This window comes from Pseudophryne corroboree, chromosome 12 (assembly GCF_028390025.1).
Source record: "Pseudophryne corroboree isolate aPseCor3 chromosome 12, aPseCor3.hap2, whole genome shotgun sequence".
In the NCBI taxonomy this organism is placed as follows: Eukaryota; Metazoa; Chordata; class Amphibia; order Anura; family Myobatrachidae; genus Pseudophryne; species Pseudophryne corroboree.
Window position 1 is genome coordinate 9099017 of NC_086455.1, and position 144179 is coordinate 9243195.

At 46.8% G+C, this 144179-nt stretch overlaps 1 protein-coding gene and 1 pseudogene across 1 annotated transcript; both read left to right on the forward strand.

The window, feature by feature from the left end:
- The first annotated feature begins 2707 nt into the window (after nt 1-2707).
- LOC134980208 (Fc receptor-like protein 5) lies at nt 2708-93258 on the forward strand. Its single transcript, XM_063946912.1, has 11 exons — nt 2708-2775; nt 10685-10945; nt 14046-14327; nt 16863-17138; nt 53752-54033; nt 67114-67533; nt 69649-69921; nt 85235-85519; nt 88444-88566; nt 88969-88985; nt 90114-93258. The coding sequence occupies exons 2-11, from the start codon at nt 10804-10806 to the stop codon at nt 90159-90161; spliced, it is 2148 nt and encodes a 715-aa protein (XP_063802982.1). The 5' UTR covers nt 2708-2775; nt 10685-10803; the 3' UTR covers nt 90162-93258.
- On the forward strand, nt 66299-66417 carry LOC134981501 (5S ribosomal RNA; annotated as a pseudogene).
- Nucleotides 93259-144179: the final 50921 nt, after the last annotated feature.

The following is a 144179-nucleotide window of genomic DNA, read 5'->3' on the forward strand; positions in this document are numbered from 1 at the left end:
TGGCAATTACAGTTTACTGCCAAAAAATGCAAAATCATGCACTTGGGTCTCAAAATTCCAAAGGCTAAATTTAGTATTAATGGAACTATACTGGAAACTACCAGGGACGAGCAGTCAGGGGAGGCAGTGCCTCCCCTGTCATTAATGATTAAAATGCTATATGCAGGAAGAATGAGGAACATTTGTTTGAGAAATCAAATACAAACCGTATTATGACGCTATGTGATAAATGTATCAAAGTCGAATTGTAAACTACAGGTGGTAAGTAATGAAGTTTAAATAACACCAAAGTTTGTGTGTGACAGGAAGGAGGAAATTGCTTTATGCACTTGTATCCTTTTAAAATGTAATTTTATTTATTTATATTTTGTAAGATATCCTGATTGGATGGAAAGGACTCGGGGGGGTTCACCTAGTTTCACATGGTTCAAGCAGAAGGCCCCTCCCTTCGCCTCAAGCAGACCATCCAAGTTCCCAGACCCACAGGGAGCAATAATCTGCAGCAGCTGTAACCCTGTAATCAGATGACTGGTCCAGATGACCCGTACTCCAGCACATGTGTAACGCCCATTGCCTCCTTTAAGAAAACAAATATGGCGGTGAAACCCGATTTGTTAGCACAAGCTCTGGCTGGCAGTTTCCGCCTTAAGTGTGGCTCATATGAAAAATGAAGAACAAAAACTGCACAAGAGCTGGGTTGTAATACCAGCTCAGCACGAGGGTTGTATAAAATAACGGACTACTGCACTGTCGATAGCAATCCCTAATGCAGGGAGGAGGCGGGGCCCAAGGGAGTGAATGAGCGGCTAGCAGACTGACCGCTGCTCCTCCCAGCAGAGGACAGAGCCATAGAATCCGCTGTACAGTAGGTGGCGCTGATGAGGTTGACAGGATACTGCAGATACAATCCTGTCAGCTGATGGGGCTGATTCTGAGTGAAACGGTGTTGCATGGGCAAAACGCCATAGGCGCTACAAATGCAAATTCACTCATTTTATATTTTAATAGCGGTTAAACATCAGTACAGCCAGGGCATCGCCCTCAGCTAAGAGGGCTGACACAGATTCACCTGGGAGCCATCTTCCTCCTGTTTGGGCCTTCATAAATACCGAAGAGTTCTATAGTATGATGGAATTCCAGTTCGACATTGACACTTTGTGCCGTTTCCGGTGCGAGGGAAAACTTGCGATGCTGGCACTACTCGAATTGCCCTGTGCCAGAGTCCACACTGAGCATGCACTGGCGCAAGAGGCGGGGCCCACTCAGACACTGTACACAAGATCCATCCAATCAGAAGACTACACTTGAGCTATTTAGTTGGCAAAGACGACCTGCAGGTCCTCTGTCCTTCCCTGTCTATAATCCTGACCCCCTGATACCCAGAACCCCTCAGCAGCCAGAACCTCAGTGGGACGCAGCGCTGGAGCTGTATATAAGAGCGGATCACGGAAATGTGTGAGGCCTGTCGGGAGTTCTCGCTATATTACACACGAGACCCGTTTGGACTTGGAGAACCATCGTTATATTTATGTGTCTACGTCCAATCACCTCAGGACTTTGTGTTGTGCCAGTGGCTTTTTCAGTCTGTATTCCATGCCAGATAATTGCTCATCATCTTGTGTTTATACCATTATGAAATTCTCAACGTACATTTTCCAGCCGCAGGAGAAGATAAGAGCCTCAGCTTGTGTTGTATGATCAGATTCTTACTCAGTGTGCACAAGACATTGCACCGCAGCACCATGTCGCTCCTGCTTCTCCTGATCTTAGCGGGTGAGTACAGAGATCTTCATATAATACATGTTTGATGGGTCATATCTATTGTCTATAATGTGAAAAACATATAGTCGAGGAATGTAAACATGCTTAGGATATACAGATCACATAGGAACAAGTAGCCAGGGATTGTCAGATGCACGGGTATGGTGGAAGTTTAAACTTCTACCATGCTGTAATAAATCTTGGATAGTACAACGTTTACCCTGTTTACTCAAAGCATAGGAAATCCGCAAAATACAGAGGAAGACTAAAACACTGTCTCTTTGTTCATTTTGTTTTGGCTTTAAGTAAACGATTTTGACTTGCAGTCACTCTCTGTGCGTCGGGCAAGGGTGGAAGAGCAGCTGGCTGAGGGTGCCGGGCAGAGTTCTCAGTGCTCCCTCAAATCTTGTGCTGGGGCACATGGCCCTTTAGGCCCCCCTCTAGTTGCAGCCCTGCCAAAAGGAGTGATTGGTACATACTTTTTCACATATCTGGTGCTGCGGGTTCTGTCCTTGTCTGACTCACAATAAATGAAATACTTGATCAAAGAAATCTGAAAGGCGTTGAAGACATTTTAACCTGTTTGATGCCGGGTTGTATCTCACAAAGTTACAGTGGGAATTAAAAATGATATTTCTTTGGTTGCTATTTATTATTAACAGTTGTGAGGAGATGTAACTGTATAGGAAAGTTTATGAAGGTTATTTGGGCAGTTCCGGAATTTGATAAGATTGAAGTTTTGGGGACTAGAGGAGAGTCTTACTGTGCGTGGGAGGGCATTCCACATAGTGGGTGCAACCCGAAGAAAGTCCTGCAGTCGTGACTGGAAGGGAGTAACGATATCGTGATATTGTTATGATATTATGCCGTAATTTCTTACAGAGACTTAAAGTAATGAAAAAAATGTGAAGCATAATAGTGAAGAAGAAATTGGAAAATCAGCACATTGTTATACTGTCATATCATTTCTAATTTCTGCATTTTATTTTTCAGCTCTGGGTAATGGAAAATTAGGTGAGTACACGAAACACCCATAATTAAACCCATCTGTCTATACACACACACTCACGCTCACACTCACTCTCTCTCTCTCTCTCGAAAGGATTCACAATGCTTTACTTTTTTCACATTTTGTTATTAGTATTACAGCATTATTCCAAACTAGAATAAATTCATTTTTCCCCTCAAAATTTGAAACACAATACCCCATATTGACAACGTGATTTATTTATTTATTTTTGTGCAAATTTATTAAAAATAAAAAACTAAGAAATCACATGTACATAAGTATTCACAGCCTTTGCTCAATACTTTGTTGATGCACCTTTGGCAGCAATTACAGCCTCAAGTCTTTTTGAATATGATGCCACAAGCTTGGCACACCTATCTTTGGGCGGGTGTAGTATGGCTGACCGGCGGTCTCCTGACCGCCGGTCAGCTTACCGACGCCGGGATCCCGGCAGCATACCGACGCCGGGATCCCGGCGGGGAGAGGCGAGTGCAGCAAGCCCCTTGCGGGCTCGCTGCGCTCGCCACGCTGCGTGCTCGGTGACGACCTACGGTCGCCACGGGTTCTATTCCCACTCTATGGGTGTCGTGGACACCCACGACTGGAAATAGTCCCTGTTGGTCGGCATGCCGACCATCGGGATAGTGGGTGTCGGGAAGCTGCAGGAGGTCATGTGACCGTCGGTCTCCCGACCGTCGGTCACATGAATACCACCCCTTTGGGCAGTTTCGCCCATTCCTCTTTGCAGCATCTCTCAAGCTTCATCAGGTTAGATGGGATGCGTCGCTGCACAGCCATTTTCGGATCTCTCCAGAGATGTTCAATCGGATTCAAGTCTGGGCTCTGGCTGGGCCACTCAAGGACATTCACAGAGTTGTCCTGAAGCCACTCCTTTGATATCTTGGCTTTGTGCTTAGGGTCGTTGTACTGCTGAAAGATGAATCGTCGCCCCAGTCTGAGGTCAAGAGCGGTCTGGAGCAGGTTTTCATCCCGGATGTCTCTGTATATTGCTGTATTCATCTTTTCCTCTATCCTGACTAGTCTCCCAGTTCCTGCTGCTGAAACACATCCCAACAGCATGATGCTGACACCACCATGCTTCACTGTAAGGATGGTATTGGCCTGGTGATGAGTGGTGCCTGGTTTCCTCCAAACATGACGCCTGGCATTCACGCCAAAGAGTTCAATCTTTGTCTCATCAGACCAGAGAATTTTGTTTATCATGGTCGGAGAGTCCTTTAGGTGCATTTTGGCAAAATCCAAGCATGCTGCCATGTGCTTTTTACTAAGGAGTGGCTTCTGTCTGGCCACTCTACCATACAGGCCTGATTGGTGGATTGCTGCAGAGATGGTTGTCCTTCTGGAAGGTTCTCCTCTCTCCTCAGAGGAATGCTGTAGCTCTGACAGAGTGACCATCCAGTTCTTGGTCACCTCCCTGGCTAGGGCCCTTCTCCCCCGATCGCCCAGTTTAGACGGCCGGCCAGCTCTAGGAAGAGTCCTGGTGGTTCCAAACTTATTCCATTTACGGATGATGGAAGCCACTGTGCTCATTGGGATCTTCAAAGCAGCAGATGTTTTTCTGTATCCTTCCCCAGATTTGTGCCTCAAGACAATCCTGTCTCGGAGGGCTACAGACAATTCCTTTGACTTCATGCTTGGTTTGTGATCAGATATGCATTGTCAAGTGTGGGACCTTATATTGACAGGTGTGTGCCTTTCCTAATCATGTCCAATCAACTGAATTTTCCACAGGTGGACTCCAATTAAGCTGTAGGAACATCTCAAGGATGATCAGTGGAAACAGGATGCACCTGAGCTCAATTTTGAGCTTCATGGTAAAGGCTTTGAATACTTATGCACAAGTGATTTCTTAGCTGTTTTTTTAAAGTAAATTTGCAAAAATCTCAAAAACACTTTTTTTCACGTTGTCATTATGAGGTATTGTGTGTAGAATTTGGAGGGGAAAAATGAATGTTATTCCATTTTGGAATAAGGCTTTAACATAACAAAATGTGGAAAAAGTGTAGCACTGTGAATACTTTCCGGATGCACTGTATATATAATATAACGGCCAGGATCCGGCACTCCCCGCTTATGACATGGACTGTCCTGGTGCCTTCACAATTTATAGCAATATTTATTTAAAGGTGCGACACTCAAGTTGAAATATGACACAAAAAGGTCAAGGCTTCTATCAGCGTTTCAGTATATTAAGTCACATTGTCACCAGGATCCTGAATTAATATACCGAAACGATGATAAAATCCTTGACCTTTTTGTGTCATTTTTCATATATATATATATATATATATATATATGTAACCCTGTAGTAGTGCTCCCCGTATTAATTTCCCTTTGGGCAGTTCCCCTTACACACATACAAAAAATACCCACAATACCAACCTTAAGCCCTGCTCCAGCATCTGACCGATGCCGTCCGTCTGACTGCCTGCTCCTCGGAACTATGGGAGAGATGTCATCACGTCTCTCCCATAGTGCACACTGCCAGAGCTGGAAGCTGGAGCTCAGGAGTGAGCTACTGCCTCTGGTAGCCGCTGTGGGGAAGGAGCTGGGTGCCCGACATCTCCCTGAGTTAGGCAAGCCTGAAGAGACGGAACTGGTTCCTTCTCCAAATGGAACTGACGGAACACAGTACTGACCGGTTCACTTTTGCGTGCACCACCAGACATCACCCAGCCACCGCTCAGTCACCGCCCATCACTTTTCTGCTCCGCTTCTAATTCCGCCTGTCCCGATCGCAGCAGAGTCTTTGTGGGTACACCATGTAACACATTCCCCTTAGGTATTTTTGGAACTTACAGCTCCCCAGGGTTTGTGGCTTACATGCAAGAGCAGCCAGTATTTACCCTGCATGAAAAAGAATAAATGCATTTACACCTCTTGCATGGCTGTATGGTTGGTTTTTTCCAGGTGCAAATTGCTCCTTTTTATGGCCTCTCAGGCTTAACTCTGAATCAGATCCTAAATGTTACAGCAAAGCATCGGCTGTACGTAGGTATGCAGGGGAGCATGTGGGGTTATCCCAAAAATGAGCCATGTGCTGGCCCATGCCCTTCAGGACCAAGGACAAGTTCAGTTTCCGGTAGGCCCTGTGAAGGCTCTGTCGGGACCAGGGAGAAGCCGAGCAGCTTACTAGGCTGCATGGTGCCGTGCATGCCAAATACAGAAGCAATGGTGCCACTTCCTAAGGCCTGCACCCTGGGCTAGTTATTAGTGACCCTGCAGGACAACCTGCATTTAGTGATTTCCAATAGTTTTGTATCACTGAAGCGAGGCGGGTGGCAAAATGCAGAATGAAGTGGTGGGAGGAGCAAGAGGGAGTCGCGTTGGAGGAGCGTGTGTCAAGCTCCTCCAATCAGGGCTCAGCACAGGCTCAGACGACAGGACTGACCAACCTTGTGTAATTGCCTAACTACATACATGGTAGTTGCATCCAATGATGTGACTCCAAAGGACTTCGCTATGTGACATATCAGTAGTAAATGTATAAGCAGCATCACAAATAACCTCAAATCCGCTAAAGGAATAAATGTGAGACATCACTTCCTGGAGAAAGGTTACATGATAATATGGCTCTATTGGGCATTTACATCCAAAGGGTTTAAAAAACTGACGGATGGTAATTCTGCTCCTAAGTGACTATATAGAAAACACTCTATTTTAGCCTGAATTACTGACTCTTATTAAGTGTTAAAAAAAAAACAACCAAAAAAAAAAAAAAAACTTAGAAAGTCCGAATAAAGTTTCCAAATAAAACGTCTGATTGTATCACGTCAGTGTCAGTTACATGGCTGCACCACACAATGGAAATACATAATAACAACTATATATAACTACATGTGTCACTGAGATCTCTGCAGGGGAAATCAGCACTGATAATACACTAGCAACAGTATCACGCTGATACTAAGATGATGAAGGAGATTTATCAAAGCTTGAAGAGGGATAAAGTTTCAACCAATCAGCTCCTGTAATTTATCAAACTCGGACTGTAACATGAGCGAGCTGATCATCTTCCCTCCCTCCCGCATAACCTCACCTCCCACAATCTCATTATCTATTGATGGCACTACGATCTCCTCTAGCCCCCAAGTGCGCTGTCTTGGAGTAATCCTTGACTCCTCTGTCTCCTCCCTCTACTTCACACCACGCATTCAGCACCTCTCACAAACCTGCCGTTTTCATCTAAAAAATATTTCCAGGATCAGACCCTTTCTCACCCAGAAGCTACTAAGACCCTCATCCACTCACTGGTCATCTCCAGACTGGATTACTGTAATCTCCTCCTGACTGGGATTCCTGACAAACACCTCTCTCCACTCCAATCTATCCTCAATGCTGCACCAAACGTACCACATCCACCTCCCCTCTCCTACAAGCCCTTCACTGGCTCCCCTTCCCTTTCAGAATCCAATTCAAACTTACCACACTCAGGGGCTAATGTATGAAGCAGTGATAAGAGCGGAGAAGTGAGCCAGTGGAGAAGTTGCCCATGGCAACCAATCAGCATTGAAGTAACATTTATAATTTGTATACTATCAAATTATACAGAGTAGCGGATAGGTTGCCATGGGCAACTTCTCCACTGGCTCACTTCTCCACTCTTATCACTGCTTCATACATTTACCCCTCACTTACACAAAGCCCTTACCCACTCCTCTCCCAGTTACATCCTCTTCGCTCTGCTAATGCACGCCAACTCTCCTGCCTACTGATTACCTCCTCCCACTCCTACCTCCAAGATTTTTCACGTGCTGCAGCACTTCTCTGGAATTCCCTACCTCTCCCCCTCAGACTCTCCACCTCTCTACAGAACTTCAGACGAGCTCTGAAGACCCACTTCTTCACCAAACCCAGCCAAATCTCATCCTAACCCTCTGTTCCACGCTCTCTATGTACCCCATCTGTGTAACCCCTGTCTGTCTACCCTCCCCTTTAGAACGTAAGCTCTCACGAGCAGGGCCCTCTTCCCTTATGTACTTATCCTTTTTCTTACTTTAATAATCTTCAACTGCATCAACTCCAGCAGTCTTCTGCCACCTGATACTTATTCCAGTGTCATCTGCTGATGTAGCTCTGTTTACTTACCCTGTACTTGTCCTATACTGTCATCACCTGTAAGTTGCTGTTTTCCTGTTTTGATTATTTGTTTATGTAATTGGGCGCTGCGGAACCCTTGTGGCACCATATAAATAAAGTATAATAATAATAATTATGTTACTAGCTGAGTAGTTAGCACATTCTCTCTCTCCACTTTATTTCTCTCCAAGCTTTGATACACCTCACCCATAGTCAGGGCTTAAAGTCATCCTGGAGAGGTGGTGGAGCTCTTATTCACCAGTTCCCCCCCCCCATGGCTGTCATGGCCGCAGCTGCACACTAATATATGGGCGTTACACCGCTGAGTGTCACTTCCGTTACTTACTGAGAGTGCTCGGCTCTCACTTCTGCGGCGTTATATCACCTGACGCTGCTTGTAGTCATCTGAAAGCCCCCAAACACATGAACAGGTCCAACAGCTCTGTGTGCCTGATTGTGCGTCACCAGCGGCAATGTCAAACGCCGTAGGGTGACTTCTTGTTCTTCTGCGTATTCATCTCAGCAACACTGTACATGTGTCCGTTGTCTGTGTGCACGGAGCCCTGTCCCTGTGTGTGATTAATAGAATGTCTCATTGCTGTGAATAGTGGAAATAAGAAATTCTAATTATATGGGCAAAAATCACATAAATTAATAAATGGGCCTGTACTATCCAGTGGTGGCACCCTGATGATTTCCAGTGGATCCTGCAGTGCTTCTGGTAGTGAGTATGGCTAACCTTAAGCCATAACCCTACTCCTGGTGCTTAACCTTAACACTCCCCTTCTGTAGCCTAACCCAAACCCTCCCCTATTGCCTAAAAGTAACCATCCACTTCTGCAGCCTAACCCTTCCCCTAGTGCCTAACTCAAATCCATCCCCCAGTGTCTAATCTAAATACTCCCTCTAGTGAATAACCCAAACCCTCCCCCTATTGCCTAAAAGTAACCCTCCGCTCCTGCAGCCTGACCCTAACCCTTCCCTTTTGCAGCCTAATCCTCCCCTAGTGCCTAACCTAAATCCTCCCCCTAGTGAATAATCCTAATCCACCCATTAGTGCCGAACACTCTACCATGTGCCTAACCCTAACCATCCCCTCCCGCAGCCTAATACTCCCCCTCCCCCCATGCCTAAAGTTAATGCTCCCCTTCTGTAGCCTAACCCTAACCCTCCCCCTAATGACTAACCCCAGCCCTCCCCTCCAGTAGCCTATCTCTGCAGGATGCAGCATCTGGTTCTGCTTGCCGCATGGTCGACCAGAAGACATCGATAACGACCGCAGGAGTGCACAAATCATGGGTACACATTAAAAGATCTGGCTGATAGGGCGTTCCGATTTGGTTGGAAATGACATATCGGGTCGAGATCCCTCGACTGTTTACCAGGCTTAACATTACTCCTCCCCACCCCATAGCCTAACCCTTTCCCCTCCTCTTGTAGCCTAACCCCAACCCTCCACTCCCAGATGAATGTTGATATACCACAAGTGAACAAATTCGCCGAGTGCAGTTGGCGACATATTCAATGTGGACATCTCAACAATATCAACAGTGTGGTGTCAACATCATGACTGCAACCCAAGTAAAACATTTACATTACATACAACATACAAGGAGACAAAATAAATGGAACCAAGAGAAAATGTTAGGAAGGGCCCTGCTCTACACTCTAATTGGGTGGGGCCACAGCTGAGACAAGAGGAGCGAGTGTGAGTCTCGGGTGCAGATTAGGGCCGGTGTGAGGGGTTGGTGTAGGGTTAGCTCTAATACAAGAACACTCACAGATTTCAAGACTGAGCGAAGTTCTGATGAGGTGGGTGCGGTATAAGTTGTCAACATGACAATGTTGCCAAGATGACCATGTCGACTCACAGTACGTCGGCATGCTCAGCATGTTGACAGTGACCATGTCAACATTCATTATGTGTACGTGGATGATATGTTGACATGATGGACGGTCTACAAACTGCCTCTGGTGGTCTAGTGGCTTCTTACGTTTTCCCGGCATCCGTGGTGGCTCCAGCATCTTTTTCCCGGGTCCGGGCGGTGCTGTGACGGTGACTTCTGGTGCGGACCTGTGATGCGTTCTGAATTTTCTCCCCCTATCACTAACCACTAACCCTCCGCCAGGTAAGCCCATAGCAACTAACCAGTTGTAACTTCCATTTTATAAACTTTATAGGGTGAGATTCAAATGATATATCACGTCCAATTTCCTTTCTAAAATGATCTCCGTTAACGCGCTTATTGCGCCCATAGTAATCAGGTTTACTGTGTAAAGGGTTGGGTGCCTTGATACTCCGGGAGTAGCGAGCTGAAATAATGATACAACGTCCCTGAGGGCAGAAACAGAACGAGTTTGGAAAGGGGTGAAAAGAATTGAATCCTGCCCTATAAGCGACTATTACACTTTATGCTCTCAAAGTTTTGATACATCTCCCCCTCACTGTCTCAGCTCCGATGTTAGCGGGCTGCCTACTGGAGTATACTATGCTTTACAGGTGCAGATGTTCCTCTCTCTTTTGGAGCTGACGCGTTTTGAATCCAGTCTGTAGTATCATAATATAACATTCCATATAATATAGCTTTTACTGGAACTTTATAGGACTATTGAGCATCCACTGAAAGTATTCTTTCTAATCCATATTATAGCACAGGTGTGGATCCAGGTCTGGACTCTAACTTCATCCATGTGCTCCTTCAGTGTACTTTGTAGATATTTCATATATTTTGTAATGTTCACTCGCTGTAAAGGACACCATACTTGTTTTGTTTTTTTATCACCACCTCTTTCAGCTACCTTTTGATATTCCAGAAAAAAGGAATAGTCCGTCATCAGTCATAGAGGGTGATAAGGTGACTGTGAGCTGTAAGAGAAGACGTGACCCAGGTACAGCGACCCCACAAGTGCAGTTTGCAGTCTACAGAGATGAGATGAAATTGCGGGAGTTTGGGTCATCGGCTACATACATCGTTCCGTCAGCTCAGCTGGAGGATTCCGGGAACTACAGCTGTGCAGTGAGAAATTCCTCTGGCAGTGTCCGGAAGACTAGCCTGGTCTCTATTCAGGTAGAAGGTGAGTGCAGCGCACTGACACACCGTAGGGCCAAACTCAGGACATAGAGCACAACCCCCGTCTAGCCGTTGACACCCAGATTTATAAAAGGGCATACAGATCTGTCCTTTCTTACTGTGGCTTCAGTCACGCTAAATAGTCCCTCTTGGGGCACCAGGTCCCAGGTGATTCGGTCAGGCCGGACGTATTGTTCGCTAAAACTGTGCATTTTATTCACATAAATAAACACATAGAGGTGACAGATCTACATTGCTAGCTTACACTGATCCATGGTGATCCATGTTGTTTAACATTTGTACATCTTTGTGTGACTGAGTCTGAATCTGTCTAAAAAAGGCTCTGATGCGAGCAGTCCTGGGTTTTCTTCATGCCAGATTCCTTTGCGCTTCATCTGTGACTTTGTACATGTGTAAAACAAAGTCCTGTGTGGTTAAAGTCGCAGCTCGATGTCTGTGGTGCACTTTGATTGGTGTTTTGCTGCATCTTCAATGTGAATAACATGCAAAATTGAAAGTAAAAGACTGTATGCTACACCTCTTGGAGCTGTTCAGTTGTGCGTGGCAGTATGGTGTATTGACGCTAGATGTGTGAGTACACATATGTATGACCCATCCCAAAATTGTTCATCCTCCTACCTACTCATGATCTGATTGGTATAGTTGGGGGCGAGATTGATTCCCATTGCAGTGCCTTGATATTGTAAATAGAATATTAAGAATGAGTAAAAGCCACGGACCCTCCTATCAGAGCCCTTTTTACACAGATTCAGTTGCACACAGATGCACAAATGATCAAATTGATCACAGGACACCAGCAATGTAGTTTTGTCACTTCCAGTTTTATCTATATGAATAAGATGCACATTTTCAGTGGGGCGCTGATAGGGGCTGTTTGCCATGACTGAAGCCCCCCATATATGAGGACAAATCATTACTATGGGTCAAACTTGGCAACATGGAAAAGATACATAGACAATGTATGGTTGATAAAAATCCCTATTGACAGTTTCTGCCCTTCTCAGACCAACAGCAAGTGCAGCCAAACATCAGTAGAATCTCTGGATCTTGAAATAATTATCTGAAACAACAAGATTAAAATACACTCATCCCATAAAAAAGTGGATATTAATAGCTTTATCTTAATTAACAATAGTCCCCACCTGAGATGATTAGATGACATCCCTAATTTTAATACCCAAGGTAAAACACTGGCATATCAATTCCGTTATTGGTTGAGGGTGGCCATCTTTTTGTAGCCCATTACTGGGGCAGCCATTTTCTGTTAGTCCCGCCCCCTGCTGCTCAGCTAGATCTCTATTGGCTGGCAGTAGGATCCTTGCTAGAGAAAAATGCTGATTGGTTGGTGCTTTATCTCTGTCCACTTTATCTCGCACCAAGATTTGATTCATCTTCCCTAAATCTTTTCTTAAAACTGCTTTTAAGTTGATCTTTCATGACAGTCTTTCTGCCTCCCCTTTCTGCCAGTAACTCATATGATTATCATCTCCAGAATCCAGTATAAACACCTCATTTACAAAACTCTAAAGTCCTCTTCATATCCAACTTCACCTCCCATCACATCTCCATACTCTCCAGTCAGGTGCCTGCCACCTCTCTTCCCTATAGGTTACCTTCTCTCACTTCCTCTTCTGGGACTTCTCTTGTGCTGCCCCAAACTATAAAATTCCATGCCTTTCTCCAGAACCTCCCCCAACCTCCATTGCTTCAAATGCTTCCTGAAAGTGTATCCTTCACCTTTGGTTCACTAACTAAGGCAATAGGTATATGTACTGTAACTACAGATGTGTCCTCAACCCTGCCGGATATTGGTGCGGCATTCTGCAATATGTGTAAAATCTCATAGTAAGGTATAACAAGTTGTGAAGGTGTCACCACAGAGTTCTATAGAATTTGTTTGGGAAACCTTATTGGGAATTGGAATATCTTGTCAAAAGATATATTTCATTAGCATAGTACTCAAGTCCATTTACTGTATCTAAGTAATGTCCAACCCGAAGAGAATACATCTATATACCTACACATGTAATTATGTATATATGTAATAATGGGGCATATGCATTAACCTGGAGAAGGCATAAGGAAGTGATAAACCAGTGATATGTGCAAGGTGATAAAGGCACCAGCCAATCAGCTCCAATATGTAAATTAACAGTTAGGAGCTGGTTGGCTGGTGCCTTTATCACCTTGCACATATCACTGGTTTATCACTTCCTTATGTCTTCTCCAGGTTACTACATCTGCCCCATTGTTCCTTCGTTTAGCTTGATTTGTATAATTGCTTTTTACGGTGCAGCAGATCTATGTGAGATCCTATAAATGAATCCTAATATTAATAATGATGATAAGCTGACCTCCTCGAGGAACAGAGTACCCTCAGCTCCCATATAAGGCACCTATGGGCGACCAGCCAGAGCTGGATGCCCAAAACCTGCTGGAACTTAGGCCTGTTATCCTCGCATCTTCTTGCAGAGGAGTCCTCACATAGTGCTGAGCGCTCAGCCAGATGGAGCTTCAGGGGATTATATATGAGGGACACAAAGCTGGTGTCCAGGTATCAGACATCGCACGCACTGTGGCAGGAAGTGTTAGGGCAGGCCAGACTGCAGCTCGTCCTGCATCCAGCGCACCCCCTGACTACGCCCATTACAGCTGAAGAACATTCTGGTCAGGAGGTGGACATATCTGGCTAAAGCCAACATCATCATCATCATCCATCATCATCATCATCATCATCATCACAATCAAGTTAGAAATGGAATTCACTGGTAGGGGAATGTTTTGGCCCCACAGGGAATAAGGGTTCAGAGGAAGACGAGGGACCCTGAGATTGCAGTCAGAGACTCCAAAGGTGATGTTGGCAGAGTGAAAGAGCTCTTTGTAACTCCAGGGAAGTAATGCGCCCACTTCTCAGCATGATAGGGGGACGTTATACACTGCGCAGGTTCCATATGTATCTGTGCGCAGCACACACCCAAGCACAATAGTACAGCATGACACCAGCATATTTGTGTAGCACTTGCTGGCTGTAAATGACCCACATGTCACACTGTACCTAGTATACATATTATTTTCTCTTTCAGAACTTTTCAGTACTCCTGAAGTAAGAACTAATCAGTCATCAGTGACAGAAGGTGATGAGATGACCCTGACCTGTGACACACGTCGTCACCCGGCCAGAGCGGCCACAGAACTGGAGTTTGCTTTCTACAGAGATGGGTGGAATGAGCAGGACTTCAGTACATCTGACACATACAGCGTTACGTCAGCTAAGGAGGAGGATTCTGGGAATTATACCTGTGAGGTGAGAACCCCCTGCGGCAGAGTGAGGAAGAGGAGTGACGCGTTGTCTATACAGATAGAAGGTGAGTGTGGGATACTGAGATCTTATATCTGTATACATCCCAGCATTACAGAGGGACACACAGGGAGTCAGTTCTTACATCCACCATACAGCAAACCACAGCCACATTTACATAAAGCCATGTCCTCAATTTGGTAAGCTTCCCCCCCATCCGATGCTGTAAAACAGGTCTGCCGCATCATTGGTGAGGTGTTATACCAATGAGAACAAAAAGGGACTGTCCCGCGAGAATCAGGACAGTTGGGAGGTATGAGTGCTGAGCATACCGTCCTTCATTTACCGTATCTCTATGGATTACACGGAGTGACACCAAAATGTCGGCTCCTCAGCAGTGACAGGGCCCGGGTGCAGTGTGACGTTCTCCTGCAGCGCCCGCCTCCTCTGCTATATAGTGACAGAGTTACCAGTTACCTTTATATTACTTGTGTTTGTATGATGGTAAAATGAAGTTGTCATTAGTGAAAATACAGCTACCGGGTAATATTCTTTCATAACGAGAATGATATGATGACTATAGGTGTCTCCTTTATTGTCTACATTTATATCCAGTTCTAATCCCATTGTCTAGTCACAGAGAGATCCTCTAAGTCAGGCATTCCCAACCTCTGTCCCCAAGGCACACTAGCAGGGCAGGTGTTAATGATATCCATGTCTAATCACAGGTGGTTAAATCCAAATAACTGAGGTACTAATTAAGTCACCTATGGTCAAGCACGTATATCACTGACCCCTTTATACTATACATTATATCTCTGATCCCTCTATACCCTACACTACATCACTGACCCCTCTATGCCCTACACTACATCACTGACCCCTCTATACCCTACACTACATCACTGACCTCTCTATACCCTACACTACATCACTGACCTCTCTATACCCTACACTACATCACTGACCCCTCTATACCCTACACTACATCCCTGACCCCTCTATACCCTACACTACATCACTGACCCCTCTATACCCTACACTACATCACTGACCCCTCTATACCCTACACTACATCACTTACCCCTCTATACCCTACACTACATCACTGACCCCTCTATACCCTACACTACATCACTGACCCCTCTATACCCTACACTACATCACTGACCCCGCTATACCCTACACTACATCACTGACCCCAATATACCTTACACTACATCACTGACCCCTCTATACCCTACACTACATCACTGACCCCGCTATACCCTACACTACATCACTGACCCCAATATACCTTACACTACATCACTGACCCTTCTATACCCTACACTACATCACTGACCCCTCTATACCCTACACTACATCACTGACCCCTCTACACCCTACACTACATCACTGACCCCGCTATACCCTACACTACATCACTGACCCCAATATACCTTACACTACATCACTGACCCCTCTATACCCTACACTACATCACTGACCCCTCTATACCCTACACTACATCACTGACCCCGCTATACCCTACACTACATCACTGACCCCAATATACCTTACACTACATCACTGACCCCTCTATACCCTACACTACATCACTGACCCCGCTATACCCTACACTACATCACTGACCCCAATATACCTTACACTACATCACTGACCCTTCTATACCCTACACTACATCACTGACCCCTCTATACCCTACACTACATCACTGACCCCTCTACACCCTACACTACATCACTGACCCCTCTATACCCTACACTACATCACTGACCTCTCTATACCCTACACTACATCACTGACCTCTCTATACCCTACACTACATCACTTACCCCTCTATACCCTACACTACATCACTGACCTCTCTATACCCTACACTACATCACTGACCCCTCTAAACCCTACACTACATCACTGACCCCTCACCACTTCCAGCAGGAGGAGTTATCTGCACTCAGTGGCAGCAGCATCCTCCCTGAATTTACTGTAGCCCAGCACGCAGCAGTATGTGCTGGGCTGCTGCTGGCTGACAGGTAAGGGGAAGGGTGCGCGCCTACGTGGACCCACCAGGCCTCACCCAGAATCTCAGAAACGGGTTCCTTATTGCCAAATTGAAAAGCGTCCGTGCCTGTGTACTTCGAAATGCGTTGTTCATATAGAAAGAAAATTTGCAGAGAATAAAATAAACCTGTAATATAGGAGAGAGAAACCTGGCGTACTACAGCCCACAGACAGCGGCAACCAGCTGGTCACGGTTACACCCAAATCACCCAATAATCAGCAGGACAATGGTAGATAGGCCAGAAAAGCAGATAAATCTGAGGCTAATAAATAACGTTTCTTCCCTTAAACGTTTCAGTAACTCTATATTGTGCTCCCACCGATTCTCCATATAGGATTCCCATAGCGGCTGCTCCCCCATCTCACACTGGCTACATGATAAGAGACAGTATACCATGTGCAGGTTACATATGTATCCGTGCGCAGCGCACACCCAAACACAATGGTACAACATATCATGTGTAGCAGTTGTTGGCTGTATATGACCCACCTGTCACACCGTACCCTGTAATTCTATTTTTGTCTACTCTATCAGCTCTGTTTGATGACCCAGAAATAAGAACTAATCGCTCTCTAGTAACAGAGGGCGATGAGATGACCCTGGTCTGTGACACAAGGCGTAACCCGGTGACGGCTACTACAGAACTGGAATTTGCTTTCTACAGGTATCAGCGCAGGGTGCAGGAATTCAATGTCTCTGCTACATACAGAGTTCCGGTAGCGCAGCTGCGCTGTTCTGGAAATTATACCTGTGAGGTGAGGACCCCCAGACTGACGAAGAGGAGTGATGTGTTATCTATTCAGATACAAGGTGAGTGTGGAACACTGATATCCTGTAAATAAAAGAACAACAAATATTTTCTCCTGTGCTTCTGTGAAGGTGCAGCTGTGTCTCTTGGCAGCAACCACCGGCTGGCCAAAATAGACACAAAAATAAAATAAAATACAATAATGGAACATGCGTTTCTGTGGGGTAAAGAACACTTAATGGCCCTCATTCCGAGTTGTTTGCTCGTTGCCGATTTTCTCTATATTGCGATTAGTCGCTTACTGCGCAGGCGCAATGTTCGCAGAGCGCATGCGCTTAGTTATTTTACTCAAATGTTAGGTATTTTACTCACGGCATTACGAGGATTTTCCTTCGTTCTGGTGATTGGAGTGTGATTGACAGGAAGTGGGTGTTTCTGGGCGGAAACTGGCCGTTTTATGGGTGTGTGTGAAAAAACGCTGCCGTTTCTGGGAAAAACGCGGGAGTGGCTGGAGAAACGGGGGAGTGTCTGGGCGAACGCTGGGTGTGTTTGTGACGTCAAACCAGGAACGAAACTGACTGAACTGATCGCAGTGGCAGAGTAAGTGTCGAGCTACTCGGAAACTGCTAAGAAATTTCTATTCGCAATTCTGCTAATCTTTCGTTCGCAATTCTGCTAAGCTAAGATTCACTCCCAGTAGGCGGCGGCTTAGCGTGTGCAATGCTGCTAAAAGCAGCTAGCGAGCGAACAACTCGGAATGAGGGCCCATGTGCAGAGTTGCTAAAATCATCAAGGAACACTACCTAATATTGTATGAAAATGTTAATCTCGCATCTGAAGGAATTCCCTTTTGTTCACTTGAACTGCCGCTATCACTAGTTCCATATATATCCAGTAAAGCCTTCAAACAGTTAATTCCATGTCTTCTGAATTTCCCATTGAATGCAATGAAAACACGCAACTGGTGTATGTAAGGAAGAGTGGAATGCCATATAGTGAAATACTATTTCAATATATTGTGATTTAACAGCAGCCAAATGTTGCCAATATAACACACCTATATACACCTATATACAGTGGTGGATTTAGGGGCGGGGATGCCCCTAGGCACCACAGTAGCACCCCCCCCCCCCCCCCACCCAACTGTATTATTTTTATTTTTTATTGTTTGGTTATAAGTGCTCATTTGATGATAGCCAATTTAATAGAATAATAAAAAATATCCATGAACTATTTTTTATTATTTTTAATTATGTATACATATTTACTAAGTGGGACAGCTTACAGGGCAGTCCTATGTGTTTCCTGTACCCTGGCGCATTTCATCCATTTGTCTTTCTCAATGTTTAATGCATAATTGTGGAAATAATAAATGTATACCCCCTGTACAGATCCAGTACAGGGACGTTTCTAGACGTTCCCATATACTGACACCTGTGTAAGTAAGCCCCTACATGAGCAAAAACACTATCCCTGGATCCTGATTCTGTATACTTCCCAACATTGAAGAGGGAAAACGCAAGGTAAGATTGGAAACCAAATCCCCCCCTCCCATAGCATGCGCCTCAGCCACATTTACACAAAGTTGTGCCGTCATATCAGAAAGCTCCTCACCCCGGGTGCTGCTCGTTCCTAACCAGGACTCTCGGAGATCAGATGGTAACTATGGCAAGTGTTGTAGAGAGACGTATGCGGCTGATTCTGAGGTGGATGCACACGCTGCAGCAGCTGAGTATTTTGCCACCTTCACCCATCTGCGACTTTATGCAAATGCCACTACAAAGCCCTCCCTGGTGTAGATCCATACGTCCTGATGTGCATGGACTGAGACACCCACTGTTAGTGTCTGTAGGCGCTGTAATACCGATTGGTGCATCACTTCTGTCCAATCACATTATTCTTCCTCTCCCCATGTCTATCTCTGCCTCTTCTCCCCACTTGTGCCTCTGCCCCCCTCTCCCCATGTGCGCCTCTGCCCCCCTCTCCCCATGTGCGCCTCTGCCCCCCTCTCCCCATGTGCGCCTCTTCTCCATCCCCCCATGTGTGTCTATCCTTCCCCTGTCCCCATTTGTGTCTATCCTTCCCCTCTTCCAATGTGTCTATCCTTCTCCTCTCCCCATGTGTGTCTATCCTTTCCCTCTCCCCATGTGTCTATCCTTCCCCTGTCCCCATGTGTGTCTATCCTTCCCCTGTCCCCATGTGTGTCTATCCTTCCCCTGTCCCCATGTGTGTCTATCCTTCCCCTCTCCCCATGTGTGTCTATCCTTCCCCTGTCCCCATGTATGTCTATCCTTCCCCTCTTCCCATGTGTGTCTATCCTTTCCCTCTCCCCATGTGTGTCTATCCTTCCCCTCTCCCCATGTGTGTCTATCCTTCCCCTCTCCCCATGTGTGTCTATCCTTCCCCTCTCCCCATGTGTGTCTATCCTTCCCCTCTCCCCATGTGTGTCTATCCTTCCCCTCTCCCCATGTGTGTCTATCCTTCCCCTGTCCCCATGTGTGTCTATCCTTCCCCTGTCCCCATGTGTGTCTATCCTTCCCCTCTTCCCATGTGTGTCTATCCTTCTCCTCTCCCCATGTGTGTCTATCCTTCCCCTGTCCCCATGTGTGTCTATCCTTCCCCTCTCCCCATGTGTGTCTATCCTTCCCCTGTCCCCATGTGTGTCTATCCTTCCCCTCTTCCCATGTGTGTCTGTCCTTCCCCTCTCCCCATGTGTGTGTCCTTCCCCTCTTCCAATGTGTCTATCCTTCTCCTCTCCCCATGTGTGTCTATGCTTCCCCTCTCCTCATGTGTGTCTATCCTTCCCCTCTTCCCATGTGTGTCTATCCTTCTCCTCTCCCCATGTGTGTCTATCCTTCCTCTCTCCCCATGTGTGTCTATCCTTCCCCTCTACTCGTGTGTCTATCCTTCCCCTCTTCCCATGTGTGTCTATCTTTCTCCTCTCCCCATGTGTGTCTATCCTTTCCCTCTCCCCATGTGTGTCTATCCTTCCCCTGTCCCCATGTGTGTCTATCCTTCCCCTGTCCCCATGTGTGTCTATCCTTCCCCTGTCCCCATGTGTGTCTATCCTTCCCCTGTCCCCATGTGTGTCTATCCTTCCCCTCTTCCCATGTGTGTCTATCCTTCTACTCTCCCCATGTGTGTCTCTCCTTCCCCTCTTCCCATGTGTGTCTATCCTTCTCCTCTCCCCATGTGTGTCTATCCTTCCCCTGTCCCCATGTGTGTCTATCCTTCCCCTCTTCCAATGTGTCTATCCTTCCCCTCTCCCCATGTGTGTCTGTCCTTCCCCTCTTCTCCTCATGTGTGTCTATCCTTCCCCTCTCCCCATGTGTGTCTATCCTTCCCCTGTCCCCATGTGTGTCTATCCTTCCCCTCTCCCCATGTGTGTCTATCCTTCTCCTCTCCCCATGTGTGTCTATCCTTCGCCTCTCCCCATGTGTGTCTATCCTTCCCCTCTCCTCATGTGTGTCTATCCTTCTCATCTCCCCATGTGCGCCTCTGCCCCCCTCTCCCCATGTGCGCCTCTTCTCCATCCCCCCATGTGTGTCTATCCTTCCCCTGTCCCCATTTGTGTCTATCCTTCCCCTCTTCCAATGTGTCTATCCTTCTCCTCTCCCCATGTGTGTCTATCCTTTCCCTCTCCCCATGTGTCTATCCTTCCCCTGTCCCCATGTGTGTCTATCCTTCCCCTGTCCCCATGTGTGTCTATCCTTCCTCTGTCCCCATGTGTGTCTATCCTTCCCCTCTCCCCATGTGTGTCTATCCTTCCCCTGTCCCCATGTATGTCTATCCTTCCCCTCTTCCCATGTGTGTCTATCCTTTCCCTCTCCCCATGTGTGTCTATCCTTCCCCTCTCCCCATGTGTGTCTATCCTTCCCCTCTCCCCATGTGTGTCTATCCTTCCCCTCTCCCCATGTGTGTCTATCCTTCCCCTCTCCCCATGTGTGTCTATCCTTCCCCTCTCCCCATGTGTGTCTATCCTTCCCCTGTCCCCATGTGTGTCTATCCTTCCCCTGTCCCCATGTGTGTCTATCCTTCCCCTCTTCCCATGTGTGTCTATCCTTCTCCTCTCCCCATGTGTGTCTATCCTTCCCCTGTCCCCATGTGTGTCTATCCTTCCCCTCTCCCCATGTGTGTCTATCCTTCCCCTGTCCCCATGTGTGTCTATCCTTCCCCTCTTCCCATGTGTGTCTGTCCTTCCCCTCTCCCCATGTGTGTGTCCTTCCCCTCTTCCAATGTGTCTATCCTTCTCCTCTCCCCATGTGTGTCTATGCTTCCCCTCTCCTCATGTGTGTCTATCCTTCCCCTCTTCCCATGTGTGTCTATCCTTCTCCTCTCCCCATGTGTGTCTATCCTTCCTCTCTCCCCGTGTGTGTCTATCCTTCCCCTCTACTCGTGTGTCTATCCTTCCCCTCTTCCCATGTGTGTCTATCCTTCTCCTCTCCCCATGTGTGTCTATCCTTTCCCTCTCCCCATGTGTGTCTATCCTTCCCCTGTCCCCATGTGTGTCTATCCTTCCCCTGTCCCCATGTGTGTCTATCCTTCCCCTGTCCCCATGTGTGTCTATCCTTCCCCTGTCCCCATGTGTGTCTATCCTTCCCCTCTTCCCATGTGTGTCTATCCTTCTCCTCTCCCCATGTGTGTCTCTCCTTCCCCTCTTCCCATGTGTGTCTATCCTTCTCCTCTCCCCATGTGTGTCTATCCTTCCCCTGTCCCCATGTGTGTCTATCCTTCTCCTCTCCCCATGTGTGTCTCTCCTTCCCCTCTTCCCATGTGTGTCTATCCTTCTCCTCTCCCCATGTGTGTCTGTCCTTCCCCTCTTCTCCTCATGTGTGTCTATCCTTCCCCTCTCCCCATGTGTGTCTATCCTTCCCCTGTCCCCATGTGTGTCTATCCTTCCCCTCTCCCCATGTGTGTCTATCCTTCTCCTCTCCCCATGTGTGTCTATCCTTCGCCTCTCCCCATGTGTGTCTATCCTTCCCCTCTCCTCATGTGTGTCTATCCTTCTCATCTCCTCATGTGTCTATCCTTCTCCTCTCCCCATGTGTGTCTATCCTTCTCCTCTCCCCATGAGTGTCTATCCTTCTCCTCTCCCCATGTGTGTCTAGCCTTCCCCTCTCCCCATGTGTGCCTATCCTTCTTCGCTCCCCATGTGTGTCTATCCTGCCCTCTGCCCATGTGTGCCTCTGTCCCCTCTCACCATGTGTGTCTCTCCTTCCCCTCTGCCCATTTGTGTCTATCCTGCCTGTGCCCTCTTCCCATTTGTGCCTCAGTCCCCTCTCCCCATGTGTGTCTATCCTTCCCCTCTCCCCATGTGTGTCTATCCTTCCCCTCTCCCCATGTGTGTCTATCCTTCCCCTCTCCCCATGTGTGTCTATCCTTCCCCTCTCCCCATGTGTCTCTCCTTCCCCTCTGCCCATTTGTGTCTATCCTGCTCTCTCCCCATGTGTGTCTATCCTTCTTCTCTCGCCATGTGTGTCTATCCTTCCTCTCTCCCCATGTGTGCCTCTGTCCTCTCTCCCCATGTGTGTCTATCCTTCCTCTCTCCCCATGTGTGCCACTGTCCTCTCTCCCCATGTGTGTCTCTCCTTCCCCTCTCCCCATGTGTGTCTCTCCTTCCCCTCTCCCCATGTGTGTCTATCCTTCTCCTCTGCCCATGTGTGTCTATCCTTCTTCTCTCCCCATGTGTGTCTATCCTTCCCCTGTCCCCATGTGTGTCTATCCTTCCCCTGTCCCCATGTGTGTATCCTTCCTCTCTCCCCATGTGTCTATCCTTCCTCTCTCCCCATGTGTGCCTCTGTCCTCTCTCCCCATGTGTGTCTCTCCTTCCCCTCTCCCCATGTGTGTCTCTCCTTCCCCTCTGCCCATTTGTGTCTATCCTGCCTGTGCCCTCTGCCCATTGGTGCCTCAGTCCCCTCTCCCCAGGTTTGTTGCTCCATTCCCAGTTTGTGTCGCTGCCCCTCACCCTATGGCTTGCAGGGGTGTAGAGAGTTGCGCCAGGCTCAAGTACTTGTCTGAGGATTGGCCTAATCGGGGGAGGTGTGGCCACGCCCCCTTATTCATAGTAATGTAAAAAATGTGTTTTCAGCGCAGATTTGGTGGCGCTATCGTGCCTGGGGCAAATTCAGGGGGGGGGGGGGGGGCACAGTGTGATCCCTCCCCTACTACCCTCCTGCATAGGCAGAAGAGACAGCTGCCCCTAAGCACCAATACAGCTCAGCCAGCACACAGTGGTCAGCGATAGACCAGTATCTGGAGTGTGGGGGGGGTTGTAATACCAGGGTGGGGGGTGTCACACAGCGGCTGCACCCCCATGTCACACTGGCAGCAGGATGGGGCACGTTATACACCCTGCAGCCTACATACGGTATATATCTGTACACAGCTCGCCCAGCACAAAGCACAACATGACACCTGCATCATCTGTGTGTGACATTTGCTGGCTGTAAGTGACCCACATTATAGCCCAATTTTAGGCAATCTAGGGAAACAAATTTCCAGATATCCCTTCCCCTGCGCTCTTTAAATGATAAATAGTAAGGAAATAAACCCGACTTATCTTAAAGCAGAGAGATCTCCTCACGTACTGCTATCTCCCGGGTTTATTCTGCACCTCAATAATAGTCACATATATTCCCCAGTGATGTTACATGTGGAAAGAGAAATTAAAACACAATCTAGTGTAATAAATTCATAACACTCTTGGTTAAAAGAAATTTTGCAACAGAGATTTTAACTTGATAATGAATATCAGTCCAACAGATAAAAAAATCTCTATTTTCTCTATCGTCCTAGTGGATGCTGGGGTTCCTGAAAGGACCATGGGGAATAGCGGCTCCGCAGGAGACAGGGCACAAAAGTAAAGCTTTACGATCAGGTGGTGTGCACTGGCTCCTCCCCCTATGACCCTCCTCCAAGCCTCAGTTAGATTTTTGTGCCCGGCCGAGAAGGGTGCAATCTAGGTGGCTCTCCTAAAGAGCTGCTTAGAAAAGTTTAGCTTAGGTTTTTTATTTTACAGTGAGTCCTGCTGGCAACAGGATCACTGCAACGAGGGACTTAGGGGAGAAGAAGTGAACTCACCTGCGTGCAGGATGGATTGGCTTCTTGGCTACTGGACATTAGCTCCAGAGGGACGATCACAGGTACAGCCTGGATGGTCACCGGAGCCTCGCCGCCGGCCCCCTTGCAGATGCTGAAGTAAGAAGAGGTCCAGAATCGGCGGCAGAAGACTCCTCAGTCTTCTAAAGGTAGCGCACAGCACTGCAGCTGTGCGCCATTTTCCTCTCAGCACACTTCACACGGCAGTCACTGAGGGTGCAGGGCGCTGGGAGGGGGGCGCCCTGGGAGGCAAATGAAAACCTAATTTGGCTAAAAATACCTCACATATAGCCTCCGGGGGCTATATGGAGATATTTAACCCCTGCCAGAATCCACTAAAGAGCGGGAGACGAGGCCGCCGAAAAAGGGGCGGGGCCTATCTCCTCAGCACACAGCGCCATTTTCCTTACACAGCTCCGCTGGTCAGGACGGCTCCCAGGCTCTCCCCTGCACTGCACTACAGAAACAGGGTAAAAAAGAGAGGGGGGGGCAAAATTGTGGCAAAAATATATTATTAAAGCAGCTATACAGGGAGCACTTATTATAAGGCTATCCCTGTCATATATAGCGCTTTTGGTGTGTGCTGGCAAACTCTCCCTCTGTCTCCCCAAAGGGCTAGTGGGGTCCTGTCTTCGTTAAGAGCATTCCCTGTGTGTCTGCTGTGTGTCGGTACGTGTGTGTCGACATGTATGAGGACGATATTGGTGTGGAGGCGGAGCAATTGCCAAATATGGGGATGTCACCTCCTAGGGGGTCGACACCAGAATGGATGCCTTTATTTATGGAATTACGGGATAGTGTCAACACGCTAAAGCAGTCGTTTGACGACATGAGACGGCCGGACAATCAATTAGTGCCTGTCCAGGCGCCTCAAACACCGTCAGGGGCTGTAAAACGCCCTTTGCCTCAGTCGGTCGACACAGACCCAGACACAGGCACTGATTCTAGTGGTGACGGTGACGAATCAACCGTATTTTCCAGTAGGGCCACACGTTATATGATTTTGGCAATGAAGGAGGCGTTACATATAGCTGATACTACAGGTACCACTAAACAGGGTATTATGTGGGGTGTGAAAAAACTACCTATAGTTTTTCCTGAATCAGAAGAATTAAATGAGGTGTGTGATGAAGCGTGGGTTGCCCCCGATAAAAAAATGCTAATTTCAAAGAAGTTATTGGCTTTATACCCTTTCCCGCCAGAGGTTAGGGCGCGCTGGGAAACACCTCCTAGGGTGGACAAGGCGCTCACACACTTATCAAAACAAGTGGCGTTACCCTCTCCTGAGACGGCCGCACTTAAAGATCCAGCAGATAGGAGGATGGAAAATATCCAAAAAAGTATATACACACATACAGGTGTTATACTACGACCAGCTATAGCGACAGCCTGGATGTGCAGTGCTGGGGTAGCTTGGTCAGAGTCCCTGATTGAAAATATTGATACCCTGGATAGGGACAATGTTTTACTGTCTTTAGAGCAAATAAAGGATGCATTTCTTTATATGCGTGATGCACAGAGGGATATCTGCACACTGGCATCACGGGTAAGTGCTATGTCCATTTCGGCCAGAAGAAGTTTATGGACGCGACAGTGGTCAGGCGATGCGGACTCAAAACGGCATATGGAAGTTTTGCCGTATAAAGGGGAGGAGTTATTTGGAGTCGGTCTATCGGATTTGGTGGCCACGGCTACAGCCGGGAAATCCACCTTTTTACCTCAAGTCACTCCCCAACAGAAAAAGACACCGACTTTTCAACCGCAGCCCTTTCGTTCCTTTAAAAACAAGAGAGCAAAGGGATATTCATATCTGCCACGAGGCAGAGGAAGGGGGAAGAGACAGCAACAGGCAGCTCCTTCCCAGGAACAGAAGCCCTCCCCCGCTTCTACAAAAGCCTCAGCATGACGCTGGGGCTTCTCAAGCGGACTCGGGGGCGGTGGGGGGTCGTCTCAAGAATTTCAGCGCGCAGTGGGCTCACTCGCAGGTAGATCCCTGGATCCTGCAGATAATATCTCAGGGGTACAGGTTAGAACTAGAGACGAATCCACCTCGCCGTTTCCTGAAGTCTGCTTTACCAACGTCCCCCTCCGACAGGGTGACGGTCTTGGAAGCCATTCACAAGCTGTACTCTCAGCAGGTGATAGTCAAGGTACCTCTTTTACAACAAGGAAAGGGGTATTATTCCACTCTATTTGTGGTACCGAAGCCGGATGGCTCGGTAAGACCTATTCTAAATCTGAAGTCCTTGAACCTGTACATAAAGAAGTTCAAGTTCAAGATGGAGTCACTCAGAGCAGTGATAGCGAACCTGGAAGAAGGGGACTTTATGGTATCCTTGGACATCAAGGATGCGTATCTCCACGTTCCAATTTACCCCTCACACCAGGGGTACCTCAGGTTCGTCGTACAGAACTGTCACTATCAGTTTCAGACGCTGCCGTTCGGATTGTCCACGGCACCTCGGGTCTTTACCAAGGTAATGGCCGAGATGATGATTCTTCTTCGAAGAAAAGGCGTATTAATTATCCCATACTTGGACGATCTCCTAATAAGGGCAAGGTCCAGAGAACAGTCAATGCACAAGAGTCCTGGGAAAAATGGTGGCTTCTTACGAAGCAATTCCATTCGGCAGATTCCACGCAAGAATTTTCCAGAGGGATCTGTTGGACAAATGGTCAGGGTCGCATCTTCAGATGCACCAGCGGATAACCCTGTCTCCAAGGACAAGGGTATCTCTTCTGTGGTGGTTACAGAGTGCTCATCTATTGGAGGGCCGCAGATTCGGCATACAGGATTGGATCCTGGTGACCACGGACGCCAGCCTGAGAGGCTGGGGAGCAGTCACACAAGGAAGAAACTTCCAGGGAGTGTGGACGAGCCTGGAAACGTCTCTTCACATAAACATTCTGGAACTAAGAGCAATCTACAATGCTCTAAGCCAGGCAGAACCTCTGCTTCAGGGAAGCCGGTGTTGATCCAGTCGGACAACATCACGGCAGTCGCCCATGTGAACAGACAGGGCGGCACAAGAAGCAGGAGTGCAATGGCAGAAGCTGCAAGGATTCTTCGCTGGGCGGAAAATCATGTGATAGCACTGTCAGCAGTGTTCATCCCGGGAGTGGACAACTGGGAAGCAGACTTCCTCAGCAGACACGACCTTCACCCGGGAGAGTGGGGACTTCATCCAGAAGTTTTCCACATGCTGGTAACCCGTTGGGAAAGACCAATGGTGGACATGATGGCGTCTCGCCTCAACAAAAAACTGGACAGGTATTGCGCCAGGTCAAGAGATCCGCAGGCAATAGCTGTGGACGCGCTGGTAACGCCTTGGGTGTACCAGTCGGTGTATGTGTTTCCTCCTCTGCCTCTCATACCAAAAGTATTGAGAATTATACGGCAAAGAGGCGTAAGAACGATACTAGTGGTTCCGGATTGGCCAAGAAGAACTTGGTACCCGGAACTTCAAGAGATGATCACGGAAGATCCGTGGCCTCTACCTCTGAGAAGGGACTTGCTTCAGCAGGGTCCCTGTCTGTTTCAAGACTTACCGCGGCTGCGTTTGACGGCATGGCGGTTGAACGCCGGATCCTAAAGGAAAAAGGCATGCCGGAAGAAGTCATTCCTACTTTGATTAAAGCACGGAAGGAAGTAACCGCGCAACATTATCACCGCATTTGGCGAAAATATGTTGCGTGGTGCGAGGATCGGAGTGCTCCGACGGAGGAATTTCAACTGGGTCGATTCCTACATTTCCTGCAATCAGGATTGTCTATGGGTCTCAAATTGGGATCTATTAAGGTTCAAATTTCGGCCCTGTCGATTTTCTTCCAGAAAGAATTGGCTTCAGTTCCTGAAGTCCAGACTTTTGTTAAGGGAGTGCTGCATATACAGCCTCCTGTGGTGCCCCCAGTGGCACCGTGGGATCTCAATGTTGTTTTGGACTTTCTCAAATCTCATTGGTTTGAACCACTAAATAATGTGGATTTGAAATATCTCACATGGAAAGTGACCATGCTACTAGCCCTGGCTTCGGCCAGGAGAGTGTCAGAACTGGCAGCTTTATCTTACAAAAGCCCATATCTGATTTTCCATTCGGACAGGGCAGAACTGCGGACTCGTCCGCATTTTCTCCCTAAGGTGGTGTCAGCATTTCATCTGAACCAGCCTATTGTAGTGCCTGCGGCTACAAGTGACTTGGAGGACTCCAAGTTACTGGATGTTGTCAGAGCATTGAAAATATATATTGCAAGGACAGCTGGAGTCAGAAAATCTGACTCGTTGTTTATATTGTATGCACCCAACAAGATGGGTGCTCCTGCGTCTAAGCAGACGATTGCTCGTTGGATCTGTAGCACAATCCAACTTGCACATTCTGTGGCAGGCCTGCCACAGCCTAAATCTGTAAAGGCCCACTCCACAAGGAAGGTGGGCTCATCTTGGGCGGCTGCCCGAGGGGTCTCGGCATTACAACTTTGCCGAGCAGCTACGTGGTCAGGGGAGAACACGTTTGTAAAATTTTACAAATTTGATACTCTGGCTAAGGAGGACCTGGAGTTCTCTCATTCGGTGCTGCAGAGTCATCCGCACTCTCCCGCCCGTTTGGGAGCTTTGGTATAATCCCCATGGTCCTTTCAGGAACCCCAGCATCCACTAGGACGATAGAGAAAATAAGAATTTACTTACCGATAATTCTATTTCTCGGAGTCCGTAGTGGATGCTGGGCGCCCATCCCAAGTGCGGATTATCTGCAATAATTGTACATAGTTATTGTTAACTAATTCGGGTTATTGTTGTAGGGAGCCATCTTTTAGAGGCTCTTCTGTTATCATACTGTTAACTGGGTTTATATCACAGGTTGTACGGTGTGATTGGTGTGACTGGTATGAGTCTTACCCGGGATTCATAAATCCTTCCTTATTGTGTACGCTCGTCCGGGCACAGTACCTAACTGAGGCTTGGAGGAGGGTCATAGGGGGAGGAGCCAGTGCACACCACCTGATCGTAAAGCTTTACTTTTGTGCCCTGTCTCCTGCGGAGCCGCTATTCCCCATGGTCCTTTCAGGAACCCCAGCATCCACTACGGACTCCGAGAAATAGAATTATCGGTAAGTAAATTCTTATTTTAATTTTAAAATTGCAATCCAGATATCAGCATTTTTCATCATAAGCAGAAAAGAAATGTATCCATTTCACATCCCAAACTTATGGGGGTGGCCTCCTACCAGATTTCAGGATTAAAAGTGCACGTATCAAAGCTGCATAGATGTTCTATGTCCCAAAGGGAAGCCGGCTCCAATCGTGGATACTTTGTCCTCTCCTCGTCTGGTCGGTTCGCCACCAATCTCCTCCGTTTTAGCCAACGCGTTTCGATCGGATGATCTTTCTCAAGCCTTGAGAAAGATCATCCGATCGAAACGCCCACGTGCGCATTTTCATGCAGGTGTAAAACAATTTTTTTTCAATTTTAGGCAATGTCTAGGACTCCAGCTGCTGTGGGACTACACATGCCAGGATGCCCTGCCACAGATTTAGCATGCCCTGACAGCAAATCTGTGGTGGGCATGCTGGGATGTACATGTACTCCGCAGCTAGAGTGCAATGTGTTGCCTTCCCCTGCGATGCACTGTACTCAGTATTGTTATTATCTCTTTCAGCTATATTCGATATCCCAGAAATAAGACTGTATCAGTCATTATTAATAGTTGAAGAGGAGATGACGCTGATCTGTGACCAGAGCCGGCCTTAGGCATAGGCAAACTAGGCAAATGACTAGGGCATTTGGTATGCTTAGGGGCACCAGCAGCTTCTGCTGATTAAAATGATATGCAACATGCCTATATTCTATGTGTGACTGTGGCTGTATCTGCATACGAAATGCTAAGTTGCAGTGTATTCCTGGAAATCACTGTAATGTAGCATTTCGTATGCAGATACAGCCGCAGTCGAACTCAGAATATAGGCATGCTGCATATCATTTTAATCAGCAGAAGCTGCTTGTGCATCCTAGCCACATAGTAATGCAAATAAGATGCATTTTCATAAACGAAAGACGCCCGACGTTAGCAGAGTTGCCAGCTGACTCATGCCAGACATCTCCTGCAGAACTAGTGGCGGTGCTAGGGGGCACCAGCCAAAATCTTGCCTAGGGCATCATATTGGTTAGGCCCGGCTCTGTCTGTGACACAAGACGTAACCCCGCCACAGCCACTATGGAACTGGAATTTGCTTTCTACAGAGATGGGTACTTCGTGCGCGACTTCCATGCGTCCGCTACATACAGCGTTCAGTCAGTACGGATGGGGAATTCTGGGAATTATACCTGTGACGTGAGGAAGGTCAGTGGCAGGCTGATGAAGAGGAGTAACGTGCTCTCTGTACAGATAGAGGGTGAGTGCGGGATACTGATATAGCATGTGTGTATATTTCCCAACTGTGCACATACTGTAGCATAAATCAGGGTAATACCTGATCACACCCTCATCCACCCTTAGGGAGAGAAGGGATTCGCACCTTGGCCCTCATTCCGAGTTGATCGCTCGGTATTTTTCATCGCATCGCAGTGAAATTCCGCTTACTACGCATGCGCAATATTCGCACTGCGACTGCGCCAAGTAATTTTACAATGGAGATAGTATTTTTACTCACGGCTTTTTCATCGCTCCGGCGATCGTAATGTGATTGACAGGAAATGGGTGTTACTGGGCGGAAACAGGCCGTTTTATGGGCGTGCGGGAAAAAACGCTACCGTTTCCGGAAAAAACGCAGGAGTGGCCGGGGAAACGGGGGAGTGTCTGGGCGAACGCTGGGTGTGTTTGTGACGTCAAAACAGGAACGACAAGCACTGAACTGATCGCAGATGCCGAGTAAGTGTGAAGCTACTCTGAAACTGCTAAGTAGTTAGTAATCGCAATATTGCGAATACATCGGTCGCAATTTTAAGAAGCTAAGATTCACTCCCAGTAGGCGGCGGCTTAGCGTGTGTAACTCTGCTAAAATCGCCTTGCGAGCGATCAACTCGGAATGAGGGCCCTAGTCCAGAGCCGGATTAAGGCCCCGGGAGGCCTGGGGTACTAAATTGCAGGGGGCCCCCATGGACTAAAAAACTAATTAAAAAAAATAAATATATATATATATATATATTATTATTATTATTTATTATTATTATTATTACTATTTTTTTATTAGTTTTTTAGTCCACTGAAGGAGGAGGGATTTATATATATATATATATATATATATATATATATATATAATTTATCTAAGAATCCCTCCTCCTTCAGTTCAGCGTGCGACGCGCCAATGACTGAGCCGCAGGCTTGCTGAGCCGGACAGCAATTGGACAGCTGAGCCGTCGCTCAGCTGCCCTGACTACAGCTGTTAGAGCACTCTTCTTAGAGCTGTAGTCAGCGCAGCTGAGCGACGGCTCAGTTGTCCAATTGCTGTCCGGCTCAGCAAGCCTGCGGCTCCGTCATTAGTGTGCCGCACGCAGGGCCGTTTCTAGACAATTTGGCTCCCAGTGCGAGATTTCAAAATGCGCCCCCCCCCCCCTTGCTATAAAAAAAATTTGCGAGCCCCCCCCCCATATAGCCAGAAAAAGAAAAAGCATGCGCGCGCGCGCTCCCGACAAGGGTGTGTGGCCTGATTAAAATGGGCGTGGTCTCATTAAAGTGGGCGTGGCCTCGTCTGATATCATCACACCCACCACAGGGGGAAAAAATAAAAATAAAAAAAGTCCCCTTTTTACACATTACACCAGGCAAGTGTCCCCATATTACACAGTACGCAGGCAGGTGTCCCCATATTACACAGTACGCAGGCAGGTGTCCCCATATTACACAGTACGCAGGCAGGTGTCCCCATATTACACAGTACGCAGGCAGGTGTCCCCATATTACACAGTACGCAGGCAGGTGTCCCCATATTACACAGTACGCAGGCAGGTGTCCCCATATTACACAGTACGCAGGCAGGTGTCCCCATATTACACAGTACGCAGGCAGGTGTCCCCATTTTACACAGTACGCAGGCAGGTGTCCCCATTTTACACAGTACGCAGGCAGGTGTCCCCATTTTACACAGTGCGGCAGGCAGGTGTCCCCATTTTACATAGTGCGGAAGGTATCCCCATTTTACACAGTGCGGCAGGTATCCCCATTTTACACAGTGCGGCAGGTATCCCCATTTTACAAAGTGCGGAAGGTATCCTCATTTTACATAGTGCGGAAGGTATCCTCATTTTACACAGTGCGGAAGGTATCCTCATTTTACATAGTGCGGAAGGTATCCCCATTTTACACAGTGCGGCAGGTATCCCCATTTTACACAGTGCGGCAGGTATCCCCATTTTACACAGTGCGGAAGGTATCCTCATTTTACACAGTGCGGCAGGTATCCCCATTTTACACAGTGCGGAAGGTATCCTCATTTTACATAGTGCGGAAGGTATCCTCATTTTACATAGTGCGGAAGGTATCCTCATTTTACATAGTGCGGAAGGTATCCTCATTTTACATAGTGCGGAAGGTATCCTCATTTTACACAGTGCGGCAGGTATCCCCATTTTACACAGTGCGGCAGGTATCCCCATTTTACACAGTGCGGAAGGTATCCTCATTTTACACAGTGCGGCAGGTATCCCCATTTTACACAGTGCGGCAGGTATCCTCATTTTACACAGTGCGGCAGGTATCCCCATTTTACACAGTGCGGAAGGTATCCTCATTTTACATAGTGCGGAAGGTATCCTCATTTTACATAGTGCGGAAGGTATCCTCATTTTACACAGTGCGGAAGGTATCCTCATTTTACATAGTGCGGAAGGTATCCCCATTTTACACAGTGCGGCAGGTATCCCCATTTTACACAGTGCGGCAGGTATCCCCATTTTACACAGTGCGGAAGGTATCCTCATTTTACACAGTGCGGCAGGTATCCCCATTTTACACAGTGCGGAAGGTATCCTCATTTTACATAGTGCGGAAGGTATCCTCATTTTACATAGTGCGGAAGGTATCCTCATTTTACACAGTGCGGCAGGTATCCCCATTTTACACAGTGCGGGAGGTATCCTCATTTTACACAGTGCGGCAGGTATCCCCATTTTACACAGTGCGGAAGGTATCCTCATTTTACATAGTGCGGAAGGTATCCTCATTTTACATAGTGCGGAAGGTATCCTCATTTTACATAGTGCGGAAGGTATCCTCATTTTACATAGTGCGGATGGTATCCTCATTTTACATAGTGCGGCAGGCAGGTGTCAAGTGGGGGGGAGGAAGGGAGGAAGAGAGAGAGAGAAAGAGAAAAAAAAAATACTTACATCTTCCCGCTCTTCGGGTCCCGCCGACTCACGTCCCTCGCGCCGTCCGCCTCCTCCTTCGATGCTTATCTCCTCTCCTCCCTCTCCCCCCGAGCGCTCCTGCTCGGGGGGCGGGGCTTCGCGGAATGACGCGTTTGCGTCGTGACGTCATGACGCAAACGCGTCATTCCGCGAAGCCCCGCCCCCGAGCAGGAGCGCTCGGGGGGAGAGAGAGGGAGGAGATAAGTAATCACAAAGTGAGCCGCTCGCCGCTAAACGGCACTGGGCCATTGGCCGCACGCTGTACTGAAGGAGGAGGAGGGACAGGGCAGCGGGGAGCCGGGGCTCGTGAGCGCTGCACCGCAGATCGGATTGAAGAAAGATCCGATCTGTGGTGTGGCAGGGGGCCCTTTTGGAAAGGGGGGCCCGGGGTCAGAGCCGGATTAAGGGGGGGGTCCCGGGGATACGTACCCCGGGCCCCCCTTTCCAAAAGGGCCCCCTGCCACACCACAGATCGGATCTTTCTTCAATCCGATCTGCGGTGCAGCGCTCACGAGCTCCGGCTCCCCGCTGCCCTATCCCTCCTCCTCCTTCAGTACAGCGTGCGGCCAATGGCCCAGTGCCGTTTAGCGGCGAGCGGCTCACTTTGTGATTACTTATCTCCTCCCTCTCTCGTTCCCCCCGAGCGCTCCTGCTCGGGGGCGGGGCTTCGCGGAATGACGCGTTTGCGTCATGACGTCACGACGCAAACGCGTCATTCCGCGAAGCCCCGCCCCCCGAGCAGGAGCGCTCGGGGGGAGAGGGAGGAGAGGAGATAAGCATCGAAGGAGGAGGCGGCCGGCGCGAGGGACGTGAGTCGGCAGGACCCGAAGAGCGGGAAGATGTAAGTATTTTTTTTTTCTCTTTCTCTCTCTCTCTTCCTCCCTTCCTCCCCCCCACTTGACACCTGCCTGCCGCACTATGTAAAATGAGGATACCTTCCGCACTATGTAAAATGAGGATACCTTCCGCACTATGTAAAATGAGGATACCTTCCGCACTATGTAAAATGAGGATACCTTCCGCACTATGTAAAATGAGGATACCTTCCGCACTATGTAAAATGAGGATACCTTCCGCACTATGTAAAATGAGGATACCTTCCGCACTATGGCCCTCATTCCGAGTTGATCGCTCGCAAGGCGAATTTAGCAGAGTTGCTCAGGCTAAGCCTACGCCTACTGGGAGTGTATCTTAGCTTCTTAAAATTGCGACCGATGTATTCGCAATATTGCGATTACAAACTACTTAGCAGTTTCAGAGTAGCTTCAGACTTACTCGGCATCTGCGATCAGTTCAGTGCTTGTCGTTCCTGGTTTGACGTCATAAACACACCCAGCGTTCGCCCAGACACTCCCCCGTTTCTCCGGCCACTCCTGCGTTTTTTCCGGAAACGGTAGCGTTTTTATCCACACGCCCCGAAAACGCCGTGTTTCCGCCCAGTAACACCCATTTCCTGTCAATCACACTACGATCGCCGGAGCGAAGAAAAAGCCGTGAGTAAAAATACTATCTTCATTGTAAAATTACTTGGCGCAGTCGCAGTGCGATTATTGCGCATGCGTACTAAGCGGAATTTCACTGCGATGCGATGAAAATTACCGAGCGAACGACTCGGAATGAGGGCCTATGTAAAATGGGGGCACCTGCCGCACTATGTAAAATGGGGGCACCTTCCGCACTGTGTAAAATGGGGATACCTGCCGCACTGTGTAAAATGGGGATACCTGCCGCACTGTGTAAAATGGGGACACCTGCCTGCGTACTGTGTAAAATGGAGACACCTGCCTGCGTACTGTGTAAAATGGAGACACCTGCCTGCGTACTGTGTAAAATGGGGACACCTGCCTGCGTACTGTGTAAAATGGGGACACCTGCCTGCGTACTGTGTAAAATGGGGATATCTGCCTACCGTACTGTGTAAAATGGGGACACCTGCCTGCGTACTGTGTAAAATGGGGATATCTGCCTACCGTACTGTGTAAAATGGGGACACCTGCCTGCGTACTGTGTAAAATGGGGATATCTGCCTGCGTACTGTGTAAAATGGGGATATCTGCCTACCGTACTGTGTAAAATGGGGACACCTGCCTGCGTACTGTGTAAAATGGGGATATCTGCCTGCGTACTGTGTAAAATGGGGACACCTGCCTGCGTACTGTGTAATATGGGGACACCTGCCTGCGTACTGTGTAAAATGGGGACACCTGCCTGCGTACTGTGTAAAATGGGGACACCTGCCTGCGTACTGTGTAAAATGGGGACACCTGCCTGCGTACTGTGTAAAATGGGGATATCTGCCTGCGTACTGTGTAATATGGGGACACCTGCCTGCGTACTGTGTAAAATGGGGACACCTGCCTGCGTACTGTGTAAAATGGGGACACCTGCCTGCGTACTGTGTAAAATGGGGATATCTGCCTGCGTACTGTGTAAAATGGGGATATCTGCCTGCGTACTGTGTAAAATGGGGACACCTGCCTGCGTACTGTGTAAAATGGGGACACCTGCCTGCGTACTGTGTAAAATGGGGATATCTGCCTGCGTACTGTGTAAAATGGGGACACCTGCCTGCGTACTGTGTAAAATGGGGACACCTGCCTGCGTACTGTGTAAAATGGGGACACCTGTCTGCGTACTGTGTAAAATGGGGATATCTGCCTGCGTACTGTGTAAAATGGGGACACCTGCCTGCGTACTGTGTAAAATGGGGATATCTGCCTGCGTACTGTGTAAAATGGGGACACCTGCCTGCGTACTGTGTAAAATGGGGATATCTGCCTGCGTACTGTGTAAAATGGGGACACCTGCCTGCGTACTGTGTAAAATGGGGACACCTGCCTGCGTACTGTGTAAAATGGGGACACCTGCCTGCGTACTGTGTAAAATGGGGACACCTGTCTGCGTACTGTGTAAAATGGGGACACCTGCCTGCGTACTGTGTAAAATGGGGACACCTGCCTGCGTACTGTGTAAAATGGGGACACCTGTCTGCGTACTGTGTAAAATGGGGATATCTGCCTGCGTACTGTGTAAAATGGGGACACCAGCCTGCGTACTGTGTAATATGGGGACATCTGCCTGCGTACTGTGTAAAATGGGGATATCTGCCTGCGTACTGTGTAATATGGGGACACCTGCCTGCGTACTGTGTAATATGGGGACACCTGCCTGCGTACTGTGTAAAATGGGGATATCTGCCTGCGTACTGTGTAATATGGGGACACCTGCCTGCCGTGCTGTGTAATATGGGGACACCTGCCTGCGTACTGTGTAAAATGGGGATATCTGCCTGCGTACTGTGTAAAATGGGGACACCTGCCTGCTGTAATGTGTAATATGGGGACACCTGCCTGCGTACTGTGTAAAATGGGGACACCTGCCTGCGTACTGTGTAAAATGGGGACACCTGCCTGCGTACTGTGTAATATGGGGACACCTGCCTGCGTACTGTGTAATATGGGGACACCTGCCTGCGTACTGTGTAAAATGGGGACACCTGCCTGCGTACTGTGTAAAATGGGGACACCTGCCTGCGTACTGTGTAAAATGGGGACACCTGCCTGCGTACTGTGTAATATGGGGACACCTGCCTGCGTACTGTGTAATATGGGGACACCTGCCTGCGTACTGTGTAATATGGGGACACCTGCCTGCGTACTGTGTAATATGGGGACACCTGCCTGCGTACTGTGTAATATGGGGACACTTGCCTGCGTACTGTGTAATATGGGGACACCTGCCTGCGTACTGTGTAATATGGGGACACTTGCCTGGTGTAATGTGTAAAAAGGGGACTTTTTTTATTTTTATTTTTTCCCCCTGTGGTGGGTGTGATGATATCAGACGAGGCCACGCCCACTTTAATGAGACCACGCCCATTTTAATCAGGCCACACACCCTTGTCGGGAGCGCGCACGCATGCTTTTTCTTTTTCTGGCTATATGGGGGGGGGGGGGGGGGGGGGGCTCGCAAATTTTTTTTATAGCAAGGGGGGGGGGGCGCATTTTGAAATCTCGCACTGGGAGCCAAATTGTCTAGAAACGGCCCTGCGTGCGGCACACTAATGACGGAGCCGCAGGCTTGCTGAGCCGGACAGCAATTGGACAACTGAGCCGTCGCTCAGCTGCGCTGACTACAGCTCTAAGAAGAGTGCTCTAACAGCTGTAGTCAGGGCAGCTGAGCGACGGCTCAGCTGTCCAATTGCTGTCCGGCTCAGCAAGACTGCGGCTCAGTCATTGGCGCGCCGCACGCTGAACTGAAGGAGGAGGGATTCTTAGATAAATTATATATATATATATATATATATATATATATATATATATATAAATCCCTCCTCCTTCAGTGGACTAAAAAACTAATACAAAAATAATAATAATAATTAAAAAAAATAATATATATATATATATATATATATATATATATTTATTTTTATTAGTTTTTTAGTCCATGGGGGCCCCCTGCAATTTAGTACCCCAGGCCTCCCGGGGCCTTAATCCGGCTCTGCCCGGGGTACGTATCCCCGGGTCCCCCCCCTTAATCCGGCTCTGACCTAGTCATGGGGACCAATCCAACCAATCATTAGTGTTTGCCACTCAGAAGGGAGAGGATTCCAAATCTCTCCAAGAAAGTTCCCTTGCAATAGATCTTTAAGGCAAAAGTATTGATGATTGAGTCGTCTTAGTTATAACCTTGATTGGAATTTATTAGACCTTTTTCCTGCAGCAGTCATCTGCACATGCGAGCCATCATGATAGACCATGTTCTTTGCACTCTAGTAACGCCTATTTAACGTTTTATTTGACAGACATAAATAAAAATAATAATGTCCATACATTTTATAATAAACAAATGGATTATCTGAAGACCTCAAAAAGGACCTTTAGGAGAGTCTTCCGACATGAGAGGGGATTATTTACGAACCTACGCATTTCGCACTTTAGTACAATCCTGAACTTCATATTGGAGGTTGGGACTGGGATTAGTAATCTGCTACTTAATCCTTTTTATATAGCGGGACTGCTGTATGTGGGTGGCATCTTCCCGGTTACAGTGTACGTGGGAAATACTTCTGTGATCTTCCAGCACCTCTACTGGATAACATGTCTGGAATATAGCTGGAATTACAAAAAAAAAAATGGCATACTGTCCCTTTAAACCGGGACACTTATTTATTACACATGTTCTGTGGCTGCTGACTATAAGTCAACATGTCACCTGGTTTTATTCAGCCACGGAACCTGTGTAATTCATGAGTGTCCCATTTAAAGGGATAGTACGGTAAGCCTATCTTTACATATTATGGCCAACTGGCAAAATCTAAACGGCTTTGTATATATACAGTACAGTTAGGAGGTATGGCAGTCAATACGGAGGTCCGGGAGGGTCAGTGAGGGTCTGCAGCGAGGTTAGCAGGGGTCCAGCGATCACTGTGGGGGTCAGCGGGAGTCCACGGCAAGGTCAGCGGGGGTCTGACGATCATTGCTGGGGTCCGTGGCAAGGTCAGTGTGGGGGTTGGCATTCTCTATGCGGTGAGGGGATAGCTGCAAAGTCACTCCCCCCACCGCCAGCCATTAGTCACAAAAATAGTGATGTCATGATGTCACTGTACGTCATGACATCACTGCCAGGTTCGGGATTTTTCGGTTTTCGGAATATTCCGGAAAGCAGGTCTCTCGATAACGGACACCAAACCTGCAATACCAAAATGTTGTAAATGCAAGATAGGAGCCCAGAGACACTTCCAGATAAGCTGTACATAATACACGGATGGCCCAGCGCTTTCTTATACTGAATATGTCTATGACTGAGCTGATCAATATTCCACCCGCCCACACTACCTCACCTCCCACAGTTTTATTATCTGTGGACCCAACCTTCTTATCTAGTCCCCAAGTGCGCTGATGCAGCTATGCTTCTATACCACATGTCTGTCCTACGTAGTCTTATACGGTAAGTCGCTGTTTTCTTGTTTTGCTCCTTTGTCTAAGTGCTTTGTTAGGCGCTGTGGAACCCTTGTGGCGCCATATAAATGATGATAATTTAGGTATGGTTACTATTTCTGTCTAATATGCTGCACTAGGGGGCGGTATTTTATCACCCAGGACGGGATGCAGAGGCGGATTGGCCATAGGGTCCACATGGAAGATTCCCGGTGGGCCGACGCATCCACGGGGCCTGTTTTGTTTGAGGACATGTGATCCTTTTTATAGACATAATGAATAAGATGCAAAATAATTTGCTTATATGAAAATGACTTTGCCACTTAGCCTGTGATTGCAGATGATCTAGTGTATGCTCTGTCTGCCTGCTTGGCTGACATATAAGATTGAGTGAATGGTGATTGCGATACGCGGTTGGTGTAATAAGCAAGAAAATATATCTTTCTAAAGAATGATATAGTTTCCTAAATTCTGAAGGTGTATCATATAATGTGCTCATAATATTTAATTTCATTTCTTTTTAACTTTCCCCTTGATGCTGGACATGCCCACTATCTGGAAAGTCTTGGGGGGAGGGTGCTGCTGCCATGGCCCATGGCCAGACCTTACACCTCTGGTGCTGCCCATGTGGGGCCACTAGTACTAATTTTTTCCAGGGCCGCTTTTTGTTCCCAATCCGCCCCTGACGGGATGTATCACTTTTCGCATGAGAATTCTGATACAGCCGGTCCGCTCTCGCCTACATACCTGTGATTCCCAGTATGCAGTGACAATGCTAAATTCCTTTGTCGTATAAACAACCCTTTATGAAGCTAAGAACACTGTACGCTGTTTACTTAAGAAGTACCGTAATGGTACGCTAGTTGCGTAACGATCGCTCAGCCGTAGGCGAGACGCTCAAGCGTCACGTTCGCTCACGGCCCAGCGATCACAGGACACGTTATTGGTTATGTCTAGGGTAATGATTCGCTATGGCGTAGCTTACGCTCGAGACCACGAGGAGGTCACCAGCGATGCAGACGCTCACAACACTATACCTTTATGTTAAAACCTTATACCAATGAAATACAAAGAATACCTTAATGTGAGTACAGGGTGTAAGTGCAACCTTGTGTAACCTGACTAACTACAAAGCTGCTTGAGCGTCACCGACGCTCAAGTGAACACTTAACACTATAGGAAATACACAGATGCTGGTTTAGGTTCCAAAGCCTATTGACTGTATTATATCTAATATACTTGTAAAAGGGGATAACAGTACAAATGATACACTACAATATAACAGAGACTTCCTAACCACAGAACTAAACAATAAATACAAAAAGACAATACTACACTGACCTAAATGCAATTACAATACAATACTATCTAATACAATACAATACTAGCCTAGTCTAGGGGAGATATGAGAGAACAGAACAGAGAGAGAGAGAGAGAGAGAGAGAGAGATGAGATGAGAGAAATTGGCTCACAGAAAGACAATGATAACGGAGAGAAACTTACGCACAAAGGGTATGATCGCCTGCGCCTCGATATCCAGCTCCCGGCTATCAGCAGATAACCGTTGATGAGAGAGTGAGAGCTGGATGTGGTCGGCCTGCCTATTTATGCCCCACACACAATGCAATCTCCTGGTCCTACAATCCCATTGTCCATTGGCCGAAGGAATTCGGCCCTGCATCATAACAAAAGGTCATAGGGTGATTCATACAGGTGGGCTGTGACGATTTCCAACAGCTCAGGTGGGTGGGAAACTGGGTTTCCCGCCGCATACCTGAGTATGTGTAATTAATAGAAATGGACATAAACTTCTTATGTCCATAACTATTCGCACGAGCGATTAATACGCTCCAAACCAACACCGGAATATTGCTAATTAAATACTCTTCCGATGGGTACCAAACACTGCTGTATGATTCCTGTTAGACCCTTTGTACGATATAAAGAGGGATTCCTCAGCTCTGGGACATTGTATTTTAACCAAACTTTCAGAATCTATCAAAGGGACCATGATCTATAAACTACATTAATTGTGAACATTTGTAACGAATGAGTCGCACGCTACGACTACATAAACTCTACCGTAAATACGCATACCGCGCCTGCGAGTGCACGTTATTGCGGGTATGCGCATCCACGGGAGAGCGCACGCACGCGCAGCGCGGACCAGTGTGCGGTGCAAATATGGCAACGTGCATTGAGACATTTTTCTGACTTTGACAGTCCACCCTTTGGCAGTCAATAATAACTGCCACAAAACATTTAAGGAGAAAAATGTAAGTCAGGGGTTAATTGATTTCCATGGTTGGGTAGGGGAGGAGAGAGGAGAAGGTGTGAAGAGGGTATGACCTAGTGAGATAGCAGAAGCATGTGTGTATGAATCCATGTTTGGGGGGTCATGTATCATCGTGCCGTACGTGTTGTAAATCAAGCTTCGAGGTATTGCGAAGTATACATTTGAATTCCTTCTTATCCTGTGGTACAGGTCTGTGGATGGGCTGTCAAACTTTACCGAGCTCATTTCGGCTGTGGTTGTAACAAAATGGGGATGCACATTTTAGTTGATGATACATGAATGGGGGAGGTATGTGGTTGCTGATATCTGTGCCTGTATTCCCTATCGTCTATGTGTGTCGTTACCTGAGGGTTGTAGAGATGAAGATAAAGAACACTTACGAAAAATGCAATGATATTCTATGTCAGGGAAATGTACATCTGTTGTTGAAGTTGTGTTCGGTATCTGTTGAGAGTCGTCTTCTTTGCGCTGTTTTGCTCCTTAGGCATGAGCAACAAGCTTTGTCAGTGCCATTAGATTTACAAAAATGTTGGGCTAGCGTGAGTTTAAAAATACTAGGGAAACTGGGGATCCATGGCAAAGTTCATCAAGTGTCCATATTTAAAGTTGTCAAATCTTCTTCTTTGGTCAATCCGTTGTCTGTATACATCTCGTCTCGTCAGCTTCCTCGTCCAAGGGGGTCTTTGTATCTTGGAGAAAAGCAGAAAAACAGGTGAAAGAAACGGACCGTATAATCGCATTTTCATCACATTCTGGTTTCTATCATTGGGTCATAAATTAAATCCAGGTTAATTACGGTTTCCTCACTCCTCAAGCTCATCACTTTTGTACTTTGTTTGCACCTCATTAAAGCCTGCCCGCATCTAAATATCAATCCAATCGATATAACGACACCTAAGATACATAGTAGAAACTTTCCAACATCCATTATGACTCCTTGAGCCCAGTCTCCTAAACCGGAGAACCAATTTCGCGGGTTCAACCATGACACCCAACCAGTCAGCTCATTACCTACAGCAGCAAGGGTGAGATTGTGTTTTCGACGAAATTCCCACTTTAGTTGGAGAATATCGTCCATCTTTTGGTCTATGACCTCTACCGGATCCTCGGTGCTATTTGTGATATACGTGCAACACTTTATGCCGTACTGTGTTGCCAATGTAACACAATATCCGCCTGTTACTGCTGTAAGATAATTAAGAACCATCCTATGCTGAACTAGTTCTGTTTTGTAAGCTTGAAGTTCTCTTCCAGTGTATCTAAACGTGTCATCATACATTTCAGTGATATTATCTAACAAATTGGCGAGTGCGGAAATGTATCTATAATTCATCACTCCCCGAGCGGTACGAGTGAAATCTAACGCTACCAGAACCTGAATCCCGGTGGATTCATGGATAAGATCAGAGGCCGGATGCTCTAACCTTTCTGACAGTTGTCTTTTAACTCGGTGCTCGTAATGAGTGTGAGTATAAGGAGCTTGGGCACCACGGTGTATGTCCTTCATTTTGTCATGTGTTACAGTCATCACTTCAGGCAATACTTTTCCAATATAACACAATCCTTCAGAGTTTGGGGCAAGCCACTTGTACGCCTTTCTCCCACATATGAAATATGCGTCATCGGGGAGAACATAAGGGACGGAGAAGGACATGATCATGTTACAAACCTTCCAGGTGAAATCTCCTGACCCTAATTCTTCCATCTGCTTAATGCACGTATCGGTTTGTACGATATGTGCACAGTATCCTGGTGATACCTCTCCAACTCTAGTAATCCTATTTCCTAAGGTATATCGATACCGGAAAGATTTTCCTCTACTAGCTATGTGGCGTACGAGCTCTGTATCTGTAGGCATTCTATCTGCTCTGTGTGAAAAGGTCATGGTAAGGTTGCTCCATGACACTTCCCAATTTCCCGGTTTTCTGGGATTGGAGATGTTAAAACATAAGAGGGACCTATCCACATGGTATTGGTGGAGCTTCAAACTAGGAGGGCTGGAGATGTTAAACCTCCGGTCCACCGGTCTCCCACCACTTAGCTCAAGTACCTCCCCTAACGTTAAAGGAAATGGTACTAGCCCTGATTTGCTGTGACCCTGAGGTACTTGAGAGCATACCCAACAATCTGTTTGGTTTAACACGTTACCCACTAAGGAGTGATAGTCACTCAATGGATGCCGGTCCATATGGATATTAAAACTGGATTGGCATTTCTTTATGCATCCATCTTCAACCAGATTATCACAGAGCCTACAGATACAATTTTCTTCAGCTAACAATCCATCACAATTTCTTCTATCGGATCGTTTTCTGATACTCGCCTTTGCTTGTTGGTTTGGTTGATCTTGGAAAACTACGCCTCCATCATCATAATCGGAACCCATTCCAGAACCTCTTTCGACCTCTATGGTACTCTCGCCGGAACAGACTGCTCTGGTCAACATCATGGTTAACATCAAAATCCGGATCACAGTCTCTTGGGGCAAGTCCATCTTTGAGGAGGAAATAGAGAAGAATGAGGAGGGGGAAAAAGAAATTTTAAGGGAGAGGGGCTGGGAAGTGGAGAAAAACAATAAAAGGGAGAAGGGAGTCGACAACTGCTTTCGGTCTTCAAGGCTCAGGTGCCGCCTCAATCCTCCTGGAACAGACACTCCAGTGATACAACCTCTACCGTCTGTTCCTTATCGCGGGACTTCTCTGGATCAGCAACCTTTTTGCAGTGGGATGAATGGACCCAAGTCTCTCTCTCAGCAACCTTCAATGCTGTGGTGCTAGTCAATAAGACCTGGTATGGTCCTTCCCATCTATCAATAAGACAACCTGAGCGTAGAAAATTTCGTATCATTACATAATCCCCAGGTTCAATGTCATGACAATTACTATCTGGTAAATCAGGAATCACCAACTTCAGATTATCATTTTGATTCCTCAACTGTTTACTCATGTTAATCAAGTACTTTACAGTTACTTCATTGTTACATTTCAAATCATCCTGAGGGTTAATCATGACATGCGGTTGTCGACCAAACAAGATTTCAAAAGGAGACAGATTAAGAGGGGACCTGGGAGTGGTTCTGATGCTATACAAAACAATGGGTAAAGCTTCTGGCCACGTCAATCCTGTCTCTGCCATTACTTTACTCAATTTATTTTTAATAGTGCTGTTCACTCTTTCGACCTTCGCACTCGCCTGTGGACGGTACGGAGTGTGCAGCTTGCTATCAATTCCCATCAATTTACACATTCCTTGAAAGACATCACCTGTAAAATGGGTACCCCTATCACTTTCAATGATTCTAGGGATACCATATCTACATACAAATTCCTGCACAATTTTCTTAGCTGTAAACATAGCGGTATTTGTAGCTGCTGGAAAAGCCTCGACCCAATTCGAGAAAACATCTATACAGACAAGTACATATTTCAAATTTCGACATGGGGGTAATTGAATGAAGTCAATTTGTATTACCTGGAAAGGGCCGCCGGCAGGTGGGATATGGGATGGTTCTGTAGGTATTGCTTTTCCAATATTCTTTCTCAGACAGGTAAGGCATGACATTGCTCTTTTACTCGCATGAGAGGAGAATCCTGGGGCGCACCAGTATGCTCTTACCAATTTGCACATCCCCTCCTTGCCTAGATGAGTCAGCCCGTGAGCTGCTTCAGCCAGACATGGAAGGTATGCCCTGGGGGCCACTGGTTTACCATGTCCATCCGTCCAGAGCCCTGAGGACTCCTGGCCATATCCCTTTGCCTTCCAGACTGCTCTTTCCTGTGTGGAACACAAATTCTGCATCTCACACAACTTCTGTGTGTTGATGGTATTAAATACCATCAACTGTGTGGTGTCTGTCCGTGTGGGGGTAGCAGCTGCAAGCTTTGCGGCTTCGTCTGCTCGGCTGTTACCAAGGGATACTGGGTCTTGGCTATATGTATGTGCTTTACATTTGATAACAGCCACTCTGTCGGGTTCCTGTATCGCTGTTAGAAGCCTTTTTATGTGAGCTGCATGCGCTATCGGTGTACCAGCTGCCGTCATGAAATTTCTGAGCCGCCATAGGGCTCCGAAATCATGGACTACCCCGAACGCGTATCTGGAATCGGTGTAGATATTGGCTGACTTACCCTTAGCCAATTCACATGCTCTGGTTAGGGCGACCAGTTCAGCAACCTGGGCTGAGTGAGGTGGGCCTAGCGGTTCCGCTTCTATGGTGTCTTGGTCATCTACGACTGCGTATCCAGTACACAAGTCTCCCGAGTCTGACTGTCTGTGACAACTACCGTCCGTGTAGAACGTGAGTTCTGCATCTTTCAGTGGATTGTCACTGATGTCAGGCCTTGCGGTAAAATTTTGGGTCAAATATTCCATACAATCATGTGTATCTTCCTTTGCATTAAATCCTCCTTCCCCATCACTCTCACCTTCCACCCTTTGTGTCTGACCAGGCACACCTGGGAGAAATGTTGCAGGATTTAATGCGCTGCATCTCCTTATGGTGATGTTTACTGGGGCCATTAATGCCAATTCCCATCTTGTAAACCTTGCAGATGAGACGTGTCTGGTTTGGGCAGAATTCAATAAGGCAGATACCGCATGCGGTGTATGGATTGTGAGGTTGTGGCCTAGCACGACATCTTCGCTTTTCGTCACTAGCAATGCTATCGCCGCAACGCTACGCAAGCATGTGGGGAGGGATCGCGCTACCGTGTCTAGCTGGGCGCTGTAGTATGCAATTGGCCTGCTGGCGTCACCGTGTTTTTGTGTTAGTACACCTGCTGCGCACCCAGCACTTTCTGTTCCGTATAGTTCAAAGGGTTTCCCATAGTCTGGCATACCTAGTGCTGGTGCCTGCGTTAGGCACTGTTTGAGTCTCTCAAATGCTGTTTCAGATTCGTCTGTATGCGAAATCCGATCAGGTTTGTTTGAAGAGACCATTTCCTGCAAAGGTAGCGCCAATATGGAAAACCCTGGGATCCAATTACGGCAATACCCACACATTCCTAAAAACGTCCTGATCTGTTGCTGGGTTTGTGGCAGTGTCATGTCTCTAATGGCTTGGATTCTATCAGCGGTCAGGTGTCTCAGTCCTTGTGTTAGACAGTGTCCCAAATATTTTACCTTAGCTTGGCATAATTGCAACTTGTCTTTGGAAACCTTGTGACCTGTGTCTGAAAGATGAAACAGGAGCTGTTTCGTATCCTTCAGAGATGCTTCCAGTGAATCTGAACACAGTAATAAATCGTCCACATACTGTATCAATACTGATCCACTGTCTGGTTGGAAAGACTGTAAACAATCATGCAAAGCCTGAGAAAATATACTTGGACTATCTATGAAACCTTGGGGTAACCGAGTCCACGTGTATTGGACTCCTCTGTATGTGAATGCAAACAAATATTGGCTGTCAGGGTGCAGAGGTACCGAAAAGAAAGCGGAGCAGAGGTCAATAACAGTGAAAAATTTGGCAGTGGGAGGAATTTGCATTAGGATGACAGCTGGATTAGGCACTACGGGGAACTGACTCTCAACTATTTTGTTAATCCCCCTTAGATCCTGCACTAGCCTGTAACCCCTCCCCCCACTCTTTTTAACAGGGAAGATGGGACTATTTGCGGTGCTGGACGTTCTTACTAGAATGCCCTGTTGTAGCAAGCGCTCTATTACGGGAAAAACTCCTAACTCCACCTCTGGCTTCAGAGGATACTGTGGGATTTTTGGAGCTATCCTACCATCTTTTACTTGTACAACTACTGGAGCTACGTTTGCCATTAATCCAGTGTCCTGTCCATCTTTTGTCCAAAGTGACTCTGGTATCTGAGATATCATCTCTTCTACTTGGGATGGATTCCTATTTGTCATAATGGAATGTGACATTAATTTTGATGGGGAGTCTAGCATGTCCCGTACTTCCTGAGCGTGATTCTCAGGAATGTCCAAGAATACACCTTCAGGAGTACAATAAATGACGCAACCCATTTTACATAGTAAGTCTCTTCCCAGGAGATTGGTTGGTGCCGATGCAGCCAGCAAAAAGGAATGCTTGGTATGCAAAGGCCCTATTGTAATCTCGGCTGGTTTGCTAACAGGGTAGTGCTGGACTACTCCTGTTACTCCCATGGCTGGAATTGTCCTACCAGTGGTTCTCATGCCCACTGTCGAATTTATCACTGACTTGGCCGCCCCTGTGTCTACAAGAAAGTTTAAAGTTTTACCAGCTACATTGATTGCAATTTCTGGTTCGTTTCCAAGACTAGCAATCAACTTAACTGGCTGCAGATTACAGGTATGGCCACACCCCTATTGGGTATGCTGACCTCCCTGAATCCCGCTGGCAGCAACTACTTGTGAGGGAGTTAGCTGGGAACTACCAGAGGCATGCCAATCTCTGTTCGGGGGATATCTTTTTGTTTCCCCTGTATGTGGCTCAAAACTCCGCCTCTGTGGACCCTGCTCCCAATGTCGTGTGTTGTGTTGTTGTTTAGGGGGTTGAAAAGATCTTTGTACATTCTTTGTTCTACATTCTCGTGCAAAGTGTCCCGGTCTGTTACAAGAAAAACATGTTATTACACTTGCCTTACCCACAGGATTCGGTGGTACATACGCAGGCTGCCTTGTGGTCAGCGCCTGTATACTTACGGACATCAACTTATCACTTTGCGATTCCCTGTGCCTAGTGATGTTTCTGTCGTGATCAATAGCAGCCTCTCTCAAGCCGGACACTGACAGACCTCGCCAGCACGGTTGCGTGGTCTGAACCCTAGTCTTTAATGTTTCCTTTAAACCATCCATCAGTACAGATACTGCTACTTCCCGATGGTTTGGGTTGGTCTTAATGTCTTCTATACCAGTGTACTTTGCCATTTCTAATAGTGCCCGGTGAAAATATTCTGTTGCCGTTTCGGACTCCTTTTGCTTAATGGAAAATATTTTATTCCATTTAACAACGGCTGGGAAATACTCTTTTAGCTGTAAATTTATCCTTTTTACATTATCCTTGTTGTACACGTCTGTAAGCGGTACATCTTTATCCAATGCACAATCAGCTAAAAACTGAGTTGCATCAACATTGGAAGGTAAACAAGCTCTTAGCAGTATCTGCCAATCCTTGTTGTTGGGTTCTACAGTGTTACCTAGATCCCTGATGTATTTTTGGCTAGCAACTAAATCCTTCCTGGGGTCAGGAAATTCGGACACTATTGTTCTTAATTCCATTCTGGAAAATGGAGTGTACATGGCAATGTTCCTTATGGGAGTGGCTCCAGACACATCTGTTTTTCCATTGGGAACTGCTATTACCCTTACAGGAGCAATTCTAACAGCCTCTTCCTGTGTAGATTCTACAGCTTGTTGTGGTACAATTGTTTCAGTGTAGTGCATGGTGCCGTACTTACCCGTTGACACGACCTCACCTATCCCTCCGCTAGGGGCTTTCACTAATCTCGTGGGTGTCGCTGTGCCTACTGTGGTCTCTGCTATGGTGGCTGCAAGAGAGAGAGCTGAAATTGTTGCTGAATCGTCTTCTTGATCACACTCCTGAGGAAGGTTCAAAACAGGGTACATCTTGCACGGGTTAATACTTGCATGAGTTATTTGGTTAACATCATTAACATTTACAGTGTTACTAAGAGTTTGTGTTTTACAACCCAGTGCGTTTCTCTCCGCAATCAACTTCTCTCCTGCAATGTATGGTGGAGGAGGAGCTGTGGCAATCAACTTCCTGACTGCCCCAGATCCTGCCGCCAGAGCCAAACCTCTCTGTATCTCACCTTCCTGGTGCCATAACTGTAAATAATCATGATGCTGAATTCGTCTCTTTGCTGATTTTACGAGACATATCCTCCTCCTTAAATTTTGTAACACTTCTGGACTAAAGCTACCTATTCTTGGGAATTTGTCCCTGTCTTGTACAGTCATTCTCTCCCATTCATCACATAAAGATTCGGTGTGAATTCCATATTTTTCACACATTACATATCGTGCCGACCCAACTGGTCGGTTCACAGAATCAACCTGAACCAGGGTTGATCGCCCCCTACCTGAACAAATGGCCCCCATAATCTGCAGGCGTTGCTTATTCCTCCTTGAATATCAAGGCTTTCAGCGAACCCTTACAAACAAACCAAGATGTCCTTGGGCAGGCCGGCGGTGGTGGTTTATCAAGTACCCCACTTACTTCTCGCCCACGTTGGCCAGTACTGCAATCACTGTAACCAGAGCTGCTGTACCCAACCTAGGGCCCCTGTGAACCTTTATTTACTGGAACATATGAGGGTTACCCGCAGGACACTTACTCTTTCCAGTAAAGTTGGGGTTGTTAGATAGTTCCTGAGTGACCAGCGAACTTCCCTTCCAAAAATAAAAAATTACACAAATCACGTCAGAATGTACAGATAGCGTTTGTGACCACTTTACTCTAATGGTATTAGGTCAGATTACTAACTACTGCACACAATAACGTGCGGTCCAATCGTTCAGTATACGAGCACTACTTGTCATGTACTGAAAGATCAATGGAATCTATGTTTCCGGCTGCGATTCCTTCAGCCAGAGCTTGTGGCCTATATGGGTTCTGCACCAACACCCCAGGCGTTGTGCCACTGGACTTTTATAGCGGACCTTTTACCTTACGACCTCCTGGTCTTGTTACCTTATGACCTCCTGGTCTTGTTACCTTATGACCTCCTGGTCTCGTTACCTTATGGTCCGCTATACTCTAATGCTCAAATATTATTTAACCAGGGATGCCTCCCTGGCCACCGTATATGTCACTTACACGTATGTCCCTTGACGAGTACCCGGCTTTCCTTTTGGTTCCACCTTAAAGTTATATAAACTTTTGTATACAAAACACACTCACTCAACACAAGTACACTTTTGTTTCTATATCTATTTCTGCGCAGAAATTGTCTTTAGGCCAAAAGTGTTACCAATTAGGAGCAGGATCTGTTAAACTAAATTTCAGATTTTCCAAAAATAGATTTGCGTTATTTACCGCTTCGCGTTATCTACCGCTGTGCGTTAATTATCGCCTTTGCGTTACTTCACTTTATCACAACTTGAGCTACGTGGGCGTAACCGGACGCTACGTTGCGTAATGAACGCTGCGTGCGTCTGCCTTTTGGATTGCGTACGCTAGTCTTTGTTAGCGACACGTGTATGCAATGCAAAGGATCCACCGTAACACAATATATTTTTATCAATGTAAATGATCCCTGGTCATCTACCGCAATCCACACTGACTGCCTTGTATCTCAGACAAACCGTGTGTTTGTTCTATACTTTAACTATCACCTCTACTATGAAATAACAGCAAATCTCTTTTTAGCACTTTCTATCAACTATAAAATTGGCAAACAGGAATAGTGATATACGAAAATGAAACAGAAATGCAGATATATGTATGCGTGCGTGTATACGCAAGACAGAAGAGAAATAAACAGTTTTTTTAAAAGACACAAGCGTTTTGTTCTTACTTCCGGTTCCCGGATTCCTTCAGCATTCTTTATCTAAGCGAAGCAGACGCTTATCCCGTCAGCACTGTGAGACAACCTCCCACCCTTTGCTGGAGGGATAATGTCTGCTGATCTACCTAGTGCAGATATGAGAAGGATAGGACGAGTCCCCAATTGACAATGCTAAATTCCTTTGTCGTATAAACAACCCTTTATGAAGCTAAGAACACTGTACGCTGTTTACTTAAGAAGTACCGTAATGGTACGCTAGTTGCGTAACGATCGCTCAGCCGTAGGCGAGACGCTCAAGCGTCACGTTCGCTCACGGCCCAGCGATCACAGGACACGTTATTGGTTATGTCTAGGGTAATGATTCGCTATGGCGTAGCTTACGCTCGAGACCACGAGGAGGTCACCAGCGATGCAGACGCTCACAACACTATACCTTTATGTTAAAACCTTATACCAATGAAATACAAAGAATACCTTAATGTGAGTACAGGGTGTAAGTGCAACCTTGTGTAACCTGACTAACTACAAAGCTGCTTGAGCGTCACCGACGCTCAAGTGAACACTTAACACTATAAGAAATACACAGATGCTGGTTTAGGTTCCAAAGCCTATTGACTGTATTATATCTAATATACTTGTAAAAGGGGATAACAGTACAAATGATACACTACAATATAACAGAGACTTCCTAACCACAGAACTAAACAATAAATACAAAAAGACAATACTACACTGACCTAAATGCAATTACAATACAATACTATCTAATACAATACAATACTAGCCTAGTCTAGGGGAGATATGAGAGAACAGAACAGAGAGAGAGAGAGAGAGAGAGAGAGAGAGAGAGATGAGATGAGAGAAATTGGCTCACAGAAAGACAATGATAACGGAGAGAAACTTACGCACAAAGGGTATGATCGCCTGCGCCTCGATATCCAGCTCCCGGCTATCAGCAGATAACCGTTGATGAGAGAGTGAGAGCTGGATGTGGTCGGCCTGCCTATTTATGCCCCACACACAATGCAATCTCCTGGTCCTACAATCCCATTGTCCATTGGCCGAAGGAATTCGGCCCTGCATCATAACAAAAGGTCATAGGGTGATTCATACAGGTGGGCTGTGACGATTTCCAACAGCTCAGGTGGGTGGGAAACTGGGTTTCCCGCCGCATACCTGAGTATGTGTAATTAATAGAAATGGACATAAACTTCTTATGTCCATAACTATTCGCACGAGCGATTAATACGCTCCAAACCAACACCGGAATATTGCTAATTAAATACTCTTCCGATGGGTACCAAACACTGCTGTATGATTCCTGTTAGACCCTTTGTACGATATAAAGAGGGATTCCTCAGCTCTGGGACATTGTATTTTAACCAAACTTTCAGAATCTATCAAAGGGACCATGATCTATAAACTACATTAATTGTGAACATTTGTAACGAATGAGTCGCACGCTACGACTACATAAACTCTACCGTAAATACGCATACCGCGCCTGCGAGTGCACGTTATTGCGGGTATGCGCATCCACGGGAGAGCGCACGCACGCGCAGCGCGGACCAGTGTGCGGTGCAAATATGGCAACGTGCATTGAGACATTTTTCTGACTTTGACAGCAGGTACACTTACCTGCTCGGACAGCTGTTTCGATAAGAGCTGTCCAGTGAAGAGAAGGCTGCTGGGTTTATGACTAGGGCTCCTATTGCACATGGGCACCCGTCAACCTGTGCATGAGCAATCTGCAGGGGGACGGAGACTGATCCATTTTTAATATTGATACATTCTCCCCAAATTATGCTAGACTTTTTATCACTTGCCGACAACAGCCAATGTGTAGAACCAGCTGCATCCCTGGATGGAGGGGCGTGTAATGGACAAATTATTGTTCTGGCAGAGGGGCTCATTCAGACTGGATCGTTGCAGCGGCAGCGATCGCAGTTCTGATTCCCTTTGTGGAGTGCGCACGTGCAGCAACTGCACTGCGCACACGCATCCGGGAGCCCAGTGAGATGGCTGAGGCAGTTATGAGGTGGGAGGGGGCGTGCCAATGGCGATAGAATGCCCTTGGAGGGGCGCGGTCCGGACAACGCAGGCGTGTCCGGACCATTGCGGGTGCCCGGGAGGCGGCGGGTAGCCCCCTGCCAGCGCGCAGAAGCTGCGCAGGCAGGGAGCTACTTGCCGGGTGCAAAAGCATCGCCGCCGGGTGGGTGGGGGGGTGGTGGTTCAAAGCCGCACTAGCCCTGTGCTGGGCGTCCCCCCGCATGTATAACTAGATGATCATCAATGTGCTAAATTTAGCACATCTACGATCAGGTCTGAATTACCCCCAGAATCTTTGCAGGCACAGGGCTCAGGGATATTTACTAGTAACAATGTTATGCAATGGTCACACTGTATACATTTGTGCACAACACAACCAAGCACAATAGTACAACACGACAGCAGCATCTTTGTGTAGCATTTGCTGGCTGTATATGAGCCACACGTCGCACCCTGAACAATATTTTCATTATTATCTATTTCAGCTCCGTTTAATTATCCAGTGATAAGAACTAATCAGTCATCAGTGACAGAGGGCGATGACATGACCCTGACCTGTGACATAATACGTCACCCGGCCAGAGCGGCTACAGAACTGGCGTTTGCTTTCTACAGAGATGGGAGGATTGTGCAGGAATTCAGTGCATCTGACACATACAGCATTCCGGCAGCGCACCTGGAGGATTCTGGGTATTATGCCTGTCAGGTGATGACTCGCCGCGGCAGTATGATGAGGAGGAGTAACGAGATACTTATACAGATAGAACGTGAGTGTGGGATACTGGGATCACAAGCATTTCTGGTTCTAGACCAAGGAAAGCCCAGGGTGGAAATTTCCTTTGGGGTCCCCAATACAGAAACTGACATCTCCCCATGTACACATACCGGTATATGGTGCAGGGCATAGCGCGGGTCACTCGTATCTGACCATTAAAAAAATAAGAATTTACTTACCGATAATTCTATTTCTCGTAGTCCGTAGTGGATGCTGGGAACTCCGTAAGGACCATGGGGAATAGCGGCTCCGCAGGAGACTGGGCACAAAAAGTAAAAGCTTTAGACTAGCTGGTGTGCACTGGCTCCTCCCCCTATGACCCTCCTCCAAGCCTCAGTTAGGATACTGTGCCCGGACAAGCGTACATAATAAGGAAGGATCTTGAATCCCGGGTAAGACTCATACCAGCCACACCAATCACACCGTACAACTCGTGATCTGAACCCAGTTAACAGTATGATAACCGTAGGAGCCTCTGAAAAGATGGCTTCCAACAATAAACAACCCGATTTGTTTGTAACAATAACTATATACAAGTATTGCAGACAATCCGCACTTGGGATGGGCGCCCAGCATCCACTACGGACTACGAGAAATAGAATTATCGGTAAGTAAATTCTTATTTTCTCTGACGTCCTAGTGGATGCTGGGAACTCCGTAAGGACCATGGGGATTATACCAAAGCTCCCAAACGGGCGGGAGAGTGCGGATGACTCTGCAGCACCGAATGAGAGAACTCCAGGTCCTCCTCAGCCAGGGTATCAAATTTGTAGAATTTAGCAAACGTGTTTGCCCCTGACCAAGTAGCTGCTCGGCAAAGTTGTAAAGCCGAGACCCCTCGGGCAGCCGCCCAAGATGAGCCCACCTTCCTTGTGGAATGGGCTTTAACAGATTTTGGCTGTGGCAGGCCTGCCACAGAATGTGCAAGTTGAATTGTACTACAAATCCAACGAGCAATCGTCTGCTTAGAAGCAGGAGCACCCAGCTTGTTGGGTGCATACAGTATAAACAGCGAGTCAGATTTTCTGACTCCAGCCGTCCTGGAACCATATATTTTCAGGGCCCTGACTAGTGACTACGTCCAGCAACTTGGAGTCCTCCAAGTCCCTAGTAGCCACAGGTACCACAATAGGTTGATTCATGTGAAACGCTGAAACCACCTTAGGGAGAAATTGAGGACGAGTCCTCAATTCCGCCCTATCCGAATGAAATATCAGGTAAGGGCTTTTATAGGATAAAGCCGCCAATTCTGATACGCGCCTGGCTGAAGCCAGGGCCAACAGCATTACCACTTTCCATGTGAGATATTTAAAATCCACTGTGGCAAGTGGTTCAAACCAATGTGATTTTAGGAACCCTAAAACTACATTGAGATCCCAAGGTGCCACTGGAGGCACAAAAGGAGGCTGTATATGCAGTACCCCTTTGACAAACGTCTGAACTTCAGGCACTGAAGCCAGTTCTTTTTGGAAGAAGATCGACAGGGCCGAAATTTGAACCTTAATGGATCCTAATGTTAGGCCCATAGACAATCCTGCTTGCAGGAAATGTAGGAAACGACCCAGTTGAAATTCCTCCGTAGGGGCCTTCTTGGCCTCACACCACGCAACATATTTTCGCCAAATGCGATGATGTTTTGCAGTTACATCCTTCCTGGCCTTGATCAGGGTAGGGATGACTTCATCTGGAATGCCTTTTTCCTTCAGGATCCGGCGTTCAACCGCCATGCCGTCAAACGCAGCCGCGGTAAGTCTTGGAACAGACAAGGTCCCTGCTGGAGCAGGTCCTTCCTTAGAGGTAGAGGCCACGGGTCCTCCGTGAGCATCTCTTGCAGCTCCGGGTACCAAGTTCTTCTTGGCCAATCCGGAGCCACGAGTATCGTTCTTACTCCTCTCCTTCTTATGATTCTCAGTACTTTTGGTATGAGAGGAAGAGGAGGGAACACATATACCGACTGGAAAACCCACGGAGTTACCAGAGCGTCCACCGCTATTGCCTGAGGGTCACTTGACCTGGCGCAATATCTGTCCAGTTTCTTGTTGAGACGGGACGCCATCATGTCCACCTTTGGTTTTTCCCAACGGTTTACAATCACTTGGAAGACTTCTGGATGAAGTCCCCACTCCCCCGGGTGGAGGTCGTGTCTGCTGAGGAAGTCTGCTTCCCAGTTGTCCACTCCCGGAATGAACACTGCTGACAGTGCTATCACATGATTTTCCGCCCAGCGGAGAATCCTTGCAGCTTCTGCCATTGCCCTCCTGCTTCTTGTGCCGCCCTGTCTGTTTACGTGGGCGACAGCCGTGATGTTGTCCGACTGGATCAATACCGGTTGACCCTGAAGCAGAGGCCTTGCTTGACTTAGGGCATTGTAAATGGCCCTTAGCTCTAGGAAATTTATGTGAAGAGACGTTTCCATGCTTGACCACAAGCCCTGGAAATTTCTTCCCTGTGTGACTGCTCCCCAGCCTCTCAGGCTGGCATCCGTGGTTACCAGCATCCAATCCTGAATGCCGAATCTGCGGCCCTCTAGAAGATGAGCCTTCTGTAACCACCACAGGAGAGATACCCTTGTCCTTGGAGATAGGGTTATCCGCTGATGCATCTGAAGATGCGATCCGGACCATTTGTCCAGCAGATCCCACTGAAAAGTTCTTGCATGGAATATTCCGAATGGAATCGCTTCGTAAGAAGCCACCATTTTTCCGAGGACTCTCGTGCACTGATGCACTGACACTTGTCCTGGTTTTAGGAGGTTCCTGACTAGCTCGGATAACTCCCTGGCCTTCTCCTCCGGGAGAAACACCTTTTTCTGGACTGTGTCCAGAATCATCCCTAGGAACAGTAGACGTGTTGTTGGAATCAGCTGTGATTTTGGGATATTTAGAATCCACCCGTGCTGACGTAGCACTACCTGAGATAGTGCTACTCCGACCTCTAACTGTTCCCTGGACCTTGCCCTTATCAGGAGATCGTCCAAGTAAGGGATAATTAATACGCCTTTTCTTCGAAGAAGAATCATCATTTCGGCCATTACCTTGGTAAAGACCCGTGGTGCCGTGGACAATCCAAACGGCAGCGTCTGAAACTGATAATGACAGTTTTGTATCACAAACCTGAGGTACCCTTGGTGAGAAGGGTAGATTGGGACATGGAGATAAGCATCCTTGATGTCTAGAGATACCATATAGTCCCCTTCTTCCAGGTTCGCTATCACTGCTCTGAGTGACTCCATCTTGAATTTGAACCTTTTTATGTAAGTGTTCAAAGATTTTAGATTTAAAATTGGTCTCACCGAGCCGTCCGGCTTCGGTACCACAAACAGCGTGGAATAATACCCCTTTCCCTGTTGTAGGAGGGGTACCTTGATTATCACCTGCTGGGAATACAGCTTGTGAATAGCTTCCAATACTGCCTCCCTGTCGGAGGGAGACGTTGGTAGAGCAGACTTCAGGAACCGGCGAGGGGGAGACGTCTCGAATTCCAATTTGTACCCCTGTGATACTACCTGCAGGATCCAGGGGTCCACTTGCGAGTGAGCCCACTGCGCGCTGAAATTCTTGAGACGGCCCCCCACCGTGCCCGAGTTTGAAAAGACGGTGTCTTTTTCTGCTGAGGGGTGACCTGGGGTAAAAAGGTGGATTTTCCAGCCGTTGCCGTGGCCACCAGGTCCGATAGACCGACCCCAAATAACTCCTCCCCTTTATACAGCAATACTTCCATATGTCGTTTGGAATCCACATCACCTGACCACTGTCGCGTCCATAACGTTCTTCTGGCAGAAATGGACATCGCACTTACTCTAGATGCCAGGGTGCAAATATCCCTCTGTGCATCTCGCATATATAGTAATGCATCCTTTAAATGCTCTATAGTTAATAATATTTTCAGTCAGGGAATCCGACCAAGCCACTCCAGCGCTGCACATCCAGGCTGAGGCGATCGCTGGTCGCAGTATAACACCGGTATGTGTGTATATACCTTTTAAGATATTTTCCAGCCTTCTATCAGCTGGTACCTTGAGAGCGGCCGTATCAGGAGACGGTAACGCCACTTGTTTTGATAAGCGTGTGAGCGCCTTATCTACCCTAGGGGGTGTTTCCCAACGTGCCCTAACCTCTGGCGGGAAAGGGTATAGTGCCAATAATTTATTAGAAATCAGCAGTTTTTTATCGGGGGAAACCCACGCTTTATCACACACCTCATTTAATTCATCTGACTCAGGAAAAACTACTGGTAGTTTTTTCACACCCCACATAATACCCTTTTTTTGTGGTACTTGTAGTGTCAGAAATGTTCAATGCCTCCTTCATTGCCGTGATCATGTAACGTGTGGCCCTACTGGACATTACGTTTGTCTCGTCACCGTCGACACTGGATTCAGTATCCGTGTCAGGGTCTGTGTCGACCATCTGAGGTAACGGGCGTTTTAGCGCCCCTGACGGTGTCTGAGACGCCTGAACAGGCACTAATTGATTTGTCGGCTGTCTCATGTCGTCAACAGTTTTTTGCAAAGTGCTGACATTGTCACGTAATTCTTTAATTACTACCATCCAGTCAGGTGTCGACTCCCTAGGGGGTGACATCACTAACACAGGCAATTGCTCTGCTTCCACATCATTTTCCTCCTCATACATGTCGACACAATCGTACCGACACCCAGCACACACACAGGGAATGCTCTGATAGAGGACAGGACCCCACTAGCCCTTTGGGGAGACAGAGGGAGAGTTTGCCAGCACACACCAGAGCGCTATATATATATACAGGGATAACCTTATATAAGTGTTACTCCCTTTATAGCTGCTGTATTATATATTAGCTGCCAATAGTGCCCCCCCTCTCTTGTTTTACCCTGTTTCTGTAGTGTAGTCTGCAGGGGAGAGTCGGGGAGCCGTCCTTCCAGCGGAGCTGTGAAAGAAAATGGCGCTTGTGTGCTGAGGAGAAAGGCTCCGCCCCCTTCACGGCGGCCTTTTCTCCCGCTTTTTTCAGGAAACTGGCAGGGGATAAATGCATCCATATAGCCCAGGAGCTATATGTGATGCATTTTTTTTAGCCATATAAGGTTTTTATATCGTTTTTATTGCGTCTCAGGGCGCTCCCCCCCAGCGCCCTGCACCCTCAGTGACCGGAGTGTGAAGTGTGCTGAGAGCAATGGCGCACAGCTGCAGTGCTGTGCGCTACCTTATTTGAAGACAGGAACGTCTTCTGCCGCCGCTTTCTCCGGACCTCTTCGCTCTTCTGGCTCTGTAAGGGGGCCGGCGGCGAGGCTCCGGGACCCATCCAGGCTGAACCTGTGATCGTCCCTCTGGAGCTAATGTCCAGTAGCCAAGAAGCCCAATCCACTCTGCAGTCAGGTGAGTTCGCTTCTTCTCCCCTTAGTCCCACGATGCAGTGAGCCTGTTGCCAGCAGGACTCACTGAAAATAAAAAACCTATTTAAACTTTTACTTCTAAGCAGCTCAGGAGAGCCACCTAGCTTGCACCCTTCTCGTTCGGGCACAAAAATCTAACTGAGGCTTGGAGGAGGGTCATAGGGGGAGGAGCCAGTGCACACCAGCTAGTCTAAAGCTTTTACTTTTTGTGCCCAGTCTCCTGCGGAGCCGCTATTCCCCATGGTCCTTACGGAGTTCCCAGCATCCACTAGGACGTCAGAGAAAATAATAATACAGATTGCATACTTTGTCTTCATTGTCTATCTGAATTCAATAACAGTGTTCTAAGTACTTGGGACTAGTATTTTTAATCACCCCGCTATAACCTTCACTACATCCCCGACCCCTCTATACCCTACACTACATCACTAACCCCTTTATACCCTACACTACATCACTAACCCCTTTATACCCTACACTACATCACTGACCCCTCTATACCCTACACTACATCACTGACCCCTCTATACCCTACACTACATCACTGACCCCTCTATACCCTACACTACATCACTAACCCCTTTATACCCTACACTACATCACTAACCCCTTTATACCCTACACTACATCACTGACCCCTCTATACCCTACACTACATCCCTGACCCCTCTATACCCTACACTACATCACTGACCCCTCTATACCCTACACTACATCACTGACCCCTCTATACCCTACACTACATCACTAACCCCTTTATACCCTACACTACATCACTGACCCCTCTATACCCTACACTACATCCCTGACCCCTCTATACCCTACACTACATCACTGACCCCTCTATACCCTACACTACATCACTGACCCCTCTATACCCTACACTACATTGTAGTGTAGGGTATAGAGGGGTCAGTGATGTAGTGTAGGACTACATCACTGATCCCTCTATACCCTACACTACATCACTGACCCCTCTATACCCTACACTACATCACTAACCCCTTTATACCCTACACTACATCACTGACCCCTCTATACCCTACACTACATCACTGACCCCTCTATACCCTACACTACATCCCTGACCCCTCTATACCCTACAGTACATCCCTGACCCCTCTATACCCTACACTACATCCCTGACCCCTCTATACTATACACTACATCCCTGACCCCTCTATACCCTACACTACATCACTGATCCCTCTATACCCTACACTACATCACTGATCCCTCTATACCCTACACTACATCACTGACCCCTCTATACCCTACACTACATCCCTGACCCCTCTATACCCTACACTACATCACTGACCCCTCTATACTATACACTACATCCCTGACCCCTTTATACCCTACACTACATCACTAACCCCTTTATACCCTACACTACATCACTGACCCCTCTATACCCTACACTACATCCCTGACCCCTCTATACCCTACACTACATCTATACACTACACTACATCACTGACCCCTCTATACCCTACACTACATCACTGACCCCTCTATACCCTACACTACATCACTGACCCTTCTATACCCTACACTACATCACTAACCCCTCTATACCCTACACTACATCACTGACCCCTCTATACCCTACACTACATCACTGACCCCTCTATACCCTACACTACATCACTAACCCCTTTATACCCTACACTACATCACTGACCCCTCTATACCCTACACTACATCACTGACCCCTCTATACCCTACACTACATCCCTGACCCCTCTATACCCTACAGTACATCACTGACCCCTCTATACTATACACTACATTACTGACCCCTCTATACCCTACACTACATCACTGATCCCTCTATACTCTACACTACATCACTAACCCCTCTATACCTTATACTACATCACTGACCTCTCTATACCCTACACTACATCACTGACCTCCTCTATACCCTACACTACATCACTGACCCCTCTATACTATACATTACATCACTGACCCCTCTATACTATACATTACATCACTGACCCCTCTATACTATACACTACATCTCTGATCCCTCTATACCCTACACTACATCCCTTACCCCTCTATACCCTACACTACATCACTGATCCCTCTATACCCTACACTACATCACTGACCCCTCTATACCCTACACTACATCACTGATCCCTTTATACCTACACTACATAATTGACCCCTTTATGCCCTACACTACATCACTAACCCCTCTATACCCTACACTGCATCCCTGACCCCTCTATACCGTACACTGCATCCCTGACCCCTCTATACCCTACACTACATCACTGACCTCTCTATACCCTACAGTACGTCACTCACCCCTCTATACCCTTCACTACATCACTAACCCCTCTATACCCTTCACTACATCACTAACCCCTCTACACCCTACACTACATCACTGACCCCTCTATACCCTTCACTACATCACTGACCCCTTTATACCCTACGCTACTTCACTGACCCCTCTATACCCTACGCTACATCACTGACCTTTCTATACCCTACGCTACATCACTGACCCCTCTATACCCTACACTACATCACTAACCCCTCTATACCCTACACTACATCACTGACCTCTCTATACCCTACACTACATCACTGACCTCCTCTATACCATACACTACATCACTGACCCCTGTATACTATACATTACATCACTAACCCCTCTATACCATACACTACATCACTAACCCCTCTATACCCTACACTACATCACTAACCCCTCTATACCATACACTACATCACTGACCCTTCTATACCCTACACTACATCACGGACCCCTCTATACCCTACACTACATCCCGGACCCCTCTATACCCTACACTACATCCCGGACCCCTCTATACCCTTCACTACATCCCGGACCCCTCTATACCCTACACTACATCCCTGACCCCTCTATACCCTACACTACATCCCTGACCCCTCTATACCCTACACTACATCCCTGACCCCTCTATACCCTACACTACATCCCTGACCCTTCTATACCCTACACTACATCACTAACCCCTCTATACCCTACACTACATCACTTACCCCTCTATACCCTACACTACATCACTGACCTCCTCTATACCATACACTACATCACTGACCCCTCTATACTATACATTACATCACTGACCCCTCTATACCCTACACTACATCACTGACCCCTCTATACTATACATTACATCACTGACCCCTCTATAGCCTACACTACATCTCTGATCCCTCTATACCCTACACTACATCACTGACCCCTCTATACCCACACTACATCACTGACCCCTTTATACCCTACACTACATCCCTGACCCCTCTATACCCTACAGTACATCCCTGACCCCTCTATACCCTACAGTACATCACTGACTCCTCTATACCCTACACTACATCACTGACCCCTCTATACCCTACACTACATCACTGACCCCTCTATACTCTACACTACATCCCTGACCCCTCTATACCCTACACTACATCCCTGACCCCTCTATACCCTACACTACATCCCTGACCCTTCTATACCCTACACTACATCACTAACCCCTCTATACCCTACACTACATCACTAACCCCTCTATACCCTACACTACATCACTTAACCCTCTATACCCTACACTACATCACTGACCTCCTCTATACCATACACTACATCACTGACCCCTCTATGCTATACATTACATCACTGACCCCTCTATACCCTACACTACATCACTAACCCCTCTATACCCTACACTACATCACTAACCCCTCTATACCCTACACTACATCACTTACCCCTCTATACCCTACACTACATCACTGACCTCCTCTATACCATACACTACATCACTGACCCCTCTATACTATACATTACATCACTGACCCCTCTATAGCCTACACTACATCTCTGATCCCTCTATACCCTACACTACATCACTGACCCCTCTATACCCACACTACATCACTGACCCCTTTATACCCTACACTACATCCCTGACCCCTCTATACCCTACAGTACATCACTGACTCCTCTATACCCTACACTACATCACTGACCCCTCTATACCCTACACTACATCACTGACCCCTCTATACTCTACACTACATCCCTGACCCCTCTATACTCTACACTACATCCCTGACCCCTCTATACTCTACACTACATCACTGACCCCTCTATACTCTACACTACATCCCTGACCCCTCTATACTCTACACTACATCCCTGACCCCTCTATACTCTACACTACATCACTGACCCCTCTATACTATACATTACATCACTGATCCCTCTATACCCTACACTACATCTCTGATCCCTCTATACCCTACACTACATCCCTTACCCCTGTATTCGATACACTACATCTGCAGTTGTAATGTCAATATGATTAGAACATTAACAAAACATAGCTGGTGGTCTAATGGGGATTTACCTGGTACTTACCCGTGGCTACAGAAGTGTTTTTCAGCTTGGTGGTGACCATATCCGTGCTCTACTGTAGGTCGAGCAATGATGGTTCAACATGCAGTAGGTTGAAATGGACAATTGTATGACATGTAAAAGGTTGACAGTAATTATGATCGACAGGTGCAAATGGTCGACACACGATTGGTCAACACCGCATTTTTTTTTTTTTAAGCATTGTGATCAACTTTTTCATACTTTACCATCCACGTGGACTATGACTGGGAGTAGTAACCGGAGCGAGGCACCTTTCCCCCCGGTACATGGCATTCGAAGCGTACAGTAATTGGGGTTCTACTCTCAGCGTCCGGAGTCTTACTGGTACGCTGGGGCAGCAGGGCTGGCTTCCTTGGCGATGTGCGGGCAGCGGCGGAGGTGGGCTGCTGCGCCAGATCCGTGGGCACCAGTAGCGCCAGTGAGGGGATCCGCTCGTGGCGGCGGGACGCCACTACAGCGGGTCGCTCTTGCTGAGCCGTTGCTAGGAGACCAGGGGCAGTGAGCAATGTGGCTTTGCAAAAAGGTCTGCATTTCTGGGCGCCGCCATGTTGGAGACCAAGTTTTAAGCATAGTTCCTGTTTCCTGTTTCTTCCAGCCAATCCAGGGAAAGCTTTCCCTATAAAAGGGGGCTGGTTTAGGACAGGGACGCCAGTGCTTCAAGTTACAACCCTGTTGTAGGTGCTTTAGCCTGTGCTCCCAGGTTTCCTGCTGTATTCTGGTTCCTCCTGATCCTGCTTGGTCGGTTCTCTGTTTCTGCTGCAGCCCTGCCGTTTCTAGCCTGCTACTGCCTGTGGAAGCGCTCCTGGGAAAACCCGGTCCAGTAAGACTCTTTGGGCACAGTCGGCCCCGGGTCTTCTGCCTCATCTTTCAAGCCACACTCCACAGATCTCCTTAACCAGCCACGCCTTTGTACTATCGACCACAGCCTGCAGATAATTATCTTCAGCCTCGTTTTCCAAACCACAGTCCACAGCCCTGGTCTCCAGCCACGTCTTCAACCACCATCCACAGTTCCACAGTTCATCATCTACAGTCTAGTCTTTCAAATCACAGTCCACAGTTCTTCGCCTCCAGCCACGTCTTTAACCACTATCCACAGTTCTGCAGTTCATTAATCCACAGTTCTGCAGTTCATTAATCACAACCTCGTCTTTCAAGCCACAATCCGCAGTTCTTTATTCGCAATTACGTTCCTTAACCGTTGTGCTCCAGCCTCGGTTCTCTACCTCAGCCCTGTACATAATAAATACTTTCCATTGACTCTCAAACCCCGCCTACGTTCTTCATTGCTCCGTGTCCCATGCGAAGGAACTATATCCAGCCCCCTCATCTTGTTCATTCACAGCCTGCTACCTCCTCGGGCAAATCTCAGCTGCCGGATCCTCAAACTTTGCTAGACGTGACATCTATGTGCTTTGACGGTGAAAACGACAGCAATTATTTTTCAATTTTGTATCAACCTTTTTGTGTCAACCTTTTGACCATGTCGACGTAATCCATGTCAACAAATAGTGGTTGACCTAATGACTGTAGACCTTTCTAATGTATACCTGGTGATCCATACCCGGCGGTGACATCGGGGTGACTCCTGCTGCACTTCTGGCGTTAATTATGGCTAGCCTCTAATACTAAAGCTTCCCATAGTGCCTAACCTTATCCCTCCCCTCTGGCGTCAGGACCAGTCCTAGACCAAGGAGAGCCCAAGGCGAAAAATCCCTTTGGTGCCTCCCTTAAAAAGAAATAAATATATACATACATATATATGTATATGTGTGTGTGTGTGTGTGTGTGTGTGTGTGTGTATATATATATATATATATATATATATATATATATATTTATTTATTTATTTTATAATACATACTGTTTTATATTTAAATAAAAATACTCCTTACACATATGGTGGTCTCTTTACAGTGGGGAACCTCTGAAGGAACTGTCTGGGCATACAGTGTTTCAGTCTGTATTCACTGCTGTCCTTTGCTCCACTCTTCCTCATTGGTGTTGCATGGAAGATAGAGGTGGTGTTGAACCGCACATGTTCAGAAGGTGTGCATAGGAGGTTGCGTCTCTGTCGAGCCAATGTGTCCTACATGACACGTGCCGTTGTACAATAATTTGACATTGTCACAACTCATGAGGACATGGCCACGCCTCAAGGGGCATGTGAGACACAGAGGCATGGCCTTGCAGGGTGACCAGTCTCTGCATGCTGGTTGAGCAGAGCATTTGAAGGCGGAACTGCTTGGCTAGTCGGAGCACTTAACCTATTCTTCTTCATAATACTTTGATTTCGGTACTCTCTCATCCATATGCCAGTGAATTATTCTTTGCAATGCTACAGTAACCGAGAAACTGTGCAATTGCTTGGACAGCAGAAGTAATCTATCTCTCGGTATATCTCATCAACCACACTCTCTCATTTGCTCTAATTGGGTACATTACTGCCACATTTCACTGGTCACACCCAATCTCATCTGATCTTGGGAGCTAAGCAGTGAGAAGCCCGATCAGTACCTCGATGGGAGACCACTAGGGAATATCTGGTGCAGTAAACATTACCCTCCATCTATGACAAAAAGCAGAAGTGTTGGAGCAAACCTTTGACCATTACCACTACTTTATTATTTAACCTATACAGTACAACGACGCAGCAAATTAAACCAAACCAGGAGACCTGCAAACAGAAGGCACCCCATATTGGGCAATATTACAGTCCTAATTATCTTATTTGTGTATCTGTTTTCACTTTTCTGGATATCTATTTATATTCCAGTTTTAATATTTTCACCTCAGGTGCATGAATAGATCTTGATTAATTTAATTACTTAATAGGATTAATATATCATGACACTGAATGTGGAGGTGAATTTTTAACATCAATATTTGTGTTTTTTTGTGTATCACTAGTTTTTTATTTTACACAATTAAAATTTGTTTTCATATTTTCTATTATATCAAGTGTGCCCCAACACAGTCTTTCTTTTTCTTTTTCTATACCCTTTTCTATAACAACCTAACCAAGCACACTAGAACCTTACCCCCACAAGCCCTGCCAATAGCAATCCACAGAATTCCACCGTGTGCCACGTATCTTCCTCAGGGGTAGGTCTTAGAGTATGTCTTGTTTTGTCCACAGCGCATAACCAAGCACAAAGTGCAACATGACCTCTCCATATTTATATAACATTTGCTGACTGTAAATGACCCACATGTCACACCGTACCCAATGTTGGCATTATCTTCTCTTGCAGCTCTGCTCAGTACCCCAGTAATAAGAAATAATCGGTCACCAGTAATAGAGGGCGATGAGATGACCCTGACCTGTCAAACAACTCGTTACCCGGTCAGATCTGCGTACAGAGCTGAGCAGAGTGAGCAGGACTTCAATGTGTATGATACGTACAGCGTTCCGTCATCCCAGCAGGTGGCCTCTGGGGATTATACCAGTGATGTGAGGACTTCAAGCCGTGGTATGTGGGCAATGAAGGATACTGTGAGCCTGGAATTTGCTTTTTACCGAAATAGTCACGTTCTGCAGAACTTCAGTGCATCTGCTACATACAGCGTTCCGGCAGCGCAGCCGGTGCATTCTGGGTACTATGCCTGTGAGGTGAGGACCCCCAGCGGCAGTGTGAGGAAGTGGAGTAACATGTTAAACATTGAGGTACAAGGTAAGCGTGGGATATATATTATCCAGTTTTACAGTGGGAAAAATCAGGACACCATTTGAGCAAACTTCACCCACCCACACTACACCCACACTTAGGGGAATTTTTACTAAAATGCAGGTTTTCGGAAATGGAGATGTTGCCCATAGCAACCAATCAGATTCTATTTATCATTTATCTAGCAACTTCTAGAACACAGGTTCTCAGACTCAGTTCTCAGGAACCCACACGGTTCATGTTTTGCAGGTCACCTGTCGATTTTTAAAATGTAGCAGTTGGTGATACACAGTGCAGCTGCCGGGTGACATGGAAAACGTGAACCGTGTGGGGTTGAGGACTGAGTTTGAGAACCACTGTTCTAAAAGATAAAAGCTAGAGAAAACTTCAGAAAACCCGCACTTTAGTGAATATGTAGCCCCAAGAGTTATCTTTCCCATTGGAAACCTTTGATTTAATTCACCCAAATTATAATTAGAAGACCTCTAATTCATTAATAACTATTTTTAATCTAAAATCAAATATAAATAACAAATATAAAACATATAAATACAGTTTTTCACAATCACAAAATCATTTCATGACCATTGTAACGGCCAGCCTTTGGAATAGGGTGACACACTATTAAGATCCAAAATGGCCAGACTTGGCTGCCAGGGCAGTAGCCCATATAAAGGGTGACAACGCGTGTATAATGTCTCTCCCACAATGGTCATGATATAAATTTGTACTTGTGAAAAAAGTGTATTTATACGTTTTATATTTGTCATTTATATTTGATTTTATTCAGTTATTAATGAATAGGACGTGCTGTAACTATAATGTGGTGAATAAAAAGCAATGGTTTCCAAGTAATTCTCATCATGTATTGGGCTAAAGTAATATTGGATGTATAAGGGATAGGGGGCATTTACAAAGCAGTGATAAGAGCGGAGAAGTGAGCCAGTGGAGTAGTTGCCCATGGCAACCAATCAGCACTGAAGTAACATCTATAATTTGCATACTATAAAATCATACAGAGCAGCTGATAGTTTGAAGGGGAAACTTCTCCACTGGCTCACTTCTCCGCTCTTATCACTGCTTAGTAAATGTCCCCTACTGTACTGTATATACCTCATTTAGGGGGACATGTACTAAACGGTGTTAAAAGTGGAGAAGTGAGGTAGTGGAGAAGTGCCCATGGCAACCAATCAGCTGCTCTGTATACTTTTATAGTATGTAAATTCTAAATGTTACATCAATGCTGATTGGTTGCCATGGGCAACTTCTCCACTGGCTCACTTCACCACTTATATCACTTCTTAGTACATGTCCCCCTGAATGCGTTGGTGGATCTGTAGGCAGAGTGTCGGATAGGGATGTTAGTCCACACAACGGTACTATTCAGATTACAGCTTGTAGTGTATAGAAGATATTCAGCAGCAGCAGGAATCACAGTATACATGTGAAGCAGTACAGCGGTAACACAGTGTCTCAGTACATACAGGGTGCGGCTGTATACACACAGGGTAGTGGCTGCGGGGTAGACAAGGTCACACACTGAGGAGAGCAGAAGTTGCACGTCAGTGCAGTTGTCTCTCCCAGGAAGAACTTTCTGACTGTGCACTAAGCACCTCCTCCTGCACTGAGCTGACACTAGGAGGGAAAACACTAGAGCAGGGAAGCTGCCTCTAGTGCTGGGAACGAAGACAGACCGCAGAGTCTTCCACTGTCTAACAGGATCAATGCCAAAATGTCACTGAAGCGCACGCTGTACCGTAGTTACAGAACAGTTGTGCTAAACTACAGAACGCAAAACGCCTTGTGTTGCAGGGTCGCCATCCTGTGAATGATTGACTGAGGCTAGGGTTTTTGTTGTGCGGGGAGAGGCATCTAGCGGTAGGCGTTTGATACTCTATGCCCCTTTCAGGTGGTAAGTTTCATTCAAGGGCGATTCGTGGTTGCAGAGATAAGAGCGATTTCAAATCAGGACCATCTGTTTGAAACATCCTGTATACAGTATCTGTGCACAACACACAATAAGCACAACAGTACAGTGTAAGATCTGTATGTAACAATGGCTGTCTGTAATAGAACCACATGTCTCACCATTCTCAGTATGTTCATTGTCATCTCTTTCAGCTCTGGTTTTATCGCTGGATATAATACAAGCTGGATATGAGGTAACAGAGGGTGAGGTGATCACGATGTCCTGTAGGGTCCAGACCCCGGCTGCAGGAATACTGGACTTTGCTTTCTATAGAAATGGTTATAATGTGCAGGAATTCAGTGCATCTAATGCATACACAGTCTACCATGCTAAACTGGAGGATTCTGGGAACTATACATGTGTGGGGAGGACTCCCAGCGGCATAATGAAGAAGAGGAGTGGCATGAAACGTATTCAGGTAGCAGGTGAGTGTGGGGTACTCGTGTCTGTATACCCTTTACCATCCAGAAGGCAATATCAGGACACAGGCTGACTACATCTCTATCTTCCATGTTTCCCCAATATTTACATTAAGTCACACCCGTATTTATGTTACACCCGAATGTAATATATGCCACACCCATATTTACACCAAGCCATGCCCATATTTACACAAATCCATGCTCATTGGCGAGTGGTCAGCCCAGGTGCAAACATATGTTCTGGTCTCCCCCGCCTGTGCCACAAAGGGAGAGGCAGTGGGTGACTGAGAGAAGCAATGGGAGAGTGGGAGATGCTGTGGATGACGAGAGGCAGGTGATGACTGGGGAGTCAGTGGGTGAGAGGGTAGAGGCGGTCAGGAAGAGGCAGTGGGTAACTGGGGAGTCAGGAGGTGACAGGAAGTTGTAGAGGGTGACAGTGAAAGGCAGAGTGAGACAACAAAAGTCAGATGGAGACATGGCGAGGCAGAGGGTGACAATGATAGCGCGTGAAAGGGAAAGGCAGAGGATGGCAGGAAGACAGGCAGGGTGAGGAGAGGCAGTGTGTGACGGGAAAGCAGAAGGGGACGAGGAGATAGTGGGTGACGGGGAGAGGCAGTGAATGGAGTGCAGGCAGTGATAGGGCAGCTCCTCCTATCCATCAGGCAGAGATTGAGACTTAATCCCGATGGCACCATCTCCCCCTTAGCACCCAGGCAGTCACTCAGGAGGAGGCAGGCGGAGAGATGGCGCCAGGAATAGATGAGAGAGGAGGTCCCCTCCTCCTCTGGCCAGAACGTGACCTCAGGGTCCTCTTGGTCAAAGCTGCCGGATGCAGGCCCCTTAATAGCGACGGGCCCAGGTGCAATGCACTGGCTGCACCGCTGCTGGTTCCGCCACTGGACATGCTCATATTTACACAGAGCCTTGCCAATAAAATGGGAACTTCCCAGCACAACTGGGTTTGTTAATCTTAACTTTCATAATGGGAAGTAATGGAGGGGTATGTGCCTAATTTTTAACTGATATATAATGTTGGAATTAATGCACGGGTGATGCTACAGGAGCAGTGGTAAAGACTATGCACAGGAGATGCTGTTAGACTGCTGAAGCAGCATGAGAGACTTTGCACAGGAGATTCTGCTGGACTGCTGTAACAGAGCAGGGTTTAATGCACGGGTGATGTTGCAGGAGTGCTGAAGCAGTTTGAGACCATGCACAGGAGATTCTGCAGGAACAGTGGGAAAGACTATGCACAGGAGATTCTGCAGGAACAGTGAGAAAGACTATGCACAGGAGATACTGCAGGAACAGTGGGAAAGACTATGCACAGGAGATTCTGCAGGACTGCAGGAACAGTGGGAAAGACTATGCACAGGAGATTCTGCAGGAACAGTGAGAAAGACTATGCACAGGAGATACTGCAGGAACAGTGGGAAAGACTATGCACAGGAGATTCTGCAGGACTGCAGGAACAGTGGGAAAGACTATGCACAGGAGATGCTGATGCACTGCAGGAACAGTGGGAAAGACTATGCACAGGAGATTCTGCAGGACTGCAGGAACAGTGGGAAAGACTATGCACAGGGGATTCTGCAGGACTGCAGGAACAGTGGGAAAGACTATGCACAGGAGACGCTGATGCACTGCAGGAACAGTGGGAAAGACTATGCACAGGAGATTCTGCAGGACTGCAGGAACAGTGGGAAAGACTATGCACAGGAGATGCTGATGCACTGCAGGAACAGTGGGAAAGACTATGCACAGGAGATTCTGCAGGACTGCAGGAACAGTGGGAAAGACTACGCACAGGAGATGCTGATGCACTGCAGGAACAGTGGGAAAGACTATGCACAGGAGATTCTGCAGGACAGCAGGAACAGTGGGAAAGACTATGCACAGGAGATTCTGCAGGACAGCAGGAACAGTGGGAAAGACTATGCACAGGAGATTCTGCAGGACAGCAGGAACAGTGGGAAAGACTATGCACAGGAGATGCTGATGGACTTCTAAAGCAGCGTGAGAGACTTTGCACAGGAGATTCTGCAGGACTGTGTGAGAGACTCTGCATGGGAGATGCTGCTGGACTGCTGTAACAGAGTAGGGGTTCATGTACTGGTGATGCTGTAGTGCAGACACTAGGAAATCCACAAGAAGATTCCAAGAGGATGCACAAGTAGAACTGAAGCTGTGGACAGCCAGAAACTGAAAACTGCACCAAAGACTTGGGAGTAATTTACTAAAGCTTCTAAAAATGAAAAGAGGTGATGTTGCCCATAGCAACCATTCAGATTCTGTCTATCATGTTCTGGGATGCAATAGAGAAATGATAGACAGCATGTTGCTGTGGGCAACATCACCACTTTTCATTTTTAGAAGCTTTAATATATTTGCCCCTAAGAATGTCTTGCAGGAGGATTCCAGAAGGAGCCACAGGAACTCTGGAGCTCAGATGATATCCAGGCACCGGGAGCCGTAATTTTGCAGACCATAAATGTTAGAAGGAATCCAGGCCAAGAGGGAGTGTTCTGGAGCTGTCCAAATAGGCTGCCTTTAAAGGGTCCAGATAGGATTGGCTGGAACCACTCAGCTGATCGCACAGTGGAAGTGTATCCAAGATGGCAGCGCCCATGTACTGACACCACCACGTGGGACACCGAGTGAGATGCTATTGAAGAGGAGCTGCAGCCAGTCAAATACTGCTCTGAGAGAAGAAAGGACCAGTGACTAACCAGGTCTGGTAAGTATGAGTAACACCTCTGGGCTTTTCATGTGATGTTTCAGGCACGTGTGTCTAAGTTAAGTGGTTAGAAGAAGTATGAACAGATGTTTGGTTGCTGTGTGACAGACCTTTCCTCTACGTTGTTTTCCCTGTACATTATTCATGTATCTCGTTCAGAGAGGTAGGATAGATTGATACGCAATAGGAATGACGGACAGCAATTACAACAGGAAGTTTCTATTTTATTGAGCTGCAATGAACACTAGATCAAAGATGATGATAATGATGGATTATTAGCTGAACAATAAAGAGGCATTCAGAAGAATAAAGTCAATTTCATTAAAGGCAAGAAAGATCTCATTCACCTTCGGGTCACATTACCCTGGTCTTCTCAATATGAAATGGTTCAATCAATCTATACATTTCAACACTGATGAGGAGAGTGATGCAAAATACAACAACCATTTCTCTACCTTTCCCTAACAATGAGGTTAAAATCTTCACCGGCTATTACACGTTGGAGCACTCTTTGGATTTGGTAGTGCCACAGTTGTACAATAGGTGATAACGGCACTTGTAATGAAGTTCCTGGACTGGAATGATTAGCAAAGTCACTGTTCTCTAATAAAGAGGATGTGTATAGTGAAGATATGAAGGAAAACAGCAAAGCTGTATTTGTCTCTGTAGTAACTAATCCTTGTACAATAATCTCAGTCTCTGTCTTTAAATCACTTCAATGTTACTCAAGCAAATAACTCATCTCTGTAGCTCAGTCTTTAATTACCACTGTTCACTTGTTCATTGATGTGGCCTTTCAAATGCTCCTTTGCAACAGCTATTAGTACCAGCAACTGTGTTCAAGCATGGTGTGTTTGTGAAGGGGTAGCTCTAAAGGATTCAATCACTCTTTGTTTCTTATACACAATGCGCAGTGTTTAGTATAAGGACACTTGTGGGTGGGCTGCTCACAATTCTCCCAGTCTCGGTGTACTCACTCAATACTTCTCTCCTGGAGGATTTCACTCTCTGGACCAGTCTCCTCGGTTCTGCTGTATAAGATGGCCACGGCGTCCGTGCCTCTCACTAGGCCCAGCGGTGTCCGGTCCCAGGTTGCTCTGCCTGACGCCTGCTCACCCCTGGCTCTCAATACCCCGGTAGCACCCCCGCTACCTCTGACTCGCTTTAACACCAGCGTAATCACCCGGTTGCATCCGTTAATCACCTCGTGCTCCTCCGTCAGCGTGTGCCGCTCTCTTCAATGCATCCTCTCCACTCCTCCTTCCCAACCATCTCCTCTGTACCCAGAAGACTCTGTCCAATCAGCGCTTTTGCCTCCAAACATGTGATTGGACCATGGTCCGTGCTTAAACACTGCTGTGCCAGCATGTTTCCCGCAGCTGTACACACACCAGTAAGATTCTTAAAGGGGCACACCCTGCATGTTTTGGGGTGCCATAGGAGCCACACACCAGGGCTTTCTAACAACTGCTGCCTGGACTGATTATATGCATATCTGACTAAGACGATCTACCCGTTCTGGCTACATGTCTTATTGCAAACGTCTATTGCACAGGTTCTCAAACTCGGTCCTCAGGACCCCACACGGTGCATGTTTTGCAGGTCTCCTCACAGAATCACAAGTGAAATAATTTGCTCCACCTGCGGACCTTGTAAAATGTGTCTGTGTGTAATTTATACACCTGGGCGCTTGCTGGGTTACCTGCAAAACATGCACTGTGTGGGGTCCTGAGGACCGAGTTTGAGAACCACTGGTCTAATACATGAATGTGTAGTGCTGACACACGGATGCACCGTGTAAGAAAGCTACCTTAGAAAACATTGGTCCTCCCACCACAAGAGGGCCCACAATACATTGTGTGTAATAGAAGTGGTGATTCTCGTGGCGCTAAACGCAATACATAATATGTGACAACGGATGTAAACAGAGAGATTTGTATCTTTTATAGGGCGGGATGTCTGGTAAGCTTGCTGTCTTAAGGTGGCGATGATTGAACATAGTCTGCGACGGGACCCAGCGGCGGGGTCGGCATCGAAAAAGTGCATACACACTTTCTGATGCCGGACGACGGCAGGCAACAGGACCCACGGGTGCGCACATTGGCATCGTTCTCTTCACACGGAACGATGTACACGATTGGTGGTTATGTTTGATCGGAAAAGGCTGCATCATTTGTTCTATCATTCCGTGTGTGCGCGCCATTACGCCTAATCATAAATTCTGGAACCAATGTTATTTCAATCCTCATTTTTTCGAATGCGGAATGATTTATCTATCTTAACACATAAGAGACGTCGGAGAGATCCTTACGATGACCAAGGCTTTGGCTGTCTACCCCAGCTTCCCGTGCAGGAGGAATCCAAGGCGCACTGTTGCCTATCGGAGGGGCCTTTAAAGCGGTGTATATTTAACAGTTTGACTTCGGTCATATTACATAGAGAATGCAAATATTCCACTCGGCATTTGGCTGATTTCTCAGTGGCAAATAGATAAAATAACGTTTTATTGTGTTTTCGCTATTGTATAGCTTACTGACCTAGAAAGACACGGAGTGATATCTCGATGTGACATCAGGGAGAGGAGCAATAAAGGAAAAAGCAGACGCTTGACACTTGGCGTGTGCAGGCTCCTCAAGTCCAAAATAACTATACGTATATATACTATATAAATTTATATACATACCGTATATATAACAAAGAGGATGGGTGGCACCCCCACAGATTTTCACATAGTTATGCTAACTGTTTTGTCACCGCTTGGACTTTGTGACAAAGGCAGTGACGAAACGCGATGGAGTGGCTTATCTGACATTCATGCGCTGGATCCGATACCTGGTGACGCTGCCAGGAAGATGCTGTTTATTAGTGACACTGTCATTGCCTATAGTGGACGCTGTATGATCCAGAAGCTCGGAGGTTCTGCTTACTTGGTGGCTGAGTCATGAGCAAAATATTTTTTCTGATACACTCACATGTGTGCTTCTTCTCCTTCTTTATATATACGAGTGTATGTGTGTGTGTGTGTATGTGTATATATATATATATATATATATATATATATATATATATATATATGCATCTATTGTTAAATATTCTAATTTTTTGTATTGTATATGGATACTAGTAATGTATAAACATCAGGTATTACCCAGCATGCCTCCAATGGTAGTTCTTTATTATTTTCCCTGTTAGTGGAGGGGACACAGTGTACGGGTTGCCCGTTGCGTCACTTGCTGTCCTGGAAGCGCGACTGCTGGAGAACCTATGTTGCCTTCGTGCTCAGGACCTGGAAGTGACAAAACGAGAGGGCAGGAGGGAACTTCCGCCCTTACAGCACCTAAATGTTTTCTTTGTTCTCCGTTCGTTTGGGGTAAAAAAAAAAAAATTCTATGCAGCATTGGACCCTCGCAGGCTCGCCACGCATCGGGCTCGGTGTCTCTCTTTGCTCGCCACACTTTACTATTCCAAATAGATTGTGACATGGACCCAGGGGGTTATGGAAAAGGTCCTCTCCATGAAGGTAAACTAGACGCTACCCAGGCATCACCTCGGGGACGCTGTGCGGCTCTGATGTGGCGTCGTGTATTGTGCCACTGCGCTGGTCCCTGTTGTGGGAGTGCTGTTTAATGGATATCCATGATGTAGATTCCCGACACCAAAAGGTTTACATTAGGACATTTCCGGTTCGGGATGGTGCGTCCTGAGGAGGGATCATACTGCTGGTGAGATGCATCAGGTAATTAGTGCAGGTATACATATGGTTGATGTGTGCCCATCATGTTAATCCTTGACAAAGGCGCAATGCAAGCGCCGAAACAGCGGTCGGATTCAGGGCTGTTATGAGCATGAGGACTTACACTGACCACCCTGGCATTTATGATGAGTATTGCTCTTTTATCATCCTTTGTTTGTTGTGGAATTTTTTGCACTATTTTTGCACTTTATTGGAATTGAGTGCTCTTAATGCATAAATACGTTTGAATGAACAGAAGATAAATCTAAATCAAATCAATATTTGGTGTGACCACCTTTTGCCTTTAAAACAGCATCAATTCTTCTAGGTACACTTGCACACAGTTTTTTAAGGAACTCGGCAGAGAGGTAGTTCCAAACATCTTGGAGAACTAATCACAGATCTTCTGTGGATGTGGGCTTGCTCAGATCCTTCTGTCTCTTCATGTAATACCAGACAGACTCGATGTTGAGATCAGGTCTCTGTAGGGACCATATCATCACTTCCAGGACTTCTTGTTCTTCTTTACGCTGAAGACAGTTCTTGATGACATTGGCTGAGTGTTTGGGGTCATTGTCCTGCTGCAGAATAAATTTGGAGCCATGATGATACTGCATGATGGATAAGTACTTGCTAGAGATGAGCGGGTTCGGTTTCTCTGAATCCGAACCCGCCCGAACTTCATGGTTTTTTTCACGGGTCCGAGCAGACTCGGATCCTCCCGCCTTGCTCGGTTAACCCGAGCGCGCCCGAACGTCATCATGACGCTGTCGGATTCTCGCGAGACTCGGATTCTATATAAGGAGCCGCGCGTCGCCGCCATTTTCACACGTGCATTGAGATTGATAGGGAGAGGACGTGGCTGGCGTCCTCTCCATTTAGATTAGAAGAGAGAGAGAGAGAGAGAGATTGACCTGATTTACTGGAGCTTAGGAGTACTGTAGAAGTGTAGAGAGTGCAGAGTTTACTAGTGACTGACCACAGTGACCACCAGACAGTGCAGTTTTATTTAATATATCCGTTCTCTGCCTGAAAAAAACGATACACACAGTGACTCAGTCACATACCATATCTGTGTGCACTGCTCAGCCCAGTGTGCTGCATCATCTATGTATATATATCTGACTGTGCTCAGCTCACACAGCTTATAATTGTGGGGGAGACTGGGGAGCACTGCAGTGCCAGTTATAGGTTATAGCAGGAGCCAGGAGTACATATTATATTAAAATTAAACAGTGCACACTTTTGCTGCAGGAGTGCCACTGCCAGTGTGACTGACCAGTGACCTGACCACACTGACCACCAGTATAGTTAGTAGTATACTATATTGTGATTGCCTGAAAAAGTTAAACACTCGTCGTGTGACTTCACTTGTGTGGTGTTTTTTTTTTTATTCTATAAAAAACTCATTCTGCTGACAGACAGTGTCCAGCAGGTCCGTCATTATATAATATATACCTGTCCGGCTGCAGTAGTGATATATATATATTTTTTATATCATTATTTATCATCCAGTCGCAGCAGACACAGTACGGTAGTTCACGGCTGTAGCTACCTCTGTGTCGGCACTCGACAGTCCATCCATAATTGTATACCACCTACCCGTGGTTTTTTTTTCTTTCTTCTTTATACATACATACTACTACATCTCTTTATCAACCAGTCTATATTAGCAGCAGACACAGTACAGTACGGTAGTCCACGGCTGTAGCTACCTCTGTGTCGGCACTCGGCAGTCCGTCCATAATTGTATACCACCTACCCGTGGTTTTTTTTTTCTTTCTTCTTTATACATACATACTACTACATCTCTTTATCAACCAGTCTATATTAGCAGCAGACACAGTACAGTACGGTAGTTCACGGCTGTAGCTACCGCTGTGTCGGCACTCGGCAGTCCGTCCATAATTGTATACCACCTACCCGAGGTTTTTTTTTCTTTCTTCTTTATACATACATACTACTACATCTCTTTATCAACCAGTCTATATTAGCAGCAGACACAGTACAGTACGGTAGTCCACGGCTGTAGCTACCTCTGTGTCGGCACTCGGCAGTCCGTCCATAATTGTATACCACCTACCCGTGGTTTTTTTTTCTTTCTTCTTTATACATACATACTACTACATCTCTTTATCAACCAGTCTATATTAGCAGCAGACACAGTACAGTACGGTAGTTCACGGCTGTAGCTACCTCTGTGTCGGCACTCGGCAGTCCGTCCATAATTGTATACCACCTACCCGTGGTTTTTTTTTCTTTCTTCTTTATACATACATACTACTACATCTCTTTATCAACCAGTCTATATTAGCAGCAGACACAGTACAGTACGGTAGTTCACGGCTGTAGCTACCTCTGTGTCGGCACTCGGCAGTCCGTCCATAATTGTATACCACCTACCCGTGGTTTTTTTTTCTTTCTTCTTTATACATACATACTACTACATCTCTTTATCAACCAGTCTATATTAGCAGCAGACACAGTACAGTACGGTAGTCCACGGCTGTAGCTACCTCTGTGTCGGCACTCGGCAGTCCGTCCATAATTGTATACCACCTACCCGTGGTTTTTTTTTCTTTCTTCTTTATACATACATACATACTACTACATCTCTTTATCAACCAGTCTATATTAGCAGCAGACACAGTACAGTACGGTAGTTCACGGCTGTAGCTACCTCTGTGTCGGCACTCGGCAGTCCGTCCATAATTGTATACCACCTACCCGAGGTTTTTTTTTCTTTCTTCTTTATACATACATACTACTACATCTCTTTATCAACCAGTCTATATTAGCAGCAGACACAGTACAGTACGGTAGTCCACGGCTGTAGCTACCTCTGTGTCGGCACTCGGCAGTCCGTCCATAATTGTATACCACCTACCCGAGGTTTTTTTTTCTTTCTTCTTTATACATACATACTACTACATCTCTTTATCAACCAGTCTATATTAGCAGCAGAGACGGTACAGTACGGTAGTTCACGGCTGTAGCTACCTCTGTGTCGGCACTCGGCAGTCCGTCCATAATTGTATACCACCTACCCGTGGTTTTTTTTTCTTTCTTCTTTATACATACATACTACTACATCTCTTTATCAACCAGTCTATATTAGCAGCAGACACAGTACAGTACGGTAGTCCACGGCTGTAGCTACCTCTGTGTCGGCACTCGGCAGTCCGTCCATAATTGTATACTAGTATCCATCCATCTCCATTGTTTACCTGAGGTGCCTTTTAGTTGTGCCTATTAAAATATGGAGAACAAAAATGTTGAGGTTCCAAAATTAGGGAAAGATCAAGATCCACTTCCACCTCGTGCTGAAGCTGCTGCCACTAGTCATGGCCGAGACGATGAAATGCCAGCAACGTCGTCTGCCAAGGCCGATGCCCAATGTCATAGTACAGAGCATGTCAAATCCAAAACACCAAATATCAGTAAAAAAAGGACTCCAAAACCTAAAATAAAATTGTCGGAGGAGAAGCGTAAACTTGCCAATATGCCATTTACCACACCGAGTGGCAAGGAACGGCTGAGGCCCTGGCCTATGTTCATGGCTAGTGGTTCAGCTTCACATGAGGATGGAGGCACTCAGCCTCTCGCTAGAAAAATGAAAAGACTCAAGCTGGCAAAAGCAGTAGCACCGCAAAGAACTGTGCGTTCTTCGAAATCCCAAATCCACAAGGAGAGTCCAATTGTGTCGGTTGCGATGCCTGACCTTCCCAACACTGGACGTGAAGAGCATGCACCTTCCACCATTTGCACGCCCCCTGCAAGTGCTGGAAGGAGCACCCGCAGTCCAGTTCCTGATAGTCAGATTGAAGATGTCAGTGTTGAAGTACACCAGGATGAGGAGGATATGGGTGTTGCTGGCGCTGGGGAGGAAATTGACCAGGAGGATTCTGATGGTGAGGTGGTTTGTTTAAGTCAGGCACCCGGGGAAACACCTGTTATCCGTGGGAGGAATATGGCCGTTGACATGCCTGGTGAAAATACCAAAAAAATCAGCTCTTCGGTGTGGAGGTATTTCAACAGAAATGCGGACAACAGGTGTCAAGCCGTGTGTTCCCTTTGTCAAGCTGTAATAAGTAGGGGTAAGGACGTTAACCACCTCGGAACATCCTCCCTTATACGTCACCTGCAGCGCATTCATAATAAGTCAGTGACAAGTTCAAAAACTTTGGGTGACAGCGGAAGCAGTCCACTGACCAGTAAATCCCTTCCTCTTGTAACCAAGCTCACGCAAACCACCCCACCAACTCCCTCAGTGTCAATTTCCTCCTTCCCCAGGAATGCCAATAGTCCTGCAGGCCATGTCACTGGCAATTCTGATGATTCCTCTCCTGCCTGGGATTCCTCCGATGCATCCTTGCGTGTAACGCCTACTGCTGCTGGTGCTGCTGTTGTTGCTGCTGGGAGTCGATGGTCATCCCAGAGGGGAAGTCGTAAGACCACTTTTACTACTTCCACCAAGCAATTGACTGTCCAACAGTCCTTTGCGAGGAAGATGAAATATCACAGCAGTCATCCTACTGCAAAGCGGATAACTGAGGCCTTGGCATCCTGGGTGGTGAGAAACGTGGTTCCGGTATCCATCATTACTGCAGAGCCAACTAGAGACTTGTTGGAGGTACTGTGTCCCCAGTACCAAATACCATCTAGGTTCCATTTCTCTAGGCAGGCGATACCGAAAATGTACACAGACCTCAGAAAAAGAGTCACCAGTGTCCTAAAAAATGCAGCTGTACCCAATGTCCACTTAACCACGGACATGTGGACAAGTGGAGCAGGGCAGGGTCAGGACTATATGACTGTGACAGCCCACTGGGTAGATGTATGGACTCCCGCCGCAAGAACAGCAGCGGCGGCACCAGTAGCAGCATCTCGCAAACGCCAACTCTTTCCTAGGCAGGCTACGCTTTGTATCACCGCTTTCCAGAATACTCACACTGCTGAAAACCTCTTACGGCAACTGAGGAAGATCATCGCGGAATGGCTTACCCCAATTGGACTCTCCTGTGGATTTGTGGCATCGGACAACGCCAGCAATATTGTGTGTGCATTAAATATGGGCAAATTCCAGCACGTCCCATGTTTTGCACATACCTTGAATTTGGTGGTGCAGAATTATTTAAAAAACGACAGGGGCGTGCAAGAGATGCTGTCGGTGGCCAGAAGAATTGCGGGACACTTTCGGCGTACAGGCACCACGTACAGAAGACTGGAGCACCACCAAAAACTACTGAACCTGCCCTGCCATCATCTGAAGCAAGAAGTGGTAACGAGGTGGAATTCAACCCTCTATATGCTTCAGAGGTTGGAGGAGCAGCAAAAGGCCATTCAAGCCTATACAATTGAGCACGATATAGGAGGTGGAATGCACCTGTCTCAAGCGCAGTGGAGAATGATTTCAACGTTGTGCAAGGTTCTGCTGCCCTTTGAACTTGCCACACGTGAAGTCAGTTCAGACACTGCCAGCCTGAGTCAGGTCATTCCCCTCATCAGGCTTTTGCAGAAGAAGCTGGAGACATTGAAGGAGGAGCTAACACGGAGCGATTCCGCTAGGCATGTGGGACTTGTGGATGGAGCCCTTAATTCGCTTAACAAGGATTCACGGGTGGTCAATCTGTTGAAATCAGAGCACTACATTTTGGCCACCATGCTCGATCCTAGATTTAAAGCCTACCTTGGATCTCTCTTTCCGGCAGACACAAGTCTGCTGGGGTTGAAAGACCTGCTGGTGAGAAAATTGTCAAGTCAAGCGGAACGCGACCTGTCAACATCTCCTCCTTCACATTCTCCCGCAACTGGGGGTGCGAGGAAAAGGCTCAGAATTCCGAGCCCACCCGCTGGCGGTGATGCAGGGCAGTCTGGAGCGACTGCTGATGCTGACATCTGGTCCGGACTGAAGGACCTGACAACGATTACGGACATGTCGTCTACTGTCACTGCATATGATTCTCTCACCATTGAAAGAATGGTGGAGGATTATATGAGTGACCGCATCCAAGTAGGCACGTCACACAGTCCATACTTATACTGGCAGGAAAAAGAGGCAATTTGGAGGCCCTTGCACAAACTGGCTTATTCTACCTAAGTTGCCCTCCCACAAGTGTGTACTCCGAAAGAGTGTTTAGTGCCGCCGCTCACTTTGTCAGCAATCGGCGTACGAGGTTACATCCAGAAAATGTGGAGAAGATGATGTTCATTAAAATGAATTATAATCAATTCCTCCGTGGAGACATTGACCAGCAGCAATTGCCTCCACAAAGTACACAGGGAGCTGAGATGGTGGATTCCAGTGGGGACGAATTGATAATCTGTGAGGAGGGGGATGTACACGGTGATATATTGGAGGATGATGATGAGGTGGACATCTTGCCTCTGTAGAGCCAGTTTGTGCAAGGAGAGATTAATTGCTTCTTTTTTTGGGGGGGTCCAAACCAACCCGTCATATCAGTCACAGTCGTGTGGCAGACCCTGTCACTGAAATGATGGGTTGGTTAAAGTGTGCATGTCCTGTTTTGTTTATACAACATAAGGGTGGGTGGGAGGGCCCAAGGACAATTCCATCTTGCACCTCTTTTTTCTTTTATTTTTCTTTGCGTCATGTGCTGTTTGGGGAGGGTTTTTTGGAAGGGACATCCTGCGTGACACTGCAGTGCCACTCCTAAATGGGCCCGGTGTTTGTGTCGGCCACTAGGGTCGCTTATCTTACTCACACAGTCAGCTACCTCATTGCGCCTCTTTTTTTCTTTGCGTCATGTGCTGTTTGGGGAGGGTTTTTTGGAAGGGCCATCCTGCGTGACACTGCAGTGCCACTCCTAGATGGGCCCGATGTTTGTGTCGGCCACTAGGGTCGCTAATCTTACTCACACAGCTACCTCATTGCGCCTCTTTTTTTCTTTGCGTCATGTGCTGTTTGGGGAGGGTTTTTTGGAAGGGACATCCTGCGTGACACTGCAGTGCCACTCCTAAATGGGCCCGGTGTTTGTGTCGGCCACTACGGTCGCTAATCTTACTCACACAGCTACCTCATTGCGCCTCTTTTTTTCTTTGCGTCATGTGCTGTTTGGGGAGGGTTTTTTGGAAGGGACATCCTGCGTGACACTGCAGTGCCACTCCTAGATGGGCCCGGTGTTTGTGTCGGCCACTAGGGTCGCTAATCTTACTCACACAGCTACCTCATTGCGCCTCTTTTTTTCTTTGCGTCATGTGCTGTTTGGGGAGGGTTTTTTGGAAGGGACATCCTGCGTGACACTGCAGTGCCACTCCTAAATGGGCCCGGTGTTTGTGTCGGCCACTACGGTCGCTAATCTTACTCACACAGCTACCTCATTGCGCCTCTTTTTTTCTTTGCGTCATGTGCTGTTTGGGGAGGGTTTTTTGGAAGGGACATCCTACGTGACACTGCAGTGCCACTCCTAGATGGGCCCGGTGTTTGTGTCGGCCACTAGGGTCGCTAATCTTACTCACACAGCTACCTCATTGTGCCTCTTTTTTTCTTTGCGTCATGTGCTGTTTGGGGAGGGTTTTTTGGAAGGGACATCCTGCGTGACACTGCAGTGCCACTCCTAGATGGGCCCGGTGTTTGTGTCGGCCACTAGGGTCGCTTATCTTACTCACACAGTCAGCTACCTCATTGCGCCTCTTTTTTTCTTTGCGTCATGTGCTGTTTGGGGAGGGTTTTTTGGAAGGGCCATCCTGCGTGACACTGCAGTGCCACTCCTAGATGGGCCCGGTGTTTGTGTCGGCCACTACGGTCGCTAATCTTACTCACACAGCTACCTCATTGCGCCTCTTTTTTTCTTTGCGTCATGTGCTGTTTGGGGAGGGTTTTTTGGAAGGGACATCCTGCGTGACACTGCAGTGCCACTCCTAGATGGGCCCGGTGTTTGTGTCGGCCACTAGGGTCGCTAATCTTACTCACACAGCTACCTCATTGCGCCTCTTTTTTTCTTTGCGTCATGTGCTGTTTGGGGAGGGTTTTTTGGAAGGGACATCCTGCGTGACACTGCAGTGCCACTCCTAAATGGGCCTGGTGTTTGTGTCGGCCACTAGGGTCGCTAATCTTACTCACACAGCTACCTCATTGCGCCTCTTTTTTTCTTTGCGTCATGTGCTGTTTGGGGAGGGTTTTTTGGAAGGGACATCCTGCGTGACACTGCAGTGCCACTCCTAGATGGGCCAGGTGTTTGTGTCGGCCACTAGGGTCGCTTAGCTTAGTCATCCAGCGACCTCGGTGCAAATTTTAGGACTAAAAATAATATTGTGAGGTGTGAGGTATTCAGAATAGACTGAAAATGAGTGGAAATTATGGTTTTTGAGGTTAATAATAATATGGGATCAAAATGACCCCCAAATTCTATGATTTAAGCTGTTTTTTAGGGTTTTTTGAAAAAAACACCCGAATCCAAAACACACCCGAATCCGACAAAAAAAATTCGGTGAGGTTTTGCCAAAACGCGGTCGAACCCAAAACACGGCCGCGGAACCGAACCCAAAACCAAAACACAAAACCCGAAAAATTTCAGGCGCTCATCACTAGTACTTGCCCGTATTTCTCATCTTGAATCTGTAGGCAGAGTGGTGTGCGCGTGTGGTGATGGTGGGGGGGAGGTAGAGGGGCTTTACACAAGCGGCTGCACCCCCATCTCGCACTGGCTGCATGATGGGGGACATTATACACTGTGCAGGTTACGTATACAATATATCTGGGCACAACACGCAGCCAAGCACAATAGTACAACATGTGTATCTTTGTGTAGCATTTGTACTATCATTATAATTACATATATATATATATATATATATATATATATTATTATTATTATCTCTTCCAGCTCAGTTTGATCGTCCACGAATAAAAATTAGTCCATCGTCAGTGACAGAGGGTGATGAGATGACTCTGACCTGTGACCCAAGACGTTACTGCGGCAGATCTTCTGCAGAACTGGAGTTTGCTTTCTACAGAGATGGGCAGAATGTGCAGGAATTCAGTGCATCTGACACATACAGCATTCCGGCAGCACAGCCGGTGCATTCTGGGAATTATACCTGTGATGTGAGAACTCCCAGCGACAGTGTGCGGAAGGAGAGTATGAACGTGTTACTTGTACAGGTGGAAGGTGAGTGTGGGATACTGAGATCACACATCTGTGTATTGCCCAACATTGCAAAGGGCAGAATCAAGAAACAATGGTGGTCATTCCGAGTTGTTCGCTCGTTATTTTTTTTCGCTACGGAGCGATTAGTCGCAAACTGCGCATGCGCAATGTTCGCAGTGCGCCTGCGCCAAGTAAATTAGCACAAAAGTTTGGTATTTTACTCACGGCCTAACAAAGATTTTTAATCGTTCTGGTGATCGGAGTGTGATTGACAGGAAGTGGGTGTTTCTGGGCGGAAACTGGCCCTTTTTGGGAGTGTGCGGAAAAACGCAGGCGTTTCAGGGAAAAACGCGGGAGTAGCTGGAGAAACGGGGGAGTGTCTGGGTGAACGCTGGGTGTGTTTGTGACGTCAAACCAGGAACGAAACTGACTGAGTTGATCGCAGTGTAGGAGTAAGTCTGGAGCTACTCAGAAACTGCTAAGAAATTTCTATTCGCAATTCTGCTAATCTTTCGTTCGCAATTCTGCTAAGCTAAGATTCACTCCCAGTAGGCGGCGGCCTAGCGTGTGCAATGCTGCTAAAAGCAGCTAGCGAGCGAACAACTCGGAATGAGGGCCAATATCAATACAGTATTTACACAGGGTCATAGCCCCACGTCTGCTAGATGTAATACTGTAAACCTGGCCTGCCCCATGATAAGCAGGATTATAGGAGTATTTTTAACTAATCATTTGGTTAATTATGCAAAATGTATATTAAGTTGTAGACTTCTTCTCCTCCCACTACAGTGATATATTTGTGTTGTCTGTGTGTTGTGTAGGTGTGTTTGTGTTGTCTGTGTGTTGTGTAGGTGTGTTTGTGTTGTCTGCGTGTTGTGTAGGTGTGTTTGTGTTGTCTGCGTGCTGTGTAGGTGTGTTTGTTTTGTCTGCGTGTTGTGTAGGTGTGTTTGTGTTGTCTGCGTGTTGTGTAGGTGTGTTTGTGTTGTCTGCGTGTTGTGTAGGTGTGTTTGTGTTGTCTGCGTGTTGTGTAGGTGTGTTTGTGTTGTCTGCGTGTTGTGTAGGTGTGTTTGTTTTGTCTGCGTGTTGTGTAGGTGTATTTGTGTTGTCTGCGTGTTGTGTAGGTGTGTTTGTGTTGTCTGCGTGTTGTGTAGGTGTGTTTGTGTTGTCTGCGTGTTGTGTAGGTGTGTTTGTGTTGTCTGCGTGTTGTGTAGGTGTGTTTGTGTTGTCTGCGTGTTGTGTAGGTGTGTTTGTGTTGTCTGCGTGTTGTGTAGGTGTGTTTGTGTTGTCTGCGTGTTGTGTAGGTGTTTGTTTTGTCTGCGTGTTGTGTTGGTTTGTTTTTGTTGTCTGCGTGTTGTGTAGGTGTGTTTGTGTTGTCTGCGTGTTGTGTAGGTGTGTTTGTGTTGTCTGCGTGTTGTGTAGGTGTGTTTGTGTTGTCTGCGTGTTGTGTAGGTATGTTTGTGTTGTCTGCGTGTTGTGTAGGTGTGTTTGTGTTGTCTGCGTGTTGTGTAGGTGTGTTTGTGTTGTCTGCGTGTTGTGTAGGTGTGTTGTCTGCGTGTTGTGTAGGTGTGTTGTCTGCGTGTTGTGTAGGTGTGTTGTCTGCGTGTTGTGTAGGTGTGTTTGTGTTGTCTGCGTGTTGTGTTGGTGTGTGTGTTGTCTGCGTGTTGTGTTGGTGTGTTTGTGTTGTCTGCGTGTTGTGTAGGTGTGTGTGTTGTCTGCATGTTGTGTAGGTGTGTTTGTGTTGTCTGCGTGTTGTGTAGGTGTGTTTGTGTTGTCTGCGTGTTGTGTAGGTGTGTTTGTGTTGTCTGCGTGTTGTGTAGGTGTGTGTGTTGTCTGCGTGTTGTGTAGGTGTGTTTGTGTTGTCTGCGTGTTGTGTAGGTGTGTTTGTGTTGTCTGCGTGTTGTGTAGGTGTGTTTGTGTTGTCTGCGTGTTGTGTAGGTGTGTTTGTGTTGTCTGCGTGTTGTGTAGGTGCCTCCTTACGGTTACCCCCCAGTAGTACCCATCTTGGAGCTGATGTCACATGAGGTCTGTGCGATTTATAGTCTTTTCGTCCAACCCAGTGATCTAGAGTTAAGGGACCCATATATCTACGACGGCTTTCCCGATCCAATCTGTGTTGCTGATTAATAATGTGATCAGAGGCCACCGATCATCAGCAATCCGTCGGGGGAATCAGGGAAATTCTGCATGCTAGAATTCCCAGATTTCCCAATCCCGATACTGTTTTTGGTTGTGATCAGCATCCCCTGACCCAGGCATCGGGGGATCTGGAAATTGCTCAGAATCCATTGCGGATGTAAGAGGGCGTGTAGACATTTGGTGGGGTTCTAGTAAATATCCGCCATTTTAATGTCACGCCCCTGATTTATGGGCCCTGAGAGGGTTTTGTGCCGGGATGGGGTGGCACACCTGGCTGACTTGACAGACTAAGCTCAGCTGTCAGTCATCAGCTCAGCCCTGCCCCTGGCTCGTACAGTTTGTCAGCTGCCAGGATGAATGCTGAGCTCTTCTTCTGAGAGTGCATGAACCACCGATGGTTAAAACGATTGCTGAAACATTATAGCTTACTCCATACTCTGCTACCATCAATGGCTCGTGCCCCTATTAAAAAAATATCCAATATTGGGCGGCATCCCGCACCTCCGGCGATCAACCTAATGTCACCCAGAAATTACTGGCTTAATATCCTTTAAGTAGGAATAGATATAAGGACTTTCCTAACTTGACCGCTTGGGATACATAGTCACATGTTATGTATTATTGGTAGAAAAGATGATTTGTCACCCCACAGTAATGTGTCCCATATAGAACATCGGCTCTTTACATCATTCTCCTCTTCTTCATGTCCCATATTCTCCTTACCTCACGATGAAGCTGTTGAACAAGATTCACTGCATAGAAAATAGATAAAACTACCACACTGACTCTGCTGTGTTGCTTCCCTACAGAGAAAGGACTCCCACTGCTGATACTTCTTGGGGCCATATACGGATCTCTTGCGGTCATAATCTTCATCTGTGTCCTCCTTGCCTGGAAATGTAGATATAAAAAAGCTGAACGAAACATAGCAGGTAATTATGATTCTCTGTATCTGCCTTACTATCAGATATAAACACCCAATCCTGGAGATGTGCTTATGATAAGGCCCGCCCCTGAGGAGGCAGGAGATCAGGGGAGGAGCCAGCCTCACAAGTCACTGCTGTTATTGTAGCAATATATGCAGAAGTATGGGTTGGGGTAGTGCTGCATAATGAGGGGAAATTGTCCAAAAGTTGACAAAATTGTTAAAGCATTGGATTAGCTGTGTAGAATTTTTTTTCTTCAAATCATGATCAGTAGAGTTGTGGAATGTATTGCCAAGGTAGCTGGTGTTGGGTTATACTATGAATACTTTCATGTGTTTATTTTGTCATTTTACTTTATGTATCTGTTTATGCTAATCCCATTTTTTTTTCTCTTTTTATGCTCACCAGCTTCTACCAGTAAAATTGTGAGTATACACTAGGCTGGTATGGACATACAGACATATGCTGCACTGTGTTCTAGATCTTGGGACAGTATTTGGAGGAAAGTAATTAACTGAATAATTCCAATAAGTTTAATTTGGAATGGGCATAGCTATATTGGGTGCTGGGGTGCCATTGTTATGGGTCCCAGAGACATAGGCAGCCCAGTGCGCCAGCATCCAGGTCATATTGTTGTCTGCTAAAATAAACTAGGCCAGAAAAGTTGGCATAATATGTACTAGGGGCAGTGTGTTGCATAATGGGAACTAGGAAACTACTATGGGGCATACAATGTACTAGGGCACTACTATGGTATATAATGAGAACTCGGGAACTACTATGGTATATAATGAGAACTCGGGAACTACTATGGTATATAATGAGAACTCGGGAACTACTGTGGGGTATAATGTGAACTAGGGCACTATTATGGGGCATAATGAGAACTAGGGCACTACTATGGGGCATAATGTGAATTAGGGCACTACTATGGGGCATAATGTAAACTAGGGCACTATTATGGGGCACAATGAGAACTAGGGTACTACTATGGGGCATAATGTAAACTAGGGCACTACTATGAGGCATAATGTAAACTAGGGCACTATTGTGGGGCATAATGAGAACTAGGGTGCCTACTATGAGGCGTAATGAGAGCTAGGGCACTATTAAGGGGCATAATGAGAGATAGGGCACTACTATGGGGCACAATGAGAGCTAGGGCACTACTATGGGGCATAAAGAGAGCTAGGGCACTATTATGGGGCATAATGTGAACTAGGGCACTACTATGGGGCATAATGAGAACTAGGGCGCTACTAGGGGGCATAACATTAACTAGGGAACTACTATGGGGCAGGCACTACTACGAGACGTGCTATGGTCCTGGTTGGCGCAGGAAAACACCTTGGCCCTTTAAAGTTAAGAGACACATAAATACAACTTGTACTAATAATATAATAGGCAGTGAAAGTTGTTGGATGGGCTTAGCAATAAAATATTATATGGTGAGTGTGCAAACTGTAGATGTCTGTGTCTGGCACTGTAAATTTGCCTACACCACGTACAACTTTTTTTTTAACACTTAGTATTGTGTTGCAACTCTGATTTAGGACAATTCCCCTGCCACATATGCTGTAGTGGCACCTACAGAATCCTAAAGGAGGACACCAGAAGCCACTGACCAGATGACGTTGGACCTCATACTTTTACATACTGATCGCTCCCTGATGAATTATATATGCGTTTCGTCTGTATTTACACACCTGACAACGTGGTTTCTGCATCGTGTGCTTGGGATAAATTTTGACCCATAAGGAGACACAAAAGGAGAAAATGATGGGGGGAACAGGGTGAGAAGGAAGGATGGAGAAGAAGGCTCTCATTACTGTCCTGTCCTACATCCCTTAGCGCATAAATCCCTCCATGTATAATGTGTGACTACAAAAAAAGAACAAATAATTGTACATTTTATATTTAAACATGTTGCATAAAATTGACAACTTGATAGGTATAGTGTACATATTACAGCAGTTATATTCCTATTTAACACAAAAAATATAACCTGAAGTTCTGTATCGTGCATGTACCACTTAAAAGCATAGGTAAAAACTCAAAATACTGTAGTGCCGCTGTCTTTTATGCCCTTGAAGGCTAAGGAGGAGTTGGACATAACTAGATGAAGAGGAGCATTTACAATATGTTTGTTTATAGTCACTTCTTCAGTTTCAGGTCTGACATTGATGTGTAGCTCTGTTGTTTAATATAGCGCAATACATTCCTCCGGCCTACAGATGTCACTGTTGTAATATATAATATTGATGTGCGTTGCGGAACGGGGCTCGTGTGTCATTGGGCATACAGTATGTGTTGGGGAGTTTTATTGGCGGAAAATACACAAATCTGTCCTGTGCATGCACAGAGAAGAGACACAAGCCTGGATCTGTATGCAAGCTCTGTTGCATCGTTTTGCTATTAGTGTGACTGCTGCACTATACATTATATTAAGTTGCGGTTGACTATTCACATTTCTTGTTAGCTGTATTTGTATCGCTGCAATTAAGAAAGTTTCTGCTTGATTTTTGTAAGGGAAAACAATGGAAGTTTATATTTAATTTCATATATACTTTGTATTTGTGCATTTAATTGGATTTTATATGGTAAATGCGACTTCTGCATTCATTATTAACACTGTCCAGATGCTATTCTGTCTTATGTATATGACACGTCCTTATAGCGTTGTACTGAGCGGGGTCATGTGACGCATGTGCAATTTTCTGACGCATTTCATGCCTGAGGTTTATACATGAGGCCCCTATTAAGAGTCGGACGCTCCCGGAAATGCAAAATGCGTTCGCAGTCCTTTCACATCTTTGCGGCTGATTCAGAGTCAGTCACTGTGAAGAATCATAGATTCTTCATAATAGCGGAACATGTGGGAAATAATCAGAAACATAGCTGAGGGCTATTTGCAGGTGGGGGGGTGTATTTCATATCCCCCACAAGTACGGTTTCCAAGATATGAAACATTTCAACAATCCCACATTGCCAACGCAGGATTTACACCCATATGGTAGATAAACAAGCAGAGAGTAATATAGGCACCGCATGTCCTACATTATCATATCGCAGGGGACGTTATGCACAATTAGGGGGATTTAAGTTAATTGTGAGTAGAGCAGTTCAGGGCTGACCCCAGCCTAATTATCTAATCAGCCAATGAACAGGGCCTTATGTGACGTCATCCACGGTGTGATACTCTGCTGATGAAAGGTGTGACCACCGGTTGTTCTGGGTTCTGACTCTGGAGAATCTATGCTTGGCATGGATGTTTGCAACCTGCAGTCCCTGCAATTTCCTTCCGACTCTCCCAGGACAGATTAGCTGCGTGTTATCTCTGTAAGGTTTGTCATGTTACTTGTGCACTGTGTAACCATTTCTTGGTGACATTTTTTGTCTAAATAAGCATTGTACCTTTTTTGTAAGCTTCTTAGTTAGTTCATCTATGCTCCCAGAACGCAGTCCTTTGAAGAGATTGTGAGACCACTAGACTATGTTATAGACTTGTTAATTGCTGACGCAGGTGGCATATACCGCGTACTGCGCGGCTGTTTGAGTTGTCGTGCCTGTATAATTGGGGACATCAATAATGCACTGTTATAAAGTGCCGAAGTAGGGTGCGATATCACAGACTGCATGGATGTGTCATATCACCGTGCCTGTGCGCAATTGTTTATAGAGGTGTCGGGGGACCTGTGACCCGCGTTGTAAAGTTATCACGGGTGGTGGCGGCGCACTGTGTTGAATTACTGCGCTCTGACCAATAGTCCATTGAGCAGAGGGTCACATGAACAGGTCAGAGATAAAGGGAGGTCCCTGAAAGTCACATTTGCAAATTTTGAACTGCGACGCATTCCCCTTCCCTATTGCTCCTTCCCCTTTAGTTGCAACCGCCGTCCTCTTGATAAACCTGTGTGTGATGAGACTGGATTAGAACGATACTTTAGAACATACCAGCAGGCTTCCCCATCCCAATTGAGCCTGAAGCATTCTTATTTGTGCAAAACTAGTGCATCCTACAGTGAAAAATCACTTTTAAAACTCTTTTGGGTCATTTGCATAAATTAGCGTTGTGACCGGATGCGCCTCACTGCCTGCGCCAGCCAATCACAGACGTGTTTGGGTCTCATGGGACCTGGGCCAATAGGGGATTCCCTCTTACCACCAATAACCGGCTGTTACTGAGTTCCGTGTACAAGACATGTTTTGCCTTGTAAGTGATTGCCCCTTTAAAATAAAATGTCCGCGTTCGGCCGGCATCCCGCACGACCGCTGATCTCAGCCACCATTACATGCGGCCCCATATTACAGATTTAATAAAGTGCAGTTTGCAGGAGTTGTCTCATGTCCAGTGCTCGGGTCTTGTAGGATGATCCTCTATGAATTTATTTCTAAAAAGAAATTTTTTATTTTTTTTATTTTTTTTAAATACATTTTATGTATTTCACCACGGAGGTATAAGGGGAGATTTATCTAATCTTAAGTATGAAAATGTTTCTGGAAATAAAAAGGTTAAAGCGCGCAATACATCCATGTTGTGCGGTATAATTCCCAGTATTGTGTTTCTGTATAACTTTTACTACATGATAAAACAATTAGGACAGTATTCCAAGTGGAGGGTTAGTGATATGAAATCAACACTTATTGTATAGTACTAAAAGTATATGAATAAAGTGATTACAGAATTACAAATGCAAACTCTTTATATTGGTCATTTGTCTCCGATCGTTGATTTAAAAATTGACTCCTTTCTAATTGGTAATACATTACATGATGAAATGACTAAGTAATATTTATTCGTTGGGAAGATCCCGGGTTTATCTCTGGATCCGGTCTCTAGGTCGACAGTGTCTAGGGCGACCACTATTGGTCGACAGGGTTTCTAGGCCGACAGGGTCTCTAGGTCGACATGTTCTAGGCCGACAGGTCAAAAGGTCGACATGAGTTTTTCACAAATTTTTTCTTTTTTTCAACCTTTTCATACTTAACGATCCACGTGGACCACGAATGGAACGTAATTTGTACCTTGCCCGAAGCATGGCGAGCGAAGCGAGCTATGCGAGGGGACACGGTGCACTAATTGGGGTTCCCAGTCACTCTACGAAGAAAACGACACCAAAAAAACATTAAAAAACCTTTTGACCTGTCAACCTAGACCATATCGACCTAGTTACTATCTACCTTCCATAGCACACACGTTTATCTCACCTGTTTGCCATTGTTTTGCTGCCAACCAGGAATACCAGTGCAGGGCTCTGGGCCAGGGTCCTACAATACCAGTGCAGGGTTCTACAATACCAGTGCAGGGTTCTTGGCCAGGGTTCTACAATAGCAGTGCAGGGTTCTCGGCCAGGGTTCTACAATACCAGTGCAGGGTTCTTGGCCAGGGTTCTACAATACCAGTGCAGGGTTCTTGGCCAGAGTTCTGCAATACCAGTGCAGGGTTCTTGGCCAGGGTTCTACAATACCAGTGCAGGGTTCTTGGCCAGGGTTCTGCAATACCAGTGCAGGGTTCTTGGCCAGGGTTCTACAAAACCAGTGCAGGGTTCTTGGCCAGGGTTCTGCAATACCAGTGCAGGGTTCTTGGCCAGGGTTCTACAATACCAGTGCAGGGTTCTTGGCCAGGGTTCTACAATACCAGTGCAGGGTTCTTGGCCAGGGTTCTGCAATACCAGTGCAGGGTTCTTGGCCAGGGTTCTACAAAACCAGTGCAGGGTTCTTGGCCAGGGTTCTGCAATACCAGTGCAGGGTTCTTGGCCAGGGTTCTACAATACCAGTGCAGGGTTCTTGGCCAGGGTTCTACAATACCAGTGCAGGGTTCTTGGCCAGGGTTCTACAATACCAGTGCAGGGTTCTGGGCCAGGTTTCTACAATACCAGTGCAGGGTTCTGGGCCAGAGTTCTACAATACCAGTGCAGGGTTCTGGGCCAGGGTTCTACAATACCAGTGCAGGGTTCTGGGCCAGAGTTCTACAATACCAGTGCAGGGTTCTTGTCCAGGGTTCTACAATACCAGTGCAGGGTTCTGGGCCAGTTATGAAGTATAATGGTGCTGTACTTTAAATTGTGAGCCAAAACACCACAGTAACAATTAGAGATGTGTGTTCCGGTTTCCTCGAAACCGTAAACAACCAAATTTATTGGTTCCATGTCGAAACCAAGTGCCGATTCTGTTGTTTCCACCAAGCTCGGTTCCTGGAAGGAGCCAAAATGTCATCTTCCCGGCATCAGATTTCGCGGGTAATGGATTGCATAAAGAAGTGATAAACCAGTGATAAGTGCAATGTGAAAATGCACCAGCCAATCATCATTACGGATTTCAAGAATGACGGGAGCTGATTGGCTGGTGCGTTGTCACCTTGAACTTATCACTGCTTTATCACTTCTTGATCCCTATTCCAGGCTTAACACATCTGCCCCAGTGTCCCTACCTCATGAGGAAATATTTTCTTTCTTCCAGCAGTGCAGAGTGACTGCCCCCCCTGGTGAACCACATAGCTCCTCCTTCCTTCTCTGGTTGGCTGCTGCCCACCATATCCTTCCTCCCACTAGATCAGAGTGCGCTGCCTGCATTGTGCATGCGATGACAATCGATGGTTTTCTGCCATCAGTATAAAACACCAGCGGCACCATCAATAACCATCCTTGATGCATGGAGGGTGCATAGCTCAAGGGAGTGAATGAGCGGCTAGTAGAATGACCGCTTTTCCTCCCAGCAGAGGAAAGAGCCATAGAAACTGCTGTACAGAAGGTGGTGCTGATGAGGCTGTCAGGATACTGCAGATACAATCCTGTTAGCTGATTGGGCTGATTCTGAGTGAGACAGATCTCTATGCACAGACGCAATGGTGCGTTTTTGCACACAGCATATGCTCAGATTTACAAATTTTATATTTTTATAGCTTAGAATCTAATTTGATCCAAAATCCTGTCAGACACCAGGACAGACAGGACATCGGCTCTCAGCTAAGAGTCACCTGGAGGCCATCTTCTTTCTGTTTGGGCCTTCATAAAATACCAAAGTACCCTACTGTATGATGGGAATTTAATTCCTGACATGGACATAGTGTGGTGTTCCAGAATAGCACATCAATCTCTGCCTGCATTGCCCCCCATAGAGGTGTGAGGGAAAACTCGCCATGTCGGCACTACGCTACTTGGTCGATATGCACCCAGCTGAGCGCCGTAGCGATGTCTGATGCCATTTTATGCCAAAATTAGTTCCTTCTGTGGTTTCTCTGTGCAATACTCTTCACTGCAGACTAATAACCCTGCTTTCCTTGTTGGCAGTGTGTACGGGGCTATCTGGTGCAGTGACGTCAGTCCACACGCTTAGTCACTTAAACAGTAATGCAGGTTTATTTAGTGTACACAGGTGACTCAGATGTAACACTGATAGTGGTAATCAGGGGCCCATATATCACACAAGGTAACAGCATTAGGTAGTGGTACTTATCAGGAGATGTCTGTGGTGTTGAAGCATGGAGGACTGCACAGCCGTGCAGTCTGACTCCCACTGTAGAGAAGATGATGCTGCATACACTGGATCTCTGTAGCTGAGAAATGCTCCCAGTCTCAGCTGTGCACACTTGTACACCAGGACTATCTGTGTGTGTCACACACTCCTCACTCTCTCTCTGAGATGGAGGAACAGGAACTTAAATCATATAACTCCGCCTCCGAGTGACTCCTGGCACTAGAGGTCTAACACTGCACCCATAGACTGATTCACAGAAGGTGACGGGTACAGAGCGCACCATATCCTAACATTCCTGACTGATGACGACTTCCAGCTACCTGTCCTGACCTTGGCTACGTGGTGTATCTACAATGGGTGCAGGTTGTGCGGTGCACACAGGACTCTGCGTCCCTGGGCCCGAGTGGGGGGCACACACTGCACATTCTGCACCCATGCAACATACTTACCTACTGCTGCGTCTGCCTCCCACTCAGAAGAAACCTCTGTGATTATATCCGCCATTTTCCCAGATAGATGTGCATATGCGGTAGACTGGCACTGTGCCGGAGTCTACACTGAGCTTACACGACAGATGGGGCCCGCTCGGATGCTGCACGCGGGCTCCCTACATAAGACGCCACTGCTTCGACCTATATTCCTGACTAAACTTGAGCTATTTGATATGGCAGGATAACTTGAAGGACATCTGTCCTACCCTGTCTGTAATCCAGAACCCCTGATAACCAGAACCCCTCAGCCGCCAGCCCCTCAGTTGGACGCAGCGCTGTGCTGGAGCTGTAAGTAAGAGAGGATCGTGGCAATGTGTGAGGCCTGTCGGGAGTTAACGTTATATATACCGTTATATTCCATTTGGATTTGGGGAACCATCGTTATACAGGGTGATTCAAAAGTCGCAGTACACCCTTTTGTTTCAAAAAGTGTGCTGGAAATGGAAAAACTGATTTAGATTCAAGACGGTCAATTTCAAGATGGCACCCATGTTCGGTACATACCTAAAACAGTGGTTCTCAAACTCAGGCCTCAGTACCCCCAACAGTTCATGTTTTCCAGGTCTCCTCACAGGATTGCAAGTGAAATAATTTGCTCAACCTGTGGGTCTTTTATAATGTGTCAGTGAGTAATGAATACACCTGTTCAACTGCTAGGTGACCTGGAAAACAGGAACTGTTGGGGGTACTTGAGGACTGAGGTTGAGAAACACTGCCCTAAAAAAATAGCCCACCTCACCCATACCTTATTAGAGTATCCAGTTTTCCCATTTCCTGCACAGTTTTTGAAACAAAAGGGTGTTCTGCATTTTTAGAATCACCCTTTTTTTATGTGTCTACGGCCAATCATCTCAGAACTTTGTGCTGCGCCAATGGCCTTCTCATTCTATATTCCGTGCCAGATAATCACTCATCATCTTGTGTTCACACCATTATGAAATTCTCTAGAAATGATCAGCGTACATTTTCCAGCCGCAGGAGAAGATAAGAGCCTCAGCTTGTGTTGTATGATCAGATACTTACTCAGTGTGCACAAGACATTGCACCGCTGCACCATGTCGCTCCTGCTTCTCCTGATCTTAGCGGGTGAGTGGTCATTTATATAATAAGTTTTATCTATTGTCTGTAATGTGATAAATATACAGCGTGGGAATGTAAGTGTGATTGGGATACATGGATCATGTAGGGTCTTCTAGGAATAAGTAGACAGGTCTTGTCACAGGTACAGTATCAGTGGCGCACCCAGTGGGGGGTTTCCGAGCACCCAGAAACCCCCCTCCACTAAAATAAAAAATAAAAATAAAAAATAATAATAATTTTATATATATATATATATATATATATTTTTTTTTTTTAGCTGCATGAGTATTATTAATGGCTGTCTAGCGTCCTCTGCAGCCTGCTAACTTCCTGGTGGCACTTGTAAGTGCAATAAAAGTTTACTTTATTTTAATTATAGTACATATATATCCATGTGCATACATATATACACATGAATATACACACACACACACACACACACACACACACACACACACACACACACACACACACGATATATATACATGTGTATATATATGTGTACTGTATGTGTGTGTACATATATATATATGTATGCATGTTTAATATGCTATGTGTATGTGTGTGTATGTGTGTATATATATATATATATATATATATATATATATGTTGATATATGTATAAACACAGAAACATAGAATTTGGCGGCAGATAAGCACCACTTGGCCCATCTAGTCTGCCCCTTTTTTTTATCCTTTAGGTAATCTAAATATATATAATTTATATATATATATATATATATATATAATTAAATATATATAATTTATATATTTTTTTTTATCCTTTAGGTAATCTAAATAGTATATATGTATACACACACACACACAGACACACTAGTTTTACGGACCCAGCATATACTGGGTCACCTCAGTCCCCACCCCCGTGATTGGCTCCGCCCAGTTCTGGAACCCCCCCATGCAAATCCTGCGTTTGCCACTGAGTATGGCAGACGTTTGAAACTTACATGTTACTAAACATTGGAAAGTACAAAAATTAACATGTTTTCTCAAAGGAAAGAAAACCCACAATATATAAAAAAAAGATAAAAATAATTTTTGAGTTTCTTGCGTATATACAGTGTGTGTATGTATGTATGTATGTATGTATGTATGTATGTATGTATGTATGTATGTGCGTGGGTGTATATGTATATATATGTATATATATATATATATATATATATATATATATATAATATATATATATATAGCTTTATGTAAACAATTTAGATTTATATACTACACGTTTATTAAAAGTTTTAAACTTCTGCCACAAGGGGGCGACTGGAATACACTAATACACAGGTTCTCAAACTCGGTCCTCAGGACCCCACACAGTGCATGTTTTGCAGTTCTCCTCACAGAATTGCAAGTGAAATAATTAGCTCCACCTGTGGACCTTTTAAAATGTGTCAGTGAGTAATTAATACACCTGTGCACTTGCTGGGTGACCTGCAAAACATGCACTGTGTGGGGTCCTGAGGACCGAGTTTGAGAACCACTGCACTAATACATATCTGGTGCTGAGTCTGACTTGATCAGATGAGGTGATGAATGGATGAATCTTACAATGTTACAGTGAGAATTAAAGATAAAATGTCTTTGGCCGTGATTGTGTCATTTCATACAAAGATGGGAAAAAACTAAATGTGACGCATAATAATGCAGAAGACATTGGAAATTCATCATATTGTTATATTGTTATCTCAACTTTAAAGTACACATTTTATTTTTCAGTTCTGAGTGATGGAAAATTAGGTGAGTACAAGACAAACCCTTAAATGTACTTACTCACTCTATCTATCTATCTATCTATCTATCTATCTATCTATCTATCTATCTATCTATCTATCTTGTACATACAATATATATGTATACACACACACACACACACACACACACACACACACACACACACACACACACACACACACACACACGTGCATGTATGTATGGTGGTGTGTATTATGCATGTGTATTTGTATTAACCACTTAACTGACTATTTTTCCCCCACATAACCGTTTGGAAATTGACTTTTTTTAATTACTTAAATTTAAAAAAAAAATATTTTTAATAAACTATTAAAATATTTTTTATTTTAAAAACTTGTGTGTGTATATATATATAGATTATACATATATATTTTATAGCCCCCACCCTGTAAAAAGCCCCTTTTTCTGCACATCTCTCCCTGTGACCAATGTATTTTTTTAGTATTATTTTACCCACCTCCCTCCTCTAGCATTCTTTACTTTAAATTCCTCCATTCCCACCCCTACTTATTATAGACCCCCCACCCCCATAGACATACAAGCCCCCATCCCCACATGCAGAGCGCAGCGGACTGTGTGTTGGGGGAGGGGGGTGCTCGTGGCTGGAGTTCTATAGTAATAACTACTAACGGCAGCTATACAGTGTGCAGGGGTACGGCGTGCCCATAGCCAGATTCTTAGCGTTACGCCGTACCGGAGTGTACCGCCTCTCTTGCAGGACTGCTCCTAGCTGTATTCTAAATGTCAGTGTGAAAACAAAGCTGTCCAGTGTGTGTGGCTACATGGAATAGCAGACAGTATTTACCCTGCATGCAAAACAGTAAATGCATTTACATCTCTTGCATGGCAGCATGGTTTATTCCAGGGGCAAATTTCTTCTCTTTATGTCTCCTCTTACTCCTAACTCTGAGTCTGATCCTAAATGTCGGCTGTATGCTGGTATGCAAGTCTGATACTAGCAGGGCAACAACGAGCCCTGCGCTGGGCCACGCCCTAAACCTGTGACTTCAGGACTAAGGACAAGTCTCAGGTAGACCCAGTGGTGGCTCTCTGCCAGGACCAGGGAGAAGCCGAGCAGGGTGCTGTGCATACCAAATACAGCTGCCATGTGAAAGCAATGGTGCCACCTCCTAAGGCCTGCGCCCTGGGCTAGTGACCCTACAGGAATTGGGCATTAACAACCTGCATTTAGGGATTGCCAACAGGTCTGTATCAATGAAGCGAGGCGGGTGGCGGAATGGAAAATGAAGCTTTGCGGCGTGCAATGCTCCTGGGGGGGGGGGGGGGGGTGTCACATCAGAGGAGCGTGTTCTGAGCTCCTCCAATCAGGGCTCAGCACAGGCTGCCATGGAAGGACTGACCCACCTAGTTCAAGTGTCTAGGTCGCCTATGCCCAGGGCCAGCCCCGAATACAGTGTGTAACAATAATGAATTAGAGATGGAGCAGCAGGAAGTTAATTAATGCATTAAGATAACTTAATAAACAAGATGAAACTATAAAACTATATAGATAATAATAATAATAATAATAATAATAATAATAGCCAATTCTGTGACTGCAAAGGACAGCGCCGTAACTAGACATTTTGGTGCCCTGTGCCAGAAAGAGAATTGGCGCACCCCCTCCCCTCACAAGAAAGGGGCATGACAAACTGGATCCCAGAGAATGCCCATGCTATGATGCCCCTTCACACATATTGTAAATAAATATATATATATATATATATATATATATATATACTGCAAGAAAATGGATTTGGGCACAGATCTTCTTTATACCACATTCATGCACTTAACCTAACAGCTCACCGCCATCCCCAATACCCCTTATTAAATAATCATCCCAGCCATACACCCTACCCACCGAGCCACTTGATTTCTAACTATATGAACCTACTGTACCTGTACCCTGTATTAGAAAAATAAATTACCAGCACCATAATCAAGCAGATCTATGTAGTGTACAGCCACACATCCAATCCCTGTGCAGCCGCACACTACATAGATCTGCCCAGCTGTAATGCTGATCACCCCTTCACGCAGTACAAGGTAAGCTTCAAATAGTTACAACTCTCCAGCTTGGAATTCTCTAGCTTTCTATGCAAGGGCAGATAGCTCAATGACTAGAGGGTCCGACTGCAGTGTCCTAGGCAATGGGTTTGAATCCCGGGCACATCAGCAAACTGAAATGTAATAGTAGACAGTGCGACTGAACAACTAGGAGCTCTCAAGTCAAGTCCATGATTGCTGTATAGGTATTAATGTCAAAAAGGGTGGGGAGGAGTGGGGGGTGGAGACAGGGGAGGTCAGAAGAAAGGTTACATGATAATATGTGTCTGTAGGGGATTTAAATGCAAAGAGTTTTGAAAAATCTGACAGTAAATCTGCTCCTGAGTGGCTATATATAAAACAATGCATTTTAGTCTACATTGTTGACTTTATTAAGTTAAGTGTTAAAAAAAACCTAAACAAAAAAAAAACGTAGAAAGTCTGAATGAAGTTTCCAAAGAAAACATCTGATTGTATCACGTCAGTGACCGTTACATGGCTGCACCACACAATGGAAATACATAATAACAACTATATATAACTACATGTATCAGTGAGATCTCTGCAGAGGAAATCAGCACAGATAATACAGACAATCGCTAGCAACAGTGTGTCAGTGATACTAAGATGGTGCACACCACAGATATACAGTAGAAGGAGATTTATCAAAGCTTGGTGAGACAAAGTAGCACCGCCTGTAACATGTCAGTAGCTGAGTACTTAGCACATTATCTCTTTGATTTATCTCCCCCCAAAGCTTGATACATCTCCCCGCTAGCCTGTCATTCCCTGAGCGGTTGCACAATGTTTGTCATCTGTTGGGTTTGCTGTTTTATTTCCTAATGGGTACAAAGCTGGAAGAGATGAGAGGATGCCCTCCTTGAATTTAGGTGAATATATGCCCTCCTTGAATTTAGGTGAATAATACATTGATTATGAGAAGGAACATTTATGCACTCTCTAGAGGTACATATATATATTTGTGTTAGTACAAAATTAGATTTAATATATGTTTTATTGTTCACTCGCTGTAAATGACACCATTGTCTTCTTTAGCCACCTTTGATACTCCAGAAATAAGAAATGGTGTGGCATCAGTCATAGAGGGTGATAAGGTGACTCTGAGCTGTAAGAGAAGATATGACCCAGGTACAGCGACCCCACAAGTGCAGTTTGCTATGTACAGAGATGAGAGGAAAGTGCAGGAGTTCGGCTCATTGGCTACGTACGTAGTTCCATCAGCTCAGCTGGAGGATTCTGGGAATTATAGCTGTGAAGTGAGAAATTCCTCCGGCAGCGTGCGGAATACCAGCGTGGTCTCTATTCACATAGAAGGTGAGTGCAGTGCACTGACACACTGTAGAGGACAAACTCAGGACATCATTGGCACACAAACACAAAAGAGCGTACAGGTGTGTACTTTTTTTTTTTTTACTGTTGCGTCAGTCGTGCTAGACAGCCCCTCTCTGCGCACGAAGTTCCATGTGACTCAGACAATTTTTTGCATCGCTTTATTTCAAAATGTGCTTATTTGCATAATTAAAACACATAGAAGTGACAAAAGTGCATTGGTAACTTAAGGCACATACACACGGTGAGATTCGGGCTATGCCCGATTCTCATTATGCGACAGGGGCTAGGTCGGCATCGCAAGCACATAATGAGTGTGTTTGCGATACTGACTATCTGCGATTTTGGCTAAGTGCCAATTTTGACTATCTCTTCTATAGAGAGAGTCAAAATTGACTTGCCTGCACAGTCTATCTATTCTTGCGGTGCCGACCGCACGGGACCGTGTATCGGCATCGAATCGGGATCGCAAGGTGACTTTCACCTTGCTATCTGCACTAACTTTTCTTACGATTTTGACTATATAGTCAAAATTGTAAGAAAATATCTCACCATGTGTACACACCATTACACTGATCAGTTTGGTGTGCAACATTTTTACATCTGTGTGCGACTGAGTCTGTATAAGAGGGGCTCCGATGCAGCGGCTGCTTACAGTCCTCACACCAGATTACATTGTGCGTCTCGTAGCCTGTCATCTGTGGTGCACTTTGATTTCTGTTTCGCTACATCTTTCATGTCAATAAGATGCAAAATTGAATGTATAAGACTGTGCGCTACACCACTTTGAGTGGCTCTGTTGCCCCAGGTGTCTCGTGCTGTATAGTGTATTAAATATTAGTGTTGGGGGCACATCTGTATGACCCCCAAATGCATTCATCCTCCTACATACTCCTGAGCAGATTGGCATAGATGTGGGCGAGATTGATTCCCATTGCAGTGCCTTGGTAATGTATATAGCCTATTTTGAATAAAGAGAAAATCAGCACCCGCCGCATCAGAGCTGTTCTTACTCATATACAGACTCAGTCGCACCCAGATGTACTAATGTCACACAACAAACTGATCAGAGCAAACCAGCAATGTAGTTTTGTCACTTCCAGTTTTATCTATAATCAGGGGTGTCAAAGACAAGGCCCGCGGGCCAAATCCGGCCCGCCAGACCTCGTCTGATGGCCCGCGGTGCCGCCGCCATGAAACCCCCTTCTCCCGAGTGCCCAGCTCGGGGGGGGCGGGGTTTCGCGGAATGACGCGATTGCGTCGTGACGTCACGGCGCAAACGCGTCATTCAACGAAACCCGTCGGAGGAGGGAGAAGGGAGCCGCGCAGACGAGGAGGGAGAGGCGGCTGAAGAGCGGCGAGAACCGCTTCAAATGTAAGTCAGCCCCTCTCCCTTCCTCTCTTTCTCTCTCTCTCCCTCCTTCCACCACCTGCCGCAATGTGTAGAATGGGGACCTGTGCCTGCCACAATGTGTAAAATGGGGACCTGTGCCTGCCACAATGTGTAAAATGGGGACCTGTACCTGCCGCTATGTGTAAAATGGGGACCTGTGCCTGCCACAATGTGTAAAATGGGGACCTGTGCCTGCCACAATGTGTAAAATGGGGACCTGTACCTGCCGCTATGTGTAAAATGGGGACCTGTGCCTGCCACAATGTGTAAAATGGGGACCTGTGCCTGCCACAATGTGTAAAATGGGGACCTGTACCTGCCGCTATGTGTAAAATGGGGACCTGTGCCTGCCACAATGTGTAAAATGGGGACCTGTACCTGCCGCTATGTGTAAAATGGGGACCTGTGCCTGCCGCAATGTGTAAAATGGGGACCTGTGCCTGCCGCAATGTGTAAAATGGGGACCTGTACCTGCCGCTATGTGTAAAATGGGGACCTGTGCCTGCCGCAATGTGTAAAATGGGGACCGGTGCCTGCCACAATGTGTAAAATGGGGACCTGTGCCTGCCGCTATGTGTAAAATGGGGACCTGTGCCTGCCACAATGTGTAAAATGGGGACCTGTGCACTATAAAAGGGGGCACATGGCTGGGCACTATAAAAGGGGGCACATGGCTGGGCACTTTAAAAGGGGGCAGATGGCTGGGCACATATAAGGCAGGTGGAGCGGTAAATTTTGGATAGACCTACAGATACAACCGGCCCTTTGATGGGGACCAAACTGCTGATGCGGCCCCCGATGAATTTGAGTTTGACACCCCTGATCTATATGAATAAGATGTACATTTTCAGCAAGAAAGACGCTCTGCGTGGTGGGGCCGCTCAGCACCTGGGGTGCTGTTAGCGGCTGTATGCCACAACTAAAGCCCCCTGTATATGAGGACACCTCTGTAACTATGGTTCAAACTTGGCAACATGGTAAAGATACATAGACAATGTGTGGTTCATTTGAAAGGTTTAGAAAAATTCCTATTGACCGTTTCTGCCCCTCTCTGACCAACAACAAGTGCAGCCAAACATCACTAGATTCTCTGGATCTTGAAACCATGATCCTGAACAACGAAATTAAAGCACACACGTGCCAGAAAATGTGGATATTAATAGCTTTATTTTAGCTAACAGTAGCCTCCACAGGTTTCCTGATCTGGGTTCCATGTTTGTTGCCAGGGGCTTGCTGCTCATTGCCATGGGGTTCATGCTCGTTGCCACAGAGTTTACATGCGCCAGCTGGACATCGCCCGCACTCCGCACCCCGGCTGCAGCAGGCGTGTGGGCTGAGTGGGCACCTGCTGCAGCCAATACCTTTGAGGGAAACACTCAGACGCTAGAGGTCCTACTTGACCTCTAGCCTCTGTCTCCCTTCTTTCCTCCAGGCATCTTATACACTGTGCAGGTTCCATATGTATCTGTGCACAGGACACACCCAAGCACAATAGTACAACATGACACCAGCATCTTAGTGTAGCACTTGTGACTGTGAATGACCACCATGTCACATCATACCCAGTATTTATATATATATATATATATATATATATATATATAATATATAAAATAATCGCTTTTAGATCTTTTCAGTACTCCTGAAGTAAGAACTAATCAGTCATCAGTGACAGAAGGTGATGAGATGACCCTGACCTGTGACACAAGACGTCACCCTGACAGAGCGGCCACAGAACTGGAGTTTGCTTTCTACAGAGATGGGTGGAATGAGCAGGACTTCAGTACATCTGACACATACAGCGTTCTGCCAGTGCGGCTGGTGCATTCTGGGAATTATACCTGTGAGGTGAGAACCCCCTGCGGCAGAGTGAGGAAGAGGAGTGACGCGTTGTCTATACAGATAGAAGGTGAGTGTGGGATGCTGAGATCTTATATCTGTATACATCCCAGCATTACAGAGGGACACACAGGGAGTCAGTTCTTACATCCACCATACAGCAAACCACAGCCACATTTACATTAAGCCAGGGGTTCTCAAACTCGGTCCTCAGGACCCCACACAGTGCATGTTTTGCAGGTAACCCAGCAGGTGCACAGGTGTATTAATTACTCACAGACACATCTTAAAAGGTCCGCAGGTGGAGCTAATTATGTCACTTGTGATTCTGTGAGGAGACCTGCAAAACATGCAGCGTGTGGGGTCCTGAGGACCGAGTTTGAGAACCTGTGCATTAAGCCACGCCCTCATATGGGTAAGCTTCCCCCCCATCTGATGCTGCAAAACAGGACTCCCGCATCATTGGTGAGGTGTGGCAGATAATGATATATTTACATGGTGCAGAGTTACTTGCCTTGTTTGCTTTGCTTACAATCAGAATCAGCCCCTTAATGCGCCGGAGGATTGAAGCAGCTGGTACAGGATATCCCCCATATTCCAGTATTAAGCTTCCCGTCCTTTATTTAGCGCTATGGATTATAAATGCATAATAATTCATCTTTTACGTTATCACTTGTTCACATTAGATGACGATCTCAGGTGTCACAAGGGGTGTGCGGTGTGCATTGGCGTGTCACACTCAGAGGTGGTGATACCAAAATGGCGGCTCCTCCGCAGTGAGAGGAGCCGGGTGCAGTGTGACGTTCTCCTGCAGCGCCCGCCTCCTCTGCCATCTAGTGACAGAGTTACCATTTACCTTTATATTACTTGTATTTGTATGACGCGGGTGTGGATTATTAGGTCTACATTCAATAGGTTGACGACTAGTGGTCGACATGCATTAGATAGACATGGTCAAAAGGTCGAAACATTTGTTTGTTTTTATGGGGTGTTTTGTCACTTTTCTGCCACAAAAGAGCCCCATTAGTGTACCACGTCCCCTTGCATGGCGAGTGTCAAGGTTTCTATTCCCACTCGTATCCACGTGGATGATAAAGTGTGAAAAAATAAATAAATATAAGACTTGTGTCGACTATTGTCACGTCGACCTTTTGACCCTTTTGACCTAATGTATGTTTTCCATTAGTCGTTGATCTAGTGACTGTAGACCTTTTTAGTGTAGATCTATAGTCCAGATACCGCAGGACGGTAAAATGAAGTTTTGTCATTAGAGAAAATACAGACACCGGGTAATATTCTTTCATAACGAGAATGAAATGATGACTATAGGTGTCTCCTTTATTGTCTACTTTTATATCCGGTTCTAATCCCATTGTCTAGTAACAGAGTTATCCTCTAAATCAGGCATTCCCAACCTCTGTCCCCAGCCACACTAACAGGGCAGGTTTTAGTGATATCCAGGCTACAGCACAGATGGTTAAATCAAAACAACTAAGCAGGGCTGGCTCCAGGCCTACTAGCACCCTGAGCGAAAAAATTTAAAAGCCCCCCCCCCCACCACCATGCACTCACACTCCTGGAAAAGTGGGCGTCATAAATCAACTATAAATAAATATCTTTTCACAACCCTTCTACACACATAATTAGCAGCCCATAGTAGTGCTCCTTACACATAATGTCTCCAGTATAGTGCCAGGTACACATAATGTCTCCAGTATAGTGCCAGATACACATAATGTCTCCAGTATAGTGCCAGATGCACATAATGTCTCCAGTATAGTGCCAGATGCAGATAATGTCTCCAGTATAGTGCCAGATACACATAATGTCTCCAGTATAGTGCCAGATACACATAATGTCTCCAGTATAGTGCCAGATACACATAATGACCCCATTAGTGCAGTGCCAGATAGACATGATATGCCCCCCAGCAGTGCCAGATACACATGATATTCCCCCCAGCAGTGCCAGATGCACATGATATGCCCCCCCCCCCAGCAGTGCCAGATACACATGATATGCCCCCCAGCAGTGCCAGATACATGTATGCCCCACAGTGGCAGATACACAGGTCCCCAAAGTGCTAGATATGCCCCCAATCCTAGATACACATGTCCCAACAGTGTCCCCCCCCCATCCAAAGTGACGCTTACCGTGCTGCTGTTCTTGAGGGCAGGGAGGAGAGCGCAGCGTGTGCCTCTCCTGCCCCTCAGTCTTCGGCGGCGGTGTCTAGCTCCAATTAGGCGCTGGTTCGCGAGCCAATTAAAGTTTTAGCTGTCAGTCTGCGAACTCTGATTGGCTCACGGGACACTGCTACTAAACCAAACCACAAATGTTCTCTCCTACCGGTATCATTGGCTTCACGGATGAATGCAAAAACCGAGAATGTTCCCAATTAGGGCCTGATTCTCACCTGCAGGCGACGCTGATGTTTACGTAGTTCAGTGATTTTTTTTTATTGATTTTTTTTGCAACTGCGCAGGTGCAATAATTTCTAAAAACTCATATTGCGCATGCGTTACAGCGAGTGCACGCACAAAGGGGATGCTATGATCGGACTGGCGGTAATAGAAATGTGCCGGAGAAGTGATGGGCGGTGACTGGGAGGTGGTTAGTAGTGCACGCAAACATGGCCGTACAGTGCGCGCGCAGGGCCGTAAAAGCATTCCCATGCCACGGTAATGGAGGGGATGTGGCCTAATTGCGGAGGTGTGGCTGCGCCCCTTTAAAAAAAATGTAATGTAGAAATTATTTTTCATGTCGCTGCGGCAGGGACCTGCAAGGGGGGGATGCCATGTGCTGGATCAGTGCGATCACTCCCCTGCCCTTCCAGCAGGAGGAGACTGCTGCACTCTGAGCCATCATCCTCCCCAGACCTACTGCAGCCCAGCACACAGCACCATGTGCCGGGCAGCTGCTGGCTGACAGGGAAGGGGCGCAGACACGGTTGCCGCTGTCTGTGGCCTTAGTGCGCCAGGTTTCTCTCTCCTATATTATCATGTATTTTATTCTCTGCAAATTCCTATTTCCTTTCTGTGTGAACGACTGAAGCATTTCACAGTACACAGGCGCTGCCGCTTTCCAATGTGGCAATAAAGGGTCTGTTTCTGAGATGCACAAAGATGCGTCTATTGGCGGACGCCCGTCTGCGAGTCTATGCAAATTGCTGCTACAGACTCCTCCCCTTGTGTACATACGTAGAAATGACTGTGCTAGTATACCCACTATTAATTCCCGTGTATGCCGTAATCCAGATTAGTGAGTCCTCCTTATACGTCATCATAATCCCTATGGTGTAGATTCTCCGTGTGTATGTGTTTGGAATGGGGGGGTGGCGGGGGGGAGGGGGGGGGGGCGGGGAGTCACACAGCAGCTGTATCCCCATCTCACACTGGCTACATGATGGTAGATGTTATACACTGTGCAGGCTACATACTGTATGTATCTGTACACAACACACAACTAAGCACAGTAGTACAGCATGGCACCATGTGTAGCGGTTGTTGGCTGTATATGACCCACATGTCCCACCGTACCCTGTAATTCTTTTATCACCTTTCATTTCAGCTCTATTCGATGACCCAGAAATAAGAACTAATCGCTCTCTAGTAACAGAGGGCGATGAGATGACCCTAGTCTGTGACACAAGGCGTAACCCGGTGACGGCTACTACAGAACTGGAATTTGCTTTCTACAGGTATCAGCGCAGGGTGCAGGAATTCAATGTCTCTGCTACATACAGAGTTCCGGTAGCGCAGCTGCGCTGTTCTGGAAATTATACCTGTGAGGTGAGGACCCCCAGACTGACGAAGACGAGTGACGTGTTATCTATTCACATACAAGGTGAGTGTGGAACACTGATATCCTAAAAATAAAAGAACAAGACCCCGGTGATAAAGTACCAGCCAATCAGCTCCTAACGGATGTCACACAGGCTGAGTTTGAAAAATTACCATTAGGGGTCAATTGGTTGGTACTTTATCACCGTGCAATTTATCACTCTCCAAGGCTTGATAAATGGGGTCTCAAATATTTTCTCCTGTGCTTCTGTAAAGGTGCAGATGTGTCCCCTGGCAGCAATCACCAACTGGCCAAAATAGACACAAAAAAATATATACAATAATGGAACATGCGTTTCTGTGGGGTAAAAAAAAACCTTAATATGACCAGCGTTTCTTAAATCACCAAAGAACACCACCCAAAAATGTATGAAAATGTTAATCTCGCATCTGAAGGAAATCCCTTTTGTTCCTTTGAACTGCCGCTATCCCTAGTTCCATATATATCCAGTAAAGTCTGCAAACGGTTCGTTCCTGGTCTTCTGCATTTCCCATTGAATCCAATAAAAACATGCAACGTATGAAAGGAAGAGGAGAATGCCATATGGTAAAATACCGTTTATCTACATTGTGATTACAGCAGCCAAATGTGTCCAATATAACACCCCAATATCCACCCCAATGAGTAAAGAGAAATATGTGGGGGAGGTTGTACACCAGGGTGGAGGGTGTCACACAGGCTGCATGATGGGGCACGTTATACACCCTGCAGGTTATACCGCAGCTAGAGTGCAATGTGTTGCCTACCCCTGAGATGCACTGTACTCAGTATTGTTATCTCTTTCAGCTATATTCGATACCCCAGAAATAAGAATTAATCAGTCATTATTAATAGAGGGAGATGAGATGACGCTGATCTGTGACACAAGACGTAACCCCGCCACAGCCACTACGGAACTGGAATTTGCTTTCTACAGAGATGTGAACCTCGTGCGTGACTTCCATGCGTCCGCTACATACAGCGTTCAGTCAGTACGGATGGAGAATTCTGGGAATTATACCTGTAATGTGAGGAAGGTCAGCGGCAGAGTGATGAGGAGGAGTAACGTGCTCTCTGTACAGATAGAGGGTGAGTGCGGGATACTCATATAGCATGTCTGTATATTTCCCAGCCGTGCACATAGCATCAGTCAGGGCAATACCTGATCACACCCTCATCCACCCAGCCAATCAGGAGGCCCCCTGCTGCCGACAGGATCACTGATCTCTCTGCTACTTGTTGTGCAGATTGCCAGACAGCGGTCAGTGGTAGCCTGTGTGCAGGGCAGCCGCGTACAGACACTCGCCATGCAGGCTGCTGGGAAGGAGAGGGCAGCGCATGTCACAGCTGGGAGTTTATAGTGGCGCAGTCACTGACACGGGGTGATATCGGGATTTCTGCGCATGAGATGCCAGCAGTCAGGCTGCCAGATTAAGGCTGGTGGGGGCCCAGGACAATGGAGGCTGTTGGGGCCCCCACTACTTACATTGCTGGCAAAGCCCAGCTACCCCTCGGCTGCTCGCCTGCAAGAGACACTAAACCTCTCCTCGGCTGCCCGCAAAGCACACCCAGTCAGCCTGCAAGAGACACTAAACCCCCCACCTGCAAGAGACACTAAACCCCCCCACCTGCAAGAGACACTAACCCCTATAAAACCCCACCCAGGGACACCCGTGGCAGGCTGCTTGCCCGCACAAAATACTAACAACCCCCCCTTGGCTGCCTGCAAGGGGGCACCCCCACCCGACCGCCTACAGGAGACAGTAACTTCCCACTTGGCTGCTTGAAAGGAACAACCCTGCCGCACCCACAAGAGAGACACACGAACATAATGGGGCGGCCAGTCAGTGTCGCTCACTGTAGCAGGGACAGCGCTCTGGATCTAAGTCACTGTCTCGTGGGATTCTCCTTTACTATCCCGCGAGACTGACACTGACTGAAGGAGATGCTGGGCAGCCGCTGTTATTAAACAACTGAGCCGCCGAAGGAAGACTCCGACCTCCGATTGACAGTGAATAGTGTGGGAGTCCCCCAGGACGGCCGCCCCTGTCTTAATCTGGCCATGCCAGCAGTCATAGTACCGACATAAAACCCCTTCCCGCCATCAGTTGGCTTTGACAAAAGAGGAGAGAATTGAGGTAATTTTGATGTCTGGAGAATGAACGTCGTGTGCTGCGTTGTGGTCTCTTGATGAAGGATGCCAAAACCATTGTTGAGGTTGTCTCGTCAGTAGCACTTTTTGGACGTCACTCCGTGACTTGTCAGCCACAGTCCCAGTTTCTCGGAATATGGAAATTAGGCACTTGACAGTGTTATGTAAAATTGGAGGTCTTTCTGGGTGCCGGTTGTTAAAATCTGCAGCTATGACACGGAAACTTCATTCTCCAGACATCAAAATGACCTCCATTCTCTCCTCTTTTGTCAAAGTCGTCTTCAGTTACCTGCAAAAAAAAAAAAAAGTAGGAACTTTTGATCCATAGCTGCTATTTCAAATCCGTTTGCAGCAATAAACTTTTCAGCAAATTCTGATGTTGTTTGACATGTTACACGACCACCTTTCCATTTAAAAAAAAACTGACTTCGATTCAAGATGGCCAATTTCAAGATGGCGTCCATGTTTGGTGCATACCCTAAAAGATAGCCTACCTCACCCATACCTTATTGGAGTATTCAGTTTTCCCATTTCCTGCACAGTTTTTGAAACAAAAGGGTGTAATGCGACTTTTGAATCACCCTGTACTTTGTTAGGCGCTGCAGAACCCCTGTGGCACCATATCAATAAATGAAATAATAATAATAATAATAATTTAAGTACGCTTATACTTTATTGGGGTCTTATTTTGAATAATAATTTCTGTCTAATATGTTACACTAGAGGGCGGTATTTTATCACTCAGGAGGGTATGTATCACTTTTCGCATGAGAATTGTGACTTATAACTTGCTGAACAATAGCCAATGTGTAGAACCGCGGCATCGCTGGATGGAGGGGAGTATAATCGACCTATAAATGTTCTGGCTGACTTGTTGGAGTTGCAGGGCTATTTACTACTAACAACGATCTGTACAGATATGTCCTCATACATATTTGCTGTAGTCGCACCGAACAGCCTCTCTTGGCACGCCGGGTTCCGTGAAAACCTTTGTGATGTGGCTAGGACGCACCAGGAGACTCTGGTTAATGTGATGTGCAACACTTGTACAGTATATCTATGTGCGACTGAGTCTATGAATCTATGTGCGACTGAGTCTCTGAATCTGTACACCAAGTGCTACAATGTAGCAGCCACAGCTTTTTCCAATGCCAAGTTCCATTGTGCTCTGTATACAGCCTCAGTCACACACAGTATACAAGTGTCACATACCACATTACTCAACAGAGTCTCCTGGTGCGTCCTAGTCACATTATGTCACAACTTCAAACACAACACAACCAAGCACAATAGTATACCATGACAGCAGCATCTTTGTGTAGCATTTGCTGGCTGTATATGTGCCATTTGTCACACCCTGAATAATATTTTCCTTATTATCTCTTTCAGCTCTCTTTGCTGACCCAGTGATAAGAAGTAGTCCATCATCATTGAGAGAGGCCGATGAGATGACCCTGACCTGTGACACAGCATGTCACCCGGCCAGAGCGGCTACAGAGCTAGTATTTACTTTCCTTAGAGACAGTAGGGTTTTGCAGGACTTCAGTGAATCTGCTACATACAGCATTCCGTCAGTGTGGCTGGAGGATTCCGGGGGTTATTATTGTATTGTGCGGAAAGCAGGCGGCAGTGTGTCGAAGCGGAGTAAGACGTTATCTATACAGATAGAAGGTAAGTGTGGCCCCTCTATACCCTACACTACATCACTGACCCCTCTATACCCTACACTACATCACTGACCCCTCTATACCCTACACTACATCACTGACCCCTCTATACCCTACACTACATCACTGACCCCTCTATACCCTACACTACATCACTGACCCCTCTATACCCTACACTACATCACTGACCCCTCTATACCCTACACTACATCACTGACCCCTCTATACCCTACACTACATCACTGACCCCTCTATACCCTACACTACATCACTGACCCCTCTATACCCTACACTACATCACTGACCCCGCTATACCCTACACTACATCACTGACCTCTCTATACCCTACACTACATCACTGACCCCTCTATACCCTACACTACATCACTGACCCCTCTATACCCTACACTACATCACTGACCCCTCTATACCCTACACTACATCACTGACCCCTCTATACCCTACACTACATCACTTACCCCTCTATACCCTACACTACATCACTGACCCCTCTATACCCTACACTACATCCCTGACCCCTCTATACCCTACACTACATCACTGACCCCTCTATACCCTACACTACATCACTGACCCCTCTATACCCTACACTACATCACTGACCCCTCTATACCCTGCCCTACATCACTGACCCCGCTATACCCTACACTACATCACTGACCCCTCTATACCCTGCACTACATCACTGACCCCTCTATACCCTGCACTACATCCCTGACCCCTCTATACCCTGCACTACATCCCTGAACCCTCTATACCCTGCCCTACATCACTGACCCCTCTATACCCTGCCCTACATCACTGACCCCTCTATACCCTGCCCTACATCACTGACCCCTCTATACCCTACACTACATCACTGACCCCTCTATACCCTGCACTACATCACTGACCCCTCTACACCCTACATACATCACTGACCCCTTTATACCCTACACTACATCCCTGACCCCTCTATACCCTACACTACATCACTGACCCCTCTATACCCTACACTACATCCCTGACCCCGCTATACCCTGCACTACATCACTGACCCCTCTACACCCTACATACATCACTGACCCCTTTATACCCTACACTACATCCCTGACCCCTCTATACCCTACACTACATCACTGACCCCTCTATACCCTAAACTACATCACATCACTGACCCCTCTGTACCCTACACTACATCCCTGACCCCTCTATACCCTACACTACATCCCTGACCCCTCTACACCCTGCACTACATCACTGACCCCTCTACACCCTACATACATCACTGACCCCTTTATACCCTACACTACATCCCTGACCCCTCTATACCCTACACTACATCACTGACCCCTCTATACCCTAAACTACATCACTGACCCCTCTGTACCCTACACTACATCCCTGACCCCTCTGTACCCTACACTACATCCCTGACCCCTCTATACCCTGCACTACATCCCTGACCCCTCTATACCCTGCACTACATCACTGACCCCTCTATACCCTACACTACATCACTGACCCCTCTATACCCTACACTACATCACATCACTGACCCCTCTGTACTCTACACTACATCCCTGGCCCCTCTATACCCTACACTACATCACTGACCCCTCTACACCCTGCACTACATCACTGACCCCTCTACACCCTACATACATCACTGACCCCTTTATACCCTACACTACATCCCTGACCCCTCTATACCCTACACTACATCACTGACCCCAATATACCCTACACTACATCACTGACCCCTTTATACCCTACACTACATCACTGACCCCTCTATACCCTGCACTACATCCCTGACCACAATATACCCTACACTACATCACTGACCTCACTATACCATACACTACATCCCTGACCCCTCTTTACCCTACACTACATCACTGACCCCTCTATACCCTACACTACATCACTGACCCCAATATACCCTACACTACATCACTGACCTCACTATACCATACACTACATTACTGACCCCTCTATACCCTACACTACATGACTTACCCCCCTATACCCTACACTATATGACTTACCCCCCTTTACCCTACACTACATCACTGACCCCTCTATACCACACACTACATCACTGACCCCTCTATACCCTGCCCTACATCACTGACCCCTCTATACCCTACACTACATCACTGACCCCTCTATACCCTACACTACATCACTGACCCCTCTATACCCTGCACTACATCCCTGACCCCAATATACCCTACACTACACCACTGACCTCACTATACCATACACTACATCACTGACCCCTCTATACCCTACACTACATGACTTACCCCCTATACCCTACACTACATGACTTATCCCCCTATACCCTACACTACATCACTGACCCCTCTATACCACACACTACATAACTGACCCCTCTATACCCTGCCCTACATCACTGACCCCTCTATACCCTACACTCCATCACTGACCCCTCTATACCCTACACTACATCACTGACCCCTCTATACCCTAGACTACATCACTGACCTCTCTATACCCTAGACTACATCACTCACCCATCTATACCCTACACTACGTCCCTGACCCCTCTATACGCTACACTACATCACTGACCCCTCTGTACCCTACACTACATCCCTGACCCCTCTATACCCTACACTACATCACTGACCCCTCTATACCCTACATACATCACTGACCCCTTTATACCCTACACTACATCACTGACCCCAATATACCCTACACTACATCACTGACCCCTCTATACCCTACACTACATCACTAACCCCTCTATACCCTACACTACATCACTGACCCCTCTATACCCTACACTACATCACTGACCCCTCTATACCCTACACTACATCACTGACCCCTCTATACCCTACACTACATCCCTGACCCCTCTATACCCTGCACTACATCCCTGACCCCTCTATACCCTACACTACATCCCTGACCCCTCTATACCCTGCCCTACATCCCTTACCCCTCTATACCCTGCCCTACATCCCTGACCCCTCTATACCCTACACTACATCACTGACCCCAATATACCCTACACTACATCACTGACCCCTCTATACCCTACACTACATCACTAACCCCTCTATACCCTACACTACATCACTGACCCCTCTATACCCTACACTACATCACTGACCCCTCTATACCCTACACTACATCACTGACCCCTCTATACCCTACACTACATCACTGACCCCTCTATACCCTGCACTACATCCCTGACCCCTCTATACCCTACACTACATCCCTGACCCCTCTATACCCTGCCCTACATCCCTGACCCCTCTATACCCTGCCCTACATCCCTGACCCCTCTATACCCTGCCCTACATCACTGAACCCTCTATACCCTGCCCTACATCACTGACCCCTCTATACCCTGCACTACATCACTGACCCCTCTATACCCTGCACTATATCACTGACCCCTCTACACCCTACATACATCACTGACCCCTTTATACCCTACATACATCACTGACCCCTTTATACCCTACACTACATCCCTGACCCCTCTATACCCTACACTACATCACTGACCCCTCTATACCCTACACTACATCCCTGACCCCGCTATACCCTGCACTACATCACTGACCCCTCTACACCCTACATACATCACTGACCCCTTTATATCCTACACTACATCCTTGACCCCTCTATACCCTACACTACATCACTGACCCCTCTATACCCTAAACTACATCACTGACCCCTCTGTACCCTACACTACATCCCTGACCCCTCTGTACCCTACACTACATGACTTACCCCCTATACCCTACACTACATGACTTATCCCCCTATACCCTACACTACATCACTGACCCCTCTATACCACACACTACATAACTGACCCCTCTATACCCTGCCCTACATCACTGACCCCTCTATACCCTACACTCCATCACTGACCCCTCTATACCCTACACTACATCACTGACCCCTCTATACCCTAGACTACATCACTGACCTCTCTATACCCTAGACTACATCACTCACCCATCTATACCCTACACTACGTCCCTGACCCCTCTATACGCTACACTACATCACTGACCCCTCTGTACCCTACACTACATCCCTGACCCCTCTATACCCTACACTACATCACTGACCCCTCTATACCCTACATACATCACTGACCCCTTTATACCCTACACTACATCACTGACCCCAATATACCCTACACTACATCACTGACCCCTCTATACCCTACACTACATCACTAACCCCTCTATACCCTACACTACATCACTGACCCCTCTATACCCTACACTACATCACTGACCCCTCTATACCCTACACTACATCACTGACCCCTCTATACCCTACACTACATCCCTGACCCCTCTATACCCTGCACTACATCCCTGACCCCTCTATACCCTACACTACATCCCTGACCCCTCTATACCCTGCCCTACATCCCTTACCCCTCTATACCCTGCCCTACATCCCTGACCCCTCTATACCCTACACTACATCACTGACCCCAATATACCCTACACTACATCACTGACCCCTCTATACCCTACACTACATCACTAACCCCTCTATACCCTACACTACATCACTGACCCCTCTATACCCTACACTACATCACTGACCCCTCTATACCCTACACTACATCACTGACCCCTCTATACCCTACACTACATCACTGACCCCTCTATACCCTGCACTACATCCCTGACCCCTCTATACCCTACACTACATCCCTGACCCCTCTATACCCTGCCCTACATCCCTGAACCCTCTATACCCTGCCCTACATCACTGACCCCTCTATACCCTGCCCTACATCACTGACCCCTCTATACCCTGCCCTACATCACTGACCCCTCTATACCCTACACTACATCACTGACCCCTCTATACCCTGCACTACATCACTGACCCCTCTACACCCTACATACATCACTGACCCCTTTATACCCTACACTACATCCCTGACCCCTCTATACCCTACACTACATCACTGACCCCTCTATACCCTACACTACATCCCTGACCCCGCTATACCCTGCACTACATCACTGACCCCTCTACACCCTACATACATCACTGACCCCTTTATACCCTACACTACATCCCTGACCCCTCTATACCCTACACTACATCACTGACCCCTCTATACCCTAAACTACATCACATCACTGACCCCTCTGTACCCTACACTACATCCCTGACCCCTCTATACCCTACACTACATCCCTGACCCCTCTACACCCTGCACTACATCACTGACCCCTCTACACCCTACATACATCACTGACCCCTTTATACCCTACACTACATCCCTGACCCCTCTATACCCTACACTACATCACTGACCCCTCTATACCCTAAACTACATCACTGACCCCTCTGTACCCTACACTACATCCCTGACCCCTCTGTACCCTACACTACATCCCTGACCCCTCTATACCCTGCACTACATCCCTGACCCCTCTATACCCTGCACTACATCACTGACCCCTCTATACCCTACACTACATCACTGACCCCTCTATACCCTACACTACATCACATCACTGACCCCTCTGTACTCTACACTACATCCCTGGCCCCTCTATACCCTACACTACATCACTGACCCCTCTACACCCTGCACTACATCACTGACCCCTCTACACCCTACATACATCACTGACCCCTTTATACCCTACACTACATCCCTGACCCCTCTATACCCTACACTACATCACTGACCCCAATATACCCTACACTACATCACTGACCCCTTTATACCCTACACTACATCACTGACCCCTCTATACCCTGCACTACATCCCTGACCACAATATACCCTACACTACATCACTGACCTCACTATACCATACACTACATCCCTGACCCCTCTTTACCCTACACTACATCACTGACCCCTCTATACCCTACACTACATCACTGACCCCAATATACCCTACACTACATCACTGACCTCACTATACCATACACTACATTACTGACCCCTCTATACCCTACACTACATGACTTACCCCCCTATACCCTACACTATATGACTTACCCCCCTTTACCCTACACTACATCACTGACCCCTCTATACCACACACTACATCACTGACCCCTCTATACCCTGCCCTACATCACTGACCCCTCTATACCCTACACTACATCACTGACCCCTCTATACCCTACACTACATCACTGACCCCTCTATACCCTGCACTACATCCCTGACCCCAATATACCCTACACTACACCACTGACCTCACTATACCATACACTACATCACTGACCCCTCTATACCCTACACTACATGACTTACCCCCTATACCCTACACTACATGACTTATCCCCCTATACCCTACACTACATCACTGACCCCTCTATACCACACACTACATAACTGACCCCTCTATACCCTGCCCTACATCACTGACCCCTCTATACCCTACACTCCATCACTGACCCCTCTATACCCTACACTACATCACTGACCCCTCTATACCCTAGACTACATCACTGACCTCTCTATACCCTAGACTACATCACTCACCCATCTATACCCTACACTACGTCCCTGACCCCTCTATACGCTACACTACATCACTGACCCCTCTGTACCCTACACTACATCCCTGACCCCTCTATACCCTACACTACATCACTGACCCCTCTATACCCTACATACATCACTGACCCCTTTATACCCTACACTACATCACTGACCCCAATATACCCTACACTACATCACTGACCCCTCTATACCCTACACTACATCACTAACCCCTCTATACCCTACACTACATCACTGACCCCTCTATACCCTACACTACATCACTGACCCCTCTATACCCTACACTACATCACTGACCCCTCTATACCCTACACTACATCCCTGACCCCTCTATACCCTGCACTACATCCCTGACCCCTCTATACCCTACACTACATCCCTGACCCCTCTATACCCTGCCCTACATCCCTTACCCCTCTATACCCTGCCCTACATCCCTGACCCCTCTATACCCTACACTACATCACTGACCCCAATATACCCTACACTACATCACTGACCCCTCTATACCCTACACTACATCACTAACCCCTCTATACCCTACACTACATCACTGACCCCTCTATACCCTACACTACATCACTGACCCCTCTATACCCTACACTACATCACTGACCCCTCTATACCCTACACTACATCACTGACCCCTCTATACCCTGCACTACATCCCTGACCCCTCTATACCCTACACTACATCCCTGACCCCTCTATACCCTGCCCTACATCCCTGACCCCTCTATACCCTGCCCTACATCCCTGACCCCTCTATACCCTGCCCTACATCACTGAACCCTCTATACCCTGCCCTACATCACTGACCCCTCTATACCCTGCACTACATCACTGACCCCTCTATACCCTGCACTATATCACTGACCCCTCTACACCCTACATACATCACTGACCCCTTTATACCCTACATACATCACTGACCCCTTTATACCCTACACTACATCCCTGACCCCTCTATACCCTACACTACATCACTGACCCCTCTATACCCTACACTACATCCCTGACCCCGCTATACCCTGCACTACATCACTGACCCCTCTACACCCTACATACATCACTGACCCCTTTATATCCTACACTACATCCTTGACCCCTCTATACCCTACACTACATCACTGACCCCTCTATACCCTAAACTACATCACTGACCCCTCTGTACCCTACACTACATCCCTGACCCCTCTGTACCCTACACTACATGACTTACCCCCTATACCCTACACTACATGACTTATCCCCCTATACCCTACACTACATCACTGACCCCTCTATACCACACACTACATAACTGACCCCTCTATACCCTGCCCTACATCACTGACCCCTCTATACCCTACACTCCATCACTGACCCCTCTATACCCTACACTACATCACTGACCCCTCTATACCCTAGACTACATCACTGACCTCTCTATACCCTAGACTACATCACTCACCCATCTATACCCTACACTACGTCCCTGACCCCTCTATACGCTACACTACATCACTGACCCCTCTGTACCCTACACTACATCCCTGACCCCTCTATACCCTACACTACATCACTGACCCCTCTATACCCTACATACATCACTGACCCCTTTATACCCTACACTACATCACTGACCCCAATATACCCTACACTACATCACTGACCCCTCTATACCCTACACTACATCACTAACCCCTCTATACCCTACACTACATCACTGACCCCTCTATACCCTACACTACATCACTGACCCCTCTATACCCTACACTACATCACTGACCCCTCTATACCCTACACTACATCCCTGACCCCTCTATACCCTGCACTACATCCCTGACCCCTCTATACCCTACACTACATCCCTGACCCCTCTATACCCTGCCCTACATCCCTTACCCCTCTATACCCTGCCCTACATCCCTGACCCCTCTATACCCTACACTACATCACTGACCCCAATATACCCTACACTACATCACTGACCCCTCTATACCCTACACTACATCACTAACCCCTCTATACCCTACACTACATCACTGACCCCTCTATACCCTACACTACATCACTGACCCCTCTATACCCTACACTACATCACTGACCCCTCTATACCCTACACTACATCACTGACCCCTCTATACCCTGCACTACATCCCTGACCCCTCTATACCCTACACTACATCCCTGACCCCTCTATACCCTGCCCTACATCCCTGACCCCTCTATACCCTGCCCTACATCCCTGACCCCTCTATACCCTGCCCTACATCACTGAACCCTCTATACCCTGCCCTACATCACTGACCCCTCTATACCCTGCACTACATCACTGACCCCTCTATACCCTGCACTATATCACTGACCCCTCTACACCCTACATACATCACTGACCCCTTTATACCCTACATACATCACTGACCCCTTTATACCCTACACTACATCCCTGACCCCTCTATACCCTACACTACATCACTGACCCCTCTATACCCTACACTACATCCCTGACCCCGCTATACCCTGCACTACATCACTGACCCCTCTACACCCTACATACATCACTGACCCCTTTATATCCTACACTACATCCTTGACCCCTCTATACCCTACACTACATCACTGACCCCTCTATACCCTAAACTACATCACTGACCCCTCTGTACCCTACACTACATCCCTGACCCCTCTGTACCCTACACTACATCCCTGACCCCTCTATACCCTACACTACATCCCTGACCCCTCTATACCCTGCAATTCATCCCTGACCCCTCTATACCCTGCACTACATCCCTGACCCCTCTATACCCTGCACTACATCCCTGATCCCTCTATACCCTGCACTACATCACTGACCCCTCTATACCCTGCACTACATCACTGACCCCTCTATACCCTACACTACATCACTGACCCCTCTATACCCTACACTACATCACTGACCCCTCTATACCCTACACTACATCACATCACTGACCCCTCTGTACCCTACACTACATCCCTGACCCCTCTATACCCTACACTACATCACTGACCCCTCTACACCCTGCACTACATCACTGACCCCTCTACACCCTACATACATCACTGACCCCTTTATACCCTACACTACATCCCTGACCCCTCTATACCCTACACTACATCACTGACCCCTCTATACCCTACACTACATCACTGACCCCGCTATACCCTACACTACATCACTGACCCCAATATACCTTACACTACATCACTGACCCCTCTATACCCTACACTACATCACTGACCCCTCTATACCCTGCACTACATCCCTGACCCCAATATACCCTACACTACATCACTGACCTCACTATACCATACACTACATCCCTGACCCCTCTATACCCTACACTACATCCCTGACCCCTCTATACCCTACACTACATCACTGACCCCTCTATACCCTACACTACATCACTGACCTCACTATACCATACACTACATTACTGACCCCTCTATACCCTACACTGCATGACTTACCCCCCTATACCCTACACTACATGACTTACCCCCCTTTACCCTACACTACATCACTGACCCCTCTATACCACACACTACATCACTGACCCCTCTATACCCTGCCCTACATCACTGACCCCTCTATACCCTACACTACATCACTGACCCCTCTATACCCTACACTACATCACTGACCCCTCTATACCCTACACTACATCACTGACCCCAATATACCCTACACTACATCACTGACCTCACTATACCATACACTACATCACTGACCCCTCTATACCCTACACTACATGACTAACCCCCTATACCCTACACTACATGACTTACCCCCCTATACACTACACTACATCACTGACCCCTCTATACCCTGCCCTACATCACTGACCCCTCTATACCCTACACTCCATCACTGACCCCTCTATATCCTACACTGCATCCCTGACCCCTCTATACCCTACACTACATCACTGACCCCTCTATACCCTACACTACATCACTTACCCCTCTATACCCTACACTACATCACTAACCCCTCTATACCCTACACTACATCACTTACCCCTCTATACCCTACACTACATCCCTGACCCCTCTATACCCTACACTACATCCCTGACCCTTCTATACCCTACACTACATCACTGACCCCTCTATACCCTAGACTACATCACTGACCCCTCTATACCCTACACTACATCACTGACCTCCTCTATACCATACACTACATCCCTGACCCATCTATACCCTACACTACATCCCTGACCCCTCTATACCCTAGACTACATCGCTAACCCCTCTATACCCTACACTACATCACTGACCCCTCTATACCCTAGACTACATCACTGACCTCCTCTATACCCTACACTACGTCCCTGACCCCTCTATACGCTACACTATGTCCCTGACCCCTCTATACCCTACACTACATCACTGACCCCAATATACCCTACACTACATCCCTGACCCCAATATACCCTACACTACATCACTGACCCCTCTATACCCTACACTACATCACTCACCCCTCTATACCCTAGACTACATCACTGACCCCTCTATACCCTACACTACATCACTGACCTCCTCTATACCATACACTACATCCCTGACCCATCTATACCCTACACTACATCACTGACCTCTCTATACCCTACACTACATCACTGACCCCTCTATACCCTACACTACATCACTGACCCCTCTATACCCTACACTACATCACTGACCCCTCTATACCCTACACTACATCACTGACCCCTCTATACCCTACACTACATCACTCACCCATCTATACCCTAGACTACATCACTCACCCATCTACACCCTACACTACATCCCTGACCCCTCTATACGCTACACTACATCACTGACCCCTCTATACCCTACACTACATCACCGACCTCCACCACCACCGACCGATTCACCATCTATGTTTCACTATCAAACTCCAAAAATAATGCTTTTTTTGGAGTTTGATGAATGTCACAATTTCATCCCCAGACTTCATTATTGAGAGTGTAGAAATTGTGACAAATAATGGATAATGAATATGCACCAAAGAAAGGGAAGGGCGGGGGGGGGGGGGGGGGGGAAGAGAGCAAGAGAGAGTGAGGGGGAGAGAACAGGCGGGAGAGGTTATTAGTGAGGGAGAGAGAGAGAGAACGGGTGGGAGAGGTTATTAGGGAGAGAGAGAGAGCGGGCGGAAGAGGTTATTAGTGTGGGAGGGAGAGAACAGGCGGGAGAGTTTCTTAGTTAGGGAGAGAGAGAATAGGCGGGAGAGGTTATTAGTGAGGAAGAGAGAGAACGGGCGGGAGAGGTTATTAGGGAGGGAGAGAGAGAACGGGCGAGAGAGTTTATTAGGGAGGTAGAGAGAGCGGGAGGGAGAGGTTATTAGTGAGGGAGGGAGGGAGAGAACAGGCGGGAGAGGTTCTTAGTGAGGGAGAGAGAGAATAGGCGGGAGAGGTTATTAGTGAGGGAGGGAGAGAACAGGCGGTAGAGGTTCTTAGTGAGGGAGAGAGAGAATAGGCTGGAGAGGTTATTAGTGAGGGAGAGAGAACAGGCGGGAGAGGTTATTAGGGAGGGAGAGTGTGAACAGGTGGGAGAGGTTATTAGTGAGGGAGAGAGAACAGGCGGGAGAGGTTATTAGGGAGGGAGAGAGAACGAGCGAGAGAAGTTATTAGGGAGGGAGAGAGAGCGGGAGGGAGATGTTATTAGTGAGGGAGGGAGAGAACAGGCGGGAGAGGTTCTTAGTGAGGGAGAGAGAGAATAGGCGGGAGAGGTTATTAGTGAGGGAGGGAAACAACAGGCGGGAGAGGTTCTTAGTGAGGGAGAGAGAGAATAGGCGGGAGAGGTTATTATCGGAGAGAGAGAACGGGCGGGAGAGGTTATTAGTGAGGGAGAGAGAACAGGTGGGAAAGGTTATTAGGGAGGGAGAGAGAACGGGCAAGAGAGGTTATTAGGGAGGTAGAGAGAGCGGTAGGGAGATGTTATTAGTGAGGGAGGGAGAGAACAGGCGGGAAAGGTTCTTAGTGAGGGAGAGAGAGAATAGGCGGTAGAGGTTATTAGTGAGGGAGGGAGACAACAGTCGGGAGAGGTTCTTAGTGAGGGAGAGAGAGAATAGGCGGGAGAGGTTTAGTGAGGGAGAGAGAACAGGCGGGAGAGGTTATTAGGGAGGGAGAGTGTGAACAGGTGGGAGAGGTTATTAGTGAGGGAGAGAGAGAGAATGGGCAGGAAAGGTTATTAGGGAGAGAGAGAACGGGCGGGAGAGGTTATTAGTGAGGGAGAGAGATAGAATAGGTGGGAGAGGTTATTAGTGAGGGAGAGAACAGGCAGGAGAGGGTATTAGTGAGGGAGAGAGAGAAAATAGGGGGTAGAGGTTATTAGTGAGGGAGGGTGAGAACAGGCGGGAGAGGTTATTAGTGAGGGAGAGAATAGGCAGGAAAGGTTATTAGTGAGGGTGAGAGAGAGAATAGGCGAGAGAGAGAGAGAGAGCGGGTGGACGGGAGAGGTAATTAGGGAGGGAGAGAGAACAGGCCGGAGAGGTTATTAGGGATGGAGAGAGAGAACGAGTGGGAGAGGTTATTAGGGAGGGAGAGAGTTTATGGGTGGGAGAGGTAATTAGGGAGGGAGAGAGAATGGGTGGGAGAGGTAATTAGGGAGGGAGAGAGAATGGGTGGGAGAGGTTATTAGTGAGGGAGAGAAAGAGAATAGGCGGGAGAGGTTGTTAGTGAGGGTGAGAGAGAGAATAGGCAGGAGAGAGAGAACGGGCGGGAGAGGTTATTAGGGAGGGAGAGAGAACAGACAGGAGAGGTTATTTGGGAGGGAGAGAGTGAACAGGCGGGAGAGGTTATTAGGGATGGAGAGAGTGAACGGGCGGGAGAGGTTATTAGGGAGGGGGAGAGAGAGAGCGAGAATGTGTCAGGGAGAGACAAAGATAGGGAGAGAGACACAGACGGGAGATATAGGTAGGGGGAGCGGGCATGAGAGAGAGGTTATTATGGAGGGACGGAAAGAGAGGGAGAGTGTCAGGGAGAGAGACAGGGCAGCAAGACAGGGGGAGAGAATGAGGGCATCAGGGAGAGGAGAGAGTGAGAGAGGTAGCAAGAGAGAAAGAGTGCCAGGGAGAGAGAGAGAGGGGATGGGGGAGAGATACTCTACCTGTTACAGGCTACCGTCTCAGGTCTCTTATGGGACGGACACTTCACGGAATTAGGCCCCGCCCCTATGCACCTGCAAATCGCTGCATTATTTTCGTGAGGGGGTGGGGCTTCGATAGCCGGTCACTGAGAGACACCCAGGAAACGGCACAATATACAGGACACGACTTTCAGTCTCCAAGCCCTGTCAGTCAGCCCCCTCATCCGCTGCTGTTTAGTCAGTCAGTCAGCCCCCTCATCTGTCGCTCATCATATCAGCATGCCATGTCTCTTTGCATGCTGGTTGAGCAGAGCACTGGAAGGCGGAACTGCTTGGCCAGGATTTCAGGAGGCCGGACCGGCCATCAGGCCACAACCAGATGTCCAGTTCAGCCAGTTGCTGACTATGATGCTTTAATGCCCAGCACCACCATCAGTCCAGACAAAGATACGTGCAACAAAGAGATGGGAGGGTGGGAAATGACTGCTCACAGGATCCATAGGGAAAATGCACCCAGCAAGCTCCTAATAAAATCACCTTCCACCTTACCTCCAACCTCATTCCAGTTACCTCCCACTTCTTCCACATAAAATTTCCCCCCACAACCCCTGCCAATACCGTTGCACAGAATTCCAGCCTGTGGCGTTTTTCTTCCTCAGGTCTTAAGTAGTGATGAGCGGATTCGGTTTTACTTGGTTCTCAAAACGGCATCTTATTGGCTCACGGATGTCACGTGTTTTGGATAGCCAATAAGATGCCGTTTGGAGAACCGAGTAAAACTGAATCCGCTCATCACTAGAAGGTCTTATGTCTTGTTTTGTCCACATCGCACAACCAAGCACAAAGTGCAACAGTATCTCCATACTTATGTATTTGCAGACTATAAATGGCCCACATGTCACACCGTACCCAACGATTGCATTTTCTTCTCTTGCAGCTCTGTTTAGTACCCCAGTAATAAGAAATGATCGGTCACCAGTAATAGAGGGCGATGAGATGACCCTGACCTGTGACACAACTCGTAACCCGGCCAGATCTACCACAGAACTGGGATTTGCTGAGCAAAGTGAGCAGGACTTAAGTGTATATGACACATACAGCGTTCCATCAGCACAGCCGGTGCGTTCTGGGGGTTATACCAGTGATGTGAGGACTACCAGCGGCACTGTGGGGACAATAATAGATACTATGGACCTGGAATTTGCTTTCTACAGTGATTGGCAGGTTGTGCAGAACTTTAGTTCATCTGCTACATACAGCGTTCCAGCAGTGCATCTGGTGCATTCTGGTTATTATGTCTGCTTTGTGAGGACCCTCAGTGGCATTGTGAAGAAGTGGAGTAACGAGTTATATATTCCGGTACAAGGTAAGGGAAGAATACTTATATACCCCCCAGTTTTACACCTTACTTGCCTAATCTAATCTCCCAGATCCTGCGGGATACATCCGTTTTTCGAAGCTATCTAGCGAAGTGGACAGAATAGGGAGATAAATACAGAGGAACCAAGGTCCTGGCAGAGGGGGTGGGGCCTAATGACGCAATTACATGCTAACTGCATCATTTTAGCCCCCCTTACGTTGCCAATACGTTCCAATCACATCATTTTCCCTATGTCGCACGGGGCCTAATGTCATGACTAGCCTGCCCTGCCCCCTTCAATGCCCACCTGCTTCTTAGTAATGTAGGCAAGTACATTTCACACCCAGTGCAGACTTCTCGCGAGAAGCCACATATCCGCAAAGCCATGCCCCCTATTGTGATGTTTTGGGACACTGTGTCAAGCCCCCAGTCTTATCACGCTGGGGGTTTGCCCAGCGCTACAGGAGCAGCTGTGCAGCCCCCAGCCTCTCCCAGGATAGTGGATGATGACTATATGCACGCATTATCCATCACCATTGCTCAGTGACACCATCCTAGGGGGTGACACCAAAATAGCTATTCTGATGTTACCCCCTTGGATGGTGTCACCCACTGTGGCCTGCACCTCCCCACCTAGTGACGCCACTGGTGTACACACAAATACTGTGCTTAGACCATAATGCCTATCAATGGAAGAAGCAGCACTCAATTGATAACCACACTGAGGTTAGATGTAGATTCTTTAAAGAGTAAAAATAAGGGCGTCTTGTTAAAATAAAAAAATTCTGTGCTCCACAAACATAAATTCCTGTAGATGACCTCCTATTATAACAGTAGGTTACAAACATTTCCATTAATACTTTTGCTTCTGAAGATTCCCCTTGAGAAGGAATGAAAAGTAGAGATTGTGTAATACGTTCCACTGGTGCTCAAATTATATTCCAAAGAAATAAAACATACAAAAATCTAAATGAAAAGAGTTTATCTGAAATAGCCGCTCCTCAGCAGTTCACAGGGAAGGAGCTGGACAGCGGCCAGTAAATACAAGATACTGTACAATTAACCAACGCGTTTCGTCTTGACACTAGCACACTATCTATTGGACATCTTCAACGAATATATAAGAACCATTGGGATAACAGATTTTGAAATATCTCACAATGGGGGAGGTGTACTTAGCCTTGAAAAGTGATACATTTCACTGTGATAAAGTACCAACCAATCAGCTCCTAGAGGCCCGTACACATTAGACGATGTCGCTCTATGTGAGACGTAGTCTAATGTTTCCCCTCCTGGGCCGGCCGGTCGGCGACCGACTGTACACACTGAGCGATAAGACACCTCATTTCGCTCAGTGACGTCACGCCTCTGCCAGCCGTGCATGCAGCCGTGCATGATAGTCTAGATCCTGCATGCATGCACTGCCGACAGCGACGATCGTTGCCAACCCGCGGGGCTACGCATCGGTCGTCGCTGGCGGCATACACACTTGCTGATAAAATGAGTGACGTCGCTCAGGGAGAGGGAAAATGAGTGACGTCGCTCAGAGAGGGGGAAAATGAGTGACGTCGCTCAGAGAGGGGGAAAATGAGTGACGTCGCTCAGAGAGGGGGAAAATGAGTGACGTCGCTCAGAGAGGGGGAAAATGAGTGACGTCGCTCAGAGAGGGGGAAAATGAGTGACGTCGCTCAGAGAGGGGGAAAATGAGTGACGTCGCTCAGAGAGGGGGAAAATGAGTGACGTCGCTCATTTTATCGCCAAGTGTGTACGGGCCTTAACTGTCATGTTACAGGCTGGGTTTCAAAAATGACAGGAGCTGATTGTTTGGTGACATGACAAGAAGCTGATTGGCTGGTCATTTATCACTCTTTATCCATTTCCACTTTATCTCTTGTTAAGGCTTAATACATTTGGGCCCGAATGTGTTGCAAGGTTGATCAAATTAGAGGTAAATAATCAACACGAATTTGGTCTGGACACACTGAAATCTAAATGAAATGATTATCTGTGGGTAAAGCACACTAATACAGGCCATTCCCCACTATCCAGCCTAGGAATGATGTAACTGCTAGGACCAATAAGGATTAGCTGTGTAATAATATTATTATATCACATGCTTATTTGGAATGCTGTTACAAAAATGCATTCATCTAGGTAACTGCAAGCAAGACGTCAACAGCATACAGTATTTTAATTGCTTTCATTTTTGCGCTCATGCTTTTTACTCACCTTTATTTTGCTCAGTATTCGGGAATCACATGAAATATAAGATTTTATTACTTCTGAAATAAAATGCTTTAAATGAAATTCTGACGTGCCTCAACTTCTAATGCCTTGTAATTGTAGGTAACGGTATCTTCCTTTATAGTGGAATACGTCTTTGTTTGGTCTTGTAAATTCTAGCTGTGCACTGCCCAAGGTAGAATTGTCAGAAAATTTATTATTTTGGGAATGGATAATTGTAATTGATTGTGATTTTAAAATGTATTTCTCTTGCGTCCTAGGGGATACTGGTAATCCATTTAGTACCATGGGGTATAGACTGGTCCACTAGGAGCCTTGGGCACTTTAAGAATTTGATAGTGTGCGCTGGCTCCTCCCTCTATGCCCCTCCTACCAGACTCAGTTTAAAAAATGTGCCCGGAGGAGCCAGTCACGTCGCTGGAAGCTCCTGAAGTCTTGATAGACGAATGCAGAAGAGTTTTCTGCATTTATTTTCTCTGTTATTTTCAGGCAGGACTGGATGGCACCAGCCTGCCTGCTTCGTGGGACTTAGGGAGGAGGGACGGCCCAACCTCTTGAAGGGTTAATGGTCCCGTTCCCCGCTGACAGGACACTAGCTCCTGAGGGAACTATTCGCACGCCAAACCACGGCAAGCGTACATTCCTGCAGCACGCTGCCACCCCTAACAGAACCTGAAGAAAGAAGAGTGGTGAGTACTAAACCGGCGTCCTGGTTAACGGGTCGCCGGACATTATGGCGGCATGAGGGTACAGAGACGCACGGCTTCTGCACGGGGCGGAATGATTCTCCAGACTTAGTACACAGTGCGGACGCACAGCTTCTGAGGGGGTGAACTGAGTCTAAGTACACTACGGGTGTGCATAGTACCTAGACTTGCATTACAGACTAAAAAGCTGACTGACCCCATTTTAAGCACTAAAAATGTCCTCAGCCATTATAAAAAGCGGGAAGACCATGCGTCATTGAATGGGCAGGGCTTCACTATGAGCGGAACCAGCAGCTCACCAGTGCCATTTTCCCTCTGCAGTGGACACAGACGCTGACTGACAGGGACGCTCAGCTCCTCCGAATAGACTCCAGATTACCTCAGCGGTACCAGGGGGTTATAGCAGGGTGGGAGCGATTATTAGTGTACTTAGTCTGCAACCTGGCCAAGTTTGGCATTAGCAGTAAGGGCGCTGTGTTCTGGCTCCAGGCTATCTCTGTGTCTCTATGGAAGGGCTCTTTGTGGGTTAATTGTGCATTTAAGCTTTTCCTGTGTATGTGTGTGCTGTCACTGACTTCCTCAGCAGACACGACCTGCATCCGGGGAGTGGAGCCTTCACCTGGAAGTGTTCAGGTGCTTGACACGTCGGTGGGGATATCCACAAATCGTCATGATGGCCTCTCGTCTCAACAAGAAGCTCAGGAGGTATTGTTCCAGGTCGAGAGACCCACAGGCAGTGGCGGTAGATGCTCTGACGACTCCATGGGTCTATCGGATGGTGTGCATGTTTCCTCCACTTCCTCTGATCCCAAGAATTCTAAAAAGGATAAAAAGGTAAAAGGTTCAAGCAATACTCACTGCTCCGGACTGGCCAAGAAGGGCCTGGTACGCGGACCCTCTGGAGATGCTCCTGGAAGGTCAGTGGCCTCTACCTCTTCACGAGGATCTTCTGCAGCAGGACCCGTTCGTCTATCAAGACTAACCGCGGCTACATTTGACGGCATGGAAGTTGAATGGCTGATTCTAACCAGGAGAGGGATTCCTGACAAGGTCATCCCGACTATGATCCAAGCCAGGAAAGGGGTAATGTCTAAACATTACCACCGTATATGGAAGAAGTATGTCTCTTGGTGTGAGAGCAGACAATATTCTGCGGTGGAATTTCATCTGGGACGTCTCCTGCTTTTTCTGCAGTTGGGAGTGGATGTGGGCCTACAGCTAGGCTCCATAAAAGTCCAGATTTCAGCCTTGTCTATTTTCTTTCAGAAACAATTGGCTTCTCTCCCTGAGGTCCAGACGTTCCTGAAAGGTGTTCTGCACTTCCAGTTTCCCTTTGTGCCTCCCGCGGCACCTTGGGATCTCAATTTGGTGCTGCAGTTCCTCCAATCGGACTGGTTTGAACGTTACAGGAGGTCCACGTAAATATCTTACCTGGAAGACCGTCACACTGTTGGCCTTGGCCTTAGCAAGACATGTGTCGGGACTAGACGTGTTGTCTCACAAGAGTCCCTGCTTAATTTTCCATGAGGACAGAGCTGAACTCAGAACTCGTCAGCAGTTTCTTCCTAAGGTGGTGTCCGCTTTTCACTTCAACCAACCTATTGTGGTTCTGGCTGTGACAGACACCTCTGCTACATCAAAGTCTTTGGATGTTGTGAGGGCTTTGAAGGTGTATGTAAAGAGAACAGCTCATCACAGAAAATCTGACTCGCTGTTCGTTCTCTATGATCCCAATAAAATCAGGTGTCTTGCTTCAAAGCAGTCTATTGCACGCTGGATCAGGCTTACTATCCACCATGCTTATTCTACGGCAGGCTTGCCGGTTCCAAAATCGGTACAGGCCCGTTCTTCTTGGACGGCTGCCCGGGGTGTCTCGGCTTTACAGCTCTGACGAGCAGCTACTTGGTCAGGTTCGAACATGTTTACAAAGTTCTTCAAGTTCGATACTTTGGCCTCTGAGGACCTTCAGTTTTATCAATCAGTTCTGCAGGAACCTCAGCACTCTCCCAACCGGTTTGGGAGCTTTGTTACTTCCCCATGGTACTAAATGGATTCCCAGTATCCCTAGGACGTAAGAGAAAATAGGATTTTAATTACCTACCGGTATATCCTTTTCTCGTAGTCCGTAGAGGATACTGGGAGCCTGCTCAGTGCTTCCTTCTTCCTGCACTGTTACTTGGTTAAGTATTCTGGTTGGTTCAGCTATTGCTGTTCCTGTTTCAAGTTTGGTTAGCCTGGCTTTCCCCTAGTTTTGTGTGTGCTGGTTCGTAATCTCACCACTTTCCTTATCTATCCTTCCCTCAAAGTATGTCCGTCTCCTCGAGTACAGTTTCCTAGACTGAGTCTGGTAGGAGGGGCATAGAGGGAGGAGCCAGTGCAAATTCTTTAAGTGCCCAAGGCTCCTAGTGGACCAGTCTATACCCCATGGTACTAAATGGATTCCCAGTACACTCTACGGACTACGAGAAAAGAATTTACCGGTAGGTAATTTAAAATACTATTTTAACACAAAGCAACAGTGCCGTAAGAAGACGCTGCTGGTCTCACCCCTATATTCTTGGTGTTATTATGTCACGCCTACAGGGTGGGGGTGCCGCTGCAGCTCTGGTAAGTAGAGCAGTGGTCACAGTGTCCTAAGGACTTGGCGGGTGGCTCGGGAGTAGGTAGAGCACTGGCCACAGTGTCCTAAGGTTTTGATAAGTGCCTCTAAAGTAGGGAGAGCACTGGCCACAGTCGGCATTCCGACTGCCAGCATTCTGATCGCTCGGGATTCCGGTGTCAGCATGATGACCGCCGAGATCCTGAGCGGTGCTCACATGACCGCATCCTGTAGGTAGAGCATGGCCACAGTGTCATAAGGACTTAATGGGTGACTCTGGTGTTGGTAGAACACTGCCCGCAGTGTCTTAAGAATGCAGTGGGCAGCTGTGCAGTAGCACTACTGTCTGCCGGGTGCTGCGGTTCCCTGCACCTTGCGAGCCACATGCAGGTGCTGTGTGCCAGTGATGGTGCCGCCCACAAGGCCCTGCACTCTGTGTGGTGCACTGCTAGCACACAACCCAATATGTCTCTGCAAAATTGCCAGATAGAATGATACTACTCCTGTATTATAAAGCATAAGAAGCATTCTGCTTTGAAATGTAAGTATATTGGAAAGCACAGAACTCCTTGCTGTCTCCTGCCAGAAGATGGAGCGTTACCCTGTGCATTCTGTATGGAGCCAAGCGTCCATATTCAGAGACGGATAAGAGTCATTTTATCTCATGTACTCGGTGGAGCCTAGAAATGTTTTAGCCCCCGGTATTTAGCTGAGTGCCCTGATGTGAATGTGACCATAGAACACCTCCCTGGCAGTCCCAGGAACAGTGGGGCAGATTTATTAAGCTTGGTGAAGTGATAAAGTGGAAGGTGATAAAGGACCATCAAGTCAGCTCCTAACTGTCATTTTTCAAACCCAGCCTGTGACATGGAAGTTAGGATCTGATTGGCTGGTCCTTTATCACCTTCCACTTTATCACTTCACCGAGCTTAATAAATATGCCCCAGTGTGCCTAGAGTGTGGGGGGAGACTGTACAACACGAGGGGTCACCGGGGCTGCACCCCCATCTCACTCTGGCTACATGATGGGGACATTACACTCTTCTGCAGGTGACATACTGTGTGTGTGTGTGTGTGTGTGTGTATATATATATAATATATGCGCAACAAAGCACAGCAGTACAATGTAAGATCTGCATCTGTATGTAACAATGGCTTTCTGTGAATGAGCCAATGTCTCACCGTTCTCATTATATTTATTATCATCTCTTTCAGCTCTGGTTTTATCGCTGGATATAATACAAGCTGGATATGAGGTAACAGAGGGTGATGTGATCACGATGTTCTGTAGGGTCCAGACCCCGGCTGCAGGAATACTGGAATTTGCTTTCTATAGAAATGGTTATAATGTGCAGGAATTCAGTGCATCTAACGCATACACAGTCTACCATGCTAAACTGGAGGATTCTGGGAAATATACATGTGTGGGGAGGACTCCCAGCGGCATAATGAGGAAGAGGAGTGACATGAAACGTATTCAGGTAGCAGGTGAGTGTGGGGTACTCATGTGTCTGTATACCCTTTACCATCCAGAAGGCAACATCTATGTTTCAGCAGTACTTACCGTATATACTCGAGTATAAGTCGACCCGAATATAAGCCGATGCACCTAATTTTACCACAAAAACCTGGGAAAACTTATTGACTTGAGTATAAGCCTAGGGTGGGAAATGCAGCTCTACCCGTACACAGTCCTCATACTGCCAGATATGCCCCACAGTGCCAGATATGCCCCACAGTGCCAGATATGCCCCCCACAGTGCCAGATATGCCCCCCACAGTGCCAGATATGCCCCCACAGTGCCAGATATGCCCCCACAGTGCCAGATATGCCCCCACAGTGCCAGATATGCCCTCATACTGCCAGATATGCCCCCATAGTGCCAGATATGCCCCCATAGTGCCAGATATGCCCCCACAGTGCCAGATATGCCCCCACAATGGCAGATATGCCCCCACAGTGCCAGATATGCCCTCATAGTGCCAGATATTCCCCCACAGTGCCAGATATGCCCCCACAGTGCCAGATATGCCCTCATACTGCCAGTTAGGCCCCCACATTGCCAGATATGCCCTCACACTGCCAGATATGCCCCCATAGTGCCAGATATGCCCCCACAGTGCCAGATATGCCCTCATACTGCCAGATATGCATGCCCCCTCAGTGCCACATATGCCCCCCCCCCAAGTGCCAAATATGCTCCCCCAGTGCCTGGTATAACTTACCCTCCGCCGCTCCCACGTTGTCTTGTGAAGGAGGGACACGGAGGGCACAGCGCGCGCCTCTCCTGTGTCCCTCCTGCGACTCCGGCGGGTCTGTTAAATTAAGTGCCGGTTCGTGAGCCAATCAGAGCTCATGAACGGGTACTTCCTTTAATAGACCCGCCGCTACCACTGCACTGACTCGAGTATAAGCCGAGGGGGCTTTTTCAGCACAAAAAAAAGTGCTGAAAAAGTCGGCTTATACTCGAGTATATACGATACATCAAGTTACACCCGTATTTATATCACATCACACCTGAATTGAAGCTAAGGGTGATATTTATCATAGATCACATATTCAGTGCAACCTGGGCGCGATCTCTCCGCATCGCATTCCGGACATTAGTAAATCTGGCAGTATTGCATACCCTATAGAAACCTACCGGCAGGAATTGGGGGATCGCAGCAGGTATCGGAGATATCTGCTGCGGTCCCGCCTTCATACATACAGGTGATACCTAATATGTGCAGGTAACCTAACCTCCGAAAATGGGTGTTTGCGTGGAAATAACTGCAAATATGTAGTAATAAATGGGCCCCAAAGACACACCCGTATTTATATCAAGCCATGCTCATATTTACACATAGCCTTGCCAATCAAATGGGAAATCCCCAGCACAACTGGATTTGCAAATCCCTAATATGTGCAGGTAACCTAACCTCCGAAAATGGGTGTTTGCGTGGAAATAGCTGCAAATATGTAGTAATAAATGGGCCCCAAAGACACACCCGTATTTATATCAAGCCATGCTCATATTTACACATAGCCTTGCCAATCAAATGGGAAATCCCCAGCACAACTGGATTTGCAAATCCAAACTACCCTTTCATAATGGCCAGTAATGGAGGGGTATGTGCCTAAAATACAACTGATGTTTTATGTTGGCAAATAACTTTTAGACTAGTTCTCCGCCCACTAGTGTGACATATTGTGTTGTGCTCATCTCAGTCCTGTGTACAGTGTATTTTCTGACCTATTCATATATACTGCGGCATGTATTGATCTTTGCTGTGTTCCCAACTTTACCACTTAAACTGATCTTTTCCTGTTACTTGGATTCTACTTATTGCTGTCACGGCACCAGATTTCTAGATGACTCTCTTCCCGATTTACCCTTATATAACACAGCTAGTCAATTGGCGTAGGGTCTAAAGAACCCCCTGGTGTTCACCAGGAAATGTCACAAGGTGGGATGGCAAGAAAGATCACAGCTGGAAGCCCCAGGGCTAGCACAGGATAAGATTGGTGAGGGCTGTAGTGTAGAAACATTTGCAAACTTGGGGGAGAGGGGGGTTTAATGGGTGATGCTGCAGGACTGCTGAGGCAGTTTGAGAGACTTTGCACAGGAGATTCTACAGAAGTGTGAGAGACTATGGGGCATACTTGCCGACTTTTTGGCTGCTCTCTCCGGGAGAGAGCAGCCAGGTCGGCTCAGCAGGGGGGCGGGCTCCAACGAGCAGTGCAGAGGGGGGCCGGCCAGAGGCGTGGTGGGGGCGTGGTGGAGGCGGAACGGGGGCATGGGGGCGGGCGGGTTGGGTCATGTAAGCCATGCCCCCCGCCATGTAATACCGCTATTACCGGTATTGTCCAGCAGGGGGCGTGGCTATGATAATGCGATTCAACAAGAATCGTATCATCGCCTGCCCGGACCACCCACTTTACGCTCTAAGTGGGCGGCTGGGCAGGGGGGGGGACCCCCGAAATCGGGAGACTTGCCTGCTCTTCCGGGGGGCCGGGAGGGTCACCCGATTTTCGGGAGCCTCCCGGCCATTCCGGGAGAGTAGGCAAGTATGCTATGGGGGTAATTCCAAGTTGATCGCAGCAGGAAATTTTTTAGCAGTTGGGCAAAACCATGTGCACTGCAGGGGGGGGGGGGGGGCAGATATAACATTTGCAGAGAAAGTTAGATTTGGGTGGTATTTTGTTTCTGTGCAGGGTAAATACTGGCTGCTTTATTTTTACACTGCAAATTAGATTGCAAATTGAACACACCACACCCAAATCTATCTCTCTCTGCACATGTTATATCTGCCTCCCCTGCAGTGCACATGGTTTTGCCCAACTGCTAAAAAATGTCCTGCTGCGATCAACTTGGAATTACCCCCTATATTCAGGAGTGACTGAATAATAGACTTTGCACAGGAGGTTCTGCAGGACTGCAGGATCACTGCAAGAGACTGCACAGGAGATGCCTCTTAGCTTGCTGGAACAGAGTAGGGTTTTTTGTACTAGTTATGCTGTAGTGAAGACACTAGGAAATCCACAAGAAGATTCCAGGAGGAGACACAAGAACAACTGAAGTTCTGAACAGTCAGAAACTGAAACGTCAGTAAAGACTCAGAGTGTGTTGCAGGAGGATTCCAGATAGAGACACAGGAACACTGGAGTCTAGAAGATATCCAGCAACTGGGAGCAGTCCAAATAGGCTGCCTCTAAAGTGCCTAGCCTGGATTAGCTGGAATCTCCTAGCTGATCGCATGTCCAGGAATGGGATTGCCCAGGAGCAAAGGGGAAGTCAATCCAAGATGGCGGCAGCCATGTACTGACACCACCACGTTGGACAGTGAAGCAGGTGCCATTGGAGAGGAGCCACAGCCAGACAAACTCTGCTGCGAGAAAGGGAAGGACCACTGACTACTGAACACACAAAATGGAGCCATGTTTGTTAAAACACGGCTCCCATGCTATCAGTAACAATTGCTGCCTGCTCTGATTATTTGATTATCTGACTTACATTATCTGCCCGTTCTTGCTATACGTCATGCAGCAATCTTCTATTACAAGAATGTGCAGAGCTGACACATGGACACACCTAGTGTAAGAAAGCTGCCTTATAAAACACTGGTCCTCCCACAAAACAGGGCCCACAGTACAATGTATGTAATATAAAAACAAGTAAAATATGACAAAGGATGTAAATAGAGAAGTTTTATATTTTATAGGGTGAGATGTCTTGACGTCTTCCTCTGAAATATTATAAAATCTGGAACCAAAGTTTTTTCAGTCATTGTCTTAATCATGTGATCATTGATTTCCACAGTCTGTAAATGTCACACAGTGGCTGCACCCCTGTCTCACACTGGTTGCATCATGGGGGACTTCATACATTCTTCATGTTACATATGTATCTGTGTACAACACGCAACCAAGCACAAAATACAACATGATGTGTATCTTTGTGTAGCGTTTGTATTATCATTATATATTTTTATTATCTCTTCCAGCTCTGTTTGATCGTCCACAAATAATTATTAGTTCATCGTCAGTAACAGAGGGCGATGAGATGACTCTGACCTGTGACCCAAGACGTTACTGCGGCAGATCTTCTGCAGAACTGGAGTTTGCTTTCTACAGAGATGGGCAGAATGTGCAGGAATTCAGTGCATCCGACACATACAGCGTTACGGCAGCGCAGCCGGTGCATTCTGGGAATTATACCTGTGACGTGAGAACTCCCAGCGACAGTGTGCGGAAAGAGAGTATGAACGTGTTACTTGTACAGGTGGAAGGTGAGTGTGGGATACTGAGATCACACGTCTGTGTACTGTATCTCCCAACATTGCAAAGGGCAGAATCAAGAAACAATATCAATACCCCATTTACACAGGGTCATATCCCCATGTCTACTAGATGTAATACTGTAAACCTGACCTGACCCATGATAAGCAGGATTATAGGAGTATTTTTAACTAATCAGCAACATTTGGTTAATTATGCAAAATATATATTCATTTTTAGACTTATTCTCCTCCCACTATCATGATATATTTTGTGTTGTCTGTGTGTTGTGTAGGTGTGTTTGTGTTGTGTAGGTGTCTCCTTATGGTTACCCCCCAATAGTACCCATCTTGGAGCGGATGTCACATGACGCAGCCCAGGACTGTCAATGGAATGTGTTATCTGATTGTGTGATCTACAGTCTCCGTCCAATCCAGCTATGTACGGTTAAAGGCCACATACATCTACGCTGGCTTTCCTGATCCAATCTGTTTTGCTGATCAAAAATGTGATTAGCGGCAATCGATGATCGGCAATCAGTTGGGGAATCAGGGAAATTCTGCATGCTAAAATTCAACAGCTTTGTTATGTTTGGTATAACCTTCTACCCATGGCTTAGTTCGGCCTGGTTTGGGTCAATTGTGTCTGCCTTTTTCTCTTTCTTCTTCTCCCCTCCCTGTTTCCTCCTTTTCCTCTTCCTCTGCTCCCCCTCGTTTTCTTCCCCCTCATCTGTCGTCCCCCCTAGTGGGACTCCCCCGCTTTTTAACTGTTAAACTTATTCTTGAAAAATATCTAGAAGAACTTTTTGTACTTTTTGTTGTACATCTAAACGTATTTTGTGCACCTGATTTGTTTCTCCAATTACAAATAGAGTTAAAAAAATAAAATTAAATGGCTTCCCAAACCCAATATTTTTTTGGTCAGCTGTGCCCTCGGCTCATACAGTTTACCAGCTTCTGGGATGGATGCAGACATCTTGTTCTGAATATGCGCGGACCACCGATGGTTAAAACAATCGATGATACGTTATAGCATACTCTGCTACCATCGATAGCTCGCGCCACCATCACCATGGTTGTCAACCATTGATGTCGGTGGCACCGATGGCCATCTGTAGCACTAATGCATAACATACAGAGACAGTTGGGCACTTGGTACAAATACAGTTCCCAGAACACACTCCCAGTGTTCATCTCTGTGGAACTACAAAGCAGTCCACCGATACAATACAATAACCTAATTTCCCCCAGAAACCACTGGTCTAATATCATTTAAATAGGAATGTCATTCTAACTAATCTTAACTTTACCGATTGGGATAAAATAGAAAACGAAAAACAAACCGTAAAGGAGAGTATGACAAACACCAAAAACTACTTTAAGTACATAAAAGGGGAGACTATTGGGCCTTTAAAGGGCGAGCTGGATGTCTTGATTAATGATAGGGAAAAAGCAGATTTATTTAATAAATTATTTTCATCAGTATTCATGAATGAGGACAGGTTGACGAGAGTAGAGCATAACATAAGCTACGATAACGACCCGATGCTAGGTACTTGGTTAAATGAGGAAGTAGTCCGGGAGAGACTAAGTAAAATTAGGAACAATACCAAAGGACTGGCATATAGCAGAGGTAGTCCCAATATTTATAAAGGCCATTAAAACTCACCCCGGTAACTATAGACCGGTAAGTTTGACATCTATAGTGGGAAAATTACTGGAAGGTATATTAAGGGACAGCATACTTAAGTACTTGGATACCAACAAGGTTATTACTAGGAATCAGCATGGTTTTGTGAAGGACAGATCCTGTCAAACTAACTTAATAAGCTTCTACGAGAAAAAGAGCAATAGCATTGATCAGGGTAAAGCAGTGGATGTGATCTCTCTGGACTTTGCTAAGGCCTTTGATAAAGTTCCACATAAGAGATTAATTCTAAAATTAAGGGAGTTTGGGGTAGGTGACACTATTTGTACTTGGGTGAATAATTGGCTGGTCAATAGGAAACAGCGTGTGGGAATTAATGGGATGTACTATGAATGGACCTCAGTGCTCAGTGGAATACCGCTGGGTTCAGCACTCGGGCCATTGCTGTTTAACATATTTATTAATGACCTAGGAGAGGGACTGGAAAGCACAGTATCAATTTTCACAGATGATAATAAGCTATGTAGAGTAATTAATTCATACAAGGATGTTAAGTCTCTACAGAATGACCTATCTAGACTTGAGGTCTGGGCAGATAAATGGAGAATGAGGTTCAATACACACAAATGTAAAGTTATGCGCTTTGGGACTAAGAACAATCAGGCAACCTATAAAATAAATGGGGAAAATATAGGGATAACAGTAGTTGAAAAGGGTCTGGGTGTGCACATCAACAATAAACTTAGTAGCAGTACGCAATGTCAAAAAGCAGCAACAAAAGCAAATAAGGTGTTAGCATGCATAAAACGGGGAATGGAGACAAGGGATGAGAGTGTAATCCTGCCATTGTATAAATCATTGGTGCGGCCGCACCTGGAATATTGTGTACAGTTTTGGGCACCTCACTATAAAAAAATATATTTTAGAACTCGAAAAGGTTCAGAGGCGAGACACTAAACTGGTTAAGGGGTTAGAGGCACTGGATTATGAGGAAAGACTTAAAAAGATTTGTTTACACTGGAAAAGAGGAGACTGAGAGGAGACATTATTAATATTTTTAAATACATTAAGGGACAATACAAGGATTTATCAAACGATTTGTTTATAAAAAAACACCACATAGGACATGAGGACATCCCCTGAGGTTAAAAGAAAAAAAAATCCATACACAATAGAGAAAAGGATTCTTCACAGTAAGAGCAGTAAGGATTTGGAATGGTGGATCCAATCAATACGTTTAAAAATGGATTAGATAAATTCCTAGCGGAAAAAAATATCCAAGGATACAGCATTTAATTGTTATTACATTTTTTTAACAATAAATAATTAAAATACAGGTTGAACTCGATGGACATTTGTCTTTTTTCAACCTCAACAAGTATGTAACTATGGATACATAGTGACATGTTATGTATTATTGATAGAAAAAATAATTCGGCTCTTTACATCATTCTCCTCTTCTTCATGTCCCATATTCTCCTTACCTCACGATGAAGCTGTTGAAAAAGATGCACAGCATAGAAAATAGATACAACTACCACACTGACTCTGCTGTGTTGCTTCCCTACAGAGAAAGGACTCCCACTGCCGATACTTCTTGGGGCCATATACGGATCTCTAGCGGTCATAATCCTCATCTGTGTCCTCCTTGCCTGGAAATGTAGATATAAAAGAGCTGAAAGAAACACAGCAGGTAATTATGATTCTCCATATCTGCCTTACTATCAGATATAAACACCCAATCCTGGAGATGTGCTTATAAGGACCGCCCCTGAGGAGGCAGGAGATCAGGGGAGGAGCCAGCCTCATTACAATACTCACTGCTGTTATTGAGGCAATATATGTATTGTCAATCATCGCTGACTTCTATTGTTACTTTCACTGCTCTAATGCGCCATGGCCTTCCCAGCTATTACTGTGTATGCACGAGTACTTGTGAATTATGTCCATTCAGAGGCGATATCCAGTGGGGTGTGAGATAATGGCCCACTGTGGTGATATGGGGAGAGGCAATCACAGAAGGTCATTCAACTTGGCCTGAAAATAGCCCAATAATTACTACTTCCCCACAGTGCAGGAAAATAATCATTATTGTTAACCCTAACCCCCCCCCCCCCCCTCCTCCTCCCTGCCCTGGCTTACTTCTCCTGCGGCCCAGGATCTCGGGTGTCAGTATGTCAACGGAGTCAATATCAGCTGTGTTGGGATTCTGGTTCTAGCGACGGTATCTTGACAGCTGAGATCCAGACCGCCATGATCCTGACCGGATCCCATTTAAACAACGGCTTATCTGAGCGGGGTAAATAGCAGGAAACTAAAATATTTGTTTCCCATTAATTTAAAGAATTTAGTTGTTGCTTTGCTGGAAATGAGTGACTGGGGTTGTAGCCTGCACAAGTGACAGCGGAGGTCTGGGTGGGGGTAGTGCTGCACAAAGACGGGAGATTGTCCAAAGTTCTTTAAAACATTCTTTAAAACATTAGTTGTGTAGACTCTTTTTATTTTTTTATTTTTTAAATCATAATTAGTAGAGTT

Bases quoted from the DNA above. Each gene is read 5' to 3' on its own strand.
- LOC134980208 (XM_063946912.1), top strand. From the start codon at position 10,804: ATGAAATTGCGGGAGTTTGGGTCATCGGCTACATACATCGTTCCGTCA. The intron at 10,946-14,045 runs GTGAGTGCAGCG...TTTCTCTTTCAG, and splicing joins GGTCTCTATTCAGGTAGAAG to AACTTTTCAGTACTCCTGAA. The intron at 69,922-85,234 runs GTGAGTGTGGGG...TATCTCTTCCAG, and splicing joins GAAACGTATTCAGGTAGCAG to CTCAGTTTGATCGTCCACGA.